At 46.5% G+C, this 144,179-nt stretch overlaps 1 protein-coding gene across 1 annotated transcript; it reads right to left on the bottom strand.

Moving 5' to 3' along the window:
• Positions 1 to 27,547: 27,547 nt before the first annotated feature.
• yipf6 (Yip1 domain family, member 6) lies at positions 27,548 to 72,602 on the bottom strand. The gene is made up of 7 exons (XM_070882635.1): positions 72,542 to 72,602; positions 52,385 to 52,513; positions 46,251 to 46,329; positions 44,658 to 44,700; positions 42,736 to 42,861; positions 40,183 to 40,358; positions 27,548 to 32,573 (listed from the first exon to the last, which is right to left on the bottom strand). The coding sequence occupies exons 1-7, from the start codon at positions 72,575 to 72,577 to the stop codon at positions 32,455 to 32,457; spliced, it is 708 nt and encodes a 235-aa protein (XP_070738736.1). The 5' UTR covers positions 72,578 to 72,602; the 3' UTR covers positions 27,548 to 32,454.
• Positions 72,603 to 144,179: the final 71,577 nt, after the last annotated feature.

The raw sequence follows: 144,179 nt of genomic DNA on the forward strand, positions 1-144,179 counted from the left end.
CTTATGAAGATAAGTTGAGTAGGTTGGGCCTATACTGATTGGAATGCAGAAGAATGAGGTGATCTTATTGAAACATATAAGATAATGAGGGGGCTCAACAAGGTGGATGCAGGGAGGATATTTCCACTCATAGGGGAAACTAAAAATAGGATACATAGTCTCAGAGTAAGGGGTCGCCCATTTAAAACTGAGATGAGGAATTTCTTCTCTCAGAGAGTTGTAAATCTATGGAATTCTCTACCTCAGAGAGCTGTAGAGGCTGTGTCATTGAATATATTTAAGGCAGAGATAGACAGATTTTTGAGCAATAAGGGTTATGGGGAGTGGGCAGGGAAGTGGAGCTGAGTCCATGATCAGATCAGCCATGATCTTATTGAATGGTGGAGCAGGCTCGAGGGGCCAAATGGCCTGCTCCTGCTCCTATTTCTTATGTTCTTATGTTCTTGTGTATCACATGCTTCTGACTACGTAAACGTGTCTGATTCAGCAAACGCTGACTCACATTATATCACCCCATTTAATTCCTTGCACATTCATTCCAAACCAAAAAAAGGTGGCTTCCTGCAGTGACAGAAAACAAAACCTCCATTTGTGTGGGTGAGACTTTCTTCAGTAACATTTTAACTTCCATTCACAAACACAGTTCATGACAGGCAATAACAAAAGTAGCTAACTGTGGCTTTCCTTAGTAGGAGATAATTTTCTTTGACTCACACACCAATAACAGAACAGGCTAGGTGCAGAACAAAGCTCCTCCCCAACTGTCCCATCCAGCGCTCCCAGGACTAAGGCTTAGATATAGGGTCGCCAAATCTCGTTGGACTTATTCGTGGAAGTTTTATCGTATGGCATCTAATTGTATGGCACTTGCCCATAGTTTGTAAATGGTTTGCATTTATCTTATAAAGGTTGCATTCCCTGTAGTTGAGTGTCTTTGATCATGCCTCAAAAGGTGAAGATACTCCTGATTGCTGTCCATTCACATTCAGGGGTCGCCGGATAGCAGATGAGGCCCGAATTGAGCTCAATTGTAATGTCTCCTGTGATCAAATAGGCTGCCAACACTCACTCTATTAGCTTACACTTGTAGTGTGGCCACTTGGACAAGGAACTGGAGGACTGCCAATTCCTGTGGAACTATAACCTAACAAGAATCTGTGCCGTTCAGGAGAGGAGGGGATAAACATTGAGGGGAAAAATAATAAACACATATTGCTTCTTTGTGTTACATTCTTAAGCAGGCCAGTTGCAACCTGAATATTTGTGCTCACAAAGCTCTTACAAGAACATGAAACATTGAACACGAGAAATTAATCCGCAGCTAGCTATAGATCACTGCATTAGCATAAAATCAAACCCAGAGAACAGCTCAGAGTTATTGTACAGCTAGTACTTCAATTATCAACAACACAATCAACTTACGCAGTCCTCAGACAAGTTTATTCAGAACACATAGCCAGTGTCCTACCACTAAAGCTATTCTAGCCCTCACATTAAAAATATACTTTGAGAAGCCATTTACCTTAAGGGGGTTCTGCTTCGGGCACACGTTAACAGTCATTCAGTTGAGAAACCTCAGCATATGTAAGAAAGTGACATTTCCCGCAGCTCTGTTTCGCCAGCCAGCTTAAACAGCAAATACTCAAAGTCCACACTTTTTCTTGGCGAACAGCCAAAAAGTTTCCTTCTTTTGTAAGAAGCAGATCCACAAGATGAGTGGGCGCCGTCTCACTTCCACCGTGACATCATCAGTCACACACCTGATTGCTGACATATGCGAGCAGTTGATAAAAGACGAATGAAAATCAGATAAAAGAGAAGCAGGTGGTAATGAAATCCAATGCTTAACCCTTTTCTTTCCCACATTCGACAGGCTGCATTTTTTTTTGAGATAACACATTACAAGTGATTTAAACTCTGCCAGGGCTGCAGCTCAATCTTGACGCCAAACATCCTGGCAGCAAATGCAGGGGAAGGAAGCAGGGCCATAACTGAAAATAAACCATCAAACTGCATGGGCGACATGGCCTACGAATGTCTCAGGCATAAGTGACTTACATTAAACGAGTCACAATTTTTTTTTCTGCACTCTGCGCCCTGCCTCTCCTGAAGATGCCTATTCCTTTCAGGAGTATATTTCCATGGGCACTGGCAGCACTTCAGTGCAGTACTGGGGGGGTGCTAAATGGCTGAAGTGATATTAACATGAGACAATAGGAGTCATACATAATAAGAACATAAGAAATCAGAGCAGGAGTAGGCCCTTCGAGCATGCTCTGTCATTCAACAAGATCATAGCTGATCTTCTACCTCAACTCCACCTTCCCGCACTATCCCCATATCCTTTGATTCTTTTAGTATCAAAAAATCTATCGATCTCTGTCTTGAATATACTCAACGACTGAGCATCCACAGCCCTCTGGAGTAGAGAATTCCAAAGATTCACAACCTTCTGAGTGAAGAAATTTCTCCTCATCTCAGTCCTAAATGGCCAGCCCACTATTCTGAGACTGTGATCCCTATTTCTAGACTCCCCAGCTAGGGGAAACATCCTCCCTACATCTAAAAAAAAAAAGGCAGCTCGTGCAGAGCATGGAGTGCAGCAGCACAGAGTGGCATTCATGAGTTTGGTAAGTGGGTGAGTTTTAAGGGTTATTCTCTTTAAACCATTTGGGGGCTGGAGTAAATTGTTAGTGGCAATTGCCAGTAGCTTCCAAAAAAGTAGCAGTTTAATTTAAAGGGGAAAAATTAAATAGTTGGGAATCTTTCAGGTTTAGGCAGAGAAAAACAAGGTAACTCTCCAGTCGGAGGCAATTAGCAGCTAGTTAAAACCAGTTCTGTAAACGACTGACCAGTAGTGAGTCATCTGACCTAGATGCAGTTTTAAAAAGAGGCAGCTCGTACAGTTACGGAGTACAGCAACATAGAGTGGCATTCGTGAGTTTGATAAGTGGGTGAATTCGGGCAAGTGGAGGTGGCAATTGCTGTTTTGTTTTGTTTTTCCTACCAGTGCTGACACTAGAGCAGCTGATAAGGAGTGCAAGAGTAGGAGACAGAGGCCCAGAGACCAGCACAACCAGCTACAGACAAAGATAGAGGGATGCGAAATCGAGAGGCGACGTCACAACCAAGCTGGTAAGTGGTTGGCTGTTTGACTGGTAAGCATAACTCTCTTTTAGACTGACTTTTAGATTGGTTTAATTGGCAGTGAACTACTAAGTAGCTGTTTGGTGTTTAAGTAAATTTTAGTAAGTAAATTAATTTAAGGGTTAAGTCATGACAGGAGAGCTCGGACCCGTGCCATGCTCCTCCTGTGCTATATGGGAAATCAGGGACACTACTATTTGTGCGGGAAGTGTGTCCAGCTGCAGCTCCTGACAGACCGCATGACGGCACTGGAGCTGCGGATGGACTCACTCTGGAGCATGCGCGATGCTGAGAATGTTGTGGATAGCACATTTACTGAGTTGGTCACACCGCAGGTAAGGATTAGGACAGAAAGTGAATGGGTGACCAAGAGACAAGGCAAGAGCAAGAAGGTAATGCAGGAGTTCCCTGGGGTCATCTCCCTCCAAAACAGATATACAGTTTTGGATACTGTTGGGGGAGATGACTTACCAGGGGAAGGCACCAGCAGCCAGGTTCATGGCACCATGGGTGGCTCTGCTGAACAGAAGGGCGGGAAAAAGAGTGGGAGAGCTATATTGATAGGGTACTCTATTGTAAGGGGAATAAATGGGAGTTTCTGCGACCACAACCGAGACTCCAGGATGGTATGTTGCCTCCCTGGTGCAAGGGTCAAGGATGTCTCGGAGCAGCTGCAGAGCATTCTGGAGAGAGAGGGTGAACAGCCAGTTGTTGTGGTACATGTAGGTACCAACGATATAGGTATGAAGCGGGAAGAGGTCCTACAAGCTGAATTTAGGGAGCTAGGAGTTAAATGAAAAAGTAGGACCTCAAAAGGTAGTAATCTCTAGATTGCTACCAGTGCCACGTGCTAGTCAGAGTAGAGGGAGCAGGATAGTTAGAATAAATACGTGGCTTGAGCAGTGGTGCAAGAGGGAGGGATTCAAATTCCTGGGACATTGGAACCAGTTCTGGGGGAAGGGACAGTTTTCACTTGGGCAGGACTGGAACTGATGACCTGGGGGGTAACATTTGCTCATGTAGTTTGGGAGTGTTTAAACTAATATGGCACGGGGATGGGAACCTATGCATTGAGACAGGGCGAAGTGATATGGAGTCAGGAACAGATGGTAGAAAGGTAAAAAGCAATAGTGGAAGGCCGAGTAAACAAAGGCAAACAAAAAGGGCCACACTACATCATAATTCTAAAAGGACAAAGGGTGTTAAACAAACAAGCCTGAAGACTTTGCGTCTTAATGCAAGGAGTGTCCGTAATAAGGTGGATGAATTAACTGTGCAAACAAATGTTAACAGATATGATGTGATTGGGATTACAGAGACGTGGCTCCAGGATGATCAGGGCTGGGAACTCAATATTCAAGGGTATTCAAAATTCAGGAAGGATAGAATAAAAGGAAAAGGAGGTTTGGTAGCCTTGCTGGTTGAAGAGGAGATTAATGCAATAGTTAGGAAAGACATTAGCTTGGATGATGTGGAATCTATATGGGTCGAGCTGCAGAACACCAAAGGGAAAAAAACGTTAGTAGGAGTTGTGTACAGACCTCCAAACAGTAGTAGTGATGTTGGGGAGGGCATCAAACAGGAAATTAGGGGTGCATGCAATAAAGGTGCAGCAGTGATCATGGGTGACTTCAATATGCATATAGATTGGGCTAACCAAACTGGAAGCAATACGGTGGTGGAGGATTTCCTGGAGTGCATATGGGAGGGTTTTCCAGATCAATACGTCGAGGAACCAACTAGCGGGGAGGCCATCTTAGACTGGGTGTTGTGTAATGAGAGAGGATTAATTAGCAATCTCATTGTGCGAGGCCCCTTGGGGAAGAGTAACCATAATATGGTGGAATTCTACATGAGGATGGAGAATGAAACAGTTAATTCAGAGACCATGGTCCAGAACTTAAAGAAGGGTAACTTTGAAGGTATGAGGCGTGAATTGGCTAGGATAGATTGGCGAATGATACTTAAGGGGTTGACAGTGGATGGGCAATGGCAGACATTTAGAGACCGCATGGATGAACTAGAACAATTGTACATCCCTGTCTGGCGTAAAAATAAAAAAGGGAAGGTGGCTCAACCGTGGCTATCAAGGGAAATCAGGGATAGTATTAAAGCCAAGGAAGTGGCATACAAATTGGCCAGAAATAGCAGCGAACCCGGGAACTGGGAGAAATTTAGAATTTAGCAGAGGAGGACAAAGGGTTTGATTAGGGCAGGGAAAATAGAGTACATGAGGAAGCTTGCAGGGAACATTAAGATGGACTGCAAAAGGTCTATAAATATGTAAAGAGAAAAAGGTTAGTAAAGACAAACATAGGTCCCCTGCAGTCAGAATCAGGGGAAGTCATAACGGGGAACAAAGAAATGGCAGACCAATTGAACAAGTACTTTGGTTCGGTATTCACTAAGGAGGACACAAGCAACCTTCCGGATATAAAAGGGGTCAGACGGTCTAGTAAGAAGGAGGAACTGAGGGAAATCCTTAATAGTCGGGAAATTGTGTTGGGGAAATTGATGGGATTGAAGGCCGATAAATCCCCAGGGCCTGATGGACTGCATTCCAGAGTACTTAAGGAGGTGGCCTTGGAAATAGCGGATGCATTGACAGTCATTTTCCAACATTCCATAGACTCTGGATCAGTTCCTATGGAGTGGAGGGTAGCCAATGTAACCCCACTTTTTAAAAAAAAGGTGAGAGAGAGAAAACAGGGAATTATCGACCGGTCAGCCTGACATCGGTAGTGGGTAAAATGATGGAATCAATTATTAAGGATGTCATAGCAGCGCATTTGGAAAGAGGTGACATGATAGGTCCAAGTCAGCATGGATTTGTGAAAGGAAAATCATGCTTGACAAATCTTCTGGAATTTTTTGAGGATGTTTCCAGACGAGTCGACAAGGGAGAACCAGTTGATGTGGTATATTTGGACTTTCAGAAGGCTTTTGACAAGGTCCCACACAAGAGATTAATGTGCAAAGTTAAAGCACATGGGATTGGGGGTAGTGTGCTGACGTGGATTGAGAACTGGTTGGCAGACAGGAAGCAAAGAGTAGGAGTAAATGGGTACTTTTCAGAATGGCAGGCAGTGACTAGTGGGGCACCGCAAGGTTCTGTGCTGGGGCCCCAGCTGTTTACATTGTACATTAATGATTTAGACGAGGGGATTAAATGTAGTATCTCCAAATTTGCGAATGACACTAAGTTGGGTGGCAGTGTGAGCTGCGAGGAGGATGTTATGAGGCTGCAGAGTGACTTGGATAGGTTAGGTGAGTGGGATGGCAAGACTGACATATCAAGAAAGACTGGATCAACTGGGCTTATATTCACTGGAGTTCAGAAGAATGAGAGGGGATCTCATAGAAACGTTTAAAATTCTGACAGGTTTAGACAGGTTAGATGCAGGAAGAATGTACCCAATGTTGGGGAAGTCCAGAACCAGGGGTCACACTGCAAGGATAAGGGGTAAGCCATTTAGGACCGAGATGAGGAGAAACTTCTTCACCCAGAGAGTGGTGATCCTGTGGAATTCTCTACCACAGAAAGTTGTTGAGGCCAATTCACTAAATATATTCAAAAAGGAGTTAGATGTAGTCCTTACTACTAGGGGGATCAAGGGGTATGGCAAGAAAGCAGGAATGGGGTACTGAAGTTGCATGTTCAGCCATGAACTCATTGAATGGCGGTGCAGGCTCGAAGGGCCGAATGGCCTACTCCTGCAACTATATTCTATGTTTCTATGTTTCTACCCTGTCAAGCCACTTAAGAATTGTATAAGGTGCATGAGATCACTTCTAATTCTTCTAAACTCTAGAGAATACTCTCTATCTCTCCTCATAGGACAGCCCTCCCATCCTAGGAATCAGTCTGGTGAACCTTTGTTGCATTTCCTCTTAAGGCAAATATATCCTTCCTTAGGTAAGGAGACCAAAACTGTGCACAGAACTCCAGGTATGGTCTCATCAAAGCCCTATATAATTGTAGTAAGACTTCTTTACTGAGAGAAATGAAAGATATTTAAGGGACTCAGGTGCCCATTCTTCAGGTGTGAACATCAGCAGGCTATTGAACTGTGGAGAAGCATCACAGCTATTCCCGAGCCAGTCTACAACTATTTTGTTGTAAGACAATTAAATCATTAAAACAAGTGCCCCCTGATTAAAGGGGGGGGGGGGGGAGGGGGAGGCATTCCAAACACTTTCAAACAAATGCCCCCATGTTTTTTGGGTTTTTTGGGGGGGGGGTCGTTTTGAGGGCACTAAAAACACAAATTATACAAGTGCCCCCTGGCTAAAAGGGGTGGGGAGGGGGGGGCACTAAAACCGGCACAATAAACAAATTAAACTTTATCCGGTATCCACACACACAGCTGGAACAGGACTCCTGGCTGATTTGTCAACTCCCTGACCCAGGTCACTGAGGCCAATTGTAATAATCTCACCAGCACCCTGACTGAGACCAGGGACTGAATGTTGGGACCTTACCGCTCACAAATTCTCAACGCCATACTGAGCAGCGCATTTTATGAGACTTGAACGGATGTGGCGGACAACTGGTTTAGCCATCCACCGGCAGGTCTGGCTGGACCACACAAAGCAATATAGGGTCCTACTCTTCTCTACAAAAACTGCTCACTATTCCAGGATCATTCTGGAATGCAAAGATAACCCCCAACTAGTATTCTCTGCTGCTAACCATCTTATTAAACCCTTCTCCCCTGTCTCCACCACACTCACCTCCAACAGAAAGTGCGAAGAGCTCATGGGACTTCTTTGTCTCAAAGATTGAGACCATCCGATCAGCTGCCTGTGAGTTCCCATCCTTCTCCTAGCCCACTGGGTCAAACTTCCTCTGAGGTTCCCCCCTGCCCTAGCCCTGAACTCTCATCTCTCTCCAGTTTCTCTCTCATCTCCCCTTTTGACCTCTCCACATACATCTTGTCTATAAGACCCACTTCCTGCTCCTTTGACCCTATTCCCACGAAACTGCTGACCACCCAACAACCTTTTCTGGCTCCCATGTTATCTGACATTGTTAACGGTTCTCTCTCCTCAGGTACTGTCTCCCTCTCCTTCAAATCTGCCATCATCACCCCTCTTCTCAAAAAAACAACCCTTGACCCCACTGTGCTTGCAAGCTACCGCCCCAACTTTAACCTCCCTTTCCTCTCCAAAGTCTTTGAATGTGTTGTCACCCCACAACCGCCCCCCCCCCTCCCCAAATCCATGCCCGGAACTCCATGTTTGAATCCCTTCAATCTGGTTTCCGTCTCTGCCACAATGCCAAAACGGCTCTCATCAAAGTCACAAATGACATCTTAGTGACTGTGACAAAGGTAAATTATCCCTCTTCGTCCTTCTCGACCTGTCTGCAGCCTTTGACGCGATTGACTATTCCATCCTCTTCCACTCCAATGCCTCACCACCACCGTCCAACTGGGTGGGATTCACTCGCCTGCTTCCATCCTATCTATCTAGTCTTAGCCAGAAAATCACCTGCAATGGCTTCTCTTCCCACTCCCGCTGGTGTCCAAGGATCTATTCTTGGCCCCCTCCTATCTCTCATCTCTAACGCTGCCCCTTGGCAACATCATCCGAAAACACAGCGCCAATTTCTACATGTACGCTGATGACACCCAGCTCTACCTCACCACCACTTCTCTCGACCCCTCCAGTCTCCAAATTGTGAGACTGCTTGTCCTACATCCAGTACTGGATGAGCAGAAATTTTCTCCAATTAAATATTGGGAAGACCAAAGCCATTATCTTTGGTCCCCACCACAAACTGTCTTCCCTAACCACTGACTCCATCCCTCTCCCTAACATTTGTCTGAAGCTGAACCTGACTGTTTGCAACCTTGGTGTCATATTTGACCCTGAAATGAGCTTCCGGCCACATAACTAAAACCACCTATTTCTAACTCCATAACATTGCCCGTCTCTGCCCCTGCCTCAGCTTATCTGCTGATGAAACCCTCGTCCATGCCGTTGTTACGTCTAGATTTGACTACTGTAACGCACTCCTGGCTGGCCTCCCACAATCTATCCTATGTAAAGCTGAGGTCACCCAAAACTTGGCAGCCTGTGTCCTAAGTCACACCAAGTCCCGCTCACCCATCACCCCTGTGATCGCTGACCTACATTGGCTCCCGGTTAAGCAACGCCTTGATTTCAAAATTCTCATCCTGATTTACAAATCCCTCCATGGCCTCGTCCCTCCCTATCTCTGTAATCTCCTCCAACCCCACAATGCCCCCGCCCCCCCCACCCTGAGATGTCTGCACTCATCAAATTCTGCCCTCTTGAGCATCCTGGATTATAATTGCTCAACCATCGGCGACCGTGCCCTCTGTTGCCTTGGCTCCAAGCTCTGGAACTGTTTCCCTAAACCTCTCTTTCCTCCTTTAAGAAGCTCCTTAAAACCTACCTCTTTGACCAAGCTTTTGGTCATCTGCTATAATTTCTTCTTTTGTGGCTCGGTGCCAAATTTATTTTTTTGTCTTAAAACATTCCTGTGAAGCGCCTTGCGACGTCTTACTACGTCAAAGCGCTATATAAATACAAGTTGTTGTTGTTTTATGATTGAGAAACCTCAGGGAAATCTAGCTATATTATCCACAAAGCTATCTGGAGAGCTTAAATAGCTCGGAGCCCTGCGGCAACATAAAATATAACAGATTGTTCATTATAAACGTAGCACTGTCAGACCAACAGGAATTTACCCACATAAATAATTCATAGCATATGCAGTGTTATTAAAAGCTGTCTTGGTTACAGAAATATAGGCAATTAATAGCACCTTTTTCACACTTCTTACAAGCCACTTGCACAAATGAATTGCTTTTGAAAACTTTTGTTATGTAGGTAATTACAGGTGCTGTACTGCACCAACCATAATCCCACAAACAGCTATGAGCTGAACGAGTAATTAATCTGTGTTTAATGGTGTTGGTTAAGGGTGGAATGTTGGCCAGAACAACAGGAGAACCTCCTTTGAAAGATCGTTAATATCCCATTGCACAGGCATATAGATTACAGGTTTAACATCTCATCCAAAAGGCAACAGCTACAATATCATCACTGCACTGGAATGTCCACTTAGATGATGAGCTTAAGTACTGCTGGGTAGCTCAAAGACACGGGGAGAAATTCGGTCACGCCTCTGTTGCGGCGTTACTCCAGGCAGAGCGGTACTTTTAGCACCTTGAAAACGTGTGCGCCTCACATCCAGACATTCATCAGAATCGATCGAAAAGCTGACGGGGGCGATAAATCAGCTGCTGCACACCAGAGCTGTGTGTATGGGGGGGGGGGGGGGGGGGGGAAACATAATGAAAGTTTGTTCGGTACATTTTGCGGACCCATTGCGCATGCTCGGAACTCCGAATCAAATCCCGGGAAAAGCCGAGACTGAAAGGCTCGGCATAGCAATGCACCCATTAAAGTTTTCAAAATCACTTGTTTTCAATCTGGACTGTTATGTCTGTCTGCCGCTGCAAACTGGGAGGCTCACGCACCGTGCTGTGTGTAAACATTGCACTGACTGTGACCTCCAAGGGAAGCGCTTCCTCATCCCTTTAAGTAGCCACCAGTTAACAACTCTGCAAGCCTGTACCGACTGTCCAGACGTTTTTATTGGCGGGCACTCAATGAGGCGCACACACCGAATTTAGCGACCGGTGTGCAAACGTGTGCGTTACACCAGGATTACATCATGATCGGAGTGATCATCAGCAGCCAGGCACTAATGGTTTGCGACCCCAGTGAGCCTCTAATGAACTGTCCATTGGGGGGCTAAAAGCTGTGCACCCAGTCGCTAAGCTCTACGCTCGCATTAATCACTCTGGCCGCTAACTGAGGCTATAGACAACCGAAAATCCAGCCCTTTTGACTCAGAAGCATAAATGCCAAGCTGATAGGCATTTTGTGATTAACTTGACACATACAGATTGCTGACAGGGTTAAACAAAGCGACTGTTTCGCCATCAAAAACGTGCTGGTCGGCCGCCTCAAAGACTCCCCCTGCAGAGTTAACGAGCGTCTCATGACTCTTCCTATCCCGGAACCAATGCGCCACAGTCATCAGTGCGTACGCCCCAACACTCGATGCAACGGACGAGACGAAAGAGGGTTTTTACTCCAGCCTCGAAAAATCCCCTGTCCCGCGTCCCTGAGGACGACAAACTGATCCTTCTAGGTGACTTCAACACCAGGGTCGGCAAAGACACAGCCCTCTGGGGAGGCGTGATTGGCAGAGAGGGGGTAGGAAAAGCCAGCTAAGGTGGTACCCTACACTCCTGACAAAATGCCTGGAACATGAACTTCTCAATACCAACACCCTCTTCCGCCAGAGGGACAAATACAAGGCATCATGGCAACACCCTCGCTCCAAACACTGGCACCTGCTCGCTAGGTCATCGTCTGAGCCAGGGATCACAAGGATGTGCGCATCACCCACGCCATGACAGGAGCTGACGACTGCTGGACGGACCACCGCCTAATCCGATCCATCATCGACATCAACATCGCCCCAAAGTGGAGGGGGGCAGCAGAAGCAGTGCCACAAAATAATCAATGCCGGGGCACTTAAAAACCCAGCTAAGAGAGCCCTATACAGCCAGCGCCTCACAGCTAACTTGGCGTGCCTTGATGATCCTGAGATGCAGAATGACAACAGCGCTTGGTCTGCCCTCCAGGCCTCCATAACCAGTGTCTGTCATGAGACGCTTGGTCACTCAACCAGAAAACACCAGGACTGGTTTGATGAGAATGATCAGGAGATCCAAGAACTAATAGATCACAAGCGCAGAGCATTTCTGAGCTTTAAGCAGCAACCCAACTCAGGAGCTGCAAAGCAACATTACAGGTGGCTCAAGGCCGAGGTCCAACAAAAAACCCGGGACCTAAAGAACAGGTGGTGGATGGAGAAAGCACAGGAGATACAACAACTGGCCGACAGCCATGATGTGCGAGGATTCTTCATCGTAGTCAAGGCTACCAACAGTCCTAACTCCCAAGGCCCCACCCCACTACTGGCCAAGAATGGGGAAACACTCATCAAGGACACCAAGGCAATCAGGACCCGCTGGAAGGAGCACTTCGAAGATCTCCTCAATTGAGACTCTGCCTTTGACTTGAGTGTTCTCGACTCCATCCTGCAGCATGCAACCTGCCACTACCTCAGTGAAACCCCAACGTTGTACGAGGTAGGAAAAGCCATAAGACAGCTCAAAAACAGCAAGGCTATGGGAGCAGATGGAATCCCAGCTGAGGCACAAAAAGATGATGGATACATGACCTCATCTCTCTTATCTGGAGGGAGGAGAGCATGCCGGGAGATCTGAGATATGCAGTGATTATGACCATCTTCAAAAAAGGGGACAAGTCCGACTGCGGCACCTATAGAGGAATTTCCCTATCAGCCACTGGGAAAGTTGTCGCTTTCTCCTCAACCACCTTCTCCCCGTGGCTGAGGAGCTCCTCCCGGAGTCACAGTGCGGATTCCATCCCCTGCGGGGCACAACGGACATGATTTTTGCAGCGCGACAGCTGCAGGAAAAATGCAGGGAGCAGCGGAAACCCTTATACACGGCTTTCTTCGACCTTACAAAGGCCTTTGACACGGTCAATTGCGAGGGTCTATGGAGCATCCTCCTCAGTTTCGGATGCCCCCAAAAGTTCATTAACATCCTCTGCCTGCTCCACGATGACATGCAGGCCGTGATCCTTACCAACGGATCTATTACAGACCCAATTCACGTCTGGACCGGGGTCAAACAGGGCTGTGTCATCGCTCCAACCCTCTTCTCAATCTTCCTCGCAGCCATGCTCCACCTCACAATCAACAAGCTCCCCACTGGAGTGGAACTAAACTACAGAACCAGTGGGAAGCTACAGAACCAGTGGGAAGCTTCGCTGTCTCCGGGCCAGGTCCAAAACCACCCCAACCTCTGTCGTCGAGCTACAGTACGCAGACGACGCCTGCGTCTGCGCACACTCAGAAGCTGAACTCCAGGACACTGTCGACATATTTACCGAGGTGTACGAAAGCATGGGCCTTACACTAAACATTCATAAGACAAAGGTCCTCCATCAGCCTGTCCTCGCCGCACCAGTCATCAAGATCCTTGACGCGGCCCTGACTATTTCCCATACCTCGGGAGCCTCTTATCAACAAAAGCAGACATTGATGAGTTGATTCAACACCGCCTCCAGTGCACCAGCGCAGCCTTCGGCCACCTGAGGAGAAGAATGTTCGAAGACAAGGCCCTCAAATTTACCACCAAGCTCATGGTCTACAGGGCTGTAGTAATATCCGCCCTCCTGTATGGCTCAGAGACATGGACCATGTACAGTAGACACCTCAAGTCGCTGGAGAAATACCACCAACGATGCCTCCGCAAGATCCTACAAATTCCCTGGCAGAACAGATGCACTAACATTAGTGTCCTCGACCAGGCCAACATCCCCAGCATTGAAGCACTGACTACACTTGATCAGCTCCGCTGGGTGGGCCACATTGTCCGCATGCCAGACACGAGACTCCCGAAACAAGCGCTCGACTCGGAACTCCTTCATGGCAAACAAGCCAAAGGTGGACAGAGCAAACGTTACAAGGACACCCTCAAAGCCTCCCTGATAAAGTGCAGCATCCCCACCGACTCCTGGGAGTCCCTGGCTGAAGACCACCCTGGGTGGAGGTGGAGGAGCCGGGAGGGTGCTAAGCGCCTCGAGACTCGTCGACAAGCGCAGGCTGCGGAAGGAACATTGCGGCAAACCTGTCCCACCCTCTCTCACTCTCAATGACCGTCTGTCCCACCTGTGGCAGGGACTGTGGTTCTCGTATTGGACTGTTCAGCCACCTAAGGACTCATTCCAAGAGTGGAAGCAAGTCTTCCTCGATTCTGAGGGACTGCCTATGATGATGATGATGATGAAGAAACAGTGTGCTGAAAACCAAAGTACTCTGCTACAACACAGTAAGAAATGCAGTGTCCATAATTTGTCACACAATGAATTCCACATTTTTATGTGATCTTCTTTGGAAGTTTGCCTTACCTTCAGTCTGCCTTGGCTAGCAGCCTCTTTATTGCTGAGATTAGATTGTCTTGCACCATCATTCCTCTTGTCATTTAATGGATCCGGCCCTCCACCTATCACAGACCTTCCTTTTGATCTTTCCTCTCCTCTTTTCCTCCTTCTGCACCCCCTTCTGTCCCTGGCTCTGAACTGGCTTATAAACTGTTAAATCTCTAACTTCCAGTTCTGACGAAAGGGCATCGACCTGAAACATTAACTCTGTTTCTTTGACTGACAGACTTACTGACTATTTCCAGCATTTTTAGGTTTTATTTCAGATTTCCAGCGTCTGCAGTATTTTGCTTTTGTTTGAGATCGTCAGTACTGCTCCCAGAGCACTGCCAATACTTCCAACTGCTCGTCACTAGGAGACAGCTAGGTCTGACTCTCCTCCCACCCAGTTCCCTGTGGAGAGAAATTGTAGCCTCCACAGAGCTGTTACAAGCTGCTCACACATTGTGCAAGATCCTTCCTGCTACAAGATTCTCGTGCAGCTGCCTGTAATCCAAAAGTAAACATGCCTGGAATCAATAAGGGTAGCTATCAGGAAGATTGTGTTAAAAATAGGTCTACCAAGCGCCTGCCCTTGGGGAATCCAGGCCAATTTGCTTTTAGGTTACAGCCAGCTGCAGGAAACCCCTACATCAGGGTCGACAGTGTCTGCATGGGTCTTGCATAATGCAAAAGCGGTTCCAGTTCAGGCTTTCCCCCAACAAATTTTCCTTTTATAAACACTGGGGTGGTTCGTGGCCAGGGATTGTGTCTCTTCTCAGTGGTGTTGAACGCATTGCACCTGGATCTAGTTTTCAAAACCTAAGTGGGAGATTATTGGGAGAAATTGGCCTGGTTTGCGCCTCCCGTTAGCACCTGCGGGGGGGCAGTAATAGGGCGCTAAGGGGTTACCGACTGAGCGCAGTGAAATCACCAAAGCCCGCGAACCTCGCTGTCGGGTTTGCATTTACTGCCTCGCTCTCTTGCGCCCCGGATGTAATATTCACTGTCGCCCCCTGCAGCATCGCCAGGCATCAACAACGGCAGCTGCAGGAGGCGTTGTCATCTCGGCTGGCCGCTTGGGGAATGCTAAAGGCAGTGGTGGTCAGGTAGGGCAAAATTTATTTATGTCCCCATTCTGGTGCCTCCTGCTTTCTTTTGTCCCCGCGATTGCTCAGTCCTGCACTCTCTTAGTGTGCTTGGGGCTGCTATGCACGTAGCGCAGGTGCAGTCATCCACCATACACAGCCTGAGGATTCAATCAACGAAGCACTGGCCCTTCTCTTTAAGGGAGTGAAGGAGCCTGTAAAACCAGCAGCGCTACTCCAAACATTGCTCAGCGCACTGCTGATACCGCCCCTCTCACTCCCTTTAGAACTCAAAGGGAAGTGGTAACGCTTGATTTAGTGCTCCACTTCCCTCTTGGAATGCTAAAGCGGAAGTTCCCAGCAGAATCAAATCTTTACCGCCCGGCAATACTTTTATGCTCCCGCAAAAGTATCGCCCCAAACAGGGTACTACGCAATTTCTAGCCCATAATTTTAGATGCTGTCAGCAAGATTAATTCATATAACATAGCCCTGTAGAAGATGTCATAGAAATAAACAATGAGCTGTGTTTTGGCAAACAACAAAAATACACTTAGCCCAGACATCCACACGGAATAAATGCAAAATACTGCAGATGCTGAAAAAATCTGAAATAAAAACAGAAAAGCTGCAAAGCACTCAGCAGGTCAGGCAGCATCGGAGCAGAGAAAAATAGAGTTAACGTTTCAGGTCGATGATCTTTTGTCAGCACTGTTGTATCTACATGGAATAAATTGACACAGTACAGTCGGATTACTTTAATTGATAGATGGCTCAGCTGATAAATTTATAACAAGTGCTCTTAATCACTCTAGCAATGGCAAATTACCATCAACCATGTGTACTGGCCATCCATAAACTAATTTTCTAAGACACACAGGTGGCTGATGCCATTTCTAACATGTTTTTACCCTATTTAAAGCTATAGAAAAGCAAAGACAAAAATCCTACTTTGCCACAAGGACCCCCCCACTCACTGCCCCCTCCCACGGCGCCCACTCACTGCCCCCTCCCTCCGCGCCCACTCACTGAAAGGATTGAATCTTCATTCAGCCTCGCTTTACTGCTCACTATGACACTGTCACATAGTGAGTTCCACTCTTAGCTGTGAATGAATATCACACACCTCCCAGCCCCACAAAACACTCTTAATACCCCTACAGCCTGTTCTCCGTGGAAATTCAGCAAACTCATACTTTGGGTCATCGTCATAGGCAGTCCCTTGGAATCGAGGAAGACTTGCTTCCACTCCCAAGTTCTTTGATGGCTGAACAGTCCGATACGAGAGCCACAGACCCCGTTGCAGGTGGGACAGACATTCGTCGAGGGAAGGGGTCGATGGGGCTGGTTTGCCGCGCACTCCTTCTGCTGCCTGCGCTTGGCCTCTTCATGCTGTTTGCATTGAGACTCGAAGAGCTCAATACCCTCCCGGATGTACTTTCTCCACCTCGGGCGGTCTTCGGCCAGGGTTTCCCATGTGTCAGTGGTGATGTCGCACTTTACCAGGGAGACTTTGAGGGTGTCCTATAACGTTTCCGCTGTCCTCCTTTGCTCGTTTACCATGAAGGAGCTCCGCATAAAGCATTTGCTTAGGGAGTCTCGTATGTGGCATGCAAACTATGTGGTCTGCCCAGCAAAGCTGATTGAGTGCGGTCAGTGCTTCAATACTGGGGATGTTAGCCTGATCGAGGACACTGATGTTGGTGCACTTGTCCTCCCAAGGGATTTGAAGGATCTTGCGGAGACATTGTTGGTGATACATCTCCAGCGACTTGAGGTGCCTTCTATACATCGTCCATGCCTCAGATCCATACAGGAGGGCGGGTATTACTACAGCCCTGTAGACCATGAGCTTGGTGGTAGATTTGAGGTCCTGGTCTTCAAACACTCTTCCTCAGATGGCCGAAGGCTGCACTGGCGCACTGGAGGCGATGTTGAATCTCCGTATCAATGTCTGCCTTTGTTGATAAGAGGATCCCGAGATATGGTAATTGGTCCACGTTGTCCAGGACCACGCTATGGATCTTGATGATTGGAGGGCAGTGCTGTGCGGCGGTGATAGGCTGGTGGAGGACCTTTGTCTTATGGATGTTAAGCGTAAGGCCTATTGCTTTCATGTGCCTGAGTGAATACATTGACTATATCCTGGAGTTCAGCCTCAGAATGTGCACAGACGCAGGCGTCGTCCGCCGCATACTGCAGCTCAACGACAGAGGTTGGGGTGATCTTGGACCTGGCCTGGAGGCAGCGTAGGTTAAACAGCTTCCCACTGGTTCTGTAGTTTAGTTCCACTCCAGCGGAGAGCTTGTTGATTGTGAGGTGGAGCATGGCGACGAGGAAGATTGAGAAGAGGGTTGGAGAGATGACGCAGCCCTGTTTGACCTTGGTCCGGACGTGGATTGGGTCTGTAATGGATCTGTTGGTAAGGATCACGGCCTGCATGTCATCGTGAAGCAGGTGAAGGATGCTGACAAACTTTTGGGGGCATCTGAAACGGAGGAGGATGCTCCAGAGACACTCATGGTCGACAGTGTCAAAGGCCTTTGTAAAATCGAAAAACGCCATGTATAAGGGCTGGTGCTGCTTCCTGTAATTGTCGCACTGCAAAGATCATGTCCGTTGTGCCCTGTAGGGGAGGAAATCCACGTTGTGATTCCGGGAGGAGCTCCTCGGCCACAGGGAGAAGACCATTGAGGAGAACTCTAATGACAACTTTCCCAGTGGCTGATAGCAGGAAGATTTCCCTGTAGTTGCCGCAGTCGGACTTGTCCCCTTTTTAAAAAATGGTCACAATCACTGCATCTCTGAGATCTCCCAGCATGCTATATGAACTATAAAGGTATACACTTTACTGGAAAGTACTGAGTCTTTAAATGTGTCTGAATTTGACCAGAAACTGGCTTTCCAGTGCAATGAAATGGACCTTTACAAATGACGGTAAACAATACAAAGTAAGTGCATGTGCAGAAAATGGGGGATTTACACTCCCTCCTACTCCCTGTATAATAAAGAGAGCTTTTCTTTGTTGGAGAACCTCAAGAAAGAACAAGGATCCCCAGCTATCTCAAACTGGCCTAACCCTGGTCCAGGGCCAACTGGCTGTCAGCCCGAGGTAAAATGCTTTTTCCAGGTCCAAATGTCCCGAAGGTAATTACAGTCCATTCCAATCTGGTACATAAACTGTTTATTGAGTGCAGTTGCCAAGTATTCAAAACAGGAATAACTGATTGAAACAGGCCTCAGCTTACAAGAACCAAAGATTAGAAGATCTGAATTTCAGTCTAAACACATGGCTGCCACAGTAAAATCTGGCGATTAAGTCAAGATTCCTATTTTATTTTTCCCAATTTTCTCCTCTTTTCCTGAAAGAGTTGACTTTTTGCTGGGGCATAGTTACACAGACACTCCCTGTAGTCCACCTCAATGACCATTTGTCTTGTGTGTGTCTAGAAGTAAAGGGTCAATTTTAACCCGACCCACCCGGCAGAAACCAGGTAGGTGGGCAGTTAAAGTCAGTCAAGTGACTTAGCCGCCGGAATCCCACACAAATCTCACCGTCCTCTGCATTAAACTGTTCTTCTGAGCAGGCAGCTAGGTCTGAATCAGCAAGGCAGCCTGAAGCTGACAGGGTCCTTCCTTAAATGTAAATATCGGAGTTCGTTGACTTCGTTTGAACTGTGGCAGGAGCGGAGAATGTATTGGCGCTTCTCCATCAAGTGAGACAACAGGGAGATAATCCGGGGCCAATAAAAGCCCCAAAATATAAGATTTCCATTTTCCTTGTGGGGCCAGGAGGAGCAGGAGTGGTTCTCCGGGCCCAATGAAGAAAGTTTAGGGCTCCCTTGCCCTAGGCTCCCCATGACTTACCTTGTTGCTGGCGATAGTTCCTTCAGTGTTGACCTCCTGCCTCCCGCCCACTGACCAGCTCCCGCTGCCGCTTCCCACCGGTTCTGGGCAGGAATCTGACAGGCGACATAAAGATGAGGCCCCGTGAATTAAAATTGCCCCAGCCTCCTTTTATCGAGTTCGGGGGGGTGGGGGTTGCCGCTCACCTCGCCTTCCCGCCCGCCCGATTCGCACTCCTGGTTAAAATTGAGCATCGTGTCAGTAGGATCCTAAGCTGTGGCGGTATTACAGCCAAGCCCAATCTTGTCATTCACCATTAACATGCAGAGCAGGGTCCACTGGCTAGTGAGCCAGAGCAGGAACCCTGGCTGATACTTCCCAATGCCTAGCCCAGGGATGCGGAAACCAATTGTACCCATTACTCCCACCACAGCTGAAATCAGCACGGACTGGGGTTCACGCTGAATACATTATATTCCACAGCTCTGTCTCCCTTCGGATGAGAAAAATCCATCTAACTTTCATCTTGGTCATGTTTATTCTGATCGCACGGTGTTTAAGTCCTTTCAACAATATCGCGACATCAGCTTTGTCAATCAATTCACAACCTTGAAAACGTCAATATGTTTTCCAAAGAGCATAATGCTAAATGCCTTAATAAACTAGGATATCCGATTTGAATGTATACTGCTAAAACATAATAAAGCAACTCCCTGCTCCCCACCCACCCCGAGAAAAAGGACAGAAAATGTTGAAGTCAATGTTTATCTGGATAACAACACATATAAGAAAAGTGAAAACTTAGCTTTGTATGTTTCTGTTTTGTTTGTTAAATTGGTGGCAACAGTGCTCGTTCTAAAATAAAAAATGTTTTATTTCTGTCAAGTAACACAAACTCTCCGACCACGTATTAATAAAGAATGCTGTTCATTCCTTCATTCCACCCAAATTTACCTTTTATTAACACAAAAAAGTGCAAAAATGTCTAAAATAAACATTACACACTGGAAGCCCTATTGTGACAAAAGTAGAATGTGTGTTCCAAAACATGGTTTCCTGGGACCGACGCTGCCACATGTCAACTTGTCAGCCAGCTACTTTATTAATTGTGTATAATTTGCAAGCTTATCGAAACTACATACTACGGTCAGTATTCAGAGAGAGTGCTGTTATACTAGAGGAACTACCTGTTAGAGACTGTAATTCCCACATTGGACTGCACAGCCACCTAAGAACTCACTTTTAGAGTGGAGGCAAGTCTTCCTCGACTGCCTATGATGATGACATCAAAGGAATAACATGTTAAACAGTAGAAACTTAAGTGGTCAGCGTTGTGATATTATTGCCAATATATAAATAGCTAAGGATCACCTATTCGCGTGTAACATTCCTGCATTCTGCTGACAGACAAGGTAAGGCTCAGCTACTTCATTCTCTGAGAAACTGTTCTATTCCAGCAAACTAAGTAAAGCTGATAATAATCGTGAGACCGTTTGACTTCAACTAAAGAAAACCTGATGATAATATTTAGAATTTCTCTGTTTCTTGTTCTTTTTGTTGCATTATACAGGTTGGACCTCCCTTATCCGGGACTCCCTTATCCAGCACTACCTCACATTCGGCATGATTCTGGTGGCCGGGAGCGCATGCGCAGAACACGGCCGACCTCCACCCTGACTTTGAGGCCGCCCCGACATTCGGCCCGCTGGCACTCCGATCTCCTCGCCCCCTCCCTGACCTCGGGCCGTCTCCCCCCTCCCCCCCCCCCCACTCAAGCTGACCTCCCTTTATCCAGCAAAATTCCTTATTCGGCACAGGCCAGGTCCCGAGGGTGCCAGATAAGGGAGGTTCAACCTGGTAATTGTTATGTTCTTACATCTGGACACCCAGGGTCGCATCACACTCTCTTAGCAACCCCCTTCCACCTATATTCAGGGGCCTTTCTCCCACAAACCTCACATGTACACACCTGGCACTCTCTTTCCCAAATCCCAGGCTCTCTTTCTGCCATTTCTCTGAATACATTACACCACTACCCATGTGAAAGAGAACTGACCTGATCTCAGATAATGAAGCAGTCCATGCCTGTATGCAGCAAGACCTGAACGACATTCAGGCTTGGGCTGGTAAGTGGCAAGTGACATTCGCACCACACAAGTGCCGGGCAATGACTATCTCCAACAAGCGAGAGTCTAACCACTACCCCTTGACATTCAACAGCATTAACAATGCTGAATTCCCCATAAACAACATCCTGGGGATCACTATTGACCAGAAACATAACTGGACCAGCCACATAAATACTCTGGCAACAAGAGCAGGTCAGAAGCTGGGTATTCTGCAGTGAGTGTCTCACCTCGACTCCCCAAAGACGTTCCACCATCTACAAGTCGGAAGTCCCACATGGCAGAATGGTCACGAAGATAAAAGCCTATGGGATCCAGGGCAAAGTGGCAAGTTGGATCCAAAATTGGCTTAGAGTTAGGAAGCAAAGGGTAATGGTTGATGGATGTTTTTGTGACTGGAAAGATGTTTCAAGTGGGGTTCTACAGGGTTCAGTACCAGTTCCCTTTTTGTGGTATGCATCAATGATCTAGATTTGAATATAGGGGGTATGATTAAAAAGTTTGCAGATGACACTAAAATTGGCTGTGTGATTGATAATGAAGAGGAAAATCATGGCGCAGGAGGATGTCAATCTACTGTTCAGGTGGGCAGAACAGTGGCAAATGGAATTTAATTCAGAGAAGTGAGAGGTAATGCATTTGGGGAGGGCTAATAAGGAAAGGGTATACACATTAAACGATAGGCCACTTAGAAGTATAGATGAACATAGGAACCTTGGCGTGCTTGTCCACAGATCCCTAAAAGCAGCAGGCCAGGTGAATAAGGTGGTTAAGGCGGCATGCGGAATGTATGCCTTTATTGGCTGAGGCATAGAATACAAGAGCAGGGAGTTTATGCTTAAATTGTATAATACACTGGATAGGCCACAGCTGGAAAACTGCGTGCAGTTCTGATCGCCGTATTATAGGAAGGACGTAATTGCACTGGAGAGGGTGCAGAGGAAATTTAGTAGGATGCTGCCTGGAATGGAGAATCTTAGCTATGAGGACAGAATGGACAGGCTTGGTGTGTTCTCCTTGGAACAGCGGAGGCTGAGGGGAGACTGCATTGAGGTGTATAAATTTTGAGGGGCCTGGATATAGTGGATAGCAAGGGCCTATTTCCCTTGGTGGAGGGGTCAATTACAAAGGAGCATCGGTTTAAGGTGGTTGGTGGAAGATTTAGAGGGGATTTGAGGGGAAGCCTCTTGACGTAGAGGGTTGTGGGGGTCTGGAACACACTGTCTGTGGTAGAGGCAGAAACCCTCACCACATTTAAAAGGTGCTTGGATGGGCACTTGATGTGCCGTAACCTGCAGGGTTACGGACCTAGAACTGGTAAGTGGGATTAGGCTGGCGCAGATGCGATGGGAAGTACTTCAGGGAATCTAATACAGCCAGAGTGATCTCTTGGAGTAATTTCGGTCTCCTGGATGGGTCGAAGAGGAATTTTGCCACATTTTTTTCTCCCAATTGTTTTTTTTGCCTCTCCTAGATCACATGGCTCCGTGTGGAGTGGAGTGTCAAATGTTGTGATGCATGGGGTGTCGCGGTTGTGTGGGGTGGACTGGATGCTCTTTACCTGTCTACCATTGTTCATAAGTTTATATGTAACCTTCAGGGCTGTTGACCGAGAGCAGTGTGGCTCTTTGTCGACCGGCATGGACACGATGGGCCGAAATGGCCTCCTTCTGCGCTGTAAATTTCTGTTTCTAAGTCAGGAGTGTGATGGAATACTCTCCACTTGTCTGGATGAGTGCAGCTCCTTCAACACAAGAAGCTCGACAGCATCCAGGACAAAGCAGCCCATTTGATTGGCACCCCTTCCACCACCTTCAACATTCACTCCCTCTACCACTGGTGCACCATGGCTGCAGTACGTACTATCTACAAGATGCACTGTAGCAACTCGCCACGGTTTCTTCGGCAGCACCTCTCAAACCCATGACCTCTACCACCTGCAAGGAAAAGGGCAGCAGGCGCATGGGAACACCACAACCTCCAAATTCCCCTCCAAGTCACACACCATTTTGACTTGGAAATATATTGCCGTTTCTTCATCGTCGCTGGGTAAAAATCCTGGAATTCCCTCCATAACAACACTGTGGGAGTACCTTCACCACATGGATAGCAGCAGTTCAAGGCGCCGATTCACCATCACCTTCTCAAAGGCAATTAGGGATGGGCAATAAATGCTGGCTTTACCAGTGATGCCCACATCCCAGGAACGAATATTTTAGAAAACTCTACCCATGTGAAAGGAAACTGACCTGCAATATGTTTTTCTTGGTCTCTTGGTCTTGGTCTATAGGAGTGGCTTTAAGACCGGGGTCAGTAAACTCCACTCAGCAGCGATCTTTGACCAGCTACCGAGAATAGATCTTGGAATCTTGGCATCCTTAGGGAACATTGAAATAAATAATGTAGAGATTTCAGAAGTTCAAGAAAACAATATAAGCAGGTCACAGCTGGAGTATACTTTAAATAAGTTTGTAGAGTTTCATGACATATGGTGTCAGCTGTGCTGCATGTATTCAATTATCAGCTATTAAACATTTCCAGGATTTGTGATGGGTGCATAAAACATAAGTGACAGACAGGAAAAGACACTGGTCCATCCAGCCTGTCCCACACAATTGTGATACCTTTTATATGGTTAAACTATGAAAACAGGTTGCATAAACTTGGTTTGTATTCCCTTTATATAGCGCCTTTCATGACCACCAGACGTCTCAAAGCGCTTTACTGCCACTGAAGTACTTTTGAAGTGTAGTCACTGTTGTAATGTAGGAAACACGGCAGCCAATTTGCGCACAAGCAAGTTCCCACAAACAACAATGTGATAATGACCAGATAATCTGTTTTTTTGTTATGTTGATTGAGGGATAAATATTGGCCAGGACACCAGGGATAACTCTTCTTCGAAATAGTGTCATAGGATATTTTACATCCCTTGAGAGAGCATTAGGGGCCTTGGTTTAATGTCTCATCCGACATTGCAGGGCTCATTTTTTTGTGCTCATGTCCCTGGAGTGGGACTTGAACCAACAACATTCTGACACAAAGGTGAGTCTACCCACTGACATTCAATAAGGTGGATACAGATAAACTATTTCCTCTGGTGGGGAATCCAGAACAAGGTCGTATAATTGTAAAATTAGAGCTAGGCCACTTAGGAGTGAAAGCACATTTTCTACACAAATGGCAGTGGAAATCTGGAACAGTTGTAAATCGAGATTGATAGATTTTTGTTAGGTAAGGGTATCAAGGGACCTGGACCACAGATGGGTAAATGAATTGCACCCTGTCGTATGGACAGCATCTCCAGAACCTTGGGAAGATATAAAAAAGTAGGATCAACTTGATCCAGAAATCCACCGGATCCACATGAGAAGCAGACATTCAAACCTTCCGTGTGGCAGCACTCACCCTGGTGTACTCTACAGCTGAGTGGTGCTCTCCGGCATGGCTATCAAGTCCGCATGTCAAATCTGTTGATGTCCAGCTGAGCACTACTATAAGAATTATCACAAATAAGATTTTATCGACACCAACATCTTGGCTGCCTATGCTTGCAAACATTGCACCGCCACACTTAAGCCATGGATATGCAGTCTCCAGTGAATACACCTGCTACACCAGCAAAGACAGCCGATTCAGGCCGACTTGAAAAACCTATCACCAACCTGTCTCAAATCTAGAAAGCCATTTCGGACCATCACTGAAGCCCTTCAGCAACCTCCCCTCAGCCTTGATGAGCGATGTCAAAATGCTTGGAAGAACTGGGACATCTCAAATGAAATCCTTATAGAGCACCCCACAGTACAACCTGAAGGATCAAGCCTTCCTCACAAAGACAGGACAGCCATCAACCACCTCAGAACCAGTCGCATTAGATGCTGCCATCTTCTCCAGAGATAGAAGATTCAAGCATCTCTATCATGCAACTGCGGAACTCCTAACCAGACCCTGGAGCACATCATTGAACACTGCCCTCAGAGGAAATTCGCAGACAGCCCACAAGATATTCATGTTGTTATACCAGATGCTGTATCCTGGAAATCTGACTTAGATATTGACATTTAATTTGTTTTTTGATAATCCTATACGAAAGGAGAGGCTGAATGGCTCACTCTTGTTTCCACGTTCCAGGACACTGCGGCGACAAAAATATTTGTAACAATATTAAGTTTGCAATATTCCATTTTGTACTGAGGTCAGATGGAGGGACATATTTGTAAATATTTTACCCTTTATCCTTTACATGTTTTCTCCCTACCGTTTCTTCTCTGTTGCTGTACTTTGTACCAAGCAACTTCCCTGGCCAACAAGAGCAATTTCTCCCCACACTAATTGGCTACAGCTATCCAGACATGCATTAAGCAAGTCCTCTTGTGTGATCCTGCCTCCATTTCTCTTCTTTATTGCATGACTGAGAATAGGAAACTGCTGCAAACTCATGTACTTTAAGTACAAAACTAATACGAAAAATCTTTTTGCTGAATCTTAGAGGCTGCCCAGCTCACTTTTTTGTAAACAATTGTTTCAAGCTGTTTTACACAGAGAGCTTTCTGCTTACTGCTCAATGAATGCGTGCCAGCTTTCAAGTAACAATGTTTCATTTTTTTTCTCAGCCTTCCTCTCCCGAAGGTGCTGATTTTTGCTGGATATAGCTTCACAGGTGTCAACTGGCTTCTAGTTCCTTGCCCAAAAGGCGATTCTTTATATGTGATCACCATAGGCAGTCCCTCGAAGCGAGGATGACTTGCTTCCACACCAAAAAGGGATGAGTTCACAGGTGTTTCAATGAAGGACCTAATATTCCAGGTCCTGAACTACATATTGAAGGGTGGAAGATGCCTGTGCTTGGATTTTTTTAACGTGTGGTGGCCGTTGCACACCAGCCACCACATGGGCTTGACAGAGCTAGGTCTTGGTCCAGTGGCAAGGATTACCCAAGACTAACTGGAGACCAGCTCCGCTGCACAGACCAAGCGCGCACACATATCGCTGTGTGGGCTGGCCCATGCTGCCCCTGAGCCCTCGCCTCTTCTGGGCCCTAGATTCTGAATTCACACTTTGGGTACTTGTAAGCACAATCTGCATCCTGTTGATTTGTGGCACAGTGCCACATAAATCAAGTGATACAGCACAGAGTTAATTTGGCCAGTCTTGTCTGTGCCAGCTCTTTAAAAGAGATATCCAATTCGCCCCACTCCCTAGCTCTTTCCCCATACCCCTGGAATTTCCTCCCTTAAAGTATTTATCCAATTCTCTTTTGAAAGTTACCATTGAATCTGCTTCCACCACCCAGTCAGGCAGTGCATTCCAGATCATAACTAGCTGTGTAATCTTTTCCTCACGTCACTGCTGATTCTTTTATCAATGACCTTAAATCTGTGTTCTCTGGTTGCCAACCCTTTTACTACTGGTAACAGTTTCTCCTTATTTACTCTATCAAAACACTTCATGATCGTGAACACCTCTATCAAGTCTCCTCTCAACCTTCTTTGCTCAATGGAGAACAACTCTAGTTTCCCTAATCTCTCCCCATAATTGAAGTGTTTCATCCCTGGTAAATCTCCTCTGTGCCCATGCCAAGGCATCTTTCTTAAACCACCAAAAACATTTTTTGCCTTTTTCACCACTCTTGCCAGTGTTGATTCTTGTTGGGGTCATAGAATCAGCTAAATTAATGGGACAGGCCATTTGGCCCATCATATCTGCTGGCCAAGCACAATCCAGTCTAATCCCACTTTCTAGCTCTTGGTCTGTAGTACGGTAGGTTATTGCACTTCAAAGGATATGGTTCCAATGATGTCAGAAGCCTCTAGTGCTTCACCCAAGCCATTCTTTATGTAACAAGTGTCAAAAGATTATTCACTCATGGGTAATATCAGCCGCGTCAGATCCTTCCTTCACCGGACATCCACATATCTGCATTTCACAGCAGGGGGCACTAGATAGTGCCCAGGAGCAGGAATTCTGGTTGATTTTTCCCCCTTCAGGGCCCAGGGGTACTGAGGCCAACTATAGCACCTCACCTCAAATCACCTTACCTGAGCACAGACTGAGAATTAATCCTGGGACCTTCCCAGTCTGTAACGCTCAATACTGCATCAGCCAGTGTATTGTGCAACCGAGCGACCCGGGAACTAGAAGATGTTGTTAATACACAGCAATAGAGCTGCTCTGTCATTTCTGTCTGCATTAATGCAGTTGGAAAGCTGTGGGGTTTACTAAACACACTAATGCAAAACCACAAAGAAATTAAAAAATTCCAAGACGCAACCATGCTTACAGCATACATTTACAGCAAAAGCAGAACAAATAAAGGAGAGAAAAATATTTCCATCCTGGAGTAGTAAATCTATAAACACACAATATGCAAGTATTTACAATAGAAATTTCACATTGCATTAAGGCTTTAGAAATTCAGAAATACTCCCTGCAGTTACCATTCCCATCTGTCCCATAGCTTATACATTCTTATATTGATTCCATATTTGTAGAAAGTAAAACTCACCCCCCCGCCCCTAGAAAATACAGAAGGAAAATTATTTAATAAGTGCAGGAATTGAAAGTGCCACTCACCTCGTTTATTGGTCTTAGCCTCAGTGTGGCATTTGCCAGTGTTGCCGCCAAGCATATTTACCATATTGGTGCCAATATGCTGTAGGGACTGTGTGGGGGATGGGAATTCACATTTAATCCAAATTGTTTAAGCACTATTTGTGTGATATTCGTAAATCATCAACTTAAAATTACCCTCATTACCAATAACAGACATTTATCGACCAGCATATCCACATTAGTGTTGTACTGCTTCAAACAGTATTCTCTAGATGCAACCCAATGTTCTGAAGGACAAAATCTATCTGGCTCTTTACAGTTCAGTAGCCACAGTATAAAAATTTCACACACCCAGCATTACTCTATTGAACTCCAGGCAGAACCAGTTCCTATTTATTGCTAAAGTGAGAGATTATCAGTTTGATGAGGTCAGATATGGTATGCACCCATCACTGAAACTCTAGTAAAAGCCGGACTCCACCTCCTCCTCCAAACTGGTGCTGCCCAGCTATGTACCTCGTGGTTAAAGGCAGGAAATTTGGTACTTGCCAAGATTGTTTTTCGGCCAGGAAGAGACACATGGCAGTAGCCTAGAGTCAATTCTTTCCCCAGTTTTTCCTTCTAATGGGAAGGCATCTGGACACTGCTCTACACTTCCCATAGCAGTGGCTGTATGACTAGGAAGTCATCAAACCCACGGTGGTGGTGGAGGGAAGGAGTAATCACGCTTCTCCATAGCATCAAGTACATAACTGTTTCATTAACTATTTAGTGGCAGTTCGGAGTCTTTTACATCACTGTGGCCATGCATCTACTGGAACGTCGAGGAACAGACAGGCTAAATGAGTGGGCAAAACTTTGGGAAATGGAGTTCAATGTGAGAAAGTGTGACGTTATCCACTTTGGATCCAAGATATGCAAATCAGAATTTTTGTGTTTTAATGGCGAGAGATTAGGAGCTCTGGAGGAGCAAATGGATTTGGATGTTCAGGTACATATATCACTAAAACCTAGTGCACAGGTACAAAAAGTAATCAAATGAGCTAATGGAAGCCTTTATCTCAAAGGGGTTGGAATACAAAAATGAGGCAGTGATGCTTCAATTGTACAGAGCCTTGGTCAGACCCCATCTGGAGTACTGCATTCAGTTTTGGACACCAAAACGCAGGACAGATGCATTGGACTTGGAGCGGGTGCAACGCAGATTCACTGAAATTATACCAGGGCTTAAAGGGTTACTTTGAGAACAGGTTGCATAAGCTTGGCTTGTACTCTACGGTTTAGACAGTTAAGGAGTGATCTAATGGAGGTGATATGTTAAAGAGATTCGATAGAATAGAGAGAGAAACAGTCCTCTGGTGGGGGAAATTCAGAACAAGCAGCATAATAAAATTAGAGCTAGACCATTTAGGAGTGAAATCAGGAAGCACTTTTTCTTACAAAGGGCAGTGGAAATCTGAAACGCTCACCCTAAGAGGCTGTTGAAATTTTCAAGAGCGAGATCAACAGATTTTTGTTAGGGAAGGGTGTCAAGCGATCTGGAACAGGTGAGTAAATGAAGTTCAGGTATAGACCGGCCATGATCTAACTGAATGGTGGAGCATGTTCAATGGGCTGAATGGCCTATTCCAGTTTCTAGGTTCCTTTGTCAATAGGGTACCCTCAATTAATTTATCTTTGTGTCTGTAAACGCTTTCAGAGATAGAGCTTCCTTTCCTTCCACACGACTGAAATTCAAATACAGGTCCGAGACAGCAGCCAATCACCAAAGAGTGGAGGCTTTGGCCCAAGTGAAAAGACTAGTGACATCCCCACTCAAATCTGTGCATCCTGTATTAAAAGAACGCTTAGTCTGCTTCAGGATCAAAGAGTGATTAACCAGAACAAATATTGAATCCGTTTAAACATTACACCCCAAACAATTACATCTAAGTGCTAAGGCTGGATCTTTGCATAACAAATTTAGAGATGATGGATGGGTGTTGCTGGTGGACAGGAGCAATCCAATAGTAAGAAGCTGCCCTTTTAGAACCATAGAAAATTGGAGCATTCGGTCCATCATGCCTGTGCTGACTCTTTGGGAGAACAGCTATACCCCCTCCTCATCCTCGAGTACCTGTCCAACTCCCTTTTAAAATTATTGATGGAATCAGCTTCCATCATCTTTTCAGGTAAAGTGTTCCAGGTCCCGACAACTCTGATAAACATTCTCATCTCCCCTCTAGATCTTTTGCCAATGATTTTAAATCTATGACCTCTAGTTATTGGCCCACTAACCAAAGGGAATAGTTTTACTATATCAAACCTCTGATTATCTTGAAAACCTCTAAAAGGTCACCTCTTAACCTTCTCTGTTCCAAGGAGAACAGTCCTAACTTTTCCAAACTCTCCTCATAACTGGTCCCTCAACCCTGATAACAGCCTGCTAAACCTCCTCTGTATGCTTTCTAAGACCTGAAGTGTAGTGCCCAGAATTGTCCATAATATGCCAGCTGAGGCCGAACCACTGATTTATAAAGTTATAGCATGATCTCTCTCTGCTTTTATAGTCTATTCCTCTATTTAAAAACCCAAGTAGCCCATATGCTTTTTAAACCACCTTCAATTTGCCCTGCCACCTTTAAGGATTTGCGTATATGGACACCAAGGTCTCTCTACTCATTTACACTTTCAAAATTGTGCCATTTATAATACACTGTCGTTCCATATTAGTCCTTGAGGCCTTCTGTTCCTGGTGACTTCATGTACGGGCCACAACCTTCTATATAGTGGCTACAATAAAGCCAAATATTTCAAAAGTTCCGTTATTGGTGCACACAGCTTCCCCATTCAAAATTACTCTGGTACCACTCAGTAACTAGAAGATGCTTCCTGGTGCTTACAGTGCATGGAAGCAACTGGCAAAGTTAACAAATGTGCACACAAGAAGCTGTAGTGTTTGTTTTGGAATATAGGTGCCCATACACTAGGTCACAAAGCAATGTGAAAAAGAGGCATGTAAGTTTTACGCCTATCGTGTATGTTAATGCAGGAAGTGAAACATTTTCCATTTCAAGTGTTAGCATCTTCTAGGTCAGGCTTACTCTTCAACAATGCAGTTTAGAAGAGCCCTGTATCAGTGAGACATTTTTCCATTCCTGGAGCATCTGACTAAGTTGCCAACTTCAAATACAGATCACTTTTGTGATTTAGACTCATGGCCATGTGGAACTGAATTGGGTCTCCCCAAACCATTTCACATTGGACTCTTGCAGCAACCAGATAGAAAAGGCTTTCAAAGCACCAGTCTGAGATGGATTTGAACCTATGAAAGAACAATGCATCACCCAACACTCCACCATGACTTCAAAGCTAACAGAAGTGTTCACTGTGTAAATTTGGAAAAATCAATGACATTACAAACATGCCAACCAAATGATACTATTGGGCAAGTGAAGCCTAGGTAGCTCTAGCAATACAATACTGGGACTCAAGTTCTCTTGAGAGAGGGGCAATAGGTTGTCATAAGTTTGAATCACACCCTTGACGGACATATTAATCTTACCTAATCTTATTGAGTAGGATCCTTTATAAATCTTTGAAATACAAGAGAATAGGACAGTGAGCCAGACTGTTAAATTATCAGAAATGGTGCTGTCTAAAAACCATCCACAAGGCAAGGATGTTCAATTTTCAGATTTCCATTAATTGGTGCTGGCTAGCACCTCCATTCCAATTATCAGTAACTAACCTGGCTGTTTACACAGGGTAAGTTCAGCCTCAACACTATTTCAATCCTATCCCTCTCATTAATAGCACTTCACTCCCAATTTATCCATCTCTGGAAGGCACCAAAACTTCATGGGGTATAATTCTATGGGCAATAGGAGTCCTCCAATACATTATCCAAATTGCCATTCAAGTGTGTGCTTAGGCAGGGAAAATCACAAGGATAATCAACCAGTCAAGCCCAATCCTGTCCTCACCTGACATTCGCACAGCATAGTGGGTCACAGAGGTCATTGGATGGTGATCAGACCCAGAGATCCTGGCTGATTTCCCCCCTACCTAGTCCATCACAGTAAGTCCAATAGTAACATCTACTGCTGTCCCAACTGAGATCAGCTAACTCAGCATAGACCACGACGGAAGCTAGGATCTTTCTGATCTGTAAGATTTAGTACTACATTGAGCAGCAGATTTCCAAATAAACTTATGGAAAATTCGCTCTAACCTTCCTAAATACACCCTCAATTGACACAATAAATTCAAATGTTTTGGTTCCAAATACAGTCAGATTTCAATCTGTTAAATTCCTTCACAACTGAAAAAAATAATCGAATGCACATAACAAAAGAAATTAAATGAAAGAATTTCGCTAAGTGTCTTGTCTTTGTTATAAATGCAACTCCACAGCTTCAATTAATATTGTTCCCTAAAGTCTGCAAGACCTCAATTATAAACCTCTTTTACAGGTTGTAAGAATCACTGTACATTCAATAATATACAAACTAAATATCAATGTTTCTTGATCTCTTCCTTTGCTGTATAACGGGATGCCTCTTCAAGCAAACAGTCTCCAAAAACCACACGAAAATGATTTTGAATCATTCATGTTTTATCGTCCTCGCTTTCAGGATAAACGCCCCTCATGCAGATGCGTTGGAGATGATCATCCAACTGATCACAAAGTAGAAAAGGAATATCGGGTAAACAGCAAGGGCCTTACGATTAGGTGGCTGGCTGTCTGCCAGAAATGCTGTCGAGGCTAGGAGAGAAAAAGAAAAAAAAATTGACAACGTGCACGTTAAGGAAACAAAAGATTTTCTCCAATTCTTCTTTTGTTGATCATTGACCCACAACCCTCATCACCAAACGACCTAGCTGAGAAAGATAGGCATCTGCTCCCAGGCCCCTGACAGTGCAGCTCTGAAGCTGGCAACCAGTAGGTGCCTCAGACTGTCTCTGGCCAGGCAGTGAAGTACCTAGCTTCTGCATTTCTTACATTACAACAGTGACTATACTTTAAAAAGTACTTCATTGGCCATAAAGCAATTTGGGACGTCCGGTGCTCGTGAAAGGCACTATATGAATGCGTCTTTTTTTCTTTCTGATTTTTCAGCCAACATTTATGTATAAACCTAGGTGATGTTTTTCTTCCTTTAATCCATTTTTGAATTTTCATCCCCGTATTTCAGCTTTTTCCTCTAATTTTCTGTCTGATTTTCTCCCCTTACTGATCCTCCAATGGGTGGTGGAACTCTTGCTGGGAGAGAGCACCTCAAGCACAGCAACCCTCTAATACCTTACCAAGTTTACACACTTCACGTGTAAGCCGAAACATTGAGTGTGAGCAGGCTATTGGACCAGGAAGGACATCACAGCAGCGTCTGATCCAGTCGTCACCATATGTGTGCACACAAACTTTCCAGCAGAGTCGCTGGATAGTGATCAGGATTAGCATCCCTGGCTAACTCTACTCTCGAAATCCAAGTCATTGAAGCCAATTGTGGTAACTCTACAATCACCCATCTGATTTATGACAGAATTGAGATTGATTCTGGGATATTTTTGGTCTTGGGGCAGTGTCATTACCCACTAAAGAATTTGTTTTTAAATAAAATTGTTTATTTTTTCTTCTTTTTCATCATGGTACTCTTCATCATCATCATCATAAGCAGTCCCTCAGGGTCGAGGATGACTTGCTTCCACACTAAAAATGTGTACTCAGGTGACTGATGAACTCATTTTAAACAGTGGAAGATGCCTGTGCGTGAATTCTTTTAACACACAGGCAATTCTTGCACACCAGTCACCATGAGGTACTCCTCAGATGCAGCATTAACTGCTATAGTACCTAAATGATCGAGATATTTTAGGTGATATATGAAGCAAGCAGATCTCTTTGGGGTTGACATGGCTCCATGATGGCACACCTGACAATGGAAGCTCGGAACCTAGAAGCCTAGTCAACCCTCCGTGGTAGACTTGATAATCCGATTATCAACCGGGCAGGTCCATAGAACCTGATGCTATGACTATAATCAGATAAGTAAAAAAGGAATGAAGTGAGGGTAGTCCCTCATCAAGCTGGAGCAGGAGCAGGAGAATCGAGAGGCCCATAAAAGGGGCCCGCGAGTCGGAGGAGCCACAGGAGCAGGAGTGGGAGGATCAAGAGGCCCATGAAAGGGGCCCGAGAGTCAGAGGAGCCAGCTGGTGCAGGGAAAAAAAAGTTTTTTTTTTTAAAAATCAACACTGAAGTGTGACGTCACAGCCAAGCGGATAAGTGATTGGCTGGTGGATTGGTGAGTACTTTTCTTTTTCCTTTCGATAGGAAACCTTTGGCATTGTTGTAAGTAGCATCTGCCAGTAAATATATGTGATCTTTATTATCTAAGGAGAGCCAATTAATTAAATCGGCTGTTTGCTGAGTAGTGGCTGGGCGTGTTGTGCTAAGGTTTAGAGTTCAGTTCTACTCGATAGTGGTGAGTGTAACTAGAGGGATGGCAGGGCAGCTCAGTCCCGTGGATTGCACATCCTGTGGCATGTGGGACGTCCCGGATGCTTCGCACAGCCGGGGCGACCACGTGAGCGGGAGGTGTCTCCAGCTGCACCAACTCGAGCTCCGTGTTTTGGAGCCTGAGCGGCAGCTGGGGTCACTGCGATGCATCTGCGAGACTGAGCGCGACGTGGATAGCACGTTTCTCAAGGCGGTCACCCCACAGCTTAAGAGTGTGCAGGCAGAGAGGGAGTGGGTGACTGCCAGACAGAAGAGGAGGACTAGGCAGGTAGTGCAGGAGTCCCCTGAGTCCATCTTGATCTCCAACCGGTACTCTGTTCTGAGTGCCGGTGGGGGCGATGGTGGCTCTGGGGAGTGCAGCCAGAGCCAAGTCCACTGCACTACAGGTGGCTCAGCTGCATGGGGGGGGGGGGGGGGGGGGGTGAAGAAGAATGGATTCAATAGTCAGGGGAGCAGACAGGTGTTCTGCGGCTGCAGACGTGACTCCAGGATGGTATGTTGCCTCCCTGATGCCAGGGTCAAGGATGTCACCGAACGGCTGCAGGGTATTCTGTGGGGAGAGGGTGACCAGCCAGAGGTCGCGGTTCACATCGGTACCAATGACATAGGTAGGAAGAGGGATGAGGTCCTCCAGGCAGAGTTTAGGGAGCTCGGAGAGAGATTAAAAAGCAGGATCTCAAAAGTTAGTAATCTCCGGATTACTCCCAGTGCCACGAGCTAGTGAGTACAGAAATAGGAGGATGGAGATGAATACGTGGCTGGAGAGATGGTGCAGGCGGGAGGGCTTTCGTTTCCTGAGGCATTGGGACCACTTGTGGGGGAGGTGGGATGTACAAGCTGGACGGGTTGCACCTCAACAGAGTCGGGACCAATATCCTCGCAGGGGGGGTTGCTAGTGCTGTTGGGGAGGGTTTAAACTAGCTTGGCAGGGGGATGGGAACCTGAAACTAGATTCAGTAGGGAGAGGAGTAAAGCTGGAATTAGAAAGCAAAAATAAAGAAGTGAGTTTGAAGGAGAGAGGAAACAAGCAGGAAAAAAGGGGAAAGAAACAAACTTAAGGGCACTTTGTCTAAATGCATGTAGCATTTGTAACAAGATAAATGAGTTGACGGCACAAATTGAGACAAATGGGTATGATCTGATAGCCATTAGAGATGTGGTTGCAAGGTGACCAGGACTGAGAATTAAATATTCAGGGGTATGTGACAATCCAGAAGGACAGACAGAAAGGAAAAAGAGGTGGGGTAGCTCTATTGATAAAGAATGGAATCACTGCAATAGTAAGAAACGATATTGGCTCAAATGATAAGGGCGTTGAAACAGTTTGGGTGGAGATAAGGAACAATAAGGGGGAAAAGTCACTGGTGGGCGTAGTCTATAGGCCCCGTAACAGTAGCAACTCTGTTGGTCGGAGCATAAACCAGGAAATAGTGGGGCTTGTAAAAAGGGAACAGCAATAATCATGGGTGATTTTAACCTCCATATTGATTGTTAAATCAAATTGGTCAGGGCAGCCTTGTGGAGGAGTTCATCGAGTGCGTAAGGGACGGATTCCTTGAGCAGTACGTAATGGAACTAACCAGGGGCCAGGCTATCTTAGATCTGGTCCTGTGTAATGAGACAGGATTAATAAACAATCTCCTAGTAAAGGGTCCCCTCGGAATGAGTGATCATAGCATGATTGAATTTCAGATGGAGGGTGAGAAAGTTGGATTTCGAACCAGCGCTGGTAAACTAAAATAAAGGAGGCTATGAAGGTATGAGGGCAGAGTTGGGTAAAGTGGACTGGGAAAATAGATTAAAGTGTAGGACGGTTGATGAACAGTGGTGTATATTTAAGGAGATATTTCACAACTCTCAAGAAAAATAGATTCCAGCGAGGAGGAAAGGGTGTAAAAGAAAAGATAGCCATCCGTGGCTAACTAGAGAAATAAAGGATGGTAACCAATTAAAAACAAGGGCATACAAAGTGGCCAAAACCAGTGGGAGGACAGAAGACTGGGAAGCTTTTAAAAGCGAGCAAAGAACGACTAAAAAAATGATTAAGAAAGGGAAGATAAGACTATGAAAGTAAACTAGCGCAAAATATAAAAACAGATAGCAAGAGTTTCTATAGGTATATAAAAAGGAAAAGAGTGGCTAAAGTAAATGTTGGTCCCTTAGAGGACGAGACCGGGGAATTAGTAATGGGGAACATGGAGATGGCAGAAACTCTGAACAAATATTTTGCATCAGTCTTTACGGTAGAGGACATTAACAATATTCCAACAGTGGACAGTCTGGGAGCTATAGGAGGGGGGGGGGGGGGGGCGGGGGGGAGGAATGTAACACAATCACTAAGGAGATGGTACTCAGGAAGATAATGGGACTAAAGGCAGATAAATCCCCTGGACCTGATGGCTTGCATCCCAGGGTCTTGAGAAGTAGCGGCAGGGATTGTAGATGCATTGGTTGTAATTTACCAAAATTACCTGGATTCTGGGGAGGTCCCAGCAGATTGAAAAAGTGCAAATGTAATGCCCCTATTTAAAAAAGGAGGCACTAAAAAAGCAGGAAACTATAGACCAGTTAGCCTAATATCTGTGGTTGGGAAAATGTTGGAGTCCATTATTAAAGAAGCAGTAGCAGGACATTTGGAAAAGCAAAATTCGGTCAGGCAGAGTCAGCATGGATTTATGAAAGGGAAATCATGTTTGACAAATTTGCTGGAGTTCTTTGAGGATGTAACGAACAGGGTGGATAAAGGGGAACCAGTGGATGTGGTATATTTGGACTTCCAGAAGACATTTGACAAGGTGCCACATAAAAGGTTACTGCACAAGATAAAAGTTCACAGGGTTGGGGGTAATATATTAGCATGGATAGAGGATTGGCTAACTAATAGAAAACAGAGAGTCGGGATAAATGGTTCATTATCTGGTTGGCAACCAGTAACTAGTGGGGTTTTGCAGGAATTAGTGCTGGGACCCCAACTATTTACAATCTATATTAACGACTTGCAAGACGGGACTGAGTGTAAAGTGGCCAAGTTTGCTGACGATACAAAGATGGGAAGAAAAGCAATGTGTGAGGACACAAAAAAATCTGCAAAAGGGCATAGACAGGCTAAGTGAGTGGGCAAAAATTTGGCAGATGGAGTATAATGTTGGAAAGTGTGAGGCAGTTTGGCAGAAAAAATGACATGGAGAAAGATTGCAAAGTGCCGCACTACAGTGGGACCTGGGGGTACTTGTGCATGAAACTCAAAGGATAGTAATGCAGGTACAGCAAGTGATCAGGAAGGCTAATGGTATCTTGGCCTTTATTGCAAAGGGGATGGAGTATAAAAGCAAGGAAGTCTTACTACAGCTATATAAGGTATTTGTGAGGCCACACCCGGAATACTGCGTGCAGTTTTGGTTTCCATATTTACGAAAGGATATACTTGCTTTGGAGGCAGTTCAGAGAAGGTTCACTAGGTTGATTCCGGGGATGAGGGGGTTGACTTATGAGGAAAAGTTGAGTAGGTTGGGCCACTAGAATGTTCCCAATGTTGGGGAGGTCCAGAACCAGGGGTCACAGTCTGAGGATAAGGGGTAAGCCATTTAGGACCGAGATGAGGAGAAACTTCTTCACCCAGAGAGTGGTGAACCTGTGGAATTCTCTACCACAGAAAGTAGTTGAGGCCAATTCACTAAATATATTCAAAAGGGAGTTAGATGAAGTCCTTACTACTCGGGGGATCAAGGGTTATGGCGAGAAAGCAGGAAGGGGGTACTGAAGTTTCATGTTCAGCCATGAACTCATTGAATGGCGGTGCAGGCTAGAAGGGCTGAATGGCCTGCTCCTGCACCTATTTTCTATGTTTCTATGTTTACTCATTGGAACTCAGAAGAATGAGAGGTGATCTTATTGAAACGTATAAGATTATGAGGGAGCTTGACAGGGTGGATGCGGAGAGGATATTTCCACTGATGGGGGGGACTAGAAATAGAGGGCATAATTTTAGAATAAGGGGCCGCTCATTTAAAAGAGGTGAGGAGAAATTTCTTCTCTTACAGGGTTGTAAATCTGTGGAATTCGCTGCCTCAGAGAGCTGTGGAAGCTCGGACATTGAATAAATTTAAGACAGAAATAGACAGTTTCTTAAACGATAAAGGGATAAGGGGTTATGGAGAGCGGGCAGGGAAGTGGAGCCGAGTCCATGATAAGATCAGCCATGATCTTATTGAATGGCGGAGCAGGCGCGAGGGGCCATATGGCCTACTCCTGTTCCTATTTCTTATGTTCTTTTGTTCTAAGCTGGACAATAGAGGAAAAGTGTTAAAGGGGGACGGTGTGAGTCAAAGGCTGCAGGGAGGTCGAGGATAGATAATGCACCATAATCAGAAAGAACACCATATATGACTTTGATGGTGCTGTGCCTTTTTTTGTCTTATAACACTTCTGTGAAGCACCTTGGGATGTTTTACTCCATTAAAAGGATCTATATAAATACAAGTTGTTGCTGTAGTTTGATTGGGACTGTTTTTGTACTGGTAAGCTGTGCAGCTTTAACTGGTTAAATTAAAGAACTACCCCTGCGCACTGGCTCTCCAAACCTGTACCTAAGTTCTTTCAACTTGGGTAAGCAGGATGTTTGCCTATTTGTGGGGGGGGGGGGGGGAAAGAGTGCACATAGGACAAATTGAAACCCGACAAGTGAGTATCATTTCACAGCAGCTTGAATTGGAAACTCAAACATGGCAATGGGTTTCCAAGCCCAGACACATGGTTGATCAAAAAAGTAATATTGCAGTACTGTCTTCAGCCACACGGTGGCACTGAACACAATATCCTGCACAGCGCCATCAAATGCATAAAATCAGGTACTACAAGAACATTAGATTCATCAAAATAAACAGTGATCAAAGCAAATCACGTACTAGAATAATTCAGTGAAATGGGGGTACAAGAGAAAGCAGGATTGTGTGCAAATTATGAGCTTTAATATTAACACAAGCTCTATGAAGATGACAGCATGTAATGGCCATATTTCTTTTAATAGAAATGAGTTTCCTTTTCTCTCTTGCCTTACTGTTGGTCAACCCTAGACTGCACAGATCAAGCATCAGAAGGTACAGGGTGCTCAGCTTATTGCCATTCTACCAGAAAGCATAGGATTCTGGGAAGCCCAGCTAATTATTCTTCATGATGGGGTCTGGACCCTGCTGCAATGTCATTTTATAACCAGAAATAACTTTAACTTGTCCTGTAAAATTGGCCTTGTGTTTCAGTCTTTATTTATAGTGTTTAGAAGAAACACTTACAGTTTTAATATGTTTTCCTTCCCAAATTGCACTTTTAGTCCAAATAATGTCAAAAACGTAGTGTTTACTTTCCATATTTTGAATCTAATCTTTACTGGAATGTTTTGGCAACTTGCCTAGAGAATTTCCTAATTGTTGTTTCCCTTCTCACACAGCTCACGAAACTGGGGCTTGAATGGCACTAAGACTTTATTCATCAGTTTTAATTTCCAACGTCTGTGCCAAAGGTTGTGGACTACAAATCAGTGTTTAAGGTCTAGTATTAATGGTAAGAAAATTGGTTCCAATGCAATCATCTTAGTCAAGAACTGTTTTCTTCCTCGTTTGACTCACCACCTCTCTTCCATGGCAATATGAACACAGCTAGGAACTCTGGAAAAGCTGCGTTAGGGGGTAAAGGGAGGGAAATCACATCTGATCCCATTACCCTGTGATGCAGTTTGTCAGACCTCTAACCCATTGCAGCACCCGCAAGGGCGTAGCTACAGTAGTGCCGAGTTCGACTGTTCATTTACTGCACGGTTTTAATCACGGGCTGAGTTACTTAAAGAAAGCGGTCAATGACTTACCGAATGTTGACCAGCCAAATGCAGCCAGCACAATAATAAAGCGAATTATAACCACTGCCATCGGGATTTCCGACGTGCTGGAGTGTGGAGCCAGCCGGATCAGTGAGCAGATTATCATAGCTACAGTGAGTGGCAATATGCAATAACCCAGCACACACAAGCTTTGAAAGAAGGAGCTGGGAAGTAAAGAGAAATAAATAAAGCTATCAGTACAGTGCTCTCAATCTTTTCTGTGCCTTCTTTGCATTTCTGCTCTATCTATTCCCTCTCTGCACCATCAGCCACTGCCTGGCACCATGCTTAAGCCAGAGGAGTAGACTTTATCACTGTTGATGTTACTCAGTCTTTCATCCTGTCATTCAGGGCTATAACATAAATACAAAATAATCTCATCAGGATAGTGAAGCTCCCCCAATGATTCAACTGGAAAATTAATTTACCAGTGTGGAGTTGAGCCACACAAACCAGGCCCCAGGGTAACTCTGTGCCAAGTTAACTGACATCAGCCAGGGTAGCACGAATGATGCTACAATCTGCATCACCAAACCCGAGTTAGGATGGGGAGAGGGAATAAAACAGCCATGGTTCCTGCTCCCGATTACCATCCAATAACTTACATTTATATATAGCGTTTAACATAGAAAACACCAAGACACTTTACTGGAGACCGGGGGGGGGGATCATTTTTTTTAAAACCGCAACAAAAGATAACGCCTTGGCGGAAGAGTTAAGTGGATTGACTGACAGCTTGTTCGAAAAGATGGTTTGTGCTAGGGGTTTAAAGGTGGAGAGAGAAGTAGAGGGACAGAAGAGATTAGGGAGAAAAATCCAGAGAGTAGAGCTGAGGTAGCTGAAGGCTCCGCCAGCAATGGTGGGCAATGGGGGAGCAGGATGTACAGAAGGTGCATGATGTAGTACCTGCTTTCAGCCACATTGTGGCACTGTACACAGTGTATCCTACTGGTTCCAAGAACATCATATAAATGATAATTACAGTGGCACAAATCAAGTTAAAAGAACTTGCACTGATATGGATTACTTAGTGAAGTCACTATTGTTATGTAAGCAAATACAGCAGCCAATTTACACACGGCAAAGTCCCACAAACAGTAAACAGATGAAGTGACCAGATAACCTGTTTTCAGTCATACTTGTTGATGGAGGAATGTTGCACAGGACACAGAAAAGTCCTGCTTCTTCTTATAGTAACACTGATCTTTTATGTCCATCTAAGCAGACAGACAGAACCTTGGTTTAATGTCTCATCCAAATGACAGCACCTCTGACAATGTAGCACTCCCTCAGTATTGCACTTAAGTAGCCTAGATTATGTGCTCAGATCTACAGTGGGGTTCAAATCCACAACCCACTGACTCAGAGCCAAACTAACACAAAATCCCAGAATAACTCCATGAAATGATGTACAAGGCAAAGCAGGACTGTGCGTACACGCTTGATTAACACAAGTTTTATGTGATGACATCAAGTGACAGCTATATTTATTTTAATAGAGACATGGTGCCTCTTTTCAGTTCCTTCTACGAGCATACGTCCTCCTCAGATTACCCAGATCAAGCATCAGAGGAGTTCCAAGCCTGATGCCAGGATACTTTCAATCACGTGCTCAGCTGGCTGCCAAAGGTTCAGAAAAGCACACTGACAAGTTAACTGATCTCAGCCAATGGCACTGGCATCAGCATCTCTGGGTTAGAGACAGGGAGGAAAAGACAACGTGCCTTTAACACAGAAAAACATTCCACTGTGCTTTATGGGGCAAGGGTGGGGATAAAAATAGGCAGAGAGAGATGTCGAGAAGGAGAGAGGTTGAGGGATGATATTTCAGACAGTGGAGCTGAGACAGCTGAAGACTACCACCAATGGTCAGGCAAAGGGAGGGACTAAGAGGCAGGGGGTGCCAGAATCAGGAGACCAAGGTTGGAATACAAGGCTTGAGAAGGGTGCAGAAATTGTGTGGCTGTGAAGGGATTTGAAGACAAGCAGTTGGGTTAAAATTCAGAGGGATAATGCAGATGGGCTCGTCAAGATATGGCTTTTGGATAAGTTGCAGAGGGTGAAGGATGAGAGATCAGCAAGGAGGTCATTGGAGTAATAGAATCTAGTTGTGACAAAACTGTGGATAAAGATTTCAGTAGTGATGGGGCTGTAGTGGGTGGGAAGAGGCAAGTAGAAATCTTTTCTTGAGGGTCCAGATCCCTGTCTCAATTAATTTGTTTTGGTTGTTGTTAAACTGGTCGCTGGGGCCATACACCAACTACAGCCAAAGGTGTCAGTGGGCAAACTCCTTCAAGGCCTGCACCAATGCAGTGGTGTGAACTGTATTACCGCACCAGATCAGCCACTTTCAATGTGTACTCTTCCCTGGGCAGGCACATGCCTCTGTTGGTCACAGCCCACAGCAACAGAACTGCAAGGCTCACATAGAATAACTAGTTGGGTGAGGTACTGGAGAGCTGCTGGGGCCCGTGGAACTGTACCCTAGCAAGATTCAGCACCTTCAGGACAGGATGGGAGAAACCTGGGAAGAAAACTCACATCGTTCCACCAAGCAGTTTAGAGTTCAATGTAATGATGACTGCGCCAAACCACACGATGACAAACACCTCAGCAAACTGTGGGCCTCCTTCATGCTTACTGTCCACAGAGCTCCCCTGCAACATCCTGCGAAAAAGAGAACAGCTATAAATATATCTTTCAAGTTGCATCTATAGCTACAACATATTTTTTACAAAACATAGACGTATCTAAAAGCTAATGATGCAGGAGGCCATCATGGGCAGCCTGCTGCCTCAAAGGCTCAGATGCTTTGCAAGTAAACAACTGACTGATCATGACCGGCAAAGTCTAATATTTGAGCTGAGTTAGCTCAGCTAGCTCAGCAGCCTTGGAATCGAAAGGGGGAAGGGGAATCACCTCCCACAAAGAGTGCATGAGCTGGAGAAATATACAGTATGTTTGAGAATACATAATGTGCGAGGCAGAAACAGTGAGACACAGAGTAAGACACATACACACAGAGCGAGAGTGCAAGATATAAAGCAAGCTAAAAATATAACAAGAGCGCAGAGGGGGGCCCACAGAGGGAGCCAGGGCTTCGGGATCAAATGTATCATGTGGTGCGACAATGAGCACTGAAGACCTGCTCACCAATTCCACCCTCAATCTGTATCGAAGTTAACTGATCTCAGCAAGGGCAGCTATACGTAAACTACTATTAGGTACAGTTCTCATGACTCGGGAAGTTAGAATTATCAGGTAGAATTCGCCTCCAGACAGCAACAGTGTTCCAGCTGAAAAGTGCACGAGAGAAAATTTTGTGCAATTATAGAATTGGTATGCGCTGTGATGCACCCACAGTAAAATAGTCTCCTAACAGTCAATGTCGAGGCTCACACCCGAGTAAGGTACCAGTAGCCCAATGGCTCCCATGGAACTGTATGCCAATAGAGAGAACAGAAATTGGGTGGCACAAAGAAGTTTTAAAAATACACTTTACTCACATATCACGGGTGTATATTTATCATTCTGTATCAAAGACCAATAGTTTTTTGTGGGGATTGACTAAGAACTGTACTTTTTCTGTTCTTCTGTGTATGTGTCAAGACTCCGCCTCTGATGCCACCCGCCCGAACCGGAAGTGCCAGGACCGGAAGTGCCCGAACCGGAAGTGCCAGGACCGGAAGTGTGACCCCGAACCGAAAGTCGGGCTCTACAATCCGTCCGACCACATTCCACAAACCTCTGAGCGACCGGGAGAGGGAGGGAGAGAGAGCGAGAGCCGGGGAGAGGAGAGACTGAGAGAAAGCACCTGGGGGGGGGGGGGGGGGGAGTGCGGGGGAACGAGAGCACTTGGGGGAGCAGGAGAAGACAGAGCCTGGAGGGGAGCCAATGGGGGGGGCGGGGGGGGGGGAGAAAGAGAACGAGTTTCTTCCAATCCAGAAGTCACTATTCACTTCATACCTAATAAACCCGTTAACAATCCGCACACAATGACCCCTCTAAGGTGGGGTGAGGTGGAGGTGGGGTGAGGAGGGTCATGCACTTGCGCTGGGGCAAGGGTCTTCGGCTAGGGATGGGGACTTCAGCTGGGGAGGCAGCATTTGCGCCGGGGTAAGGGACTTCAGCTAGCGCTTGGTGGTTTCTGGGGAGATCTATCCTCTGTGGCTTTTAGAAGTCAAAGTGGATCGAGTTACAAATTGCAAAAATCAATGAGAACTTGGGCTGGGCAGCTCCAGTAACACATTTCAGAGAAACTTCAGGGTGTGGCTTATCCTCCAAGGGGACCAATCAGGGACAAGGGCGGCCATTTTTACAAAACAACTAAACGCGTCCATTTAAAAAAAATTTAACATGATCTCTGCTGAAAGCCTTACATGTCCACCGATGAATAAGAAAAATTTAACCACTCAGCAGATTAAAAGAAATCATCTGCAGCCTTACACCAGAGTATTACTTACATTGCTAATAAAACACAGAGTACTAGAGGGCCCCATAGATCCCCTGTAATGAACAAACAGAAGGATTATTCACGTAATCATGTTCAAAACTGGACATAGAATTTCTGTACAATCAACCTGACAAACCTGCAAAAATCAGCTCTCCAACAGCTCAGATAGTGAAGATATCACCTGGTTTGGACTGGGCTGTACAAATTGGGAAGGTTTCAAACTCAATCCCCAGACTCTGCTGAGTTAGCTCAACAACAGAGAGGGTTTGAGACCCCAGCCTCCCTCAATACTTTTGAACCAAACTTGATCATATCCATATGCACGTCACTTCTGATACCAAACACCTCCAATTCCAAAATAGGTTTCTTCTTGCCTAACCTGACTGACTGGCTTGGAACTTTTGGTTGTGGCACTGGAGTTTCATACAAAGAATGCTGTCCGTCTGCTGACAGACCACAATCCCCCAAAACACCTGCACTCTCCGGCTGCCCATTTCCCACCAATTAGCTCACACAATGTAGTCACCAGTCAGCCAGTGAGACCAGACAGAAGCAAATGGTAGCCAACCAACTAGCCTTCCAAATATTAATAAAGTTTTTACATACCTTTGCACATATCACCATCATAGCAATGTACACCACTTTCAATCATAGAATTACATGGAATGTGGGAATGTAAAGCACAGAAACAAGCCATTTGGCCCAACTGGTCCATGCCTGTGTTTATGCTCTACCTAAGTCTCCTCCAACCCCTCTTAATTTAACCCCATCAGCCTAAGCGTCTTTCTCTCTCGTGTTTATCAAACTGCCATCTAAATGTAATCTCTTCAGACACTTCTCTCAAATTCACACAGTTCCAACGTTTCAGCCTGAGTCACTATTGCATCCAGGCCTCTACAAATGCTGCTTTGGAGATAGCGACTAAAATGTGCAAGAACAGTCTGCATTGACTCACTTTCACTACTTCCCTCAAACTCTCTCCTCTCTAACTTCCCCCGCCTCCTCCTCCTCCTCCTCCTCCCCTCTCCTCCCCTCTCCTCTCCTCTCCTCTCCTCTCCTCTCCTCTCCTCTCCTCTCCTCGCCCCCAATAGAAAAGTTTCCGATTCTCACAACTCTTTTCCAAGATATCACAATTGGGTACTCATTCCGAGATATTGCAGAGATGAATATGTGTTTTTATCTCCAACAGCAAAAAGCTGTACCACACAGCCATCTTCATAAGATATTTTTCAAGAATTTTAATCTTCCCCTACTGAACGCAACAATTTTATTGGCTCTGGCCACCTTCCAGTACCTTGCCCAATCTTGTCCTTAACTGAAATCCATACAAGCATTTTCCAGCATGGGTCACTGAAAAGCAATTAGAGAGGGGAACCCTATTGATTCCATCCCTACTCCCCCCACCCCAAGGTTACCAAGTCCAACTGCAATCTCCTACCACTAATCTTGGCTGAGATCATCGAACTCAGCTCAGACTAGCAATCAAACCTCATCTGTGTGACTGAACATTACATTTACCCACAGAATTGCTGGAAACGATCACCTCCCTGTAAGGTATTTTCTATTCCATTATGTTCCTGAATTCATGTTCAATTGTACTCACAGTCTCTAAGGAGTGTGCTGCTCTTTCTAGGGTACATAACATGAACAAACTTCTTCCCAACAGCCTTCAGATCTCGCATCTGATAAACACAAGGCAAATGAAAAGTGCTTAGTTAGCAAGGAATACTTGGAATCAAACTAATACATTTAGATCAGGCATAGTTAGCATTTGGAAAGAAATGCTTTAAATATAAAGGGGTTAAAAAAAACACCAAATCTTGAAGTTTAAAACCTAAATATGAAATGTTAGAATTGCACAGCAAGAGAAAGGAGGGCAGAAATCTGGCTTTGAAATGCTGAGTGACCTGCAGTGCACGTCCAATAGTGTTTACTATAATCATGAAGAGTCGGACTTTATAATGAAATTATTTAAAGCTTTTGTACAAGAGATTTTCTTAAAGACTTAAACATAACATAGAAAATAGGAGCAGGAGTAGGCCATCTGGCCCCTCGAGCCTGCTCTGCCATTCAATAAGATCATGGCTGATCTGATCATGGACTCAGCTCCACTTCCCTGCCCGGTGCCCATAACCCTTTATTCCCTTATCACTCAAAAATTAGTATCTCCACTTTAAATATATTCAATAACCCAGCCTCCACAGCTCTCTGGGGCAGAGAATTCCATAGCTTTACAACCCTCAGAAGAAATTTCTCCTCATCTTAGTTTTAAATGGGTGGCCCCTTATTCTGAGACAAGGGGCTCAAAATTGCCCAGGAGTTCCTCCGTTTTTTTTTTGAGTAACTTGATTTTTCTGGCCTATCTTAAAAATCCCTATTTTGCATATTCAATTTGCGCCAGTGTAAGTGAGTTAGTTAGGATTTTTAAAATTGAGTTCAGTTTTTTTTTCAAAAGGGGGCATTACCAGCCACCTATGCCCGTTTTTGCCATTTAGACCACTTTGGACAGCTAATAGTTACTCCAAACCAACTTAGGCCAGCGTATGTGGCCACTTGTGGCCGCACAGAAAACCCTTGCGATGTGTTAAGAAATCAGCGCAAGTAGGTACATCGGAGGTCAACAGAACTTAATGACTTGACTAAAGAATGTGAATAGGATACAGGACATATGTAAACTTCGCAAAGTTAATTTACTATACAACAGAAGCATTCATGGAAGCTTAAACTACAAAAATAAAAGTAGTAAAGAGACAAAATATTTTTCAAAATATCCAAACCCACCCCTCCCCCCCCTTCCTCTCCTCCTCTCCCCACCCCTTTTCCACCTTTAGTCCCATTATTTTATTGAGTACTACTTCATCAGTGATAGTGATTGTATTAAGTTTCTCCCTCCCTACAGCCCCTCGATTATCCACTATTAGGATGTTTTTAGTGTCTTCGACCATGAAGACCGATACAAAATATTTGTTCAACATCTCTGCCATTTCCCTGTTCTCCATTATTAATTCCCCAGTCTCATCCTCTAGGGTACCAACATTTACTTTAGCCACTCTTTTCCTTTTTATGTAGCTGCAGAAACGCTTACTATCTGTTTCTATATTTCGTGCTAGTTTACTTTCATAATCTATCTTCCCTTTCTATCATTTTTCAGTCGTTTTTTGCTAGCTTTTAAAAGTTTCTCAATCCTCTGTCCTCCCACTAATCTAGGCCACATTGTACGCGCTTGTTTTCAATTTGATACCATCCCTTATTTCCTTATTCAGCCACGGATGATTATCCCTTCTCTTACAGTCTGACCTATCAAGAAAGACTGGATCAACTGGGCTTGTATTCACTGGAGTTCAGAAGAATGAGAGGGGACCTCATAGAAACGTTTAAAATTCTGACGGGTTTAGACAGGTTAGATGCAGGAAGAATGTTCCCAATGTTGGGGAAGTCCAGAACCAGGGGTCACAGTCTGAGGATAAGGGGTAAGCCATTTAGGACCGAGATGAGGAGAAACTTCTTCACCCAGAGAGTGGTGAACCTGTGGAATTCTCTACCACAGAAAGTAGTTGAGGCCAATTCACTAAATATATTCAAAAGGGAGTTAGATGAAGTCCTTACTACTCGGGGGATCAAGGGTTATGGCGAGAAAGCAGGAAGGGGGTACTGAAGTTTCATGTTCAGCCATGAACTCATTGAATGGCGGTGCAGGCTAGAAGGGCTGAATGGCCTGCTCCTGCACCTATTTTCTATGTTTCTATGTTTCTCATTGGGATATATTTTTGTTGCGAGTTATAAAATATCTCCTTAAATGTCTGCCACTGCTCATCAACCGTCCCATTCTTTAATCTATTTTCCCAGTCCACTTTAGCCACTCTGCCCTCATACCTTTGTAGTCTCCTTTATTTAAGCTTAGGACACTGGTTTGAGATCCAACTTTCTCACCCTCCAACTGAATTTGAAATTCAACTAGGTTATGGTCACTCATTCCTAGAGGATCCTTTACTATGAGATCATTTATTAATCCTGTCTCATTACACAGTACCAGATCTAAGATAGCCTGCTCCCTGGTTGGTTCCGCAACATACTGTTCAAGGAAACTATCCCGGATACACTCTATGAACTTTTCCTCAAGGCTACTTTGGCCAATTTGCTTTGTCCAATCAATATGAAGGTTAAAATCGCCAATGATTATTGGCGTTCCTTTATTATAAGCCTCCATTATTTCTTGATTTATGCTCCGTCCAACAGTGTAGCTACTTTTAGGGGGCCTATAGACTATGCCCACCAGCGACTTTTTCCCCTCATTATTCCTCATCTCCACCCAAACTGATTCAACATCTTGATCTTCTGAGCCAATATAATTTCTCACTAACACACTGATCTCATTATTAACAGTATACCCCACCTTAAAGAAAGACTTGCATTTATATAGTGCTTTTCACAACCTCAGGACGTCCCAAAGCGCTTTACAGCCAATTAAGTAATTAGTCACTGTTGTAATGTAGGGAAAACACAGTGCCAAATTAACAGGCTAATTTACAACAGTAAAATCTTTGAAACTGCAGTTCCCATAGCCCAGGTATGGAAAGGCAGGTAACAACCACCAAGCAATTGTTCCCAATTCGATTTTCTCTCCCACTCTCCTGCAGGTGCTGTCTGACCCCCTTACCGGAGTATAGTTCTATAGTTTACCTCACTCAAACGGCGAGTTTAATAACCAACTCTACTTCTCCACACTGACTCCAAAGTTATTTTATTACTATCTAACTGCCTTTCCTATATCAAGACTTGAATGAGTATTAACTTCCAATATCTCAACAGCAGCAAAATGAAAGCTGTACTATTTGGGCTTGAGCACCCAAGTGTCTTCAGTATGACTCCATCAACCTCCCAAGCTGTTCACATGCGGAGTCCAGTAGTACACAACCTCATTTCTGATCAATCCTTAATGAAGCTTTCTATCTTGTATCTGAACAGTCACTTATACCTTATCCTTCTATCTCTGGACCATTGAGCGCTTGCCCATTTCTGGTTCCCAAATCCATACTTGCGTTTTCACATACTGGAGATTGACTTCTCAGATGCACCCCTCAGCAACCTCCCCATCTCCTGTTTGGACTTCATCTAATCCACTCCCACATACCCATCGCCCCCTTCTCGCCCAGCTCTGCTTGCTTCCTGTGCCCCAGAAAATCAACTTCAACTCCTCTCGATTTCAAGTCCCTCAACAGCCTCACCCCATGTCTTTGGATAATCTCCAACCATGCATTGCAGCTCAGATCCTATGCTCTCACTCCAGATTACTGCTTGTCCCTTGCCCTCTCCACTCCACTTCACTTCACTCCACAACTGGAAGCCAATCTTTCAGCCTTTATGCCTCTGCCCTTTGGAACTCGCTTTTAAAACACTTTAGCTTGCTACCATCTAAAGACTCCTAAAAACCTTTGATTATGCACTCAGTCTGCCACCAGCCTGCACCCTCCCCCACCATAACCAAAATAACTGGGTTTCTTTACTTCCTGCTCAGTGCCCACCTTTGCAAAGCACTCAAAAGGTTCATGATGAGCATTATATAAATGGTAACAGCAATGCAACCATGTCAGAAAATTGACTATACTGGTTTTAGACAGTAATCTAGCGGTGTGTTGTTGTTATCACATCGGAACCCTTCAATTGCCTCTGTGATGGAAGCAGAGCTCCATCCTCCTTCAAAAAATGTCTATTATACCTTTTTGCTGTGACATTTCGGGTCATTCTACTGCAAATTGTAAATGAACTTTAACCGACACTACTGATAGGAAAGCTCACTGTTTCTGTAGCCTAGGGAGTTCAGTCTTTTGAACACTAACTAGTCACATTACTAATCCTTTAAGAACTATGGCTATCTTATCTGTAGATTCCAGTGAGGCTGGGCAATAGTTTTCATTGTTGACAAGTGTCAATAGTTTATGAGCTGAGACCTAGTCATTCGGTCCAATAGTTGAGCCATTAAAATGAGATCCTATTAAAGAGAAATCCTGTTGACTATTAGTTAAAGCATGAGCAATACTAAAGCAGCATAAATACACCATCCCGCACACATTACACTTGTCAAAATCACACACCTCATTATTCTAGTTTTTCCGAAGTGGAGAGGAATGAGGAATGTTTAAAAAGAGGAAAATCTGCACTATCTGCAGACTGCTGAAGAACTCCAGAACCAAAGTCAGGACCTTAGTACTTTAGATCAGTCATTTTAGAAAAAATGTTATTATTTGTGAAAGGCCCCTTGGCAGGGATAGAGATTGGGAAATGAAAGGGCAGCTGGAAGGCCCAGCTTTCAGAAGATGCCAGCTTTGACTGCAGAGCAAGGTAGACAGAACCTGCTATTATCCACAGACAGTGTTTGCTGACTTCAAGCTGTGCTGCAATGAGGTGGTACAGGGAGAAGAGCAGGCAACTTTTTACTGGAAAATCAGAGACAAATCACCTGCTACGACTCTGCGGGCACCTAAGAGCCAATTATAGAGCAGCATAGACAGATCTTTTAAGTCATACAAGGTGAGAGCTGCACTGTAGATGATAAAACTTGTGCAGCAAACTTCCCTCAATTACTCAGCAAACAAAATCAATATGGAATTGAGCAATGCCGACTTGGAAGCATAGAAGCATAGAAAATAGGTGCAGGAGTAGGCCATTCGGCCGTTCGAGCCTGCACCGCCATTCAATGAGTTCATGGCTGAACATGCAACTTCAGTACCCCATTCCTGCTTTCCTGCCATACCCCTTGATTCCCCTAGTAGTAAGGACTTCATCTAACTCCTTTTTGAATATATTTAGTGAATTGGCCTCAACTACTTTCTGTGGTAGAGAATTCCACAGGTTCACCACTCTCTGGGTGAAGAAGTTTCTCCTCATCTCGGTCCTAAATGGCTTATCCCTTATCCTTAGACTGTGACCCCTGGTTCTGGACTTCCCCAACATTGGGAACATTTTTCCTGCATCTAACCTGTCTAAACCCGTCAGAATTTTAAACATTTCTATGAGATCCCCTCTCATTCTTCTGAACTTCAGTGGATACAAGCCCAGTTGATCCAGTCTTTCTTGATATGTCAGTCCCACCATAGTTTAAATTGTTGGTCTACACTGAGGGGCAGCATGGGCCAGCCCACACTGAGATATGTGTGCGCACTAGGTCCGTGCAGCAGAGCAGGTCTCTAGTCGTCTTGGATAACCCTTGCCACTGGACCAAGATCTAGCTCTGTCAAGCCCGTGGGGTGGCTGGTGTGCAACAGCCAACACACGTTAAAAAAATCCATGCACAGGCATCTTCCACCCTTCAGAATGCAGTTCGGGACCTGGAATGTTAGGTCCTTCATTGAAACACCTGTGAACGCATCCTTTTTTGGTGTGGAAGCAAGTCATCCTCCTTCGAGGGACTGCCTATGATGATATACTGATTGGTTAATTTCAGTGGGGATAGCAATTGCAACTCTACAACTGCCTTATCATTCCTGGGTTAAGACTGGACAAAAAAACACAATCGCCCAGCCTTCCTGTGTCTAACTGCTTCCTAGTGACCCCTGCTGGAAAGTGTGCGTGTGTGGATGTTGGGTAAGTTTTGATGTTCTCCATAGGTATATAGCCAGCTCACACCTAATCGCTTGGATAAGATACCAGAGAGCACTTGGCACTGAGTGAAGCAGTACCCTAAGCATGAGTTACTCTCTTCAGAAAAGGATAGATTGGTGGATGTTAAACAATACTTACAATTGTTTCCTTGACTGGTTCATCCAGTGTGGAGTAGTCATCCTCTTGTGACTGGGAACTGACTGGAACTGTGATTTGTCCCTCCACAGGGACATCATTTGATATAGACACATCAGCCAAATCTGAAAACTACAATGCCAAGAAGGATTAGATCATCTGTATATTATTTATTTCCCATCCACCTGAGTTTTTCCCTTTACCTTTGCAACCAATCCCCATGCCAGCCTAGGAGACATCAAGTTATCTGCTCTCCGTCCTCAGGCAATACCTCTCTGAACAACGAATCCAAGAAACACACAACCCAATTTTCACTCCTTGATCTATCTGGTCTAGAAACTTGCCACATAGCACAAGTTGAGGCTTCAGCATTCGACATTTTTTGTACTTTTCAGTATTTGTTGACTTACTTACTATGGTTAGATTTAAAAATGTAATTTGCAATGAGTTTTCTTTTCCTTCGGAAAATGCTTGTTTCAGAAGTTGAAGAGCAGGGCCCCAAGAAGGGTTTCCCTGACATAAAACTGCTACAAGAAACAATAAGAATAATAAAACCGAATGGTGAGGCAGCAAATTCCACAGATTTACAATCCTCAGAAGAAATTTCTCATCTCAGTTTTAAATGGGTGGCCCCTTATTCTAAGATCATGCCCTCTAGTTCTAGTCTCCCTCATCAGTGGAAACATCCTCTCTGCATCCACCTTGTCAAGCCCCCTCATAATCTTATACGTTTCGATAAGATCATCTCTCATTCTTCTGAATTCCAATAAGTAGAGGCCCAACCTATTCAACCGTTCCTCATATGTCAACCCCCTCCATCTCCGGAATCAATTTACTGAACCTTCTCTGAACTGCCTCCAAAAAAAGTATATCCTTTTTAAATATGGAAACCAAGACTGCACGCAGTATTCCAGGTGTGGCCTCACCAATACCCTGTACAGCTGAAGCAAGACTTCCCTGCTTTTATACTCCATCTCCTTTGCAATAAAGGCCAAGATTCCATTGGCCTTCCTGATCATTTGCTGTACCTGCATACTATCCTTTTGTGTTTCATGCACAAGTTCCCCCAGGTCCCGCTGTACTGCAGGACTTTGCAATCTTTCAACATTTAAATAATAACTTGCTCTTTGATTTTTTTCTGCCTCATACTTTCCAACATTATACTCCATCTGCCGAATTTTTGCCCACTCACTTAGCCTGTCTATGTCCTTTTGCAGATTTTTTGTGTCCTCCTCACACATTGCTTTTCCTCCCATCTTTGTATCGTCAGCAAACTTGGCTACGTTACACTCAGTCCCTTCTTCCAAGTCATTATAGATTGTAAATAGTTGGGGTCCCAGCACTGATCCCTGCGGCACCCCACTAGTTACTGGTTGCCAACCAGAAAATGAACCATTTATCCCGACTCTCTGTTTTCTATTAGTTAGCCAATCCTCTATCCATGCTAATATATTATCCCCAATCCCGTGAACTTTTATCTTGTGCAGTAGCCTTTTATGTGGCACCTTGTCAATTGCCTTCTGGAAGTCCAAATACACCACATCCACTGGTTACCCTGGGGACTTGTGCCAAAATTGGGAGAGCTGTCCCACAGATTAGTCAAGCAACAGCCTGACAGTCATACTCACAGAATCATATCTTTCAGCCAATGTCCCAGACTCCTCCATCATCATCCCTGGGTATGTCTTGTCCCACCGAGAGGAGACCCCCATCAAGGGTAGCTGCACAGTAGTATACAGTGGGGAGGGAGTGGCCTTGGGAGTCCTCAACATTGACTCTGGACCCCATGATGCCTCATGGCTTCAGGTCAAGCATGGACAAAGAAAGCTCCTGCTGATTACCACCTACCACCCTCCCTCAGCTGATGAATCAGTACTCCTCCATGTTGAACACCACTTGGAAGAAGCACCGAGAGTAGCAAGGGCACAGAATGTACTCTGGGTGGAGGACTTAAATGTGCATCACCAAGAGTAGTTCGGTACACCAGTACTGACCGAGTTCTGAAGGACATAGCTGCCAGACTGGGCCTGTGGCAGGGGGGTGAGCGAACCAACACAAGGGAAAAAAATTACTTGACCTCGTCCTCACCAATCTACCTGTCGCTGATGCACCTGTCCATGACAGCATTGGTAACAGTGACCATCTCTCAGTCCTTGTGGAGACGAGCTCCCGTCTTTATACTGAGGACACTCTCCATCATGTTGTGTGGCACTACCACCAAGCTAAATGGGATAGATTCAGAACATATCTAGCAGCTCAAAACTGGGCATCCATGAGGCGCTGTGGGCCATCAGCAGCAGCAGAATTGTATTCCACCACAACCTGTAGCCTCATGGCCCAGTAAATCCCTCACTCTACCATTACCATCATGCCAGGAGACCAACCCTGGTTCAATGAGTGCAGAAGAACATGCCAGGAGCAGCACCACGCATACCTAAAAATGAGTTGCCAACCTGGGGAAGCTGCAACACAGGACAACATGCATGCTAAAAAGCAGAAGCAGCATGCTATAGACAGGGCTAAGCGATTCCATAATCAATGGATCAGATCAAAAGTCTGCAGCCCTGCCACATCCAGTCGTGAATGGTGTTAGACCATTAAATAACCAATGGGAGGAGGAGGCTCCAGGAATATCCCCATCTTCCATGATGGCAGAGCCCAGCACAAGGCTGAAGTTTTTGCAACCATTTTCAGCCAGGAGTGCCGAGTAGATGATCTATATCGGCCTCCTCCTGAGGTCCCCACCATCACAGAAGCCAAACTTCAGTGAATTCGATTCACTCCACGTGATATCAAGAAAAGGCTGAGCATACTGGATACAGCAAAGGCTATGCGCCCCAACAACATCCCGGCTGTCGTGCTGAAGACGTGCTCCAGAACTACAGCTACAACATTGGCATTTACCTGACAATGTGGAAAACTGCTCAGGTATGTCCTGTCTACAAAAAGCAGGACAAATCCAATCTGGCAATTACCGCCACATCAGTCTACTCTCAATCATCAGCAAAGTGATGGAAGGTGTCATCGACTGTGCTATCAAGTGGCACTTACTCACCAATAACCTGCTCACCGATGCCCAGTTTGCGTTCCGCCAGGGCCACTTGGCTCCAGACCTCATTATACTTGGTACAAATCTGAATTCCAGAGGTGAGGCGAGAGTGACTGCTCTTGACATCAAGGCAGCATTTCACCGAGTGTGGCATCAAGGAGCCCTAGTAAAACTGAAGTCAATGGGAATCAGGGGGAAAACTCCCCACTGACTGGAGTCATACCTAGCACAAAGAAAGATGGTTGTGGTGGTTGGAGGTCAATCATCATAGCTCCAGGGCATCACTGCAGGAGTTCCTCAGGGCAGTGTCCTCGGCCCAACCATCTTCAGCTGCGTCATCAATCACCTTGCCTCCATCATAAGGTCAGAAGTGGGGATGTTCGCTGATGAGTGCACAGTGTTCAGTGCCATTCGCACCTCCTCAGATAATGGAGCAGTCCATGCCAGCATGCAGGAAGACCTGGACGAGATTCAGGCTTAGAATCATACAAATTTACAGCACGGAAGGAGGCCATTCGGCCCATTGTGTCCACGCCAACTGACAATGAGCTACCCAGCCTAATCCCACTTTTCAGCTCTTGGTCCGTAGCCTTGTAGGTTACAGCACTTCACGTGCACATCCAAGTACTTTTTAAATGTGGTGAGGGTTTCTGCCTCTACCACCCTTTCAGGCAGCGAGTTGTGGAACCCCACCACCCTCTGGGTGAAAAAGCTTCCCCTCAAATCCCCTCTAAACCTCCTACCAAATACTTTAAATCTATGCCTCCTAGTTGTTGACCCCTCTGCTAATGGAATTAGGACCTTCCTATCCAATCTATCTAACCCCTCATAATTTTAGACACCTCAATTAGGTCTCGTCTCAGCCTCCTCTGTTTCAAAGGAAACAAACCCAGGCTATCCAATCTTTCCTCACAGCTAAAATTCTCCAGTCCAGGCAACAACCTCATAAATCACCTCTAACTTCTCCAGTGCAATCACATCACCTCTGTAATGTGGTGACCAAAACTGCACGCTGTACTCTAGCTGTGGCCTAACTAGTGTTTTATACACTTCAAGCATTACCTCCCTGCTCTTGTATTCTATGCCTCAGCTAATAAAGGCAAGTATTCCCTATGCCTTCTTAACCACCTTATCTCAAAGAATGGTGTAGGAGGCAGGGGTTTTGCTTAATTGGTCACTGGCACCAGTACTGGGGAAAGAGGGAGCTGTTCCATGGAGACGGGTTCCACCTCAACCTGGTTGGAACCAGTGTCCTAGCGAATCGAATAACTATGGCAGTAGACAGGGCTTTAAACAAATGAAGGTGGGGTGGGAGGATTCAGGAACGAGTAAATTTAAAAGCAGCAAGAGAAATGTCAAGGCTCGAGAGAAGAGCAAAGTTTTGGGTAAAAATAAGCAGAGTGGGTCAGGAAGGGACAGAGATAGTAACAAAGGTAATAAGCATTACTAACTAAGGTGGCATCAGGGAAAAATAGAAAAAAGTCAAAGCTAAAGGCACAATATCTGAATGCGCGAAGCATTCACAACAAAATAGATGAATTAATAGCGCAGATAGAAATTATTAGGTTTGATCTAATATCCCTTATGGAGACGTGGTTGCAAAATGACCACGGTTGGGAACTAAATATTCCAGGATACTTAACTTTTAGAAGAGATAGGCAAAATACAAAAGGAGGGGTAGCCTGATAATAAAGGATGGGATAAAGACAGGAGAGAGGATCTTAGCTCAGAAAATCAAGACTTGGAATCAATTTGGATGGAGCTAAGAAACAGCAAGGGGCAGAAAACATTGGTGGGAGTTGTTTATAGGTCCCAAACAGTAGTGGTGATGTCGGGCTTAGTATAAATCAGGAAATTAGAGGTGCATGTAACAAAGGTAATACCAGTAATCATGGGGGACTTTAATCTACATATAGGCTGGGCAAACCAAATATGCAGTAATAGTGTGGAGGACGAATTCATGGAATGTAAACAAGATGGTTTTCTAGATCAGTATGTTGAGGAATCAACTGGGAAACAGGCTATTTTAGATCGAGCAGTGTGCAATAAAAAAGGGTTCATTAATAACTTTGTAGTAAAGGGGACTTTAGGGAAGAGTGATCATAATATTATAGAATTTTATATTGAGTTTGAAAGTGATTTAGTTAAACCCAAAACTAGGGTCTTAATTCCAAACAAAGAAAACTACGTAGGTATGAGAGGCAAGTTGTCTAAGGTAGATTGGGAAACTACATTAAAAGGTATGATGGTAGACAAGCAATGGCTAGCATTTAAAGAATTAATACAGGTACAGCGTCGAGAATCCGGAGTTCCGGAATTTGTACTGTTCCTGAATCCAGACACTGGGACGATCCGTGGCGGGGTCGTCCGGAATCCAGAAAATGTTCCGGGATCTGGCCCCCCCCGTCCCCTCCTTGGGCCGCCGCCACCAACCTCGCCCCTGCCTCAGGCCAGACCTTGCATCGCTCCCCCACCCCCCCCCCCCCCCTCGGGCCAAACCTCGCCCCCCCCCCCCCCCACCCCCCACCTCAGGCCAGACCTCCCCCCCCCCCCCCCCACCTCGGGCCGGACCTCGCTCCTCCCCCCCCCCCCACTTTGGGCTGGACCACGCCCCCCCCCCCCCCCTTGACCTCACCGCCCCTCTCCTCACACCCTGGGCAAGTCCTTGCCCCCACCGCCTCCCCCTGCCTTGGGCCAGACTTCGCCCCCCCCCCCCCATCACCTCGGGCCAGAGCTCCCCTCCACCCCCCCCCCCCCACCTCGGGTCGGACCTCGCTGCAGCCCCCCCCCACTTTGGGCTGGACCACGCCCCCCCCCCCTTGACCTCACCGCCCCACCCTGTGCAAGTCCTCGCCCCCACCCCCCCCTCCCCCCCGCCTTGGGCCAGACCTTGTCCCCCCGCCACCACTCAACCCTCGACCCACTCCCACCGTCGCCCCCAAACCCCCTCCCCGCCACTGCCGCTCGGCCCCCTCCCCCGCTGCTCGACCCTCCCCTTCTCCACCGCCGCTCGCTCCCCCCCCCCCCACCACAACACTCGACCCCACCCTCCCGCCGTTTGACGCCCCATCACATGACTCCCATCCCCTCCCCTACCTGCTTACCTTGGCCCAGGGGTTTCCGGACTCGGGACGTCGGAAAGACGTTCCGAAGTCCAGAAATACGCGAACCTGGGCTCGGTTGTTTCCAGATTCAGGATGTCATAAAGAAGTTCCGGAGTCCAGAAATAGACAGAATCCGGAGCAGCCTCGTTCCCGAGGCTTCCGGATTCTCGACGCTGTACCTGTACATAATTTACAACAAACATACGTTCCTTTAAGGCTCAAAAATGACATAGTATACCCCTCACAATGGATTAAAGACCTTAGTTCATCAAAGGCTATCTGGGAGATAAAGACATGCAAATATACAGTCAATATTACTTAGTATATACGGCACAGAAACAGGCCATTCGACCCAACTAGTCCATGCTGGTGTTTATGCTCTGCTCGAGCCGCCTCCTGTCCTTCCTCATCTAAATCTATTCGCGTAACCCTCTATTCCCTTTTCCCTCATATGCTTGTCTAGCCTCCCCTTAAATGTATCTCCACTATTTGCTTCAACCACCCCCTGTGGTAGCGAGTTCCACATTCTCACCACTCTTTAGGTAAAGAAGTTTCTTCTGGATTCCCTATTGGATTTCTTGGTGACTGTCTTGTATTGATGGCCTCTATTTATGCTCTTCCCCACAAGTGGAAACATTCTCTCGGTATCCACTCTTTCAAAACCTATCATAATTTTAAAGACCTATTGGGTCACCCCTCAGCCTTCTTTCCTCCACCCTCGCCCCTCCCGCCCAAGAGAAGAGAAAAGAGACCCAGCCTGTTCATCCTTTCCTGATATGTACACCCACGTATTTCTGGTATTATCCTTGTAAATCTTCTCTGCACCCTCTCCAGTGCCTCTATATCCTTTTTATAATATGGCGACCAGAACTGTACGCAGTACTCCAAGTGCGATCTAACCAAGGTTCGACACAGGTTTGCTTTGTTTATAGCCTTGCTAACCTGTGTCGCAACTTTTATTGATTTGTGTATTTAGAAACATAGAAAATAGGTGCAGGAGTAGGCCATTCGGCCCTTCGAGCCTGCACCGCTATTCTATGAGTTCATGGCTGAACATGCAACTTCAGTACCCCATTCCTGCTTTCTCGCCATACCCCTTGATCCCCCTAGTAGTAAGGACTACATCTATCTCCAAGACGTACCAGACTGTTGAGGAGGATGTTACACACCCTGCAAGTACAGGGAGAAGCAGTCTTACCTCGACATGCCCAACACCACCTGCCTTTGGAGACTGCACTTCCACAAAGAGGTTATCACTGAGCTTTGTTAGCTAATAAGGTCAGATCTGCAGCCTGTCAGCGCCATCAGTACTGCACTGTCTGTCGAGGTCAACGCGGCATTGTCGTTCTATGCGTTGGGTTCTTTTCAGGCCACAGCTGGTGACATTTGCGGACTTTCTCAGCATGCCACACATCGCTGCATTAGACAGGTCACTGAAGCCCTGTACGCACGCAGGAGGGACTTGATCAGCTTCCCTATGACCAGAAAGACAGTGAGAGGGCTCTAGTATTCTCCAGAATTGCAAACTTCCCCAAGGTCCAGGGAGCAATCTCGATGCTGGCACCTTTTCAGGATGCTGAGGTTTTCAGGAATCGCAAGGGATTCCACTCCCTGAATATCCAGCTGGGTGTCGACCACCAGCAAATTATACTGGCAGTGAATGCTCAATTTCCAGGCAGCATCCATGATGCTCACATCCTGTGTGAGAGCACTGTATCTGACTTGTTTAACAATCAGCCACAAGTTCAATGCTGGATGCTTGGTGACAAAGGATATGGCCTCGCCACCTGGCTGATGACCCCCAGCGTGACACCCACATCGAAACCGAGAGGCGATACAACGAGAGCCACAGAGCAACACGCAATAGCATGGAGAAAACCATTGGAGTGCTGAAGCAACGCTTTAGATGCCTGGACCACTCAGGAGGCAAACTCCAATATCACCCTGAACAGGTAGCTCAATTCGTGGTAGTGTGCTCCATGCTGCACAACTTGGCTATCAGGAGGGGACAAGAATTGCCTGATGAGTCTGACAGTCCATCTCACCAGAGAGAGGAAGAGGAGGACGAGGAGGTGGACACTGACATCGGCCCAGACAATCAGACTGACGCTGAAGCCATGCCCCGCCCCCCTGTAGACTGCGTGAAAGGGCCTGTGGTGACATGATAGCTGCAAGAGCCTTACGTCAGGAGCTCATCAATGATCACTTTGCCTGAAAGAACGTTGGTGTTATTTACAAGGCTGACACACTGCTGGGTGTGTAGGTGATACATCAATGGTGGGCATTACCTTGGTGACAGTTAAAGTTTAAGTTGATTAAAGTTAACTGTAATTATACCGTTTGATGTTAAGGAATCACCAGCGTGTAACGGAGCAGCTATCTGAGCCAATGCGCAACAAGGTTTTGTAAAATAAAAAACATTTAAATCGAACATTTATCTGAAATCATCAGCATTTCAGTAAAAAACAACCCTCCCCCCCACCCCCCCAGCCCTCCTCCCGCTTCTCCTCCCCACCTCTACCCCTTCCCCTTCTGACTCCAAGCCGCCTGGCCGAGGAGCTCCTTAGGCAATGCTTCATTGACGGGGGGATGGGGTGATGGCCGAACCGCTGCTTGGACGGATACGGGAGAGGACAGTCCCAAGGTGGGAACGTGTTGCGAGCCAGAAGCAAGATGTTACTCCTGGCTCTCATGTGTAGTTGGCAATGGGGGTGCGGCACCTTGGGGTGCAGTGCCATGCTCTGGGACCACTGGGAGCTCTCTACCACTACTGTTCCTGGCTTCCAGCTCCAGGGCCTCCACCATCTTTTCCATGTTATATGTTATTTGTTGGACAAAAACTCAATGCCAACTATGTTCTTGTTGCTTAGTAGGCTTTTTGCTGCTGGTGAATCTCCCTCGTGCCTCCCATAACAGCCAAACAAGCATACACCACAGCCACACATGCCTCTGAGCTCCTTCTCTCTCTGTCTCCTCTTCTGCGCATGTCATGATGACACTTGACCTCCTGAATCACGGGAATCGAGCGTTGTCATGCCATTGCAAAGGACAGCGACAGTATACGGCAGAAGATCAAAACAATTTAACGCTAACGCCCATTTCAGATCGCTCACGGTAACACTCATTTTCAAAAATGGAGACTAGGTGCTTTGAGAATGGGCGAGAAGTCGACGATCTGAAAATCCTTTTTTACCGCCCATGCCAGAAATAACGTCCATTTCGGGGCGATAAGCATAAAAGTGGAAAATCTAGCCCTATGAAAATAAACTAGCACAAAATATAAAAACAGATAGAAAGAGTTTCTACAGGTATATAAAAAGGAAAAAAGTGGCTGAAGTAAATGTTGGTCCCTTAGAGGATGAAACCGGGGAATTTGTGATGGGAAACATGGAGATGGCAGAAACTCTGAACAAATATTTTGTATCAGTCTTTACGATAGAGGACACTAAAAATATCCCAACAGTGGATAGTCAAGGGGCTATGGGGGGGGAGGAACTTAAAACAATCACAATCACTAAGGAGGTGGTACTCAGTAAGATAATGGGACTAAAGGCGGATAAATCCCCGGGACCTGAAGACTTGCATCCTAGGGTCTTAAGAGAAGTAGCGGCAGGGATAGTGGATGCATTGGTTGTAATTTACTAAAGTTCCGGGGATTCTGGAGAGGTCCCAGCAGATTGGAAAACTGCAAATGTAATGTCTCTATTTAAAAAAGGAGGCAGACAAAAAGCAGGAAACTATAGACCAGTTAGCCTAACATCTGTGATTGGGAAAATATTGGGAGTCCATTATTAAAGAAGCAGTAGCAGGACATTTGGAAAAGCATAATTCGGTCAGGCACAGTCAGCATGGATTTATGAAGGGGAAGTCATGTTTGACAAATGTGCTGGAATTCTTTGAGGATGTAACGAACAGGGTGGATAAAGGGGAACCAGTGGATGTGGTGTATTTGGACTTCCAGAAGGCATTTGACAAGTGCCACATAAAAGGTTACTGCACAAGACAAAAGTTCACGGGGTTGGGGGTAATATATTAGCATGGATAGAGGATTGGCTAACTTGTACTCCGAGATCCCTTTGTTCCTCTACCCCACCTAGACTCGCACCCTCCAAGTAATAAGTGACCTCCCTATTCTTCCTACCAAAAGGTAATATCTCATTTATCTGTGTTGAACTTCATTTGCCAATTATACATAAGAACACAAGAAATAGAAGCAGGAGTAGGCAATTTGGCCCCTCGAGCTTGCTCCACCATTTAATAAGATCATGGCTGATCTGATCATGGATTCGGCTCTACTTCCTGCCCGCTCCCCATAACCCTTTATTCCCTTATCTCAAAAATATGTCTATCTCCGCCTCAATGACCCAGCCTCCACAGCTCTCTGGGGCAGAGAATTCCATAGATTTACAACCCTCAGAAAAGAAATTTCTCCTCATCGCAGTTTTAAATGGTCAGCCCCTTATTGTAAGACTATGTCCCCTAGTTTTAGTTTCCCCTATGAGTGGAAATATCCTCTCTGCATCCACCTTGTCAAGCCCCCTCATTATCTTATATGTTTCGATAAGATCACCTCTCATTCTTCTGAACTCCAATGTGTATAGGCCCAACCTACTCAACCTATCTTCGTAAGTCAATTCCCTCATCTCCAGAATCAACCTAGTGAATCTTCTCTGAACAACCTCCAATGCAAGTATATCCTTCCTTAAATACAGAGTCCAAAACTATACGCAGTACTCCAGGTGTGGCCTCATCAATACCCTGTACAGTTGTAGCAGGACTTCTCTGCTTTTATACTCCATCCCCCTTGCAATAAAGGCCAACATTCCATTTGCCTTCCTGATTACTTGCTGTACCTGCATACTAACGTTTTGTGTTTCATGCACAAGGACCCCCAGGTCCCTCTGTAGTGCAGCACTTTGCAATTTTTCTCCATTTAAATTATAATTTGCTTTTCTATTATTTCTGCCAAAGTGGATAACCTCACATTTTCCCACGTTATACTCCATCTGCCAAATTTTAGCCCACTCACTTAGCCTGTCTATATCCCTTTGCAGATTGTTTATGTCCTCCTCACAATTTGCTTTCTCACCCATCTTTGTATCATCAGCAAACTTAGCTACATTACACTTGGTCCCTTCATCCAAGTCATTAACATAGACTGTAAATAGTTGAGGACCCAGCAGGGATCCTTGCGGCACCCCATTAGTCACTGTTTGCCAACCGGAAAATAACCCATTTATCCCGACTCTCTGTTTTCTGTCAATCCTCTCTCCATGCTAATATATTACCCCCAACCCTGTGAGCTTTTAACTTGTGAAGTAACCTCTTGTGGCATCTTATCGAATGCCTTCTGGAAATCCAAATACACATCCACTGGTTCCCCCTTATCCACCCTGCTCATTATATCCTCAAAGAACTCCAGCAAATTAGTCAAACATGATTTCCCTTTCATTATATGCCCATTCTGCAAGTTTATTAATGTCCTCATGTAATTTGTTGCAGTCCTCCTCAGTATTGACTATCCCCCCACTCCCCGCAATTTGGTGTCATCCGCAACATTAGAAATTGTGCTTTTGATTCTAGTCTAAATCATTAATATAAATTGTGAACAACAGTAGTCCCAGCACTGATCCTTGTGGAACACCATTACCCAACTTCTGCCACTGTGAATAGCTACCTTTTACCCCTACTCTCTGTTTTCTGTCTTGATCCTGTCCCCTGATTCTGCATTCTCTGACTTTGTTCATCAGTCTTTTATGGGGTAATTCTCGAAGGTCTACTCAATTATCATTGTCTACTCTCTCTGTTACCTCTTCAAAAAATTCAATGAGATTGGTCAAGCAAGACTTTCCCTTTTAAAATCCATGCTGACTATTCGGTATTATATCTTTGGTTTCTAGATGTTTTTCTATTTTCTCCTTTAGTAGGGATTCCATTATATTTCCTACCACCGATGTTAAGCTGATTGGTCTATAATTCCCACGATATATTTTATCTCCCTTATATATAGGTATTACATTAGCTATCCACCAGTCCTCTGGCACTACACCTTTTTCTAACAAATTATTAAATGTGTAGTAATGCTTCTGCTATCTCTTCCCTAGATTGTTTAAAAATGAGTGGATGCAATCCATCGGGACAAAGGGTTTTATCCTCTTTGAGTTTGATTAGTTTATTTTAAATGCACTTATCTCATCATTCAATGTCATGCTCACCTGTTCTATCTCCCTGGTAAATACTGAAGCAAAATAATTATTTAATATTTCTGCCATCGCTCTATCGTTACCTGTGGTGTTATTCTGTCTATCCCTTAATGGCCCGACTCCCATCCCAACCTTCCTCTTTTTATTGCTGTGCCTGAAAAATATTTTACTATTTTGTTTTATGTTCCTTGATAATTTACTTTCATAGTTCCTCTTTGCCTTCCTAATTGTTTTTTGGGCTTCTCTTCTAATCTCTTCATATTCTCCCTTATCATGAACTCCCTGATTGTCTATGTACTTAATGTAGGCCTCTTTTCTTACCCTCAATTGTTCCCTTACGGCTGTATTCATCCATGGAGTCTCATTTGTGTTTAGTTTGTTCTTTCTTTTCAGCGGAATATATTGTTCCTGCACTCTGTTGAACACCATTTTAAATGTTTCCCATTGCTGTTCGCCAATATTGTTGCCCATTTTATTTTCCCAAGTTCTATTTTCAGCCCCTCAAAATCAGCTTTTCTCTAATCTATTACCCTGGTTTTCTTCATACTTATGTCCTTCTGAATTATCATCTTAAGCGTACTATATTATGGCCACTGTTGCCTAGGTGTTCCCCTTTTATTTCTCTTATCTGCTCTGGTTCATTCCCCATTACTAGATCAATATACAGTCAATATACTGTCAAAGGCCTCTCAGGCACCTATATGGGACAGCAGCTATCAGTATAATATAAGCCAAGCAGAACATTACACAGGGCGCTGAACAATGTGCCCCCTGGATCTGATGGCCTACATCCTAGGGTTTTGAAAGAGGTGGCTAGATAGTGGATGCATTGATATCTTCCAAAATTCCATACATTGTAGAACGGTTCCCACAGATTGAAAGATAGCTAATGCAACCCCGCTATTTAAAAAAGGAGGGAGAGAAAACGGGGAACTGTAGACCAGTTAGCCTGACATCAGACGTAGGGAAATGCTAGAATCTATTAAGAACGAGTTAACAGGACACTTAGAAAATCCTAATAGGATTGGGCTGAGTCAACACAGATTTATGAAAGGGAAATCATGTTTGAAAAATCTGAGTTTTTTGAGTTTGTAACTAGTAGAATAGATAAGGTGGAACCAGTGAATGTGCTGTATTTAGATTTTCAAAAGGCGTTCAATAAGGTGCTACTCGAGGTCATTAAACAGAATTAGGGCTAAGGGAATTGGGGGTAATACACTAGCATGGACTGAGGATTAGTTAATGGATAGAAAACAGAGAGTAGGAATAAACGGGTCATTTTTGGGTTGGCAGGCTGTAACTAGTGGGGTGCCGCAAGGATCGGTGCTTGAGCCCCAGCTATTCACAATCTACATCAATGATTTGGATGAGGGGACCAAATGTAATATAACCAAGTTTGCTGATGATATAAAGCTAAGTGGGAATGCAAGTTGTGAGGAGGATGCAAAGAGACCTCAAGGGGATATAGACAGGCTAAGTGAATGGGTAAGAACATGGCAAATGGAATATAATGTGGAGAAATGTGAAGTTATCTACTTTGGTAGGAAAAATAGAAAAGTAGAGTATTTTTTAAATGGTGAGAGACTGGGAAATGTTGGTGTTCAGGGAGAATTGGGTGTCCTTGTACACGAATCACTGAAAGTTAACATGCAAGTACAGCAAGCAATTAAGAAAGCAAAGGGTATGTTGGCCTTTATTACAAGAGGATTTGAGAATAAGAGTAAAGACATCGTATTAAAATTATATAGGGCCCTGATGAGACCGCACCTAGAGTATTGTGTACAGTTTTGGTCTCCTTATAGAGGAGTGCAATGAAAGTTCAACACACTGATTCTTGGGATGGGGGATTGTCCTATGAGGAGAGATTGAGTAGACTCAGCCTATATTCTCTAGAGTTTAGAAGAATGAGAGGTGATCTCATTGAAACATACAAAATTCTTACAGGGCTTGACACGAGAAGATGCAGGGAGGATGTTTCATTTGGGTGGGGAGTCTAGAACCAGGGGTCACAGTCTCAGAACAAGGGGTTGGCCATTTACAACTGAGATGAGGAGAAATTTTTTCATGGAGACAGTGATGAATCTTTGGAATTCTCTACCCCAGAAGGTTGTGGATGCTCAGTCGTTGCGTATATTCACGAGAGATTGATAGATTTTTGAATATTAAGGGAATCAAGAGATATGGAGACAGTGCAGGAAAGTGGAGTTGAGGTAGATCAGCCATGATCTTATTGAATGGCAGAACAGGCTCGAGGGACCGAATGGCCTTCTCCTGCTTCTAATTCTTATGTTCTTATCTACCTGGCCTGCTATCTTAAGGGATCTGTGGACTTGCACTCCAAGGTCCCTTTGTTCCTCTACACTTCTCAGTGTCCTCCCTTGCCTTGTTAGCCTGCCCTAAATACATTACCTCATCCTTCTCCGGATTGAATTCCATTTGCCGCTGTTCTGCCCACCTGACCAATTCATTGATATCTTCCTGCAGTCCACAACTTTCTTATACATTATCAACCACACAGCCAATTTTTGTATTATCTGCAAACTTCTTAATCATACCCCCGACATTCAAGTCTAAATCATTGATATATACCACAAAAAGCAAGAGACCGAGTATTGAGCCCTGTGGAACCTCACGGAAGCAGCCTTCCAGTCACAAAATACCCATCAACCATTACCGTTTGCTTTTGCCTCAGCCAATTTTGGATCCAACTTGCCACGTTGCCCTAGATCCCATGGGCCTTTACTTTCGTAACCAGTCTGCCATGTGGCACCTTATCAAAAGACTTGCAGAAATCCATATATACTACAGCAAATGCACTACCCTCATCAACCTTCCTTGTTACCTCCTCAAAAAATTCAATCAAGTTAGTTAGGCTTTCCCTTAACAAATCCATGCTGACTTTCTAAATAAAGATTTATCCTGTATCTCAGAATTTTTCCCAATAATTTTCCCACCACAGAGGTTAGGCTGACTGGCCTGTAATTGCTTCGTCTATCCCTTTCTCCCTTTTTAAACAAAGGTACAATGTTTTAAACAAAGGGTGTTAAAAAAAACAAGCCTGAAGGCTTTGTGTCTTAATGCAAGGAGTATCCATAATAAGGTGGATTAATTAACTGTGCAAATAGATGTTAACAAATATGATGTGATTGGGATTACGGAGACGTGGCTCCAGGATGATCAGGGCTGGGAACTCAACATCCAGGGGTATTCAACATTCAGGAAGGATAGAATAACAGGAAAAGGAGGTGGGGTAGCATTGCTGGTTAAGGAGGAGATTAATGCAATAGTTAGGAAGGACATTAGCTTGGATGATGTGGAATCTATATGGGTAGAGCTGCAGAACACCAAAGGGCAAAAAGCGTTAGTGGGAGTTGTGTACAGACCTCCAAACAGTAGTAGTGATGTTGGGGAGGGCATCAAACAGGAAATTAGGGGTGCATGCAATAAGGGTGCAGCAGTTATAATGGGTGACTTTAATATGCACATAGATTGGGCTAACCAAACTGGAAGCAATACGGTGGAGGAGGATTTCCTGGAGTGCATAAGGGATGGTTTTCTAGACCAATATGTTGAGGAACCAACTAGGGGGGAGGCCATCTTAGACTGGGTGTTGTGTAATGAGAGAGGATTAATTAGCAATCTCGTTGTGCGAGGACCCTTGGGGAAGAGTGACCATAATATGGTGGAATTCTGCATTAGGATGGAGAATAAAACAGTTAATTCAGAGATCATGGTCCAGAACTTAAAAAAGGATAACTTTGAAGGTATGAGGCGTAAATTGGCTAGGATAGATTGGCGAATGATACTTAAGGGGTTGACTGTGGATGGGCAATGGCAGACATTTAGAGACCGCATGGATGAACTACAACAATTGTACATTCCTGTCTGGCGTAAAAATAAAAAAGGGAAGGTGGCTCAACCGTGGCTATCAAGGGAAATCAGGGATAGTATTAAAGCCAAGGAAGTGGCATACAAATTGGCCAGAAATAGCAGCTAACCTGGAGATTGGGAGAAATTTAGAACTCAGCAGAGGAGGACAAAGGGTTTGATTAGGGCAGGGAAAATGGAGTACGAGAAGAAGCTTGCAGGGAACATTAAGACGGATTGCAAAAGTTTCTATAGATATGTAAAGAGAAAAAGGTTAGTAAAGACAAACGTAGGTCCCCTGCAGTCAGAATCAGGGGAAGTCATAACGGGGAACAAAGAAATGGCAGACCAATTGAACAAGTACTTTGGTTCGGTATTCACTAAGGAGGACACTAACAACCTTCCGGATATAAAAGGGGTCAGACGGTCAAGTAAGAAGGAGGAACTGAGGGAAATCCTTAATAGTCAGGAAATTGTGTTGGGGAAATTGATGGGATTGAAGGCCGATAAATCCCCAGGGCCTGATGGACTGCATCCCAGAGTACTTAAGGAGGTGGCCTTGGAAAGAGCGGATGCATTGACAATCATTTTCCAACATTCCATTGACTCTGGATCAGTTCCTATCGAGTGGAGGGTAGCCAATGTAACCCCACTTTTTAAAAAAGGAGGGAGAGAGAAAACAGGGAATTATAGACCGGTCAGCCTGACATCGGTCGTAGGTAAACTGATAGAATCAATTATTAAGGATGTCATAGCAGCGCATTTGGAAAGAGGTGACATGATAGGTCCAAGTCAGCATGGATTTGTGAAAGGGAAATCATGCTTGACAAATCTTCTGGAATTTTTTGAGGATGTTTCCAGTAGAGTGGACAAGGGAAAACCAGTTGATGTGGTATATTTGGACTTTCAGAAGGCTTTCGACAAGGTCCCACACAAGAGATTAATGTGCAAAGTTAAAGCACATGGGATTGGGGGTAGTGTGCTGACATGGATTGAGAACTGGTTGTCAGACAGGAAGCAAAGAGTAGGAGTAAATGGGGACTTTTCAGAATGGCAGGCGGTGACTAGTGGGGTACCGCAAGGTTCTGAGCTGGGGCCCCAGCTGTTTACATTGTACATTAATGATTTGGACAAGGGGATTAAATGTAGTATCTCCAAATTTGCAGATGACACTAAGTTGGGTGGCAGTGTGAGCTGTGAGGAGGATGCTATGAGGCTGCAGAGTGACTTGGATAGGTTAGGTGAGTGGGCAAATGCATGGCAGATGAAGTATAATGTGGATAAATGTGAGGTTATTCACTTTGGTGGTAAAAACAGAGAGACAGACTATTATCTGAATGGTGACAGATTAGGAAAAGGGGAGGTGCAACGAGATCTGGGTGTCATGGTACATCAGTCATTGAAGGTTGGCATGCAGGTACAGCAGGCGGTTAAGAAAGCAAATGGCATGTTGGCCTTCATAGCAAGGGGATTTGAGTACAGGGGCAGGGAGGTGTTACTACAGTTGTACAGGGCCTTGATGAGGCCACACCTGGAGTATTGTGTACAGTTTTGGTCTCCTAACCTGAGGAAGGACATTCTTGCTATTGAGGGAGTGCAGCGAAGGTTCACCAGACTGATTCCCGGGTTGGCGGGACTGATCTATCAAGAAAGACTGGATCAACTGGGCTTGTATTCACTGAAGTTCAGAAGAATGAGAAGGGACCTCATAGAAACATTTAAAATTCTGATGGGTTTAGACAGGTTAGATGCAGGAAGAATGTTCCCAATGTTGGGGAAGTCCAGAACCAGGGGTCACAGTCTAAGGATAAGGGGTAAGCCATTTAGGACCGAGATAAGGAGAAACTTCTTCACCCAGAGTGGTGAACCTGTGGAATTCTCTACCACAGAAAGTTGTTGAGGCCAATTCACTAAATATCTTCAAAAAGGAGTTTGATGTAGTCCTTACTACTCGGGGGATCAAGGGGTATGGCGAGAAAGCAGGAATGGGGTACTGAAGTTGCATGTTCAGCCATGAACTCATTGAATGGCGGTGCAGGCTAGAAGGGCCGAATGGCCTACTCCTGCACCTATTTTCTATGTTTCTATGTTAGCAATCCTCCAGCACCACACTTGTAGTCAGAGAGGATTGGAAAATGATGGTCAGAGTCTCTGATATTTTTTCTTTTGCTTCTCTTAACAGCCTGGGATACATTTCACCCGGGCCTGGGGATTTATCCACTTTTAAAGATGCAAAACCCCTTAATACTTCCTCTCTCACTTATGTTTATTTCATCTAATATTTCACACTTCTCCTCCCGGATTGCAAAGTCTGCATCGCCTATCTCTTTTGTGAAAACATATGCAAAGTATTCATCAAGAACCATACCCATGTCATCTGCCTCCACACACACATTACCTTGATGATCTCCAGTCGGCCTTACTCTTTCTTTAGTTATGCTCTTGCTCTTAATGTATTTATAAAACATCTTTGGGTTTTCCTTGCCAAAATGTTTTCATGCTCTCTTTGCTTTCCTAATTTCCTTTTTAATTGCACCCCTGCCCTTTCTATACCCCTCCAGAGTTTCTGCAGTATTGAGCCCTTTGTATCTGTCATAAGCCTTCCTTTTTTTCTTTATCCTACCCTGCATGTCCTATGCCATCCAAGGGGCTCTAAATTTGTTAGTCCCACCCTTTTTCTTTAAGGGAACATACTTGCTCTGAACCCTCAATCTCCTCCTTGAATGCCTCCCACTGCTCTGACACAGATTTACCTTCAAGTAGCTGTTTCCAGTTCACTTTGGCTAAATCCCATCTCAGCTTATCAACATTGGCTTTTCCCCCAATTGGGAACTTTTATTGTTGGTCTATCTTTGTACTTTTCCATAACTACCCTAAATCTAACTGAATTATGATCACTTGCACAAATATGCTCTCCCACTGATATCCCTTCCTCCTGCCCCTCTTCATTCCCCAAAATCAAGTCCAGATCCACCCCTCCCTTGTTAGGCTTGTTACATACTGGCTAAAAACATTCTCCTGAATGCATTTTATGAATTCAGCATCCTCGATACCTTTCACACTAATTTTATCACAGTTAATATTAGGGTAGTTGAAATCCCCTACTATTACTGCCCCATAGTTCTTGCGCTTCAGAAAATTGCCTATAATTTTGCTTTCTATCTCCCTCTGACTGTTTGGGGGTCGATAGTACACGCCTAGCAGTGTGACTGCCTCTTTTTTGTTCTTCAATTCAGCCCATACGGCCTCATTTGATGATCCTAACATATCATCCCTCCTCTCAGCTGTAACTGTTTCTTTAAACAATACTGCAACACCCCCACCCCCTCTCCTTTTTTAACCCCTTTCTATCCCATCTGAAAACCCTGTAACCAGGAACGTTGAGCTGCCATACCCGCCCTTCTTTCAGCCATGTCTCAGTCATAGCTATAATCATACAGCAGGTGCCTAGCTGTGCTCTCAGCTCATCTGCCTTATTCCCTATACTCCTTGCATTGAAGTAGATACGACGAGGCACTGCCAAACTGCCTTGTTGACTGTCTTCTAACCCTTGTTACCTCTGCCTTCCAAATTCACTTTCTACTTTCCAATTCCAGCCTTGCTTCTGAATTTATTCTCAGGTCCCCATGCCCCTGCTCACTATTCAATGACACCGGCCGGATAGTGTGGCGAGGACAGCTGTCACTCGCTGTCCAGGCTCACACATGAGGAGTAGAGAGGGAAGAATCAGAGGGCCAGCAGGTGCCTGTGAAACTGTAACCCAGCAACAGCCAGCACTTTCCGGGTGGGCACAGACCAGTGGGCGGACAAGGCCCCAGAGCGGCGCCGGCGCCGCCGCCGCTTCCTCCTAGATTTGTCCCGGGGACTCATTCCCCAGGCCCGCATGGATGCTGCGGCTGTCGCTTTAAAGGTTTCTCTCGGCTCCTCACTCACTCACCAGCGGCTGCTTGGATTCACTCTCCGCCTCTGCCATCTTCAACCCCGCTGACGTGGAGACAACTGCCAACGTCATGCCTGCGACACACGGCCTCGGTCCCTGGCGCACACAATGCGCGTCACTGCGTGAGGCCTGAATGAACAAAGCTGCAGCTGTCAGTGTGACAAGCCAGGGACCTCATTGCGCGCTCAGTGGAACTAAAACAGATTTTGGATTGCTAATGTTGAATTATCACCCTTTTTGCGCTCTGTCACTTACACCGAAGCTCTCGGTCTGCAGTGTTTGCATGTACGTACCTGGAGCCCGTTGGCTTGTTAAAGAGAGGGGGAGAGGGAGAGGGGGGGGGAACCCATTAAAAGCAGAGGAAAAGAAAACTAGAATAGAAAAGACAAGAGATTGAAGAAAAGAACAATGTATTGTGATCTCTATACGAATCTAAAGGCTACAATATTACTTCACAGTTATGCAAACAAAAGCCATGTTTCTTGGTCATATCGTTGTAAATTTAAAACGTGTACTCAAAATCATGCAAGGAGTGCTGCTCATCAGCCTCCCACTTTCTTTAAGTTTAAAACTTATGTTTTTTGGCACCAGCTGCTTTTTGACTAGTATCCTGAAAGTGCTTGATGGTGAACCTGAGTGCCTGAAATGGAAATGTTCTGTTCCCCAGCATTCACATTCATTTCAATCAGTACATCATTCATGAAAGTTAACAATATTAATATAGTTGATGGTGACAGTACCAAACACTTACATAAATTTGATATGTGAACATATGACAAAGAATTTTTATGAACTCCCAACTTGTGAAAGGAAAAGAGTGGCTTCGGTGATGTAATTTTCTTTCACATTTTTCATTCCTATTTCCTAAAAGGTAACCTGTGTGTTGAGGTGGAAGACTTGGGTATGGTTCTTAATGAATTCTTTGCACCTATCATCACAAAAGAGGGAAGATGCAGACACTGTAGTTGAGGAGGAGTGTGAAATGTTAAATGGGATAAACACAGTGAGAGAGGAAATATTAAGGGGTTTTGCATCTTTGAAAGTCGATAAATCGCCAGGCCCGGATGAAGTGTATCCCAGGCTGTTCAGAGAAGCAAGGGAGGAAATAGCGGCGGCTCGGACCATCATTTTTCAAACCACTTTGGCTACAGGTTTGGTGCCGGAAGACTGGAGGACTGCTGTTATGTATGCAACACTATGTAACCAGCATTCTACCGCCACCAGAGGGCGTATCTGTTGGAGTCCCAAGGGATCCCAGCATCCCTTGGGAGCACTGCATATAAGCAGGCCTCTCATGCTGTACCAGGACTCTGGAGCTGGAACAAAGAGACTAAGATCATTCTTACTCACATCTACAGTACTCAATTACATTGCTTTATTCGAGACATAACAACTGGCGACGATATAACGAACCATCACGCGAAAATGCAGAGAACTGTTGGCATCCTAGAGAAATTCTCAGAAGGGGATGATTGGGAGGCCTTCATGGAGCGACTTGACCAATACTTCGTGGCCAACGAGCTGGAAGGGAGTGTGAACGCTGCCAAACAAAGGGCGAGACCTCCTTACCGTCTGCGGGGCAACAACCTATGGCCTCATGAAGAATCTTCTTGCTCCGGTGAAACCAACAACAAAATCGTATGACGAACTGTGTATGCTGGTCTGAGAGCACCTAAATCTGAAGGAGAGCGTTCTGATGGCAAGGTATCAATTTTACACATTTCAAACGTTCTGAAGGTCAGGAAGTGGGGAGCTACATCGTCAAACTAAGGCGCCTTGCAGGACATTGCGAATTCAATGGATTCCTGGAGCGAATGCTAAGAGACATTTTTGTGCTTGGCATTGGCCATGAGGTTATCCTTCGCAAACTATTGACTGTTGAAACACCGAACTTGAGCAAAGCCATAATGATAGCCCAAGCATTTATGTCCACCAGCGATAACACCAAACAAATTTTGCAGCATAAAGATGTTTCGGCAAGTACTGTATACAAAGTAACGTCGTTTTCAGGCAGGAATGCATATGGCAGAACGGACACGCCTGCAGCTGCATGACCTCAGATGACCCAGAGTCCGCCATCAAGCATTAATGCAAGGCAATTGACACCTTGTTGGCGCTGCGGAGGTGATCATCGAGCCCATCAATGCCGCTTCAAACACTATGCGTGCAAAGGCTGTGGAAAAATGGGACACCTCCAGCGAATGTGCAGACGAGCTGTAAATCCTGAAAACCACCACGTTGCAGAGGAAGACCGATCCATGGCGGATCAAACTGAACTAGAGACTCAAACCGAGAAGGCAGAAGTGTACAAGGTACACACTTTCACCACGAAATGTCCACCGATCATGTTAAAAGTTGAACTGAACGGAATTCCAGTATCCATGGAACTGGACACGGGTGCGAGTCAATCCATCATGAGCAAAAAGGCTGTGGTGCAACAAGGCACACAGGCCCAAGCTAAGCCCTATTCATACCAAGCTGAGAACTTACACTAAAGAGCTGATCCCTGTAATTGGCAGCGCAGCAGTAAAAGTCTCCTATGATGGAGCAGTGCATGAACTCCCACTATGGATTGTACCAGGAGATGGCCCCACACTGTTCGGAAGAAGCTGGCTGGGAAAAATCCGCTTGAACTGGGACGACATCCGAGTGCTTTCGTCCGTCGACGACGCTTCATGTGCCCAGGTCCTGAGCAAGTTTCCATCATTGTTTGAGTCAGGCATTGGAAGTTTCTCGGGGGCGAAGGTGCAGATCCACTTGATTCCCAGTACACATCCCATCCACCACAAGGCAAGGGCGGTGCCATATATGATGCAAGAAAAAGCAGAGATCAAGCTAGACAGGCTGCAATGAGAGGGCATCATCGCACCGGTGGAGTTCAACGAGTGGGCCAATCCGATTGTTCCGGTTCTCAAGGGCAATGGCACGGTCAGAATTTGTGGGGACTATAAAGTAACGATTAACCGTTTTTCGCTGCAGGACCAGTACCCGCTATCCAAGGCAGACGACCTCGTCGCGACGCTGGCAGGAGGAAAGACGTTCACCAAGTTGGACCTGACCTTGGCCTACATGACACAGGAGCTGGCGGAATCTTCGAAAGGCCTCATCTGCATCAACACGCACAAAGATTTGTTCATCTACAATAGACGCTCATTTGGGATTCGATAGCCGCGGCTATTTTTCAAAGGAACATGCAGAGTCTGCTAAAGTCGGTTCCGCGCACTGTGGTTTTCCAGAACAACATATTGATCTCAGGTCGGGACACCATCGAACATTTGAAGAACCTGGAAGAGGTTCTAAGTCGGCTAGATTGTGTGGGACTTAGATTGAAACGCTCGAAGTGTTCCTGGCACTCGGGGTCGAGTTCTTAGGGAGAAGAATCGCGGCAGATGGCATCAGACCCACCGACGCCAAGACGGCCATCAAGAACGCGCAGAGACTACAGAACGTGACGGAACTGCGGTCGTTCCTGGGACTCCTCGATTATTTTGGTAATTTCCTACCCGGGTTAAGTACCTTGCTAGAACCTCTACACATGATGCTACGCAAGGGAGATGACTGGGTACGGGGGAAATCACAAGAGACTGCTTTTGAGAAAGCCCGAAATCTGTTATGTTCCAACAAACTGCTTGTTCTGAATGACCCATGTAAACGTTTAGTGCTAACTTGCGATGCGTCTTCGTACGGGGTCAGATGTGTGTTACAACAACCTAACGAATCGGGAACATTGCATCCGGTCGCTTACGCATCCAGGAGCTTGTCCAAAGCTGAAAGGGCCTATAGCATGATTGAAAAAGAAGCTCTGGCATGCGTATACGGGGTAAAAAAAATGCATCAGTATTTATTTGGGTTTAAGTTAGAGTTAGAAACTGACCATAAGCCGCTCATATCGCTATTCCCAGAGAGCAAAGGTATCAATACCAATGCCTCTGCTCGCATCCAAAGATGGGCGCTCATGCTGTCTGCATATAACTATGTAATTCGCCACAGGCCAGGCACAGAGAACTGCGCTGACACCCTCAGTCAACTACTATTGCCCACCACCGTCTGGAAATGGCATAGCCTGCAGACTTGCTCTTGGTGATAGATGCATTTGAAAACGAAAAGTCACCAGTTACGGCCTGCCAGATCAGGACCTGGACCAGCTAAGATCCTTTACTGTCCCTTGTAAAAAACTGTGTCCTCCATGGGAGCTGGTCCAGTGTCCCAGCGGAGATGCATGAAGAGATCAAGTCGTTCCAGCGGCGTAAAGTCGAAATGTCCATACAGGCGGACTGTTTTTTGTGGGGTAATCATGTGGTTTTGCCCAAGAGAGGCAGGGAAATGTTCATATGTGACCCACACAGTACCTACCCAGGCATAGCATCGACTCAGATTTGGAGTCTTGCATGCGCCAATGCAATGCGCCTGGGTCAACTGAGCAATGCACCCAGGGAAGCACCGCTAAGTTTGTGGTCATGGCCCTCCAAACCGTGGTCTAGGATCCACGTTGACTTCGCTGGCCTGTTCCTAGGCAAAATGTTTTTGGTTGTTGTGGATGCTTATTCAAAATGGATTGAGTGTGTGATAATGTCTGTAAGCACGTCCACTACCACCATCGAAAACCTACGAGCCATGTTTGCCACACACGGCCTACCTGATGTCCTTGTCAGCGACAACGGGCCATGTTTTACCAGCGCTGAATTCAAGGAATTCATGACCCATCAATGGGATCAAGCACATCACATCTGCCCCGTTCAAGCCCGCATCCAACGGCCAGGCAGAACGGGCAGTCCAAACCAGCAAGCAAAGCTTGAAACGCGTGTCGGAAGGCTCCCTGCAGACCCGCCTGTCCCGAATCCTGCTCAGCTACTGCAATAGACCTCACTCGCTCACCGGGGTTCCCCCAACCGAGCTGCTCATGAAAAGGGTTCTCAAAACCAGGGTCTCTCTATTCCACCCTGATCTCCAGGATCATGTTGAGGGCCAGCGGCATCAACAAAGCATGTACCATAATCGCGCAAATTTGTCACGCGATATCGAAGTCAATGACCCTGTATTTGTACTCAACTATGGACATGGTCCCAAATGGCTTGCTGGCACTATCATAGCCAAAGAAAGGAGTAGAGTGTTTCAGGTCAAACTCGCAAATGGACTAACATGCAGAAAGCATTTGGACCAAACCAAACTGCGATTCACAGACTGCCATGAGCAACCTGAAGAGGAAACCACCAACTTTGACCCTCCGACACACATACACAACTGGCAACCGACATCACGGTTGACCACGAAGCTGAACTCATCATCCCCAGCAAGGCCAGCTGCGCAGCAGTCTAGCGAAGGCCCAACCAACTCATCTGCACCTGCATTTGTACCGAGATGATCGACTTGGGAGCAAAAAGCCCCAGATCGTCTCACCCTGTAAATAAGTGTACTATTGACTTTGGGAGGGAGTAATGTTATGTATCCAACACTATGTAACCAGCATTCTACCGCCACCAGAGGGCGTATCTGTTGGAGTCCCAAGGGATCCCAGCAGGCCTCCCATGCTGTACCAGGACTCTGGAGTTAGAATAAAGAGACTAAGGTCACACTTACTCACATCTGCAGTACTCAATTACATTGCTTTATTCGAGACATAACACTAACGTTGTACCATTCTTTAAAAAGGGAGAAAGTGATAGACCGAGTAATTACAGGCCAGTCAGCCTAACCTCGGTAGTGGGCAAATTATTGTGAAAAATTCTGAGGGACAGTATTAATCATTTAGAAAGGCAAGGATTAATCATGGCCATCAGCATGGATTTGTTGAGGGAAAGTCATGTCTGACAAACTTGATTGAATTTTTTGAGGAGGTAACAAGAAAGGTCGATGAGGGTGGTGTGTTTTTGATGTCGTCTACATGGATTTTAGCGAGACTTTTGACAAGATCTCACATGGCAGACTGGTCAGAAAAGTAAAAGTCGATGGGATCCAAGAGAAAGTGGCAAGTTGGATCTAAATTTCGCTCAGTGGCAGGAAACAAAGGATTATGGTCGATGGGTGTTTTTGTGACTGGGGTTCCGCAGGGTTCAGTACTAGGTCCTTTGCCTTTTGTAGTATATATCAATGATTTAGACTTCAATGTGGGGACATGATTAAGAAGTTTTCAGATGATACAAAAATTGGCCATGTAGCGAGAAAGAAAGCTGTAGACTGCAGGAAGATATCAATGGACTGGTCAGTTGGGCAGAAAAGTGGCAAATGTGTTCAATCCGGAGAAATGTGAGATAATGCATTTGAGGAAGGCTAACAAGGCAAGGGAATACACAATAAATGGTAGGATTTTGAGAAGTGTAGAGGAACAGAGGGATCTTGCAGTGCATGTCCACATTTTCCAATAGCCAGGGAGCATAGATTTAAAATAATTGGTTGAAGGATTAGAGGGGAATTGAGGAGAATGTTTTTCACCTAGAGCGTGGCGCGGGTCTGGAACTCACTGCTTGAAAGGGTGATAGAGGCAGAAACTGATATGCCCTTACTATACAGTATAAATGCACACGAGGCCCATACTTGAGAGAAGGTCACTCTGTGACCAGTTACCTTTATTACCAAGACCTCAAGTGATGAAGGTGGGTGGAGCTTCCCCTTTTATACCTGAAAGTCCAGGTTAGGAGTGTCTCCCACAAGTTCACCCCCTTGTGGTCAATGTTCTCAAGGTGTACAACTTAGGTCAGCTTAGAAATGGGTTACAATGATAGTTGAATACATGACATCACCTCCCCCCACAAAGTCTTATTGGGATCACAGGTTAAGTCTCTGGTGGTTTACGCTCCCTTGTAGAGTGCCTGAGTTGGGGCTCCGGTTGTTGGGCTCTGGCCTGAGTGTCTGCTGTTTGCGGTGCCTCAGGCCTATCCGGACTGCCCACAGTGACTGGGCTCTCCTCCAGTTGGTTCCGGTGTTCGGTCACCTGTGGTGGAGTAAACTCTACGTCGTGTTCTTCCTCTGCTTCTTCTATGGGGTTGCTGAACTTCCTTTTAGTTTGATCCATGTGTTTGCGGCAGAGTTGTCCATTGGTAAGTTTAACTACCAAAACCATATTCCCCTCTTTGGCAATCACAGTGCCTGCAAGCCATTTGGGCCCTGCAGCGTAATTAAGGACAAAAACAGGGTCATTGACATCAATATATCGCGCTCTCGCATTCCTGTCATGGTAGTCACATTGTGACTGACGCCTGCTCTCAACAATTTCTTTCATAGGGTGTATAAGGGTTAACCTGGTTTTGAGCGTCCTTTTCATTAGCAGCTCTGCGGGGGGAACCCCTGTGAGCGAGTGTGGTCGGGAATCTATTGGCCAACAGGAGGCGTGATAAGCGGCTTTGTAGGGAACGCCCTTGGATTCTGAGCATCCCCTGTTTGATTATCTGCACTGCTCGTTCCGCCTGGCCGTTTGAGGCCGGCTTGAACGGTGCCATTCTGACATGGTTGATTCCATTGCCTGCCATGAAGTCCTGGAATTCAGTGCTTGTGAAGCACGGGCCATTGTCGCTGACCAAGACATCCGGTAGACCATGGGCGGCGAACATTGCCCGTAGACTTTCTACCGTGGCAGAGGATCTGCTTGAATTTAAAATGGCACACTCAATCCATTTGGAGTAGGTGTCTACGACAACCAAAAACATTTTTCCCATGAAAGGACCTGCTTAGTCCACATGGATGCGTGATCATGGCTTGGCGGGCCAGGACCAGGGGCTAAGGGGGGCTTCCCTGGCTGCGTTGCCCAGCTGAGCACACGTGTTGCACCTGCGAACACAAAGTTCCAGGTCTGCATCTATCCCTGGCCACCAAACGTGTGACCTAGCAATTGCCTTCATCATGACAATGCCCGGGTGCTCATTGTGAAGTTCTCTGATAAACACCTCTCTGCCCCTCTGGGGCATGACTACTCGGTTTCCCCACAGTAGGCAATCGGCCTGAATCGAGTGTTCATCCTTGGGCCTATGAAACAGTTTAAATTCCTCAGGGCATGCCCCATACATGGCTGCCCAGTCCACATTCAGGACACATTTCTTAACTAAAGACAGTAGCGGGTCTTTATTTGTCCAGACTTTAATCTGATGGGCTGTCACAGGTGAGCCTTCGCTTTCGAAAGCTTCAACAGCCATGACCATCTCAGCATCATGCTCAGTTTCCCCCTCAGTGGTGGCTAGTGGGAGCCTGCTGAGTGCATTGGTGCTGTTTTCAATGCCCAGTCTGTGCCGAATTGTGTAGTCATAGGCGGCTAACGTAAGTGCCCACCTCTGTATGCGGGCCGATGCATTCGCATTTGTGGCCTTGTTGTCGGCCAAAAGGGACGTTATGGGTTTGTGATCTGTCTCCAGCTCAAATTTCCTGCCAAACAGATACTGGTGCTTTTTTTTTACGGCATATACACATGCCAGCGCTTCCTTTTCTACCATCCCATAGCAACTTTCTGCCTGGGACAGACTTCTGGAGGCATAAGCTACCAGCTGTAACTGACCATTGGCATTCACATGCGGCAACACACGCCCGACCCCATAGGATGATGCATTGCACGTTAGAACAAGTTTTTTACACGGGTCATATAACGTTAACAATTTGTTGGAGCATAACAAGTTGCGTGCTCTATCAAAAGCCCTTTCCTGACTGTCCCCCCAGACCCAATCGCGATCTTTGCATAGGAGCACGTGTAGCGGCTCTAACAGTGTGCTCAATTTGGGAAGAAAGTTACCAAAATAGTTCAGGAGCCCCAGGAACGAACGCAGCTCCATCATGTTACGGGGTCTGGGTGCTCTGGATCGCTTCCATTTTGGACGCAGTGGGTCTGATCCCGACTGCTGCTACCCTCCTCCCCAGAAATTCTACCTCTGGAGCTAAGAAGACGCACTTCGCCATTTTCAGTTGCAACCCTACCCGGTCCAGTCTGCGTAGCACCTCCTCCAGGTTGTGGAGGTGTTCTTCAGTATCACGACCCGTGATGAGGATGTCGTCTTGAAAAACCACCGTCCTTGGAATCGACTTGAGGAGGCTTTCCATATTTCGCTGAAAGATCGCAGCGGCTGAACGAATCCCAAATGGACATCTGTTGTACTCAAACAACCCCTTGTGTGTCGTGATGGTGGCCAGCTTCTTCGACTCACTCGTCAGCTCCTGGGTCATGTAAGCTGAGGTTAGGTCCAATTTTAAAAATGTTTGCCACCGGATAGCGTCGCAAAGAGGTCCTCCGCTCTCGGTAGCGGGTACTGGTCTTGGAGAGACACCCGATTGATGTTGGCCTTGGAATCGCCACATATCCTGACTGACCCATCCGACTTGAGCACAAGTATGATCAGGCTCGCCCAGTTACTGAATTCGACTGGCGAGATGATGCCTTCCCTCAACAGGCGGCTCAATTCGCATTCTATCTTTTGCCGCATCATGTACGGCACCGCTCTGGCCTTGTGGTGTACTGGCCTGGCGTCCGGGTTTATGTGAATCACTACCTTGGCCCCCATGAAAGTGCCAATGCCGGGTTGAAATAATGAGTCAAATTTGTCCAGGACCTGTGAGCATGATACTCGCTCCACAGAGGAAATTGCATTGGCATCGCCCCATTTCCAGTTCATGACAGCAAGCCAACTCCTCCCCAGTAGTGCGGGACCGTCCCCCGGGACAATTCAGAGTGGCAACCTGTTCTCCGAATCTTTGTGGGTCACGACTACCGTGATGGTGGCCAGCTTTATATATGATCTCCTTTATATATGTCCGTAGCTGTCCGTCAATCGGCAATAATTTTGACCTCCTGGCCTTCGACACCCACAACCTTTCAAACTGTTTGATACTCATCAGGGACTGGCTGGCCCCCGTGTCTAGCTCCATTAATACTGGGATGCCATTGAGGAGCACTTTCATCATTATCAGTGGCGTCCTGGTAGATGAACTGTATATGTGCTCCACATGAACTCGCTGAACTTCAGCTTCCAGTGATTTCCCCCAGTATTCATTTGGCCTCGTAGGGCTTACATCGGGCCCGTCCTCCTCGTACATCAACCTGGCTGCAGGCTTCCTGCACATACGCGCCAAGTGACCGCTAACGTTGCAGTTTCTGCAGGTATATTGCTGATACTTGCAAGCTCTGGCTGGGTGTTTGCCTCCACACCTCCAGCATGAGCTGGAGGCCCCGTTGTTGGAAACAAAAGGTCCATTACCAGTCGATCATCTCTGACTGTTTCTGTAACTGTCCTTAAACGCACCATTAACAGGTATTGATGGCCCCATTACTGGCCGCATTGTCCGTTGCGATGGCATGAATCGCCGTTCAGCTAGCCATCGTCTCTGTTGAATTCCCCCTTTGGGTTCGACTACATGCTGGGGCATGTCCAATTGCCCTTGTCTGTCTAGAGAACCGTGTGCCACGTTAACAATGTTGACTCCCTGGTCATTTGCCGCATTTGAGCCAAGACTTTTGTCTTACATCATTCTGGTCTCTTCGTCCCCTGAGATAAATGTCTGGGCTATCAGAGCCGCCGCTTCCAGGGTCAAGTCTTTGGTCTCAATCAATTTCCTGAAAACCCCAGCGTGCCCGATTCCCTCAATAAAAATGTCTCGCAGCATCTCTGCTCTGCATGCATCTGGGAACTTACATAGGCTCACCAGTCACCGGAGATCTGCCACAAAGTCAGGAACGCTTTGCCCTTCTCGCCGCCGGTGCGTGTAAAACCGGTGTCTCACCATGTGTATGCTGCTCACTGGTTTAAGGTGTTCTCTGATCAACTTACTGAGCTCTTCAAACGTCTTGTGCACTGGCTTCTCTGGCGCTAGAAGGTCCTTCATCAGGGAGTACGTTCTGGATCCACAAACCGTCAGGAGATGAGCCCTGCGTTTGTCGGCAGAATCTTGTCCCAACATTCCTTCGCGATAAAACTTTGCTGTGGTCTCTCAATAAAGTCGTCCCAATCATCACCAACACAGTACCTCTCTTCTGTGCTGCTAGTAGCCATACTCGTGTGGTTTAAATCCCAGTTTCATGTCGCCAATGATATGCCCTTACTATACAGTATAAATGCACACGAGGCCCATACTTGAGAGAAGGTCACTCTGTGACCAACTACCGTTATTACCAAGACCTCAAGTGATGAAGGTGGGTGGAGCTTCCCCTTTTATACCTGAAAGTCCAGGTTCACCCCCTTGTGGTCAATGTTCTCAAGGTGTACAACTTAGGTCAGCTTATACATGGGTTACAATGATAGTTGAATACATGACAGAAACCCTCATTGCATTTAAAAAGTACTTGAATATGCACTTGAAGTGCCGAAACCTGCAGGACTACGGAACAAGAGCTGAAAAGTGGGAATAGGCTGGATAGCACTTTTTCAGCCATCACAGACACTGGCCGTCACAGGCCGTAATGGCTTCCTTCTGTGCTGTAAATTTCTATGATTCCACCATCTACATATTCTAGCCGGATGGTGGATGAGAGGGGTATAAATAATTGAGGCAGCCTTTTCCTTTTCTACATGATGAACCAAATATTGGGCCAAAAATTGCAGTCGGTGGCATGCCTCCAGAGTACGCCGCCGAGCTGTGAAAAGAATACGGCCCCACTCGTAAACTTGCTCTCTGACGCTGCGCACTGGTGGGCTGCGTAATGGCCCACCGATCCTCGAGGCGCAGCCTGTGCGGAAGCGTGCCTGGGATCATGTGGGCCTGGTCTTCCAATCAGAAAACAGAATTCGATTTTATATCATTTCAGAAAGGAATTCCATAATCAGATCTAATGGAATCCTGCAATCAGTTTTAATCACAATTTACAGGATTGGAACTTAATTCCTAATTAGTTTCATTCCACCAACTTCACTAAAATGTAGTTTTGCTGTTAGTTTTACCGACATCATTAAAACTGTAATATTTGCAGAAACAGGAACAGCTCATTTGATACAGTTAAACGATATGATTTCCGAGATAAAAACATTTAAGACATGCCTGAGGTGTCCCCTAATGCTGGTGAAAATAGGCCCTGCACAATTGCTGGACAGTTGGTGGGCAACTAACCCAACTCTGCACCAGCAATTGCTTTTTCATGGGCCATGTAGGCGGCCTATCGACATGTATGTTCATAAGAACATAAGAACATAAGAATTAGGAACAGGAGTAGGCCATCTCGCCCCTCGAGCCTGCTCCGCCATTCAACAAGATCATGGCTGGTCTGGCCGTGGACTCAGCTCCACTTACCCGCCCGCTCCCCGTAACCCTTAAATTCCCTTATTGGTTAAAAATCTATCTATCTGTGACTTGAATACATTCAATGAGCTAGCCTCAACTACTTCCTTGGGCAGAGAATTCCACAGATTCACAACCCTCTGGGAGAAGAAATTCCTTTTCAACTCGGTTTTAAATTGTCTTCCCCGTATTTTGAGGCTGTGCCCCCTAGTTCTAGTCTCCCCGACCAGTGGAAACAACCTCGCTGCCTCTATCTTGTCTATCCCTTTCATTATTTTAAATGTTTCTATAAGATCACCCCTCATCCTTCTGAACTCCAACGAGTAAAGACCCAGTCTACTCAATCTATCATCATAAGGTAACCCCCCTCATCTCCGGAATCAGCCTAGTGAATCGTCTCTGTACCCCCTCCAAAGCTAGCATATCCACAGACCGCAAGTTTGGGATTTGGCGCAAGCGCATGTGGAAATCCCGAACTTGCGGTGGATTTCAAAGGAGGTATGAGGGTGTACTCTGAGAGTACGCCGCCCTAACCACCGCAAAATTAGGGCCATCATGTTGGACTGTATGGTCAGGACAATAAAAGAATTGCGTGCATTTATGTAGAAGTTTATCAAATCATAGCAATCATAGAAATTTACAGCACAGAAGGAGGCCATTTCGGCCTATCGTGTCCGTGCCAGCCGAAAAAGAGCTATCCAGCCTAATCCCACTTTCCAGCTCTTGGTCCGTAGCCCTGCAGGTTGCAACACTTTAAGTGCACATCCAAGTGCTTTTTAAATGTGGTGAGGGTTTCTGCTTCCGTCACCCTTTCAGGCAGCGAGTTCCAGACCCCCACCATCCTCTGGCTGAAAAAAAATCCCCTCAACTGACCGAAACAGCTCAAAGCACTTCACACAGTGAATTAATTTTGTCATGCAGGTACATTTTTTGGTGTTGAATAATTTCTTCCTCAACAAACTGAGTAAAAATGAGTCAAATCAGTGGAGCATAACTGGTGAAAATGTCCTGCTAAAACTCCATAACGTCTGGTCATGCCTCACTTGGAGTACGGAGTCGCATGACGTAAGATATGACGTTTTACCAACAACCAATCAAATCCCACTATCAGGGAATTATTATAATTTATGTATATATCATTTTTGTATTATTTTCTGCCTATAATGCCTAAACATGGGTTTTATTTTAAAACAGTAGGTGACATATGTTATAAATTTAATTATCATTAAACGGGCATTTCATGATCAAACTCACCCTCATCTATAGGTGGCTGCAGTCTCCCAGACTTTATAAGCCTCTGGTTTCGCTAGTGACGCTGTGTGTGGGGAGAAGCTCACTGTGGAGGTCACGTGCTGAGTGTGGAATCACTCGTTGCCCATCATCCCTCGGGGAAGGTCTGAGAGAAGAGCCAATTACTACCCTTGCAGGGTATCACCTGACTCGGGTGAGGAAGTCACCAGGCATTTGGTCTGGGTAGCAGCAGAAAGCAGGAGAAGCAATCCAGCTTGTGGACTTGACTCGTTCATGGGCTGGATGTGGATGCAGCTTCTATCTGGAATGGGAATGGCTTCTGGCTGGCAATCTGAGTTCAATGTGTGAGATGAGACAATAGAGTCTCACAACCCAATTCAGACTACTCTCCCCCCACATTATTTTTATTGAACAAATATGTGAAAGAAAAGAAAGCCATAACGGGAAAAAAAAAGTACTGGCATAATCCTGTTGTCGCCGAGCCTCCCATAGCCCCAAACTTCCCCCGAGCGACCCCAAGCCTGTGGTAATGGACTTCAGCTGCGGGGAGGGAAGTACTTGTGCTGGGGTAAGGGACTTCGGCCGGCGGAGGGATGCACTTGCACTGGGGTAAGATTCTTCGGCTGGAACTTGGTGGCTTTTGGGGAGATCTATCCTCTGTGGCTTCTGAAGTCAAAATGGATCGAATTACAAATTGGAAATTCACTCAAAACTTGGGCTGGGTGGTTCCGTCCCATTTCTTTGATGCACTGCAAATGCGCTGATGTCCCCACAAACCCCACCCCTCCCCCCCGGAAAGATCTCATGGCAAAATAACTTCAGAGTACGGTACTTGTCACCTAGACTGCCACTGGCAGTACTGCACTTGCTGTGGAGTTTTCTCCCCACCACCATCTTAAACATTCATTCTCTACTCCACTGGCACTCCATGGTAGCAGTGTGTGCCATCTACAAGATGCACTGCAGCAACTTGTCAAGGCTTCTTCAACAGCACCTCCCAAACCCGCGATCTTTATCACCGAGAAAGTCAAGGGCAGCAGGCGTATGGGACACCATCGTATCCAGGTTCCCTCCAAGTGACACACCACCCTGACTTGGAAATATATCGTCGTTCCGTCATCCGTCGCTGGGTCAAAATCCTGGAACTCCCTCCCGAACAGCACTTTGGGATTGCCTTCAACACGCGGACTGCAGCAGTTCAAGAACGTGGCTCACCACCATCTTCACAAGGGCAATTAGGGATGGGCAATAAATGCTGGCCTTGCCAGCAATGCCCACATCTAAGGAACGAATAAAAAAAAAGAAAAATTATTTGAAGATGCTGACTTTTATTTGAGCTATACTTTCATGGGTAATTCTTGCTCTCTGGCACCTTGCACAGTGGCTATTTTCATGTATCAATCCAGACAGTGAATGTTGGCAGGCTATTTAACTGCAGAAGGCATCGCAGCAGAACGTTATCTTGCCCTCATCCGAGGTCCACTTAAGCTGCCATTTTGCAGCAGCTGTCACTAGAAAATGGTCATTACTGGGATCCTTCCCCATTTTTCCCCTTTCCTAGCTCAGAGAACTGAGGCTAATTCTGACACCCCTGATGTTGCTCCAGGTGAGATCAGCCAGCTCAGTGTTAACAGGGAATCACACTTGGTACTTTGCAGCCAGTATGGATTAGCACCACATTTCAGCAGGCCGTGACCATTAGAGGGAGCAGCGTGCGGCTGCCCGGCCTAGAAATCGGCGCAGTCCCGGCTTGCAAGACCATCAGCAGAGGGCGCAACGTGCGGTGGCGTGCCACTGCAGGGAGCAGCGCATGCTGCTGCAGGAGGGCGACGGCTGATCGCAGTGCGGGCAGGTACAGCAGGAGCGGCGAGGTCGGGACGAAGGGCGGTAAGTTCGTAGAGGAATGTGATCGGGGCCCAGGAGAGGCGAAAGTTCGGGGCCTAGAAGAGGCGAGGGCCATGGGGCAGCACGGGCCAGCCCAGACTGCGGTATGTGTGCGCACTAGGTCTGTGCAGCAGAGCTGGTCTCCAGTCGTCTTGGTTAATCCTTGCCACTGGACCAAGACCTAGCTCTGTCAAGCCCGTGTGGGAGCTGGTGTGCAACGGCCACCACATGTTAAAAAAATCCACGCACAGGTGTCTTCCGCCCTTCAGGATGTAGTTCGGGATCTGGAATATCATTGAAACACCTGTGAACTCATCAGTTTTCGGCGTGGAAGCAAGTCATCCTCGTTTCGAGGGACTGCCTATGATGAAGGATTAGCACTACACCCATTGACTATCAGGGGAGCTACATTTCTTGCAGAAGTTACAATTTCACAGGCTAAAATTAAGGGATGAAAAATGTATTTGTGAGCATTTTTCCAGAGAAGCACGTATGTCTTCTGCATTACTGCATTCAACCACCAGAGACCCTAAGTGAACCATGTAAATATAAATTGTGCTTTAATTCTCCATTGGTGTTCGCTCAGCATATATTCATGTACCTTTATACAAATTACTGGCACATCACACTAAATTAGCGCTCACCAGATGGATTCCCTTCCCAAACCCACCTCTTGACCAAGGTTTTGCTCACTTCTCCAAATATCCCCTTCTTTGGCTTGACATTGATTTCTTCCTTACGCATCTGTGAAGTTCCTCAGGATGTTTTTACTGCATTAAAGATGCTATATAAATGCAAATTGTTTTCACTGTAGGCACGCATCCTTTCACCTTTCTCTCACTTTTATCTCCTCCTTTCCTGACTCTTGATGGGATGCTGTTTTATTTTTACTCCAGACAGGGATGTACAATTGCTGAAGTTCATCCATGTGATCTTTAAATGTTTTCCATTGCCTATCCACCGTCAACCCTTTAAGTATCATTTGCCAGTCTATTCTAGCCAATTCATGGCTCAAACCATCGAAGTTACCTTTCCTTAAGTTCAGGACCCTCGTTTCTGAATTAACTGTGTCACTCTCCATCTTAATAAAGAATTCTATCATGTTATGGTCACTCTTCCCCAAGGGGCCTCGCACAACAAGATTGCTAATTAATCGTTTCTCATTACACATCACCCAGTCTAGGATGACCAGTTCCCTGGTTGGTTCCTCGACATATTGGTCTAGAAAGCCATCCCTAATGCACTCCAGGAAATCCTCCTCCACCGCATGATATGATTGAAATTAAGCAGATCGTGATGTCACTGAGTGTGCAAAGTTCACTTGATGTCCACTCTGCTACATTGGATTTTGCTGCTGCACTTCATGACATGGGGCTCAATTTTGGCCCAGGCCGTTTTTCAGCACACTTACCAGAGATGCATCGCATTTCTCCGTTCTGAAGTGCTCCGAAAAATTTCCTTCCCACTTTGGCCATTGTCTGACCTCCTTCCTGTGGTCGCGCAGCGTGGCCAGTCGAGTCGGTTGTGGAGCCAGTGTCTTGTGCCAAAAACAGTGCCGGGACATCTGCACATGCGCAGTGGAGTGTCTGCGCATGCGCAGTAGCTCATCGCCCCCAGCCTCTCCGTGTCTTGCTGCAGCCGCTGTTTGGGATCCGATGCTGGCGAAATGTTGTTGTGAGTAGGGGTATTTGATTTGAAGCTTTAATCATCGAGAAATCGCAGTTCTGCTGGTCTCCCGCCCCTATCCCAGGCCGAATGGCCTCCGGTGTACCTACCTGCGCTGATTTCTTAACTCTCCGCAAGGGTTTTCTGAAGTGGCCACATACGCTGGCCTAAGTAGATTTGGAGTAATTATTAGCTGGCCAAAGTTGCCTGAATGGGCAGAACTGGCATTGGTGGCTGGTTACGCCTCCTTTTGAAAAAAAAACTAAACTAAAAATATCGTAACTAACTCACTTACACTGATGCAACTTGAATATGCAAAATGGGGATTTTTAAGTTATGCCAGAAAAACCAAGTTACTTCAAAACAAACGGAGCAAACGGAGCCAAAATTGAGCCCATTATAACTAGAAAGTCTGCAAGCGTTGAGAAGCAGGAAGATATTTAAAGGAATCATCAGCAATTACTGGCACCTGACCTGTTTATGCAGTTTGACTGGTTCTGTGCAACGTACTGCAACTTCAGCAGCTTTATTAACTTCTTTCAAGGTTCTAAGCTAACAGCAGAACGCCTTCATTATTTTTTAAAGGCTTCTGCTCACAACACTCTACTGGCAGTCGACCTCACGCTCCAGGATTTTGGCAGAGGGAGCAGAGGCAGCGAGAAAGATGAGAAGATACACGCACAGAGAGAGGAAGAGGGCTCTCAACAGGGAGGCCGGACCCACTTAGGGTCTTCCGAGAGCACTTCTCTTATCCATTTAAGTGAGAAGTAGTGTATTAGGAGGCTACGCTTCACCAAGGAGTAGGTCACAGAATTCTGCCACCTCCTGCAACCAGACCTGCAGCCTGAAAGCAGGGTGACCAGGACTCTCCCAGTGGCAGTAAAGGTCTCTGTGGCCCTCAATTTCTTCGCCAGCAGGTACTTCGGGATTGGGACTAATACTAGCTACCTGTCACGGTCGTATGTCTACTATGTCTATCCTGATTGTGTGTTGTGTTTGACTATATTTAAACTACTGCACCTTAATAAAATGCTTTATGACTCCTATGACCCTTTTGGGTAATGACCTATGCTTCCTAAGACCCTTTGGGTAATCTGTGATCCTAATCTTACAGGAGGTCACTGAGGCTCTCTACACCAGGAGAAGGAATTACATTGTCTTCTCTCTAAGCTTTGCCACGATAGCAGGCTTCCCCATGGTGCAGGGCACCATCGACTGCATACACATAGGTTTGAGGGCGCCACATAACAATCCAGCGATCTTCCATTACCACAAAGGCTACCACTCACTTAATGTACAGGTGGTGTGCAACCACGCTCTGCAATTCCTCAATGGCAATGCCTGTTATCCTGGCAGCAGCCACGTTGCCTTCACCCTGCATCAGTCTGTTGTGCCAGCAATCTTCCAGCCACTACAGCAAACTCAAGGGTAGCTGCCCAGGGACAATGGCTATCCGCTGTCCATCTGGCTCATGACTCCCCTCCGCAACCCCAACACCTGTGCCCAGCACTCGTATAATGAGAGCCATGCTTCCACAAGGAGCATCATCGAGCAGACCATCAGGCTACTGAAGCAACGGTTCCGCTGCCTTGACCGCTCACGAGGAGCCCTCCAGTACTCCGCAGAGTGAGTGTCCCATTTCGTAGTGGTCTGCTGCATGCTTCAAACTTGCCCATCATGAGGGCGCATTCCTTACCACCAGGGATAGCAGGACCACCTCAGGAGGAGGACGAGGGAGAATAGGAGGAACGGAGGAGGCAGGTGCCAATCTACCTCCTGGACAGGTTGTCCATGAATGGCTTATCAGACATCTATTTCAATGAATGAAACTCCAGAGCCCCATTGCTCACCACATCCTATCATACCATACCTATAACACAGAATATCACAGCGTCCTTGTGGGCACAAAGCTGAAATGAGAGACACCACAAAAGATTCCAAACAAAATTAATAAATTTATCAAAAATCAATAAACACAGATTCACAGCAAAAATATTAACTAATCACCCTTGTGCAATCCCTTCATGAGCCTTTGCCTACTCTAGTGTTCCTACAAAGCGTTCCCCCAGTGACTGCAGCGTGGCTGGTGGAAGGCTGCTGAGTTTCCGTAGGGGAGACAGTAGATAGCCTAGCAGGATGACCTCGAGAAGGCCCGGCTGTAGACTGCACCACCTCGGCATGGGTGGCATTAGTCTGGGCTGGCTGGCAAGTAGCGGCATGGGCAATGGCGGAGAGGCAGTGGTGGGAACAGGAATTCTGTCATCTTGAGAGAGGACACCAGGGTCCTGCTCCACTATCCCACTGCCACTCCCCTGGGGCGGCACCTCATCATTGCTAGCAATCTGTCGGAGCACACACTGTAAGCTGCGACACACTGTAAGCCCCGGTCGAGACTGGTAAACCCAGCCATGATGGCACAATCAGTGCTCGGGTGGCATCAAGCTGAGACTGCGAGGCATCACGTTGAGATTGTAAGAGAGCAGTCTGAGCTTCCGCTGCGACACTAAGACATTGGGTCGCTTCAGTCTGTGCTGCAATGAAAGCTGCGACATCACCCATCACGCGCACTATCACGTCTGGGTTGACAGTGTTTCTCTGGGAGTGTACCATAAATCATGGGCTCCAAGCTCTGTGCAGAACCCCATGCAATGTTGGAAGCGGACTCCTCCATGCTCCTTGATAATGCTGAGATGCTCTCTGGCAGACTTGCTATTGCACCTATCCATTCGGTGTGCATGCCTATCACCCTTCTACTGAAGTCTACCCCATCGAGGTCCTTAACTGAGTTCTGAGCAGCAGAACTCATGCGAAGTCGCCCTCCGGGGGCTGGCCCTGGTGCTACCCTTTCCCCTGGCCTTGTGGCAGCTCACTCGTGCCCAGTGCCTCAACCTGTACAGATCCTGCTACAACACTAGCCTCTAACGTACACATAGTGCCAGTTTCTGAGCTAGTGACAGATGGAATGACACAGTGTCTTCTTCCTCCTCTTCTACTGCCTCGCTTTCTCTCAGGGACAGGCTGCTCAGGTGCTTGTTGATTTTCTAAAGAGCCGGGTTATGTTGAGGGGGAGGGATAGGGGGCAGTGGAGAAAGCCAGATATCCATGCATACAGCATGAGTAGCATGAAAGTGAGAAGAGATTGTAGGATGAGAGGGAAGTGGGATGTGAAAAGAAAGACTAGGAATGAACATACCGTTGTTGTCCCCAAGGGCTTCAACCTCAACGGTTGCCTCGGCCTCTACCACATGCCACCTAATGAGCTAGAGAACTCGTTCCTCAAGCTGGCTGAAGTCGAGCATTTCAGCCTGCCCCGTCTGTATGCTGCTGAGCGAGAGCGAGAGCGAGAGCGAGAGCGAGAGCGAGAGCGAGAGCGAGAGCGAGAGCGAGCTGCAATGTGATGGGGTAGCTCCAGTTGCAACTACCCTGCCAATGAGGTGCTGTAGCATCAATGCACCTCCTCTTTAAGTAGTGGAAAAAGCCTGTGCCACATATGACTGTGAATTAGACTGGCCCCGATATTGGTCCACCTGTTGAGCATTAAGCCAATGAGTGGCAGTTTTAGTGCTGAAATCATGACTATAATCATGTTAATGAGGACTGAGCACAAATTTTGTGTGCTACCTCGACCATTTTGAGGTGGAATAGCTTTACATTGTTTGGCCTTAACACTGCTTGTTCCATGGCTATATCCAATTTCTTGGCCATATAACCTTATAGCACAGGATTTGAATCATCATGCCTCATGTTGGCTCTCGCTCCCCTGCTCTTTCCCCATAGCACTGTAAATTGTTCATTTTCAAGTATATTGTAATGTCTGTAGCTCCACACTGTGGACGCCTGTGTTACTGCAGCTAGTGCTGTTTATTAAAGAGCAGGTCACCTGACCAGCAGGTCAGAAGATTCTGGAACTTGCAGCCATCTTACAGGTTGTCTGTTGTGTGTTCTCTTGAAGATATGACATTTGGCGACGAGAATGGGATGCAATCAGATAATACAAAGCTGAAATTTTTGTTGGTGAAGGATTCAGCCAGCTGACAGAGAGATTTTGAGAGCATCTCTGTTTTTGGAAACAGCTACAAATCCAAGGTAAATTACAAGCACACTTGGTTAAATTGCCAGAGTCAAAATTGCTGCCCCTATGGGAGTTATAGGGCATTTTGGGGCATTTCAACATGACTGTGAAAGTTTCAGATCGTATGTGGATCAACTAGAAATGTTTTTCACTGCAAATAATATCATCGAAATTCCCGGTAATGAAGACAATAACCAGGCGGCGTTGGAATGAAAAAGAGCTATATTCTTAACTGAGGCTGGGCCCGAGTTGCATGAAATGCTGATAAATTTGCTTGTGCCTGACAAGCCAAAGGATACAATGCTGAAACAGATTCTAATTAATTTAGAACAACATTACAGACCCATTCCGTTAGAAATTGCTGAAAGTTATTGTTTCGGAATACGAAATCAAAAGGCCGAAGAAAATATATGAGTACATTGTAACATTAAAAAAGCTATCTATTCACTATAATTTTGGAGACATTAAGAACTAAGCATTGCGAGACCGTTTTGTTTGTGGGATGAAAAATTATGCGATCAGAAGAAAGTTATTGACAACGTCTAACTTGACTTTACATTTAGCTTGTCAGACAGCTAGGTCAATGAGCATGGCCGACCAAGAATTTCATACTAATTTCAGTCATCAGACAACCGAGGTGAATCGCCTGCATGTTCAAAGTAAAAGGCAGTGGGGCCCCAAAGTCTCGGAAACTGGAAATGGGAACAAAGCATTGACATCTTGCTTTCGGTGTCTGGGACAACACATTGCTCAAAGTTGTCCATATGTGAAGGCAGAGTATTTCATCTGCAGAAAAACTGGGCATCTTGCGAAGGCATGCCGACTGAAGGGCAAACCAGCTTTCAAAGCTATGAGTAGAAATCCCCAGAGACTACATCGCATGGAAGAACAACAACAGGACGAGGAGCTGTTAGAGTTAAACGTCATCAGGAGCACGAGATTAACAGACGGTGATTCGAAAACTATCATAATCCACATAGATGTTGTAGGATTCAAGATACCCATGGAAATTGACACTGGTGCATCCGTGAGTGTAGTACCGGAATCGCTATACCTCGATAAATTGCAGGATTTCCCATTGGAGAAAGCCAAGATACAGCTGCGAGGCTACTCGGGAGAGAATATTCTGGTGGTAGTTCATATCACCATGCCGGTGAAATACAAGGATCAAGTTCAGAACTTGCCTCTAATAGTAGTGGCAGGAGACAAGCCTACCTTACTCGGAAGAAATTGGTTAGGATCACTGAAGCTGGATTGGAGTGAGATTTTTCGAGTTGGATCGAGATTTGCATCAAAGGATGATGTCATCAAGAATTATCCGAAGGTGTTCTGCGAAACGGGCAGTCCGATCCTAAGGCTTCAAAGCAAGTGTCAGAGTACAGAAGGACGCTAGATAGGTTTACTGCAAGCCATGTTCCGTACCATATGCACTCAAGGAGAAAGTTGAGCAAGAACTCAAAAGACTAGAGACTGAGAACATTATTTCGAAGATAGAGCAATGTAATTGGGCTACACCCATTGTTGCTGTACCTAATTCCGATGGTAAGGTAAGATTGTGTGGTGATTATAAAGTAACCGTAAACCAGGTTCTAGAGGGTAATGTCCCCAATACATTGCCAAATATAGAAGATTTGTTCACAACACTGACAGGGGGTCAGATTTTCTCAAAGTTGGATCTTACGAATGCCTACTTACAGCTTAAATTAGATGAGGAGTCCAAGTCATGTTTAACTATAAATACCCATCTAGGCCTATATCAATTTAATAGGCTACCATTTGGAGTGTCTTCCGCCCCTGCCATATTCCAAAGGGCAATGAACCAGATTTTGCAAGATATTGAAGGGGTAGTATGTTATTTAGATGACATACTAATTTCAGCACCAAATAGGCAAATTCACATATTGAATGAAGTCCTCAAACGGCTAGAGAAGCACAAAGAAGCACAGAGTACGAGCGTCTGCTCACAAGTGTGAGTTATTTCAAAACTCAGTGGAATACTTAGGGTACAGAGTAGACAAAGGTGGTTTACATCCAACCAGGAAAAACTGGATGCAATCAGAAATGCACCCACTCCCAAGAATGTCACTGAACTTCAATCATTTTTGGGTCTTTTGAACTATTATGGGAAGTTCCTACCAAATTTGGCTACAGTATTACATCCACTGAATGATCTATTGAAAAAACAGGTCCATTGGAAGTGGTCACAAGAATGCGATACAGCATTCAAGGAGTATAAAAGCAACTTGGCAGAGAGCACCATGTTACTTCATTATGACGTATCTCAGGAGATCAAGCTAGCATGTGATGCCTCTCTATATGGATTTGGGGCAGTAATCTCTCATGTATTACGTAGTGGGGAGGAGAGACCAATTGCTTTTGCTTCACACACTCTCAGTGCCAATGAGCGTAATTATGCACAAATCGAAAGGGAAGCTTTGGCATTCATTTTTGGGGTCAAGAAGTTCCACAAATACTTGTATGATCGTAAGTTTACTCTCGTTACGGACCATAAGCCCCTGACAGAAATCCTCCATCCAAAGTCCCCAGTTCCAACATTAACTGCAGCCCGAATGCAGAGATGGGCTTTAATTTTGTCAGCATATACATATGATATTGAATACAGACGATCAGATGATCATAGTAATGCTGATGCAATGTCTAGATTGCCTTCCCCATCATAAGTTACACCCGATAGGGAAGAGGTGTTCTATTTTTCATACATTGATGAATTGTCAGTCACAGCTGAAGAGGTTACTGGAACCTGCAGCCATCTTAGAGGTTGTGTGTTGTGTGCTCTCCAAAGATATCGCATATATGTATATTTTTATTCATTCACGGGATGTGGGCATCACCGGCAAGGCCAGCATTTATTGCCTGTGAGAAAGCCTTATAAAACTGTGTGGCTTTCTAGGCCATTTGAGAGGGCAGTAAAGAGTCAACTACATTGCTGTGGGTCTGGAGTCAAATATCAGCCAGACTGGGTAAGGTCAGCAGATTTCCTTCCTAAAGGACATTAGTGAACCAGATGGGTTCTTATGATGATCTGGTAGTTTCATGGTCACCATTATGGATACTACCTTTTTTTATTTCAGATTTATTTAATTAACTGAATTTAAATTCCTCAGATGCTGTGAAGGGATTTGAACTCGTGTCTCAGATGATTAGTTCAGGCCTTTGGATTACTAGTCCTATAACATAACTACTTTGCTACCATATTCGTGATATATCCAATTCCTTTTGAAAGTTACTATTGAATCTGCTTCCACCACTCTTTCAGGCAGTTCATGCCAGATCATAACGACTGCTTAAAATTAATTCACCTCATCTCCCCCAGTTCTTTTACAAATGATCTTAAATCTGTGTCCCCTTGTGATCGACCCTCCTACCAGCGGAAACAGTTTCCCCTTATTTATCAAAACTCTTTCAAAAAATATTAAAGAAGTAAAGCATAAAGGGAGTACTGGGGTGTAAATGCTCTTCTCCCCAATCCTCCCTTGCCCCCGTCAACATCACGTGAACAAATCTCATCAGTACTGGTTGAAGGAGATGGTGCAGACTTTACAATCAGTTTTTCTCCCTCGTGGAGACCTGCCATTTTGGGTTCCTCTCATGGCCAGAGCAGTTTCAATGGCACAGGCTGCATTAACTAACACAGAAGTCATTACTTTGGACTGGTCTTGATGCCAATCCAGTGAAGCCAAAACTAGCTCTGGACTTCTAAATTTTCAATAGATCAAACATGAAGAACAGTCACAAAATCTAGTTTAAAGTCCTTCCCCACCCCTTCAATACTTACAGCACTGACTTATAGGAAGTTACAGTTATACAGGCACTTGGTCTGGTACTTTGCCCAAGTGGCCACTACTCATACATGAACCTCGACCATGAGTGTAACAAGCTACTGGAGCCAAACTTTAATGTATCCCCACTGTTATGAACAGGATATACAATTGGCCTTGCTCTCCCTTGCCTAACAAAGTGGGGGCAGAAAATTGCTCAAGGATCAACGGATGCTGGTAGTTCTCACCTAAATGGTCATTCTTTATCTGTCGGCTTTGGCAGTGAATGTCAGCAGGCTATTTTAACCAAGAGGGTCACCTATCCATACATGACATGCACATTCCAACAGGAGTAACTGGATAATGATCAAGGGCAGGAACCCAAGCTGAATTTCCCTTCCTTAGCCCAGTGTCATGGATCTCACACTACTGTCCGCAACTGAGCAAGCGTGCTGCGACACACCACGTGGAGGATGATGACCAGTCTAGCATGGATCCGGATATGCAATCTGAGATACCAGAGGAGGAAGTGTATGGACTGTATTCATTCCTAACAAAGAGCCGAGCCAACCAATAATGATTAATGTAAAACTTAATGGTGTGCCGGTATCGATGGAATTGGACACGGGTGCAAGTCAATCAATAATGAGCCCAGAGGACATCCGACAGGCTGTGGGATACTAAGGCTGTGAGGCCTAAGCTGAGTCCAGTCAATGCCAAGTTGTGTACATACACTAAAGAACTCATAACGATGATTGGCAGTGCAGTAATCAAGGTGTTGTATGATGGTGCGGTTCACAATTTACCGTTATGGATTGTTCCAAGCAATGGTCCAACACTGTTCGTCAGGAACTGGTTAGAAAAAATCAATGGAACTGGAACGAGATCAAAGCGTTGACGTCGGAGGAGGATACTCCATGTGCTCAAGTGCTGAGCAAGTTCCCCTCGCTGTTTGAACCAAGCATCAGCAATTTCATGGGAGCCAAGATGCAGATCCACGTGGACTCAGATGCAAGACCTGTCCATCATAAAGCTCGGGAAGTTCCGTTCATGATGAGGGAGAAGGTCAAAATCGAACTGGACAGACTCCAGCGTGAAGGGATCATATCATCGGTCGAATTTAACGAATGGGCCAGCCCCATTGTTCCCATGTTGAAAAGTAATGGCACTGTCAGGATTTATGGAGACTACAAGGTTACGATCAACCGAGTTTCGAAATAGGATCAATACCCATTACCAAAGGCTGATGACTGTTTGCAACACTAGCCGGGGGGAAGTTGTTCACAAAACTGGATCTGACATCAGCCTACATGACACTGGAGCTGGTCGACACGACGAAGAAACTTACGTGCATCAACACTCATAAGGACTGTTTATCTACAACAGGTGCCCTTTCGGCTGCAGCTATATTTCAGAGGAACATGGAGAGTCGACTGGAGTCCGTCCCCAGAACCGTCGTTTTCCAAGATGACATACTGGTCACAGGTCTTGGCTCCGCCAAACATCTGAACAATCTGGAAGAGGTTCTACATTGTCTGGACAAAGTGAAACTCAGACTGAAACGCTCGAAGTGCGTTTTCATGGCACCGGAAGTCGAATTCCTGGGGACGAAAATTGCTGCTGACAGTATTAAGCCTACGGACTCAAAAACCAAGGCCATCAAAAATGCACCCAAGCCTCAGAATGTGACGGAGCTGCGTTCGTTCCTTGGTCTACTCAAGTACTTCGGTAATTTCTTACCTAGATTGAGCACCTTATTAGAGCCACTGCACATGTTGCTAAGAAAAGGCGACAACTGGGTTTGGGGTGCATCTCAAGATAGAGCTTTTGAGAAAATTACTTGTTATGTCTTGGATAAAGAGTCAGACTAGATACTGCAAGCTCAAAGTAAGTGTGACCGTAGTCCTTTATTGCAGATCTCAGAGTGCCTCTCCAGCCTGTGAGGCCTCCTTATACACAGGTGCTCCCAAGAGATTGTGGGATCCCTTGGGACTCCAGGGGATAAACCCTCTGGTGGTTAGACATGGTAATTACAGGTTTCCATACATAACACTAGAAACATAGAAATATAGAAAATAAGTGCAGGAGTAGGCCATCCAGCCCCTGGAGCCTGCACCACCATTCAATAAGATCATGGATGATCATTCCTTCAGTAACCCGTTCCTGCTTTCTCTCCATATCCCTTGATTCCTTTAGCCACAAGGGCCATATCCAAATCCCTCTTGAATATATCCAATGAACTGCCATCAACAACTCTCTGCGGTAGGGAATTCCAGAGGTTAACAACTCTCTGAGTGAAGAAGTTCCTCCTCATCTCAGTCCTAAGTGGCTTACCCCTTATCCTTAGACTGTGTCCCCTGGCTCTGAACTTCCCCAACATCGGGAACATTCTTCCTGTATCTAACCTGTCCAGTCCTGTCAGAATTTTATGTTTCGATGAGATCCCCTCTCATCCTTCTAAACTCCAGTGAATACAGGCCCAGACGATCCAGTCTCTCCTCATATGTCAGTCCTGCCATCCCAGGAATCAGTCTGGTGAACCTTCACGGCACTCCCTCAATAGCAAGAACGTCCTTCTTCAGATTAGGAGACCAAAACTGTACACAATATTCCAGGTGGGGCCTCACTAAGGCCCTGTACAACTGCAGTAAGACCTCCCTGCTCCTATACTCAAATCCTCTTGCTATGAAGGCCAACATACCATTTGCCTTCTTCACCGCCTGCTGTAACTGCATGCCAAACTTCAATGACTGATGAACCATGACACCCAGGTCTCGCTGCACCTCCCCTTTTCCTAATCTGCCGCCATTCAGATAATATTCTGCCTTCGTGTTTTTGCCCCCAAAGTGGATAACCTCACATTTAGCCACATTATACTGCATCTGCCATGTATTTGCCCACTCGCCTAACCTATCCAAGTCACCCTGCAGCCTCTTAGTGTCCTCCTCACAGCTCACACCACCACCCAGTTTAGTGTCATCTGCAAACTTGGAGATATTACACTCAATTCCATCATCTAGATCATTAATATATATTATAAAGAGCTGGGGTCCCAGCACTGAGCCCTGCGGCACTCCACTGGTCACTGCCTGCCATTCTAAAAAGGACCCATTAATCCCGACTCTCTGCTTCCTGTCTGCCAACCAGTTCTCTATCCACGTCAGTACATTACCCCCAATACCATGTGCTTTGATTTTACACAACAATTTCTTGTGTGGGACCTTGTCAAAAGCCTTTTGAAAGTCCAAAGACACCACATCCACTGGTTCTCCCCTGTCCACTCTATTAGTTACATCCTCAAAAAATTCCAGAAGATTTGTCAAGCATGATTTCCCCTTCATAAATCCATGCTGATTTGGACCAATCCTGTCACTGCTTTCCAAATGTGCTGCTATTTCATCCTTAATGATTGATTCCAACATTTTCCCCACTACTGATGTCAGGTTAACTGGTCGATAATTACCCGTTTTCTCTCTCCCTCCTTTTTTAAAAGTGGTGTTACATTAGCAACCCTCCAGTCCATAGGAACTGACCCAGAGTCGATAGTGTTGGAAAATTATCACCAATGCATCCACTATTTCTAGGGCCACTTCCTTAAGTACTCTGGGATGTAAACTATCAGGCCCTGGGGATTTATCGGCCTTCAATCGCGTCAATTTCCCGAACACAATTTCCCGCCTAATAAGGATATCCTTCAGTTCCTCCTTCTCACTAGACCCTCGGACCCCAAGTACATCGGGAAGGTTATTTGTGTCTTCCTTCGTGAAGACAGAACCAAAGTATTTGTTCAATTGGTCTGCCATTTCTTTGTTCCCATTATAAATTTACCCGAATCCGATTGCAAGGGACCTACTTTTGTCTCCACTAATCTTTTTCTCTTCACATATCTATAGAAGCTTTTGCAGTCATTTTTTATGTTTCCGGCAAGCTTTCTCTCGTACTCTATTTTCCCCCTCTTAATTAAACCCTTTGTCCTCCTCTGCTGTATTCTAAAGTTCTCCCAGTCCTCCAGCTTGCTACTATTTCTGGCTAATTTGTATGCCTCTTCCTTGGATTTAACACTATCCTTAATTTCCCTTGTTAGCCACGGTTGAGCCACCTTCCCCATTTTATTTTTACTCCAGACAGGGATGTAGAATTGTTGAAGTTCGTCCATATGATCTTTAAAGGTTTGCCATTGCCTATCCACTGTCAACCCTACCAGTCTAATCTAGCCAATTCGCGCCTCATACCATCAAAATTACCTTTCCTTAAGTTCAGGACCCTCGTTTCTGAATTAACTGTGTCACTCTCCATCTTAATAAAGAATTCTGCCATATTATTCTACTAATTTGCTTTGCTCTAACAAGCTGCTGATACATTATGATCCGTGTAAGCGTCTAGTATTGGCCTGAGATGCTTCGTCATATGGAGTTGGTTGCGTGCTCCAACAAGCTAACGAGCCGGGCAAATTACAATCTGTTGCATATGCTTCAAAAAGTTTGTCAAAGGTGGAAAGAGCCGACAGCATGGTAGAGAAAGAAGCACTAGCCTGTGTGTATGGGGTTAAAAAGATGCATCACTACCTGTTTGGTCTTCGGTTTGAACTGGAAACAGATCACAAGCCACTCATTTCATTGTTTTTGGAAAACAAAGGTGTTATATATGTAAACCTGTAAATGCCTTGTTTAACCAGCAGAGGGCTCATCCCCTGGAGTCCCAAGGGACCCCACAATCTCTTGGGAGCACCGGTACTTAAGAAGGCCTCACAGGCTGGAGGGGCACTCTGGGGACCTGCAATAAAAGACTAAGGTTACACTTTACTTTGAACTCACAGAATCTGGTCAGACTCTTTATTAATACACGACAAAAGGTGTCATGTATCTCACACTACTGTACACAACTGTATCTTACCATGCTATACATGACTGTAACTAGATATGACCTGCAACCACAAGCATACTTTACTACCAGGGGTGCACTTGCAGGAGACACTGCATACCTGTTCCACACAGGTATATAAAGGCAGGTCTCAGGCAAATGTGGCAGTCGAGAGCTGTGAAATAAAGGTGCAGGTCCTGAGTGACCTTGACTTCAGCATGTGCCTCATGTGAGTCTGAACTGCAGGGTCAGGACTTTACAGTGGCGACGAGTTACGGGATCACAGAATCCACAGAATGGCGATCAACAGCTCAGATGAAAAATACAATGCTGAAGATAATTGGGAGGACTTTATAGAAAGGCTCCAGCAAAGCTTTGTAACCAAAGACTGGTTGGGTGACGATAAGGCAGACAAGAGAAGAGCCCATCTCTTGACCAGCTGTGGCTTGACAACATACGCCTCAATGAAGGTCCTGCTGGCACCCGAGAAACCAGCAAGCAAGTCGTTTGAAGAGTTGAGCACACTGGTAAGAGACCGCCTGAAGCTAGTGAGCAGCCTACACATGGCCAGACACAGGTTCTACAACTATAGACGCTGTGTGGACCAGAGCATACCCGACTTTGTGGTGGAACTTAGGAGGCTGGCTAGTTTATGTGAGTTCTCCGATGAACTAAGGAGAGAAGTACTGAGAGACTTTTTTATTGAAGGAATAGGCCATGCAGGCATATTCAGAAAGCTCATAAAGACCAAGAACTTGACCCTCGAGGCAGCAGCACTGGTCACACAGACATTCTTGGCAGGAGAAGAAGAAACGAGGTTGATCTATACTGCGGGTATGACAACTAACGAAACATCGGAACAAGGGGTTCACAGCATGAAACAAGCCGCTACCCCCACACACAGACAAAGGCAGGAGAGCAGGCCCTCAACAGCAGGCAGTGGCTCCAGAAGCCATCAAGGGCCACATGAACGGCCGTTCACACCTCATCAACCCACAATGCGAGCAATCAACTACAAACTGAGAGAAGCTCAAGAGAGATCAGCCAGACGCAGCTCATCCTTCGGAAACAATGGAAGCGGTCTGTGCTGGAGATGTGGGGGAAGGCACTCATCAAAGGGTGTCGATTTCAGCATGCTGTTTGCAGAAACTGCGACTATACAGGGCATCTGGCCTGCATGTGCAGAAAAACGGCAGCTCGGCTGGTATACGAATCGGAAGGGTCGGAAAGCAGACCAGAAGACGGTGGGGACAGTGCCCGGGACACCGAGGTACAGCGGGTCAACACGATCAATGGCCACTGTTCTTCCAGCAAGACGCCTCCAATAATGATGAGGGTCCTACTCAATGGGATACCCGTCAACATGGAAATGGATACGGGAGCGAGTCAATCTCTCATGAGTGTTCAACAATTTAAACAGCTGTAGCCTCAGAAAAGCAACAGGTCAAAACTTATAAGGGTTGACACCAAACTAAGGACCTATACCAAAGAAATCGTCCCAGTCCTTGGCAGCGCCATGCTCTCAGTCACACACAAAGGGACAGTGAACCGACTTCCCCTGTGGATTGTCCCCGAGGATCTCCCAGCACTGTTGGGGAGAAGCTGGCTGGCAAAACTAAACTGGAAATGGGATGATGTTCACGCCATGTCGTCAGAGGAACGGACCTCCTGCTCAACAGTTCTAAGTCGATTTGAACATCTCTTTCAGCCAGGTGTGGGCACCTTCAAAGGGGCTAAAGTTAAAATCTACATCACACAGATTGCCAGACCAGTCCATCACAAGGCTAGAGCTGTGCCCTATGTGATGAGGGAAAAGATTGAACATGAACTGGACAGGCTTCTGCAGGAAGGCATTATCTTACCCGTGGAATTTCGCGACTGGGCAAGTCCCATCGTCCCAGTCATGAAGCCTGGTGGATCCGTACAAATCTGTGGGGATTACAAATCTACCATAAACAGAGTCTCCCTACAGGACCAGTACCCGCTGCCCAGAGCGGAGGACTTATTTGTCACATTGGCTGGAGGAAAACTTTTCTCAAAACTAGATCTCACATCTGCGTATATGACGCAAGAACTGACCGAAGAGTCTAAGCTACTCAGCACCATCAACACACATCGAGGCCTTTTCATGTACAATCGATGCCCATTCGGCATCAAGTCGGCAGCTGCTATATTCCAGCGCAACATGGAGAGTCTGCTCAAGTCCATCCCGGGGACAGTTGTGTTTCAAGATGACATACTCATCACGGGCAGGGACACCGACTCCCATCTCCGCAATTTGGAGGAAGTACTAAGTCAATTGGATCGGGTAGGCCTAAGAGTTAAGAAATCCAAGTGTCTGTTTCTCGCGCCCGAGGTTGAATTTTTGGGCAGAAGGATTGCCGCTGATGGAATCCGCCCAAGAGAATCCAAAACCGAAGCAATTCGTCTAGCACCCAGGCCCTGGAATGTCTCGGAACTGCGCGCCTTTCTCGGGCTACTCAATTACTTTGGGAACTTTATGCACAACTTGAGCACGCTGCTAGAGCCTCTCCACGTGCTCCTCAGAAAGGGGTGCGATTGGTTTTGGGGGGACGCCCAGGAATGCGCCTTCAACCTTCTATGTTCCAACAGTGTTTTGGCTTTTTTTGATCCAGGTAAAAAGCTAGTCCTTACATGTGATGCGTCAGCGTACGGAGTCGGGTGCGTTTTACAACATGTCAATAGTGCGGGTAAATTACAACCCATTGATTATGCCTCCAGGTCACTTTCGCGGGCAGAGCGCGGGTATGGTATGGTGGACAAGGAGGCGCTCGCGTGCGTGTACGGTGTCAAAAAGATGCACCAATACCTTTTCGGGGCCAAGTTCGCATTAGAAGCCGACCACAAGCCCCTCACATCCCTGCTATCCGAGAGCAAGGCAATAAACGCCAACGCCTCGGCGCGCATTCAACGGTGGGCACTTATGCTGGCGTCTTACGATTACACGACAAGGCACAGACCAGGCACAGACAACTGTGCCGACGCGCTTAGCAGGCTACCCCTGGCGACCACGGAAGGGTCTGACGAACAGGACTGTGAGATAGTCATTGCAATCAATGCCTTTGAGTACACAGGTTCGCCCATGATGGCTCGCCAAATCAGAGCCTGGACGACCAGCGACCCCACGTTATCCTTAGTCAAAAGATGTGTCTTAACCAGTGACTGGGCAGAGGCTCACGATGCCTTCCCCGAGGAGATCAAACCTTTCCATAGGCGCATGCATGAACTATCACTACAGGCAGACTGCCTGATGTGGGGCAACCGAGTAGTTATGCCTCTCCGAGACAGAGAGGCATTTGTCCGGGAGCTCCACCGCGAGCACCCGGGAATCATTCTCATGAAGGCCATAGCCAGATCCCACGTCTGGTGGCCTGGCATTGATGCGGACTTGGAGCTCTGCGTCCGACGGTGCACCATTTGTGCCCAACTCAGTAATGCCCCCAGGGAGGCTCCCCTGAGCCCCTGGCCCACCAACCCGTGGTCGCGGGTGCATGTAAACTATGCGGGCCCATTCATGGGCAAAATGTTCCTCGTAGTCATCGATGCATTTTCAAAGTTGATCGAATGCACCATTTTAAACTCGAGCACCACCTCCACCACTGTGGAGAGCCTTGGAACCATGTTTGCAACGCACGGAATTCCTGACATATTGGTCAGTGATAATGGTCCGTGCTTCACCAGTGCAGAATTCCAAGATTTTATAGTTGACCACGGCATAAATCACGTTAAGACGGCACCGTTCAAGCCGGCCTCCAATGGCCAGGTGGAGCGAGCAGTGCAAATCATTAAACAAGGCATGCTTAAAATCCAAGGTCCCACGCTGCAGGGCTGCCTGTCGCGACTGCTGCTGGCATACAGATCTCGTCCGCATTCGCTGACTGGGGTTCCCCCCGCGCAACTATTGATGAAACAGACCTTGAAGGCAAACAAGGCTCTCGCTAATCCTCCCAGACATGCATGAAATCGTTGAGGCAAAGCGCAGGAAGTTAACTGAGTACCATGACCGAAATTCGAGGGGAAGGTGGAATGAGATAGGGGACAAAGTGTTTGTGCTAAACTATGGCAGGGGTCCCAAATGGCTTGCAGGGACAGTAACAGGCAAGGAAGGAAACAGGCTACTCGTGATACAAATGGACAATGGCCAAACCTGCTGGAGGCATGTAGACCAAGTAAAAAGTAGATTCCCCAACAACACTGCAGAACCAGAGGCAGACTACAATGTGGAACTCACACCACACCTGGTGGACAGACAGAGGGAACAACCTGAGGAAAGGGCAATCTCAACAGACAGCCCAGGCGAGATACCAACAATCATACTGAATGAAACAGACAGCCCAGGCGAGATACCAGCAATCACACCGAAAGAAAAACAGGCACCAAGGCAAACAACTGAACCACAACTAAGACGCTCCAAGCGAAAGTGTAGACCACCTGAGGGACTGAATCTATAAAGACAATAAGACCTTGGGGAGGCTGATGTCATGTATCTCACACTACTGTACACAACTGTATCTTACCATGCTATACATGACTGTAACTAGATATGACCTGTAACCACAAGCATACCTTGCCACCAGGGGTGCACTTGCAGGAGACACTGCATACCTGTTCCACACAGGTATATAAGGGCAGGTCTCAGGCAAGTGTGGCATTCGAGAGCTGTGAAATAAAGGTGCAGGCCCTGAGTGACCTTGACTTCAGCATGTGCCTTGTGTGAGTCTGAACTGCAGGGACAGGACTTTACAAAAGGTATCAATAGCAATGCATCGTCCCGCATCCAGAGGTGGGCACTGACATTATCTGCCGATGATTATGTCATTCGCCATAGATCTGGCACTGAGAATTGTGCCGGTGCATTGAGCCGTCTGCCATTGCCCACACCGGAGGTGGAAACGCCACAACCGGCAGACCTACTGTTAATCATGGATGCTTTTGAAAGTGAAGGAACCCCTGTTACGGCCCAACAAGTTAAGACCAGGATCAGCCAGGACCCGATATTATCAGTTGTGAAACATTGCATCCTTAGTGGTGATTGGTCTGCCATACCCAAGAAAATGTGTGAGGAGACTAAACCTTACATCCGTTGCAAAGATAAACTGTCCATTCAATCAGATTGCATACTGTGGGGTAATCGTGTTGTTATGCCCCAAGAAAGGCAGAAAAATTTGTGCATGATCTACATAGCACACATCACGGTATTGTCATGATAAAACCATTGCCAGGTCTCATTATGGTGGCCTGGAATTGACTCTGATCTGGAATCATGTGTGCATCAGTGCAACTCTTGCATGCAGCTTAGTAAAGCACCAGCGGAATTGCTGCTGAGTCTGTGGTCGTGGCCATCTAAACCGTGGTCCAGGCTCCACATCGACTTTGCAGGTCCCTTCCTGGGAAAGATGTTCTTAGTTGTGGTGGATGCTTATTCCAAGTGGATAGAATGTACAATCATGTCATCCAGCACTCCACAGCTACCACTGAGAGCCTTTGTGTCATGTTTGCTACGCATGGTCTGCCCGACATCATTGTAAGTGACAATGGATCTTGCTTCACCAGTATGGAGTTTCAAGAGTTCATGAAACTCAATGGTATCAAACATGTGAGGTCAGCACTATTCAAACCTGCATCCAATGGACAAGCAGAGCGTGCGGTCCAAACCATCAAGCAGAGCATGAAACGTGTAACTCAAGGTTCACTGTAAACTCGCTTGTCACGCATATTGCTTAGTTACAGGATAAGACCCCATACGCTTACTGGAGTCTCCCCTGCTGAACTATTGATGAAGAGAGGTCTCAAAACCAGGCTCTCTCTTGTCCACCCTGACTTAAATAATCATGTCGAATACAGATGTCAAAGTCAGCAAGGGTATCATGATCGCACTACTGTGTCACGCGACATTTCTATCAATGATCCTGTGTATGTACTAAATTATGGTCAAGGTCCCAAGTGGATCGCCGGTACTGTTACAGCCAAGGATGGTAATGGAGTGTTTATCGTTAAGCTCAAGATTGGGCAGACATGCAGGAAACATGTCGATCAGATAAAGCTGCGGCACATAGATGAACTGGAACAGTCTGAGGAAGACACAATCAGTGACCAACCAACCTACCCTCAGTCATCAGAGGACTCTGCTGTCATCAATGAATCTGGACTTTCAATCACTGACATGGTCAATGAATCTGGACTTTGAATCCCTGACATGGTCATTGCCATTCCCAGCAGATCGACTGCCCAGCCCCCAGTCATAACAGACTCAGAACGCTCGCCCAAGGCTGGAGTTGAACTGAGACATGTGTGCGGCCCAGGGTATAAAAGGCCAGCCATCTTGTAATGTAATCACTTTGGGCCCTAATAAAGTGGAGCCAGGTTTGTACCTGTTCAGAGTTTACAGTATTCAGTCTATTGCGTTATTGCATACACAACAGTGAGATTAGCTACCTCAGCATAGACTGTCGATCAAAGCTGGGACCTTATGGCTTACTTAGTACCACACTTGGCAGTGCCTTTAATCACTAATACATTGGGGGGAAAGCTAATTTTAACAAAGATTATGCTTACTGTACATGGAAAAGTGAAATGAATCCTCGTGCATCAGTTCCCGAATGAAAGTGACAGCAATAGTTGTACACATTGGCACAATAACAAAATGCAATGCAGTGCTTGCAAAACATATAATCAGAACTGTATGTGGTTGTGAAAGTTCTTATGGTAACAGTAGAAAGAATTTTCAGAAGTACTGTAGGTTAGGGGATGATTCAGACTGACTGCAGCTTTTGTTCGTTCCCAGTTTCAGAGAACTCAATTTTTAGTAAAAACAAGAGTTCAAAGAATACTCAAACTGCATTTCTTTCTTCCTCCCCGTGTCCATTGAGTAATTGCAAAAATATTAATAAAAATAAAAAGCTCAACTTTCCTGCATGACTCACTGGGTAATTGTAAACCAAGGCTGAAAGAAGTAGGAGATTATAATTAAGTAAATAACAAGTAGTCATTACGTGATGCCAAGCTTGGGTGTTAAAAGCCAGTAAAGGGAAATGAAGACTGAGATCTACTCAGTGGTTAAAAATAGAAGTCCTATCTGATTACCTCCATCTTAACCAAGGGGCATTGAGACCATTTGAAGTTCCGCTACCACAGTCTTGACTGAGATCAGCTAACTCAGCACAGACCGGGAAAAGAAAGACTTTGATTTATATAGCTCCTTTTACAACTCAGGACGTCCAAAAGTACTTTACACCCTATGAAGTATTTTTGAATTGTATTCAATGTTGTAATGCAGGAAACACAGCAGCCAATTTGCGCACAGCAAGCTCCTACAAAGAGCACCGTGATAATGACCAGATAATCAGTCTCAGTGATATTGATTGAAGAATAAATATTGCCGACGGCACCGGGTTAACTCCCCTGCTTTTCTTTGATATAGTGCCATGGGATGTTTTACATCCACTTGAGAAAGCAGACGAGGCCTCAGTTTAATGTCTTGTGACAGTGCAGCATTCCCTCAGTACTGCACTGGAACAGAAGCTTCTGATGCATGGGGCTCAGTTATGCACAACCTTTACCAACTGGGACATCAGGGAAACCCGAAGCATCAATTTAAAGAGTCACAAATTCCAACAAAACATGAGAAGAGTCATCATCATCATCATCATAGGCGGTCCCTCGAAATGAGGATGACTTGCTTCCACGCCAAAAAAGGATGAGTTCACAAGTGTTTCAATGAAGAACCTGAACTACATGTTGAAGGGTGGAAGATGCCTGTGCATGGATTTTTTTTAACGTGTGGTGGCCGTTGCACACCAGCCAACACACGGGCTTGACAGAGTTAGGGTCTTGGTCCAGTGGTAAGGATTAACCAAGACGACTGGAGACCAACTCTGAAGAGTATGAGTCTTGATTTAGCTGTTATTGTACAGAAAAATGTAGTTGTTTTAAATTGTTAATTTTTATTGGTGGAAATTTGGTGTAAGTGATCTCAAGGGCAAATGACTTGTTATCACTCAGCTCCACTCAGAAACTTGTATTTTTACTGCTTCCAGGAATTTTGATACACAATTGCGGTATTTGTTCAGCAAATCTCACTTGACACTGTGTAGAATTTCAGAAGGTTTTATGTGGGATGCTGTGCTGAACAAATCACTTGCCTCATTGTTCATACAAAGGTCCTTTCTGTAAAAACGTATGTGTACATTAAACACGCCGATTGTACAAGAAAGAAAGATGATTTTATTTTTGAAAACTTATTATTATTTCTGTAACCAATGAACATGTTAAAATATGGGTATACCTGCAACATCAAACTTCAGCACTGTTCAAACAGACCTCCAGACAATCCTGACACCCTAACAGAACACAAGCAGGCAAGTAATATTTTTTTTAAACAAATAAATTTGAAAGAATGCCTATCTAAGAAATAAATGAATATTAAAGAATAATGGTGGGGCGTTATTTTAACCCTACTCACCCAGAGGAAACCGGGAAGGTGGGCAGTTAATATCGCCCCAGTTACTTAGTCGATGGGAGCAATTCCTAGTTTTAACCAGCGTAAGCATCAGCATCGTAGTCATTTTCTATACCATTTACTATCTTATATACCGCTATAAGATCACCACTCAGATGCCTTCTTTCAATGTTGAAAAGCCTTGAAGTCTTTCCTCACAGCGCACACCTCTAATACTAGACATCAGCCATGTAACTCTTCTCTGCGCTGCCTCTAGCACTTGAATGTTTCCATTGCTTCCTGGTGACCAGAACTGGACAAAGTGCTCAAAGGCCCCACATTTAGCTTGGGTGAGGGTGCAGCGAGTGGGGGCTGGGGCAGGAGGGAAACCCCCATGAAGTCATTGGCAGGAGATCCAGAAAATTCTAGTCCCGGGCCTCATTTCCATTTTGGGGGTCAGACTCTGGAATCATTTCAAAGACTACATTTTTTTTTTAAAACAACAGTGGAGTATTCTGATTTCTGAAGGGAAGGATGTCACAGCTACTGACATTTCCAAAAACAATAACTGGGTGAGGTTGGCATAGTCTAACTAATATATTTCAAGCACTCATTTATAATGCGCTAAACTCCTGACTGGATCAGCTGAATCCTGGAGGTATTCAATTGTCATCTCGCAGAATAGGATTGTTATTGGCAAATGAACTTCAATATAGATAAGTGTGAGGTGTACATGTTGGTAGGAAGAATATGTAGGCCACATATTCCTTGGAAAATAAGTGTCTAAATGGGGTAGAGGAACAGAGAGATCTGGAACTACAGAATTGACACTCCCAGCCACCAGCTCCTCGAGGTTGACCAACAAGGCGATTTGCCGTGTCCCCCACTGAAAGTCAGCAACCTTCCACCAGCCAAGCTGCAGCTACTACGGTAGCACTACATGCCATCGGTAGGATAGGCAAAGGCACACGCAAGACACTCACTAAGAGAATGCATAAGGGTGATGAGTTGATTTCTTGATGTCACATTGGATAGATAGATGTATAAAGTTGGTTTGCAAGGTTTGTTTTGTGGTTGATTTTATTTCAGCAACGTGGCCAAAAGGACGCTGTGATGGTCAGTAACAGAGGGAAGGTAAGATGTGGGACAAATGCTGAAAGAGAAATTGGGGTTGTGTTCACTGGTACAGCAGGCGGATGATTCTATCCGGATATCCCGGCCAGAAAGGGACTGTCTGGACTGCATCCTTCCTTCTGCATCCTCCTCTTCAGCTTCGTTCACTTCTGTATCTTCCTCTTCCCTCTGCAAGCAGATGCTGTAAATCTGAAATGACAGTATAAAATGCTAGAAATACTCAGCAGGTCAGGCAGCATCTCAACCTAAGACGTGAACTCTATGGGTCGAAATTGATCAACATACCCACTGCCACTGACATTCCTCTGCAAGATCTGCCCAGTGCCACTTTCGACGTGGCTTGGAGCGGGCAGGAGGGGAGAGCTGCCAGGAACCGCCCGCTGATGTCAGCAGACGGTCGAGTGGCACAACTGAGCTCCCGTCCACCAAGCTCCCATATTCATGCGGGCGGGAGTCGGCAACAGAACAGGGGACCACTGGCTGACGGGGATAAGTCTGAAGATCCTGAAAAAAAGGTTAGTGAACATTATATATATTTTTTTCCACAGTGACTTACCTGGATGGGGTTCCCTGAAGGTCTTTCCGATAGTTTTTAAAACATTTTCTTGATGATTTTTATTTTCAGCTGTTCAACCTATCATATATCCTACATGGCCACTGTTGGTACTATCACAAGGTGTGCCACCAGAGGGCATAGCAGTGGGAGACTCATAGGGTACCTGTACAGGCGTGCCTGGTCCAGTATAAAAGGCAGGCCACCAGGTGTGATCCTCACTCTGGAGTTAACTAATAAAGACTAAGGTCAAGTACAAAACTCTGCCTCGTGGAGTCATTACTAGAGCATCTAAGGTCACTACAATTGGTGACGAGGTTACGAACTTTCACGCGAAAATGGCTACTCTTGGTACGTTGCAGCAGTTTGCCGATGGTGATGATTGGGACGCCTTTGTGGAGCGGCCGGAACATTTCTTCACAGCAAACGACCTGGCAGGAGACGACCTGGCCGCACTGGCTGATAAGCGCCGCACTATCTTGCTAACCAGTTGTGGGCCCAATGTCTATGGCCTCGTTAGGGACTTGCTGGCACCAGCGAAGACAGCGACCAAGTCATACAAGGAGCTCGTAACCCTGATCCAGGAGCAAGTCAAGAGCATCCTCACAGCCAGACACCGGTTCTATACCCACCAACGGCCCGAAGGCCAGGAAGTCGTGAAGTACGCCGCAGACCTCAGGAGGCTGGCGGCACCGTGCGAGTTCAGCACCCACCTCAATGAAGTGCTGAGGGACATTTTGTCATTGGAATCGGCCATGAGGGCCTGCTTCATAAGCTACTGTCGGCGGATACCACAGTCACACTGCCGAAGGCCATCTCGGTGAGCCAGTCATTCATGACCTCGACCGGCGGCTCTAGGCAGATGTCTCACCCTCAGGACTCAAACCCGGCAGGTACTGTGCACAGAATGGTGCCGTTTAGAGGCTGGACTGTACAGCGCGAATCCTCTCAGGGAAGAGAGAACAGGCTCCCCGAGTCCCTTAACTCAGAGTCCACCGAGGGGGCTAATCGAGTAGCATCATGCTGGCATTGCAGAGGGAATCACAGGGCTCACCAGTGCTGCTTTAAAGACTATGTATGTAAAGGCTGCAGCACAAAGGGCCACCTCCAGTGAATGTGTAAGAGATATATGACTCACTGTGTCGATGAAGAGTCTGCAGATGGCCATGAATCCAGCGTGGATTATGAATCAATAGGCAGAGAGGCAGCCCAGTCTGACGGAGAGGTACATGGCATGTTTACCTGCACCACCAGGTGTTCCCCGCTGAAGGTGGAAGTCGAGATAGAGGGAGCTCCAGTCTTCATGGAAGTGGACACGGGGGTGAGCCAGTCAATGATGAATCAAGGAGCCTTTGAGAGGCTATGGGACAATCCGGCTAAATGACCCGAGTTGGTCTCTGTTCAGGCCAAGCTGTGCACCTACACCAACAAAATTATCCCAGTCGTTGGTAGTGCAAATGTAAAGGTACTCCATGTTGGGGCAATGCACAAGTTATCTCTGTGGATGGACCAACGCTGCTCGGCAGAAGGTGGATGGAGAAGATGGACTGGAGGGTAGCTAATTTAACATCACTTTTTAAAAAAGGAGGGAGAGAAAACAGGGAATTATAGACCGGTTAGCCTGACATTGGTGGTAGGGAAAATGTTGGAATCAATTATTAGGATGAAATAGCAGCGCATTTGGAAAGCCGTGACAGGATCGGTCCAAGTCAGCATGGATTTATGAAAGGGAAATTATGCTTGGCAAATCTTCTAGAATTTTTTGAGGATGTAACTAGTCGAGTGGACAAGGGAGAACCAGTGGATGTGGTGTATTTGGATTTTCAAAAGGCTTTTGACAAGGTCCCACACAAGAGATTAGTGTGCAAAATTGAAGCACATGGTATTGGGGGTAATGTACTGATGTGGATAGAGAACTGGTTGGCAGACAGGAAGCAGAGAGTTGAGATTAACGGGTCCTTTTCAGAGTGGGAGGCAGTGACCAGTGGGGTGCCGCAAGGTTCAGTGATGGGATCCTAGCTATTTACAATATACATCAATGATTTAGATGAAGGAATTGAATGTAATATCTCCAAGTTTGCAGATGACACTAAACTGGGTGGCGGTGTGAGCTGTGAGGAGGATGCTAAGAGGCTCTGGGTGACTTGGACAGGTTAGGTGAGTGGGCAAATGCATGGCAGATGCAGTATAATGTGGATACATGTGAGGTTATCCACTTTGGTGGCAAAAACAGGAAGACAGAATATTATCTGAATAGTGACAGATTAGGAAAAGGGGAGGTGCAACGAGACCGAGGTGTCATGGTACATCAGTCATTGAAGTTTGGCATGCAGGTACAGCAGGCGATGAAGAAGGCAAATGGCATGTTGGCCTTCATAGCTTGAGGATTTGAGTATAGGAGCAGGGAGGCCTTGCTGCAGTTGTACAGAGCCTTGGTGAGGTTACACCATTGTGTTCAGTTTTGGTCTCCTAATCTGAGGAAGGACGTTCTTGCTATTGAGGGAGTACAGCGAAGGTTCACCAGACAGATTCCCAGGATGGCAGGACTGACATATGAGGAGAGACTGGATCAACTGGGCTTGTACCCATTGGAGTTTAGAAGAATGAGAGGGGATCTCATAGAAACATACACAATTCTGACGGAATTGGACAGGTTAGAGGCAGGAAGAATGTTCCCATTGCTGGGGAGTTCCACAACCAGGGGTCACAGTCTAAGAATAAGGGATAAGCCATTTAGGACCGAGATGAGGAGAAACGTCTTCACTCAGAGAGTGGTTAACCTGTGGAATTCTCTACTGCAGAAAGTTGTTGCAGCTAGTTCGTTAGGTATATTCAAAAGGGAGTTAGATATTGTCCTTATGGCCAAAGGGATCAAGTTGTATAGAGAGAAAGCAGGAAAGGAGTACTGAGGTTGAATGATCAGCCATGATCTTAATGAATGGCGGTGCAGGCTCGAAGGGCCGAATGGCCTGCACCTGCACCTATTTTCTATGTTTCTATTGGAAGTGGGAAGATTTCACCTCTCCAGCGATCGAAGCCCTCTGCGCTCAGAGGTAAAGCAAGTCCTCACCTGAGGGTGGATCCGGCACCAGAGAGCAGACCAGCACGGCACCCAAGACACAGGCCGCTCAGCACAACTGCGTGGAGATTGTAGTGTCCCTGCACCTTACTACAAACTCACAGGAGGCATGGATATATCCGACATGGTCGCTCTGTGACCTTCACCTTTATTGCCAGGACCAAGGAGTGTGGACCCTGGGTGGGACCTCCCCTTTTATACCTGGAAACCCAGGTGAGGAGTGTCTCCCGCAAGTTCACCCCCTGTGGTCAGGGCGTGCATTTCTAGGGTATAAGTACAGTGTACATGAGTTACAGTTACATGACTATGTCATTGCAAGATGATTAAATACATGACATCACCTCCCCCCTTAAGTCTTTTTGTTTCAGAGGTTAAGTCAGGTGGTCGACGCTCTCTCGTGGAGCGCCGCAGTTGTGGCTCTGGTGGCTGAGCCTCGGCACGTGTCTCTGTCACTTGAGGTGATTCCGGCCTGTCCGGGCTGGCCACAGGGACTGTGCATGCTGAGGGCTGTCTTTGTTGCTCGTCCGCTGGCAGTGGTGTGGGTGACATCTCATCATGCTCTTCTTCAGGTTCCTCCATGCCGATGCTGAACCTTTTCTTTACTTGGTCCAAATGTTTGCGGCATATCTGCCCATTGTTTAGTCGGACCACCATGATTCTATTTCCTTCTTTGCCAATTACGGTGCTCTCAAACCACTTGGGTCCCAAAGCATGGTTAAGAACAAATACCGGGTCATCTATTTCTATACACCTCCCCCTTGAGTTTCGATCATGGAGGAACCTGGCGCTTGCCCTCAACAATGTCTGCCAGGGCTGGGTGAATGAGGGACAGCCGCGTTTTGAGTGTGCGTTTCATGAGGAGTTCCGCTAGCGGGACTCCCGTGAGCGAGTGCGGGCGGGACCTGTAGGCCAGCAGGAGGCACGATAGGTGGTACTGAAGGGAGGGTCCTTGGATGCATAGCATGCCCTGTTTTATGACTTGGACTGCCCGCTCCGCCTGGCCATTGGAAGCCGGCTTGAACGGCGCTGTCCGGTCGGGCTTGATGCCATTGCCCGACATAAACTCCTGGAATTCATGGCTGGTGAAACACGGGCCATTGTCACTGACCAGGATGTCCGGCAAGCCATGGGTCATGAAAACCGTACGCAGACTCTCCACGGTGATGGATGTCATGCACGAGTTCAATATGATGCACTCGATCCACTTTGAGTATGCATCGACAACGATCAGGAATATTTTCCCCATGAACGGGCCCGCATAGTCTACGTGAATGCGTGACCATGGTCTGGTGGGCCAGGGCCACGGGCTGAGTGGGGCCTCTCTGGGCGCACTGCCGAGCTGGGCACACGTCGTGCACCTGCAAACCCAGTGTTCCAGGTCTGAGTCAATCCCCGGCCACCATACATGTGACCAGGCAATGGCCTTCATTAACACGATGCCAGGGTGCTCGCTGTGGAGTTCCCTGATGAACGCTTCCCTTCCTTTCTGGGGCATGACTACCCGGCTACCCCATAGCAGGCAGTCGGCTTGGATGGAGAGCTCATCCATGCGTCTCTGAAACGGTCTGACTTCCTCGGGGCACGCCCTATGTGCGGGCGCCCAATCCCCAGTCAGGACACATTTCTTTATCATGGATAGGAGGGGGTCCCTGTTGGTCCAGAGTTTGATCTGGCGGGCTGTGATGGGGGAGCCCGCAGCATCAAAAGCCTCAACGGCCATGACCATCTCAGCGCTTTGCTCCGACGCCCCCTCGGTGGTGGCCAGTGGGAGCCTGCTGAGCGCGTCAGCGCAATTTTCATTGCCTGGCCTTTACCGTATGGTGTAGTCATACGCAGCCAGCGTGAGGGCCCAGCGCTGTATGCGAGCTGACACATTGGCGTTGACAGCCTTGCTGTCGGACAAGGATGTTAATGGCTTGTGGTCCGTCTCTAGCTCGAACTGTTTACTCAAAAGGTACTGGTGCATCTTTTTCACACCGTAAACACAAGCGAGTGCTTCCTGCTCGACCATGCCATATCCACGCTCTGCCTGGGAGAGTGACCTAGAGGCATAAGCCGTCGTCGTTACCCTGCTGCAACACACACCCAACCCCGTAGGATGACGCATCGCATGTTAAGACCAGTTTTTTACAGGGATCATACAAAGTCAACAGTTTGTTGGAACACAGCAGGTTCCTCGCCTTATTGAAAGCCCGTTGTTGACAGTCCCCCCAAAATCATTCACAACCTTTACGCAGGAGCATGTGTAACAGTTCCAACAATGTGCTTAAGTTCAGCAGAAAGTTCCCGAAATAGTTCAAAAGTCCCAGGAATGATCGCAACTCCGACGTGTTGCCGGGCCTGGACGCCCGGCGGATCGCCTCCGTTTTTGATTCAGTGGGCCGGATCCCGTCTGCGGCAACCCTCCTGCCCAAAAACTCGACCTCTGGGGCCAAAAACACACACTTGCCCTTTTTCAGCCGCAAGCCTACCCGATCCATTCGGCGTAGCACCTCCTCCAGGTTGTGGAGGTGTTCTTTGGTGTCTCGACCCGTTATGAGAATTTCATCTTGGGAATATGATCGTTCCAGGAATGGATTTGAGCAAGCTTTCCATGTTTCTCTGAAAGATGGCTGCTGCTGAACGAATGCCAAACGGGCACCTGCTGTAGACAAATAATCCCTTGTGCATCGTGATGGTGGTCACAAGCTTGGATTCTTCCAAGTCCAACTTCGTGAACAGCTTGCCACCTGCCAGCATGGCAAAAAGGTCCTCCGCTCTCGGAAGCGGGTATTGGTCTTGCAGCGACACTCGGTTGATGGTGGCTTTGTAGTCGCCACAAATCCTAACCGAGCCATCTGCTTTGAGGACGGGAACGATGGGACTTGCCCAGTCGCTGAATTCAACGGCCGAAATTATGCCCCCTCTGAGCAGCCTGTCCAGTTCACATTCAATTTTTTCACGCATCACATACGGCACCGCTCTGGCTTTGTGGTGCACTGGTCTGGCGTCCGGAGTGATGTGTATCACTACTTTGGTGCCCTTGAACGTTCCGACACCGGGTTAAAACAGTGACCTGAATTTTTGCAGGACCTGTGAAAATGAACTTCGCTCCACAGATGAAATGGCGTGCACATCCCCCCATTTCCAATTCATCTCAGCTAGCCAACTCTTCCCCAAAAGTGTGGGGCCATTTCCCAGAACGATCCAGAGTGGCAGCTGGTTCTGTGATCCATTATGTGTTACCACCAAGTTTGCACTGCCCAGCACTGGGATGATCTCTTTGGTGTACGTCCGTAGCTGTGTCTCAATGCGTTCCAGTTTGGGCCTGCTAGCTCTGTGTGGCCATAGTCTCTCAAATTGTTGGGTGCTCATGAGTGACTAGCTAGCTCCCGTATCCAGCTCCATGAGATCCCACTCTCATTGTAAGACTTTCATCATCATGGGTGGCGTTTTAGTGTATGAGCTGTGGACGTCAGCCACATGAAACCGCTGAACTTCAGCATCTATGGCTTTACCTCAGGCCTCATCCTGCATTGCAGACCCCTCGTCTGGTGCCTCTATCTCGCAGGTTAGCCTCGCTGCTGCCTTTTTGCACATCCTGGCCAAGTATCCACTGACATTACAAATCCTACAGGTATATTGCTGGACCCTGCAGCTTCTCGCAGTGTGTCTACCCCCGCACCTCCAGCATGAGCTGAGATTGAGATTGCTGTTAACAAAAAGACTATTACCAGGCATTCCTCTCTGATTGCCCATTTGGCTGTTTCTAAGCACTCTGATGGTGGGTGTTAATGGTCTCATCGCGGGACGCATTGTTCCTCGAGATGGCGTGAATTGCTGATTCCTTATTGCGGGCCCACCCTAGAGCCTGTTGCTGCCTGAGCGGTTTCGAAATGCCCTTGCCTGCCTGCGGGGTCCCGAGCCGCGTTCACCATGTTAACTCCCTGGTCCGTTGTCACGTTTGGACCAGGGCTGCGTGCGTAAATTAGCTTGGTCTCCTCTTCCCCTGCCATAAAGATCTGAGCTATCAATGCCGCCCCTTCTAAAGTCAAGACCTTAGTCTTTATGAGCTTCCTGAAAATGCTGGCATGATTAATGCCCTCGATGAAAAAGTCCCTTAAAATCTCCCCCTGCAGGCATCGGAGAACTTACAGAGACTGGCCAAGCGCCGCAGTTCTGCCACTAAGTCCGAGACGTTTTGTCCCTCCCGACGCCGGTGAGAGTAGAACCGGTGCCAGGCCATGTGTACGCTACTCACCGGCTTGAGATGCTCAATGATCAGCTGGCTGAGCTCTTCAAAAGACATGTCCGCCAGCTTTTGGGGTGCGAGCAGGTCTTTTATCAGCGCACACGTCTGTGGTCCGCAGCTGGTCAATAGATGCGCCCTCCACTTGTCAGCCGCTCTCTTCCAGCCAGTCCTTTGTGACAAAGCTCTGCTGGAGTCTTTCCACGAAGTCGTCCCAGTCCTCACCCACACAGTAACGTTCCACTGTGCCACTGGTCGCCATCCTCGTGGTTCGGTGATTCCCGTTTCTCGTCGCCAAATGTAGTGTCCCTGCACCTTACTACAAACTCACACGAGGCATGGATATATCCAACACGGTCATTCTGTGACCTTCATCTTTATTGCCAGGACTAAGGAGTGTGGACCCTGGGTGGGACCTCCCCTTTTATACCTAGAAACCCAGGTGAGGAGTGTCCCCCGCAAGTTCACCCCCTGTGATCAGGGTGTGCATTTCTAGGGTACAAGTACAGTGTACATGAGTTACAATTACATGACTATGTCATTGCAAGATGGTTAAATACATGACAGAGATGATCCAGCTGAGACGACCCGAACGCACTTTCCAGGCTCCAGTGGCAGGACTCCGGAAGAAGAAAATCGGATCCAGAAGTGAATTCCCAACTGCAGAGGCAGAACCTGGGGAGAAGAGGATCACCGCCGTCGACATCGTGGACAAAGGAAAGATGGCGCCCAAACCACGAGCTGATGCGTTGAAGACAAAGATGGCCGCGGCCAGACCATGAAGTGCAGCGCGGATGGAGCAACACGTGGCACCTAACGGAGAAGTGGATTGGGGTAAAGCAAGCAAGGCTCTCTTAAAGGAGGCCTGCAACCCACTACAATTAAAGGGACAGTTCCACACACTCAAGCATTGTAATAAGAACTGTAAGTCAGAGACAAAATGTCTAACTGTGTAACTGCTAATCTGAATTGTGTACACGCAACCAGCGAGGAAAAGTCGCGCGATTATGTAAAATGTGTAATTGATGATCTGAACTGTGCACATGCAACCAGCGAGGAAAAGTTACGTGATCACGATCGGTCCCACAGAGTCCATCATAAGTAAGAAAAAGTTGTGCGATGCAGGATTTCTACTGCACACAGCCAATGCAGCGGGCAAACACCCATCGGGTGCACACAGGTCCAGCGAACTACCCAATGCTGTAGCCGGCATCCCGGGGACCAGAGTCATGCTCCATGAAGTGTGGCCACAAGCAGCCAACCCACACGAGCTGCAGAGCAAGTGACCTCAGCAGGGCAACGGCACAAGCATTGATGTCATGCCCCGGGTCGGCTTCACTGCTCAGGTAACCGATGGCACTGACTGCCACGAGCCTGAAGGAGCAGACTGCACCAAGGCCATACCCCTAGACGTAGGGTCATCCGCCACTGTCCCCCGAAGGAAACAGGCACCAGCCAGGATCCCAAACCAAACGACGCTCAGGCCAGCGAGTCAGCAGTTCTCTGCACACTGCTGGACGACAACTCCTCAGGGAGCAGCTGTGATCCGGGGTGCGTAGAAAGGACAGGGAGGTCACAGACATCTGTGAACCGGCCCGATGCTTGGGACCACAGCAACAGCCCCGAGAGCAGGCGACGCGAGCCAACCGGGTTCCCACTGCCAGCACCGGGCACTGAGCCGTCACCAGACTGCAGGGACACCACCCAGCAGCCCCAGAACTAGCTTGTCCTCACACACTGGTCACCGCACCGACAAGGCATCTAACGCACTTGTTGCACCACGGAACCACACACAAAAAAACCCGCAAAACCCACTTACCTGAACTTGAATGTACATGAATGTCAGGAGCCCACGCCATAATCGATGTCGGTGGGGGGGGGGGGGGGGGGGGAAGAATGGAGTGGTCAGGGACACAGACACACACACACACACAGCAACCACCAGCATGCTACTGCACCAACTACTCACCCAAGGTTGAAGTGACCCACCAATCTGGGCGGCAGCGGGCGGGAGATTTCATTCTCGGCGGCAGAGGCGCTTGCCACCCGAGTGCCGTTGAGAATGGAGTCGGGCTCACGGAGGGTCGTGTAGCGTCCTTAGATGCTCTAGTAATGACTCTACGAGGCAGTGTTTTGTACTTGAACTGGGAGACTCGTAGGTTACCTGTTCCGGTGTGTCTGGTCCAGTATAAAAGGCAGGTCACCAGGTGTGATCCTCACTCTGGAGTTAACCAATATAGGACTGTCACTACAGTTCAAGTACAAAACACTGTCTCGTGGAGTCATTACTAGAGCATCTAAGGACACTGCTTGACCCTCCGTGGGGCCCGGCTCCATTCTCGGCCGCACTTGAGCGGCAAGCGCCTCTGCCGCCGAGAATGAGATCTCCCGCCCGCTGCCGCCCAGATTGGTGGCATACGTCGTTCATTTGCCGCCTGCCGACCTACGAGGGACCTCGGCGATGAAAACCACACCTAAAGTACCGTCTGGTACCTCGGCGGTCATCGGTGGCACTTTGGGTGGTACTTGGACGGGTGGGGGGGGGGCCTTGACCAAATTCGGCCCCCATGGTCTCTCTCCACGATGCTCCCTGACCTGCAGAGTATTTGCAGCTTTTTCTGTCTTCTCAGAGGCCCTCCTTTACCATCCGCGGCCTTGCAAGCATGCAGCAGGACTCCCTGTCCACTTAAAAAACTTTTAACATCTCTTGCAGCAAGCCACTATTTCAAAACAATCAAAAGAACCCAGTCCAAAAGCTTAAATCCAAACTTACCTGAAAGCTGTGTATGTCTCTTTTAGAGATGCTGACATCAGCACTGTCAGCCTGCTTGCAAGTCAGGCTTACCTGGCGTGCTTCGGACCTGGCACTGAATTCAGCACTTGGGTCAAAGTTCGGAGTGATGACGTTAAATCAGTGTTGCATGCCGATTGACGTCACCATGCCGCCATTTTTTTTCCAGGGCGCTGCCAGTTACCAGCAGCACAAAAAGGAGGGAGGAAAATGGTGGCCGCTGCAAGAACAATCATTAGCTGGCAAAAGAGCGGGTGGACGCCATTTGTTCCCCATTTCATGGCGGTCTGGGGTGGCAGTAAGTAGATGAATTTCTCGCTTTCCTCGTTCTTTAACTAAGCTTTTGCTCACCTCTCCTAAGATCGCCTTCTTTGGCTCAGCATCAATTTTTAAAATTCATTCGTGGGATAGGGGCATTGCTGGCAAGGCCAGGATTTATTGCCCATCGCTAATTGTCCTTGAAAAGATGGTGGTGAACCACTGCATTCTGCCAGGTGAAGGTACTCCTACAGTGCTGTTAGGGAGGGAGTTCCAGGATTTTGACCCAGCGATGATGAGGAAACGGCAAAATATTTGCAAGCCAGAATGACGTGTGACTTGGAGGGAAGGCAAGATGATAAGCCCGGTGGGGTGGTTAAAATTTCAGGTTCATTCTAATGGAGGAAAATTCCAATCAAAGTGGGAGTGGGCTAAGTAAGTGCTTCTTAGCCCCACCCTCTTCCATTGTGATGTCACTCAAAGAGACGGGATTGGCTGGATGACCTCCCTCTGCCAGAAATCTGGCTAGTTCTGCATATACTAGGCCTATGGTGTACATAATTTACCAATGTGACAGGATGGGCCAAATGCTGGATCCCCATGGCAATCAATCTCAGTGCGAACAGCTACCATTAGAAAATTGGCAATCATAGAGTCATAGAATTATACAGCACAGAAGGGGGCCATTCGGCCCATTGTGCTTGTGCCGGCTCTTTGGTAGTGCTAGCCAATTAATTCAACTCCCCTGCTCGTTCTCTTCAAGTATTTATCTAATTCTCTTTTGAATGTTACTATTGCCTTTCAGGCAGTGCATTCTAGATCACAACATCTCACAGTGTAAAAAAAAATGTTTCCTCATGTCGTCTATCACCTTAAATCTGTGTCCTCTGGTTACCAACCCTTCTGCCACTGGAAACAGTTTCTCCTTATTTACTCTATCAAAACCCTTCATAATTTTGAACACTTCGATTACATCTTCTCTTAATCTTCTCTGCTCAAAGGAGAATTCCAGCTTCTCCAGTCTCTTCGTATAACTGAAGTACCTCATCCCTGGTACCAGTCTAGCAAATCTCTTCTGCACCCACTCCATGGTCATGACAACTTTCCGAAAGTGTGGTGCCCAGAGTTGAACACAATATTCCAGCTGAGGCCTAACCAGTGTTTTATACAGGTTTAGCATAACTTACTTGCTTTTGTAGTCTATTCCTCTGTTAATAAAGCCAATGATCCTGTCTGCTTTTGTAACAAATTCATACTTCTCTGCATTAAATTTCATCTACCATGTGTCTGCCCATTTACCAGTCTGCCCATGTCCTCCTGAAGTCTGTTGCTATTCTCCTCATTGTTTATTACATTTCTGAGTTTTGCATCATCAGCAAACTTTGAAAGTATGCCCTGTATACCCAAGTACAGGTCATTAATATATATCAAAAAGAGCAGTGGTCCTAATACAGACCCTTGGGGGACACGAGTGTATATTTTCCTCCAGTCTGAAAAACAACCATTCACCACTACTCTCTGGTTTCTGCCCCCAAGCCAATTTTGTATCCATGCTGCCATAATCCTTTTAATCCCATGAGCTTTAAATTTGCTGACAAGTCTATTATGTGGTACTTTGTCAAACACCTTTTGAAAGTCCATATACCCAACATCAACTGCATTATTTTCATCCACCCTCTCCATTGCTTCATTAAAGAACTCGATCAAGTTAATCAAATATGATTTGCCTTTAACATCATCATCATCATAGGCAGTCCCTCGGAGTTGAGGATGACTTGTTTCCACTCTAAAAGCGAGTTCTCAGGTGACTGAGGAGTCCATTGCGGGACCTTCAGTCTCTGTCACAGACAGTGGTTGAAGTGGTGGGGCAGACAGTGATTGAAGGAAAGGGTGGGCGGGGAACCTGGGTGAACGCACGCTCCTTCCACTTCTACTCTTGGCTTCTGCTTGTTCTCGACGATGGGACTCGAGGTGCTCAGCGCCCTCCCGGATTCTCTTCCTCCACTTTGGACGGTCGTGGGCCAGGGATTCCCAGGTATCACTGGGGATGTTGCACTTTGTCAAGGAGGCTCTGAGGGTGTCCTTGAAGCGTTTCCTCTGCCCACCTGGGGCTCGGTTGCCGCGTCAAAGCTCCGCGTAGGGCACTTGCTTTGGAAGTCTCGTGTCGGACATGTGGACGATGTGGCTCACCCAGCGGAGCTGTTCGAGCATGGTCAATGCTTCGATGCTGGAGATGTTGGCCTGAGCGGGAACACTGACATTGGTGCGTCTGTCCTGCCAATGGATTTGCAGGATCTTGCGGAAGCAGTGCTGCTGGTACTTCTCCAGCGTTTTGAGGTGTCTGCTGTATATAGTCCACGTCTCTGAGCCATACAGGAGGGCGGGTATCACTACTGCCCTGTAGACCATGAGTTTGGTGCCGGATTTGAGGTCCTGGTCGCTGAGGTGTGAGTCTGGGGATCGGCAGAGGCCTATAAAGGCTGTGAGAGGCAGCAGGAGTTTGTGGTCACTGAGGCATGAGTCCGGGGATCGGCAGAGGCCTATAAAGGCCGCGAGAGGCAGCGGGAGTTCGTGGTCGCTGAGGCGTGAGTCCGGGGATTGGCAGAGGCCTATAAAGGCTGTGAGAGGCAGCAGGAGTTTGTGGTCACTGAGGCATGAGTCCGGGGATTGGCAGAGGCCTATAAAAGTCACGAGTGGCAGCGGGAGTTCGTGGTCGCTGAGGCGTGAGTCCGGGGAACAGCAGAGGCCTACAAAGGCCCAGCTTCTGCAGCTACAGGGAGAAAGCAAAAAAGAAGTAGAAAGAAAACGAAAGGTGACGTCACAGCCAAGGGGGTAAGTGATTGGCTGGTGATTGGTAAGTAGTTTTTCTTTTTCTTTTTATATCAGTAAGTAACTTTTTAATATTGTTGTTGCCAATTTAAGTGTATCGAAGGGTTAAGTCATGGCAGGACAGCTCGGACATGTGTTATGCTCCTCCTGTACTATGTGAGAAGTCAGGAACGCTTCTGGTGTCCCTGATGACTACGTGTGCAGGAAGTGCATCCGCCTCCAACTCCTGATGGACCGCATTGCGGCGCTGGAGCTGCGGGTGGATGAACTCTGGAGCATCCACGATGCTGAGAATGACGTGGATAGCACGTTTACTGAGTTGGTCACACCGCAGGTAAAGTGTACACAGCCAGATAGTAAACAGGAAGAGCAGTGCAAGGAAGGTAGTGCAGGGGTCTCCTGCGGCCATCCCCCCACAAAACAGATACACTGCTTTGGGTACTGTTGAGGGGGATGACTCATCAGGGGAGGGCAGCAGCAGCCAAGTTCATGGCACCATGGCTGGCTCTGCTGCACAGGAGGGCAGGAAAAAGAGTGGGAGAGCGATAGTCATAGGGGATTCAATTGTAAGGAGAATAGATAGGCGTTTCTGCGGCCGCAACCGAGACTCCAGGATGGTATGTTGCCTCCCCGGTGCAAGGGTCAAAGACGTCTCGGAGCGAGTGCAGGACATTCTGAAAAGGTAAGATGAACAGCCAGTTGTCGTGGTGCACATAGGTACCAATGACATAGGTAAAAAATGGGATGAGGTCCTACAAGATGAATTTAGGGAGCTAGGAGTTAAATTAAAAAGTAGGACCTCAAAAGTAGTAATCTCAGGATTGCTACCAGTGCCATGTGCTAGTCAGAGTAGGAATCACAGGATAGCTCAGATGAATACGTGGCTTGAGGAGTGGTGCAGAAGGGAGGGATTCAAATTCCTGGGACATTGGAACCGGTTCTGGGGGAAGTGGGACCAGTACAAACCGGACGGTCTGCACCTGGGCAGGACCGGAACCAATGTCCTAGAGGGTGTGTTTGCTAGTGCTGTTGGGGAGGAGTTAAACTAATATGGCAGGGGGATAGGAACCTATGCAGGGAGACAGAAGCAAAATATAGAAAGGAGAATAGTAAAAGTGGAGGGCAGAGAAACCCAAGACAAAAAAAAAAAAAAAAAACATTGCAACAAAATTCTAAAGGGGCAAAGTGTGTTAAAAAAACAAGCCTGAAGGCTCTGTGCCTCAGTGCGAGGAGTATTCAGAATAAGGTGGATGAATTAACTGCGCAGATAGCAGTTAACAGATACGATGTGATGAGCATTACGGAGACATGGCTCCAGGGTGACCAAGGCTGGGAACTCAACATCCAAGGGTATTCAGCATTTAGGATGGATAGACAGAAAGGAAAAGGAGGTGGGGTGGCATTGCTGGTTAAAGAAGAAATCAATGCAATTGTAAGGAAGGACATTAGCCTGGATGATGTGGAATCGGTATGGGTGGAGCTGCGGAATTCCAAAGGGCAGAAAACGCTAGTGGGAGTTGTGTATCGACCACTAAATAGTAGTAGTGAGGTTGGGGACAGCATCAAACAAGAAATAAGGGATCTGTGCAATAAAGGTACAGCAGTAATCATGGGCGACCTTAATCTACATATTGATTGGGCTAACCTAACTGGTAGCAATGCGGTGGAGGAGGATTTCCTGGAGTATATTAGGGATGGTTTTCTAGACCAATATGTCGAGGAACCAACCAGGGAGCTGGCCATCCTAGACTGGGTAATATGTAATGAGAAGGGACTAATTAGCAATCTTGTTGTGCGAGGCCCCTTGGGGAAAAGTGACCATAATATGGTAGAATTCCTTATTAAGATGGAGAGTGACAAAGTTAATTCGGAAACTAGGGTCCTGAACTTAAGGAAAGGTAACTTCGACGATATGAGGCGTGAATTGGCTAGAATACACTGGCAAAGGATACTAAAAGGGTTGACGGTGGATAAGCAATGGCAAACATTTAAAGATCACATGGATGAACTTCAGCAATTGTTCATCCCTGTCTGGAGTACAAATAAAACTGGGAAGGTGGCTCAACCATGGCTAACAAAGGAAATTAAGGATAGTGTTAAAGCCAAGGAAGAGGCATATAAATTGTCCAGAAAAAGCAACAAACCTGAGGACTGGGAGAAATTTAGAATTCAACAGAGAAGGACAAAGGGTTTAATTAGGAGGAGGAAAATAGAGTATGAGAGGAAGCTTGCAGGAATATAAAAACTGACTGCAAAAGCTTCTATAAATATGTGAAGAGAAAAAGATTAGTAAAGACAAACGTAGCTCCCTTGCAATCGGATTCAGGTGAATTTATAATGTGGAACAAGGAAATGGCAGACCAATTGAACCAATACTTCGGTTCTGTCTTCACGAAGGAAGATACAAATAACCTTCCGAAGGTACTAGAGGACAGTGGGTCTAGTGAGAAGGAGGAACTGAAGGATATCCTTATTAGGCGGGAAATTGTGTTAGGGAAATTGATGGGATTGAAGTCTGATAAATCCCCGGGGCCTGATGGTCTGCATCCCAGAGTACTCAAGGAAGTGGCCTTAGAAATAGTGGATGCATTGGTGATCATTTTCCAATAGTCTATCGATTCTGGATCAGTTCCTATGGACTGAAGGGTAGCTAATGTAACACCACTTTTTAAAAAAGGAGGGAGAGATAAAACGGGTAATTATAGACCGATTAGCCTGGCATCAGTAGTGGGGAAAATGTTGGAATCAATTATTAAGGATGAAATAGCAGCGCATTTGGAAAGCAGTGACAGGATTGGACCAAGTCAGCATGGATTTATGAAAGGGAAATCATGCTTGATGAATCTTCTGGAATTTTTTGAGGATGTAACGAGCAGAGTGGACAAGGGAGAACCAGTGGATGTGGTGTATTTGGACTTTCAAAAGGCTTTTGACAAGGTCCCACACAAGAGATTGGTGTGCAAAATCAAAGCACATGGTATTGGGGGTAATATACTGACGTGGATAGGGAACTGGTTGGCAGACAGGAAGCAGAGAGTCGGGATAAACGGGTCCTTTTCAGAATGGCAGGCAGTGACTAGTGGAGTGCCACAGGGTTCAGTGCTGGGACCCCAGCTCTTTACAATGTACATTAATGATTTAGATGAAGGAATAGCATGTAATATCTCCAAGTTTGCGGATGACACTAAACTGGGTGGCGATGTGAGCTGTGAGGAGGACGCTAAGAGGCTGCAGGGTGACTTGGACAGGTTAGGTGAGTGGGCAAATACATGGCAGATGCAGTATAATGTGGATAAATGTGAGGTTATCCATTTTAGTGGCAAAAACACGAAGGCAGAATATTATCTGAATGGCGGCAGACTAGGAAAAGGGGAGGTGCAACGAGACCTGGGTGTCGTGGTTTATCAGTCACTGAAAGTGGGCACGCAGGTACAGCAGGCGGTAAAGAAGGCAAATGGTATGTTGCCCTTCATAGCTAGGGGATTTGAATATAGAAGCAAGGAGCTCTTAATGCAGCTGTACAGGGCCTTAGTGAGGCCTCACCTGAAATATTGTGTTCAGTTTTGGTCTCCTATTCTGAGGAAGGACGTTCTTGCTATTGAGGGAGTGCAGCCAAGGTTCACCAGACTGATTCTAGGGATGGCTGGGCTGTCATATGAGGAGAGACTGGATCAACTGGGCCTTTATTCACTGGAGTTTAGAAAGATGAGAGGGGATCTCATAAAAACGTATAAGATTCTGGCGGGACTGGACAGGATAGATGTGGGAAGAATGTTCCCGATGTTGGGGAAGTCCAGAACCAGGGGACATAGTCTTAGGATAAGGGGTAGGGCATTTAGGACTGAGATGAGGAGAAACTTCTTCACTCAGAGAGTTGTTAACCTGTGGAATTCCTTGCCGCAGAGAGTTGTTGATGCCAGTTCACTGGATATATTCAAGAGGGAGTTAGATTTGACCCTTACGGTTAAGGGGATCAAAGGGCATGGAGAGAAAGCAGGAAAGGGGTACTGAAGGAATGATCAGCCATGAACTTATTGAGTGGTGGTGCAGGCTCAAAGGGCCGAATGGCCTACTCCTGCACCTATTTTCTATGTTTCTATGTACAGGGAAAAGAGATCTTACCTCGATGTGTCCGAGAACACCTGCCTTTGGAGACTGCGCTTCCACAAGGTGGTGATCAATGAAATATGTGAGCTCATCAGGCCACATATGCAGCCTGCCATCAGGACATCAGTGCCGGTCGGGGTCAAGGTCACCACGGCACTGTCGTTCTACGCATCCAGTTCCTTTTGGGCCTCCACGGTCGAGATTTCCCATCTGTCTCACCATGCCACCCATCGCTGCATTAGACAGGTCACGGAGGCCCTGTGCGCTCGAAGGATGGACTTTATCAGCTTCCCCATGACCACGGAGGCTCAGACTGACAGGGCTGGAGCATTCTAAGTTCCTCAGGATGCAATACAGTGCACTCACATCGCCATGCGGGCACCTTTTCAGGACCCAGAGCTTTTTCATAACAGAAAAGGATTTCACTCCCTGAAGGTCCAACTAGTTGTCGACTACAACCAGATCATAATGGCACTGAATGCCAAATGTCCGGGCAGCTTCGTTGAGGCTCACATCCTGCGTGAGAGCACTGTCTCTGCATGTTTAAAAGTCAGCCACAAAGACAACGCTGGATGCTTGGTGATAACCAATATGGCCTAGCCACCTGGCTGACGACCCCCCTGCGTGATACCCACACCGAGGCCGAGAAATGATACAACCGGAGCCACAAAGACACACACAATGTGGTCCACAAAACAATAACTGTGTTTAAGCAGCACTTCAGATGTCTGGACCACTCAGGAGGGGAGCTACATTACAATCCTGAGCAAGTAGGTAAATTCGTGGTCGTGTGCTCCATGCTGCACAATCTGGCTATCAGGAGGAGCCAAGAATTGCTAGAAGGGACTGATGCTCTACCTCTGGAGAGAGAGGAAGAGGATGATGAGGGGCTGGTCACTGACCTAGGGCCAGACAATCAGGCTGGCTATGCAATCATGCCCATGGCCCCCTCCAGACCGCAGGAAAGGGCCCGTGGTGACTACATAGCTGCAAGACTCTTATGTGAGGAACTGATATCTGAACGATTTGCCTGAAAGAACGGTGCTGTGAGTGACAACGCTGACACACTGCTATATGTGTGCAGCTCAGACATCAATGGTGGCCATCATCTTGATGCCAGTTAAAGTTTACATTGATTGAAGTTAAGTTTTATTTGACCCTTTCATGTTCAGGAATCACCAGTGTGTAACGGTCCAGCTATCTGAGACAATGCGCAACAAAGTTTGTTCAATAAAAATTTTTTTTAGACCAACATTGGTCTGAAATCATAAGTATCACGGGCAAAAACGCCCAACCCCCGCCCACACCCCACTTTTTCCACCATTGATATTAATCAAATGGTCAACATGTCCAGCAACACAGAATACAAAGGCAAAGCAGGAGCATGGTCCCCTCCCCCCATACATTACAACAAAAACCCAGATAGAGATATAACAACCATCATCTGCGCACATGCACCTCACTTTCCTTTCCCCCTCTCCTTCTTCTCCCCAACTCTACCCCTTTCCCTCCTCGCTCCACGGCGCCTGGCCGAAGAGCTCCTCAGGCAATGCCTCATTGTGGGGGATGAAGGCAGATGCGGTGGTTGCACGGGTATGGGAACGGGGGTGCCGAGGGGGCAACAGTCTCTGATGCAGAAGCAGGATCTTGGTCCTGCCTCTCATGTCATTCGCAGTGGTGGTGCGGAACCTAGGGGTGGAGTGCCGCGCTCCGGGACCACTGGGAGGCCTGTGCCAGTAGTGTTCCTGGCTATCGCCTCTAGGGCCTCTGCCATCTGCGGAACGTACTCAGTCATGGTGGTCAGCTGCCAGGATATGCCCCCCAATGCTTCGAGGAGCTGGTCGCCAATGTCTACAGTCCTCCTGGGCAACTGTACCATCTCTCCGCTCTCATGTCATGCTCATGGAACAGACCTGTTGCGTCCACGAAACGTTCGCAGAGTCAGCGCCGTCCTGGGGACAAATGGGGTGCCCTGTGGTGAGGTGCTTGGGGCAGGTACCACCAGAGTGGAGGCGGGAATGACCGGAGGACCACTAGATCACCTTGGGGTGAAATGGAGGTTCTCGAAGTCCGCGCACTCATCCATGGAGAACAGACCCAGCGGATTGACGGGCGAGAATCCGAGCTCTTCAGCAGATGTAGGTGAGTCCGGCCCCACGCCCTCACCTTCTGGCCTCTGTGGTCTTGCCTGGGGCTACGCTGTTGGCTGAGCTGCACAACACAAATGAGGTTATTAGAGTGCTAGGGTGACAAGGTGAGTCCAGTGCTACACACAGCATATGCACGACAAAAGCACCACCGCTATCAAGATCATCACAGACATCACATTTCATGACCATCAACACATGGTGGATTGCAATGATTTTCATTAGGCCAGCATTATTTCTAGGACAATTTTAGAAATCATCTATCATATATGATTGTTCGGATATGAGTGGGTGTGGCATCTATTGACTTTACATCACGCAATGGTGTAAGCTTTACTCACGTGGCATCACTTCAGGGTCTGCAAATGTTTCCGTGGCTGTCCGGGGGTGCTTCCCCATGAGTGTGAGCACCCGCTCCTCCATGTCAGTGATGTCGCTGACAACTGGTGGCCCCCCACCTGTTCGCCTCTGCATGGACCTCATCGTCGATAGCTTCTTCTGCAAAAGGTGACGAGACAACATGGCATGAGATCATTGCGTGATATCATTGCTAGATACTGTCAGACACTGATGCAACACATAACCGACTGATGTAATCATGATTATTATGATAATTATCATTCTTTACCTAAAGACATACATCGTGACCGCAGGCTTTGAGTACAATATTCTCGGTAAAAGTGAAAGACCTCACATCTGCTGATAGTCGCTCATGACTGTTACAAATCAAATTATATAAATACATAATACATGTAAATCAATGTAATACTTACTCTTGCGGATCCCACAAGGTCGTTCCATCGTTTGGGGCATTGGTTGCCCTCACGCACCTCGTTGGTCGCCGACGAGACTACCTCTGCTATCTCGGTCCATATCCTCTGGTAGGCCTTTGGGGTGGTCTTTCCACGCCCTCCTTGTGTCACATCACCCCAGCGTGACTCAACCTCCTGCAGGAGGGAGGCATTTGCCTTGTCTGAGAACCTCCTCGCTCTTTTGCGCCCTCCAATGTGCTCCTCTCCCAGCTCACTGCTCTCGCCAGCGTCAGTCTCCACAGTGTGCTGTGATGCCTCCTCCTCTCCCTCCATTATAGGCCAAATTCGGGCAAATATGTGGCTGGTAACAGCTAATTTTTGTTTTCCTATTTGCTCTAAAGCTCTAAACTCTCCTTCCTCCCAAAGCAGCCACACCACACCCACACACGCCTTCAGTCCCTCTCAGCTCCCTCTCTGTCACCTCTTCTGTGCAGGTCATGATGACCCTTGACCTCCTGAATCGCCGGAATCAAGCGTTGCCATGCCGTTGCTAAGGACGGCGACACTTTACGGCAGAAGGTCAGAGAGATTTGACGCTACTGCCCATTTCATGTCGCTCGCGGTAACGCCCAATTTAAAAAATGGAGACTAGGGGCTTTGAGAATGGGCGACAAGCCGACCATCTGAAAACCCATTTTTACCGCCCACGACGAAAATAATGCCCATTTTTGGGCGATCTGCACAAAAGCGTAAAATCAAGCCCTTGGTGTTTCCTGGACAAGTGACCGAACGTCTCTTCGCAGGTACTGATTATGGAGGCCTTGAGGGCAGACCTGGAGCTGTGGGCACTCTGCATCTCTGGGTTATCGAGAGTCGCCAGATTGTCAGAGGGGCTGGCTGTATAGGGCTTTCTTAACAGGGTCTTTGAGTGACTCTGCGTTGATTTTCCTGTGGCATTGTTTTTGTTGCTGTCGCTGTTTTGGGGCTACATTGATGTTAATGACGGAGCAGAAACTAACACGAGATAGGCTAAGATGGCCCCCAGGATGACAGCTCCCTAGGGAGCTGTCTCTGAACAACTTTATCCCTGGCCATCCATTGCCATCCTTCACTCTTTCACCCCCAATCTCCCCCCCACCCTGCCCCCCCCCCCACCCCCTGGCCCTAATAGTGGGTGCATTTCTTACCCCTAAAGTGCATTTTGTTATGTATTTAACGCTTGGCAACCTGTATCACACCACCACCAGAGGGCCCACCTGTTGGAGTCCTAAGGGATCCCAGCATCCCTTGGGAGCACTGTATATAAGCAGGCCACCCACGAGGTACCTGCACTCTGGAGTCTTATTAAAGGAGCTAAGGTCACACTTACTCATTGTTCACATACTCAGTTTCATCCTTTATTATGAGCGTATCAATTGGTGACGAGATAACGAACAACCGCATGAAATTGCAAAGAACAGTCGGTATCCTGAAGAAGTTCTCAGAAGGGGATGATTGGGAGGCCTTCGTGGAGAGACACGACCAATACTTTGTGGCCAACGAGTTGGAAGGGGACGAGAACGCTGCCAAATGAAGGGCGATCTTCCTTACTGTCTGTGGGGCAACAACCTATGCCCTCATGAAGAATCTTCTAGCTCCGGTAAAACCAACAACTAAATCCTATGAAGAATTGTGTATGCTGGTCCGGGAGCACCTAAATCCTAAAGAAAGTGTTCTGATGATGAGGTATCGGTTCTACACGTGTCAAGGTCGGAGGGCCAGGAAGTGGTGAGCTACGTCTCGCAGGACATTGTGAATTTAGGGGATTCCTAGAAAAATGCTGAGACTTTTTTGTGCTTGGCATTGGCTATGAGTTAATCCTTCACAAACTGTTGACTGTTGAAACTCCGAATCTGAACAAAGCCATAATGATAGCCCAGGCATTTATGTCCATCAGCGACAACACCAAACAAATTTCACAGCACAAAGAGGTTTCGGCCAGTACTGTGCACAAAGTAACGTCGTTTTGGAGCAGCAATATACATGGCAAAACGTACACGTCGGCTGCTGCACGACCTCAGATGACCCAGAGTCTGCCATCAATCGTTAATGTGAGGTAGTTAACACCTTGTTGGCATTGTGGAGGTGATCATCGGGCCCATCAATAGCACTTCAAGCACTATGCGTGCAATGGCTGCAGAACAATAAGGCACCTCCAGCGAATGTGCAAACGAGCTGCAAACCACCACGTTGCAGAGGAAGATCGATCCAGGCTGAAGTAGAGACTCGAACCGAGGAGGCAGAAGTGTACAGGGTACACACCTTCACTACAAAATGTCCACCAATAATGTTGAAAGTTGAACTGAATGGAATTCCAGTGTCCATGGAACTGGACATGGTTGCGAGTCAGTCCATAATGAGCAAAACAGCCTTCGACAGGCTGTGGTCAGCCCCATTCACACCAAGCTAAGAACTTACACCTAGGAACTGATCCCTGTAATTGGCAGTGCAGAGGTCAAAGTCTCCTATGACGGAGCAGTGCACGAACTCCCGCTGTGGATTGTGCCAGGGGATGGCCCCACACTGTTTGGCAGAAGCTGGCTGGGAAAAATCCGCTGGAACTGGGACGATATCCGAGCGCTTTCATCCGTCGATGACACCTCATATGCCCAGGTTCTGAGCAGATTTCTATCGTTGTTCGAGCCAGGCATTGGAAGCTTCTCGGGGCGAAAGTGCAGATCCATTTGGTTCCCAGTACGCGACCCATCCATCACAAGGCTTGGGCGGTACCGTACATGATGCGTGAGAAAGTGGAAATTGAGCTGGAGTGAGAAGGCATCATCACGCCGGTGGAATTCAACGAGTGGGCCAATTGTCCCGGTACTTAAAGATGACAGCACAGTCAGAATTTGTGGGGACTATAAAGTAATGATTAATTGTTTTTCGCTACAGGACCAGTACCCGCTACGCAAGACAGATGACCTATTTGCTACCATGGCTGGAGGGAAGACGTTGACCAAGTTGGATCTGACCTCGGAATACATGATGCAGGAGCTGGAGGAATCTTCGAAAGGCCTCAGCTGCATCAACACGCACAAAGGTCTGTTCATCTATAACAGATGCCCGTTCAGGATTTCGTTGGACGCGGCAATCTTCGAACGGAACATGGAGAGCCTGCTAAAGTCGGTTCCTCACACTGTGGTTTTCCAGGACGACGTACTGGTTACAGGTCGGGACACCATTGAGCACTTGCAGAATCTGGAAGACGTTCTTAGTCGGTTGGATCACGTGGGACTCAGGTTGAAATGCTCGAAGTGTGTTTTCCTGGCGCTGGAGGTCGAGCTCTTGGGAAGAAGAATCGCGGCAGACGGCATCAGACCCATCGACGCCAAGACGGAGGCCATCAAGAACGCGCCGAGACCACAGAACGTGATGGAGCTGCGGTCGTTCCTGGGACTCCTCAACTATTTGGGTAATTTCCTACCTGGGTTAAGCACCTTGCTAGAACCCTTACATGTGCTACTGCACAAGAGAGACGACTGGGTATGGGGGAATTCACAAGAGGCTGCCTTTGAGAAAGCCAGAAATCTGTTGTGTTCAAACAAACTGTTTGTCCTGTATAACCCATGTAAACGATTAGTGCTAGCTTGCGATGCGTCGTCATACGGGGTCGGATGTATGTTACAACGGGCTAACAAATCAGGGATTTTGCAACCGGTCCCTTCTGCGTCCAGGAGTTTGTCCAAGGCCGAAAGGGCCTACAGCATGATTGAAAAAGAGGCTCAAGCGTGCGTTTACGGGGTAAAAAAAATGCCCAAATACTTGTTTGGCCTCAAGTTCGAGCTTGAAACTGACCACTAGCTGCTCAGATCCTAATTCTCTGAGAGCAAAGGCAATGACACCAATGCCTCTGCCGCATCCAAAGATGGGCGCGCACGCTGTCGGCATACAACTATGTAATCCACCACAGACTGGGCACAGAGAACTGTGCTGAGGCTCTCAGTCGGCTACCATATCCCACCACCGGGGTGGAAATGGCATAGCCTGCGGACTTGCTCATGGTAATGGATGCATTCGAAAATGAAAAGTCACCCGTTACGGCCCACCAAATCAGGACCTGGACCAGCCAGGATCCTTTACTGTCCTTGGTAAAAAAATTGTGTCCTCCATGGGAGCTGGTCCAGTGTCCCAGTGGAGATGCAGGAGGCGATTAAACCATTCCACAGGCACAAAGACAAAATGAACTTGCAGGCGGACTGTCTGTTGTGAGGTAATCGCGGGTTTTGCCCAAGAAAGGCAGAGAAACGTTTATTTATGACCTACACAGTACCCACCCAGGCATTATAATGCTGAAAACCATAGCCCGATCCCATGTGTGGTGGTCCGGCATCGACTCAGATTTAGCATCATGCGTGCGCCAGTGCAACACTTGCTCTCAGCTAAGCAATGCACCCAGAGAGGCACCGCTAAGTTTGTGGTTGTGGCCCTCCAAACCGTGGTCGAGGATCCACGTGGACTATGCGGGCCCATTTCTAGGCAAAATGTTCTTGGTTTTCGTGGATGCTTATTCAAAATGGATAGAATGTGTAATAATGTCTGTAAGCACATCCAACCCCACCATTGAAAGCCTACGAGCCATGTTTGCCACACAAGGCCTGCCTGATGTCCTAGTCAGCGACAATGGGCCGTGTTTCACCAGTGCTGAATTCAAGGAATTCATGACCCGCAATGGGATCAAGCACGTCACATCTGCCCCGTTCAAGCCCGCATCCAACGGCCAGACAGAACGTGCAGTTCAGACCATCAAGCAAAGCTTGAAATGTGTGTCAGAAGGCTCCCTGCAGAGCCGGCTGTCCCGAGTGCTGCTCAGCTACCGCACCAGACCCCACTCGCTCACCGGGGTTCCCCCAGCCGAGCTGCTCATGAAAAGGGCGCTCAAAACAAGGCTCTCTCTTGTCCATCCTGATCTCTATGATCACGTGGAGGGCAAGCGGCATCAACAAAGTATGTACCATGACCGCGCAAATTTGTCACACGATATTGAGATCAATGATCTTGTGTTTGTACTCAATTATGGACAAGGTCCCAAATGGCTCACTGGCACGGTCATGGCCAAAGTGGGGAGTATAGTGTTTCAGGTCAAATTGGCCAATGGACTAACGTGCAGAAAACATTTGGACCAAATGAAATTGAGGTTCACCAACAGCTACGAACAACCCGAAGAAGACACCACCAGCTTCGACCCTCCAACACACACACAAGTTGCAACTGACATCATGGTTGATCACAAAGCTGAACTCACCATCCCCAGCAGCCCGGCAAGGCTGGCTGCCCAGCAGCCCAGTGAAGAACCAACCAACTCACCCACACCCGCATTTGTACCGAGACAATTAACAAGGGAGCGAAAAGCCCCAGGTCGTCTCACCCTGTAAATAAGTGTACTATTAACTTTACGAGGGAGTGATGTTATTTATTTAACCCTTGGCAACCTGTATCACACCACCACCAGAGGGCCCACCTGTTGGAGTCCTAAGGGATCCCAGCATCCCTTGGGAGCACTGTATATAAGCAGGCCAGCAACGCGGTACCTGCACTCTGGAGTCTTATTAAAGGAGCTAAGGTCACACTTACTCATTGTTCACAGTACTCAGTTTCATCCTTTATTATAAGAACATAAGAACATAAGAATTAGGAACAGGAGTAGGCCATCTAGCCCCTCGAACCTGCTCCGCCATTCAACAAGATCATGGCTGATCTGGCCGTGGACTCAGCTCCACTTACCCGCCCGCTCCCCATAACCCTTAATTCCCTTATTGGTTAAAATTATGAGCGTATCACATTTCTTACCGCTAAAAACCATGCTGCAAGTGCAGCTACCTGAGCCCACTGCTCATCCCCTAACCATGCCTGCTCCTTACCTCCATCTGTGAGTGCCGGATTTACCACCCAGATCGATCTTCCAGCCTAGCGGACCTTCCTGCCACCAAGACTTTCGCTCCCCCACTGGATACGGCTGACTCAGCTGCTCCTCTTGCCTTTAACAAATCCGTGCTGACTTTCATTGAACATTTCCAGCTCATATTTTTAAAAACAATTGTCTTCTGCTGTGATTGCCTGCTCTCCTGACAGAGCAGCAAGGTTAATAGAAAATAAAGATTTTTAAAGATCTGTGTAGTGTATGTGCACTCATACAAAACTCTATGCCAGCCAATGGAGGCAGTTACTGGGTTAGAGAGAAAAAGAAAACTGCAAATACTGAAAGAAAATGAAATCAAAACAGCAGATGCTGGAAATACACAACAGCCCCATCAGCATTTGTATAGAGAAAAAACCTGGTTCGAGACTCCGTGTTAGACTGTATACCCTAGGTCGTCCCTTGCCTCTGATGGAATTAGAAAGTTCTGCATCATCCCTGTTCCATCAAGATAACCGATTACTGAATTCCATGGAGGAGCTCTTGTAACTGATAATTATTTATATTAAAAAAATGTTATTAAATACCTCCCCCCAGCTCCAATCCCACTCCACTCCCAACCAATGATGCAGGGAGTAAATGTACTGCCAGATGTAGCCCCAAGCCATACAAACCAAAGGGTCGCAGTCCAAGCTGAATTAGATGACCTCAGCCAGAGTGGTAATTAGCTACCCTTGAGCTAGGTGAAGGGTGTGTGGGCAGGGGCAGAGATGGGAAGGTGGGAAATTAGCCAGGGCTCTTAGTCCTGTTTGTTATCCACTGACCTCTGCTGGAAAGTGAACATCTGTTAGCATTGGCTGATAACATGATCAGGCTCGATTGGTGGCATTAGGTGAGAACATAGTCAGGCTCAGCTGTTGGCATGGTCTGAGAATGAGATCAAGCTCATTTGTAACCCTCCCACAGTTGAATAGCCTACCGATTATTCAGACTCATAAATGAAGGATAGCCACTTGGGTACAGTACAGGAGGCCAACTGTGCAATGGTAACCCTAGGTGGCTTATACTCCTCTTCCTATAAATTTCAATTTTCTAATTTGAGTTGCCATAGCAACTTTTTAAATCACTGTTCTGAATTGGCAGAGGTCATTTTAATCCTCTTCGTTAATGTGATTTTTTTAGATCAAAATGAGCTTTTGAATGTGTATTGTATCACTGATAATCCTAATAGAACTTCAGCAAGATAGAAATGTGCAAGAAGTCACAAAAATTTAAAATGTATTCAGCTGTATTGTGGGTTAAGTTCATGGACCCACCCTGTAAAGTCCTTACTCCACAGTATGAAACCACACGAGGCACATGCTGGGGACAAGGTCACTCTGTGACCTTAACTCTTTATTCACAGGATTCCAAAAACGATGACCCTGCGTGGGACCTCCCTTTTTATACCTGTGTGATCAGGTAAGGAATGTCTCCCACAAGTTCACCCTTGTAGTCAAGGTGTGTATCTAGGTTGAGTGTATACAGTAATATTGTGGTTACATATATGACACACCCTACACAGGCATAGTAATGCCTCTTGAACACACTCGCCCAACCGATACAGACATGTGTAGCCCATCCTTTTCTTTTAGTTTTTGATTGTGCTCATCAAGGCAAAAAGTGTTAGTGCTGCAATTTTAGCATCAAGCACTCCTACGTTGGGTATAGCATAGCTAGATATAGAGTAAAGCTCCTTTACTCTGCCCTAATAACATGCATCGGAACCTAACTTTTGAAGTGCACCCCATGTGGTTTCTCTAAGTGATATTTGAACCAATGTCATATAGGTGGAATGTCAATATCTAACTCATGGTACATGTCTGCATACATACTGGTCTTTGTGCAGGCATTGTGCCAACTTGTAGCTTCATACCCACCCTTGTACAGTCAATGTACCAGATTAGAAATATTATCACCCTTGGCAAGTACTGTACCAACTTGCACCTATATTCCCACCCTTGTACAGACATTTGTGTCATCCTTGAGATAGATACATGCTCATTGTGTCAGGATGGATTGCAGGCGTCAGTGAACTCGGGAGAGAAAGTTGGGATGGAGCAACGAGCCACCCCTACACAGGTATTTTCATTTCTCTGTTTTTGTTAAGACAAGTTCTGTCAGTACACTTTCAGGAATGTAAACCAAACCCAGGGCAGCACCGCCTTAAACATACCTGTAAAATCAAGCTAAAACTGCACCCTGTTAATGGGTTAGTTAAAAGCTCAAAACTGCGATCACAAAATCAAAAAATAATTATGGATGAGGAGAACCATTCAACCCATATTAGTTCAGCCTTCCTGAAGCATCTCCCATTGCCATATCAAATTATTTCTTAAATTCATTGCATCCACTTTATCTGGAAGTCTGTTTCAAGTGTTGATCCCTTTTTGTGTAAAGAAGAACATCCTGGTATCAATCCTATAGTTACCTTTTAATAATTTTAATCGGTGTCTCCTTAACCTACTCCCACAACTTAAAGTAATATTCTGAACTTAGCTTTTCCACATGGTTTATCATCTCATACACCTCTAAGATCGCCTTTTAAATGTCTCCTTTCCAGGTTGTAAAGAGAAATTTAAAAATTTCTTCTGGGATGTGGGCGTCGCTGGTAAGGCCAGCATTTGTTGCCCATCCCTAATTGCCCTTGAAAAGATGGTGGTGAGTCCCCTTCTTGGACTGCTGCAGTCCTTGTGGTAAAGGTATTCCCACATTGCTGTTAGGGAGGGAGTTCCAGGATTTTGACCCAATAACAATGAAGGAATGGTGATATATTTCCAAGTCAGGATGGTGTGTAAGTTGGAGGGAAACTTACAGGTGATGGTGTTCCCATGCTCCTGCTGCCCTTGTCCTTCTAGGTGGTAGAGGTCACGGATTTGGGAAGTGCTGCTGAAGAAGCTGTGGCGAGTTCCTGCAGTGCATCTTGTAGATGATACACTGCAGCTACGGTGTGCTAGTGGTGGAGAGAGTGAAGGTTTACAGTGGTGGATTGGGTGCCAATCAAGTGGTTGCTTTGTCCTGGATAGTGTCAAGCTTCTTGAGTGTTGTTGGAGCTGCACTCATCCAGGCAAGTGGAGAGTATTCCATCACACTCCGGACTTGTGCTTTGTAGATGGTGGAAAGGTTTTGGGGAGTCAGGAGGTGAGACACTCGCCACAGAATACCCAGCCTCTGACCCGCTCTTGTTGCCACAATATTTGCGTGGCTGATCCAGTTAAGTTTCTGGTCAATGGTGACCCCCAGGATGTAGATGGTGGGGGATTTGGCGATGGTAATGCTGTTAAATATCATGGGGAGATGGTTAGACTCTCACTTGTTGGAGATGGTCATTGCCTGGCACTTGTGAGGTGTGAATTGATGCATTTTGGTAGAAAGAATAAGGAAAGGAAATATAAACTAAAGGGTACAATCCGAAAGGGGATGCATGAAGAAAGAGACCTGGGAGCATATGTGCACAAATCATTGAAGGTGGCAGGACAGGTTAAGAAAGCTGTTGAAAAAGCTTACAGGATCCTGGACTTCATGAATAAAGGCATAGAGTACACAAGTGTGGATACTATGATGAAACTATACAAAACACTGGTTCGGCCTCAACTGGAGTATTGTGTCCAATTCTGGGCACCACACTTTAGAAAGGATGTGAAGGCTTTAGAGATGGTGCAGAAAAGATTTACAAGAATGATTCCAGGGATGAGGGACTTCAGTTACGTGGATAGACTGGAGAAGCTGGGGTTGTTCTCCTTAGAGCAGAGAAGATTGAGAGGAAATTTGATAGAGGTGTTCAAAATCATGAGGGATCTAGACAGAGTAGATAGAAAGAAACTGTTCCCATTGGCAGAAGGGTCGAGAACCAGAGGACACAGATTTAAGGTGATTGGCAGAAGAACCAAAGGTGACATGAGGAAAAGCTTTTTTACGCAGCGAGTGGTTAGGATCTAGAATACACTGCCTGAAAGGGTGGTGGAGGCAGACTCAATCATGGCTTTCAAAATGGAATTGGATAAGTACCTGAAAGATAAACATTTGCAGGGCTACGGGGAAAAGGCGGGGGAATGGGACTAGCAAAGAGCCGGCACGGACTTAATGGGTCGAATGGCTTCTTCCCTGCTGTAACCATTCTATGATTCGATGACTGTTACTTGCCACTCATCATCCCAAGCCTTAATGTTTTCCAGGTCTTGCTGCATGCAGGAATGGACTGCTTCCTTTTCTAAGCAGTTGTGAATGGAACTGAACACTGCGCAATCATCAGTGAACATCCCCACTTCTGACCTTATGATGGAGGGAAGATCATTGATGAAGTAGCTGAAGCTGGTTGGGCCGAGGACACTGCCCCAAGGAACTCCTGCAGCGATGTCCTGGGACTGGAATAATTGACCTCCAACAACAACCATCTTCCTTTGTGCTAGGTATGACTCCAGCCAGTTTTCCCCCTGATCCCCCCTGACTTCAATTTTACTAGGGCTCCTTGATGCCACACTTGGTCAAATGCTGCCTTGATATCAAGGGCAGTCACTCTCACCTCACCTCTGTAATTCAACTCTTTTGTCCATGTTTGGATCAAGACTGTAATGAGGTCTGGAACTGAGTGGTCCTGGCAGAACTCAAACTGGGCATCGGTGAGCAGGTTGTTGCTGAGTAAGTGTCGCTTGATAGCACTGTCAGTGACATCTTCTATCACTTTGCTGATGATTGAGAGTAGACTGACGGGGCGGTAATTGGCCAGATTGAATTTGTTGTGCTTTTTGTGGACAGGACATACCTGGGCAGTTTTCCACAATGTCGGGTCATGTTGCAGCTGTACAGGAACAGCTTGGCTAGAGGCGCGGCTAATTCTGAAGTACAAGTCTCACCACAGCCGGGCTGTTGTCAGGTCCTATAGCCTTTGCTGTATCCAGTGCACTTAACCTTTTCTTGATATCCCCTGGAGTGAATCGAATTGTCTGAAGATTGTCTTCTGTGATGGTGGGGATGTCAGGAGGAAGCCGATATGAATCATCCACTCAGCATTTCTGGCTAAAGATGGTTGCAAATGCTGGGCTCCAACATCATTGAGAATGGGGTTATTCATGGAGCCTGCACCTCCCGTTAGTTGCTTATAGCTGTTCATTTAATTAACATTTAATTAAACCACATTAACCACTAATAGTGGGGGAGAAACATTTTAGTTGGCTTATTACAAGGTGCAAAGCACTGACTTTCAATTAAATCTTTTAAAAAGTTGCTGACACTTTCACTGACATATTTCAGAAATATCTGACTAACTCAGAGTCAGATATCTGAGTGAGAGAGGAATTGACCTGCATTGCTCCTGATTTCTGGGCGCTAAATGAGTACTTGGGGGATGAATTTAGCATCTGTACTGGATTCTTTGGAGCTCCTCACACCTTTCCCATAATGGAAACATTAGAAAAAAAGGAATGAAATAATCCCACATAACAACATGATTGGAAAATTAAAGAAAAAAAGACTTGCATTTATATAGCGCCTTTCATGACCATTGGGTGTCTCAAAGCGCTTTACAGCCAATGAAGTACTTTTGGAGTGTAGTCACTGTTGTAATGGCACCTCCAACAATGCATTACTCCCTCAGCACTGCATTGGAGTAACAGTGTAAGGATATTAGTAACACAGAAAATACTGATCAGTGTTAATTCTACTTATAGAATTTCCCCCCAG

Source organism: Pristiophorus japonicus, chromosome 6 (genome assembly GCF_044704955.1).
Source record: "Pristiophorus japonicus isolate sPriJap1 chromosome 6, sPriJap1.hap1, whole genome shotgun sequence".
Lineage (NCBI taxonomy): Eukaryota > Metazoa > Chordata > Chondrichthyes > Pristiophoridae > Pristiophorus > Pristiophorus japonicus.

Coding starts and splice junctions, on each gene's coding strand:
- yipf6 (XM_070882635.1), bottom strand. CDS start 72,577: ATGGCAGAGGCGGAGAGTGAATCCAAGCAGCCGCTG. Junction 42,862..44,657: donor CTCTGTGTTTTATTAGCAAT/GTAAGTAATACT, acceptor TCTTTTTCGCAG/GATGTTGCAGGGGAGCTCTG. Junction 40,359..42,735: donor AAACTGCTTGGTGGAACGAT/GTGAGTTTTCTT, acceptor TTTACTTCCCAG/CTCCTTCTTTCAAAGCTTGT.